The 118,504-nt window shown below is 52.7% G+C and overlaps 3 protein-coding genes across 5 annotated transcripts; 1 reads left to right on the forward strand and 2 right to left on the reverse strand.

The window, feature by feature from the left end:
• Positions 1 to 34,937: 34,937 nt before the first annotated feature.
• Positions 34,938 to 58,553, reverse strand: KCNJ4 (potassium inwardly rectifying channel subfamily J member 4). Of its 3 annotated transcripts, none has more exons than XM_030320621.1 (2): positions 58,484 to 58,553; positions 34,938 to 36,715 (listed from the first exon to the last, which is right to left on the reverse strand). In XM_030320621.1, exon 2 carries the CDS (start codon positions 36,674 to 36,676, stop codon positions 35,312 to 35,314), a length of 1,365 nt encoding a protein of 454 aa, XP_030176481.1. In that variant the 5' UTR covers positions 36,677 to 36,715; positions 58,484 to 58,553; the 3' UTR covers positions 34,938 to 35,311. The 3 variants fall into 3 exon arrangements, with proteins under 3 accessions (XP_030176481.1, XP_030176482.1, XP_030176480.1); XM_030320622.1 differs by lacking the exon at positions 58,484 to 58,553 and adding an exon at positions 55,543 to 55,724; XM_030320620.1 differs by lacking the exon at positions 58,484 to 58,553 and adding an exon at positions 55,528 to 55,724.
• Positions 58,554 to 69,558: 11,005 nt separating this feature from the next.
• On the forward strand, positions 69,559 to 81,747 carry KDELR3 (KDEL endoplasmic reticulum protein retention receptor 3). Its single transcript, XM_030320630.2, has 5 exons — positions 69,559 to 69,753; positions 74,377 to 74,477; positions 78,966 to 79,124; positions 79,762 to 80,014; positions 80,795 to 81,747. The coding sequence occupies exons 1-5, from the start codon at positions 69,663 to 69,665 to the stop codon at positions 80,833 to 80,835; spliced, it is 645 nt and encodes a 214-aa protein (XP_030176490.1). The 5' UTR covers positions 69,559 to 69,662; the 3' UTR covers positions 80,836 to 81,747.
• On the reverse strand, positions 81,748 to 103,388 carry DDX17 (DEAD-box helicase 17). The gene is made up of 15 exons (XM_030322315.1): positions 103,366 to 103,388; positions 102,900 to 103,032; positions 101,780 to 102,072; positions 97,243 to 97,393; positions 96,266 to 96,365; positions 95,311 to 95,444; positions 94,948 to 95,013; positions 93,331 to 93,472; positions 92,814 to 92,974; positions 92,552 to 92,724; positions 92,122 to 92,232; positions 91,937 to 91,998; positions 90,519 to 90,578; positions 86,170 to 86,412; positions 81,748 to 84,794 (listed from the first exon to the last, which is right to left on the reverse strand). Exons 1-15 carry the CDS (start codon positions 103,386 to 103,388, stop codon positions 84,289 to 84,291), a joined length of 2,358 nt encoding a protein of 785 aa, XP_030178175.1. The 3' UTR covers positions 81,748 to 84,288.
• Positions 103,389 to 118,504: the final 15,116 nt, after the last annotated feature.

The following is a 118,504-nucleotide window of genomic DNA, read 5'->3' on the forward strand; positions in this document are numbered from 1 at the left end:
AGGAAGCCCACATTTGAGTCCCAGCTCAGCCACCGGATTTCAGCAGGAATTTGGAGAATTCGCAGCCCCTCTCTGAGGGGCTGGACAAGGAGAGCTCTAAGGCCCTTTCTTCAGTCTCCCCATCTATAAACTAAGGGCTGGACTGGATGGGGAAGGTCTACACATTCCACATCTGGGGCACTCTGTTGAGAAAGATCCCGAGGTCACACACATGTGGGCTCAGAGGGAAAGGGTTTTCTCCCCCCACCACTCCCATATTTAAAACATTGTACACATCCCATCAGCAACACCTCCCAACTGTACTCTGAACCCAGTCACCTCTCACTGTCTACATCCTTCACTCGGATACTGCAGTGGTCTGTTACCTGGGAGATCACACCCCTCGGCTACCGAAAATACACTAGTATTTTCTGTCCTTAGCGTGCGATCCAACGTTCTTTCCCAGGCCTGCTATGATCTGGCCCCGGCCTGCCTCTCGGACCTCATCTCAAACTATCTTTTTTCATTTCTTCTTGCATTTCAAAGGCCTCAAGGCCTTTGCATTTGCCATTCCTCCTGCCTAGAATTATCTCCCCCCAGATCTTCAATGGCTTGAACACAATGACTGGCGTTCAAGTCACAACTCAAAAGTTACCTCCTCGGAGAGGCCTTCTTTGACTACACCGTCTTTTAGTAGGTTCCACACCCAACAAGGGGCTCGAACTCACAACCCGAGATCAAGACTCACGTGCTCTACCGGGTGGGCCAGCCAGGTGCCCTGACCACACAATCTTAAGCAGGCCTCCTTCCCCTCTGCCTCTTCCTACTGGATCATCCTGCTTTCTTTTCTTTTCTTTTCTTTTCTTTTCTTTTCTTTTCTTTTCTTTTTGTTTATTAATTTTTTATGTTTATTTATTTATTTATTTTGAGAGACAGACACAGAGTGTGAGCGGGGGAGGGCAGGGACAGAGGGAGACACAGAATCCAAAGCGGGCTCCAGGGCTCCGAGCTGACGCTCGGAGCCCCGACGCGGGCCTCGAACTCATTAACTGCGAGATCATGACCTGAGCCCAAGTCGTCCTCTCAACCGCCTGAGCCACCCAGGCGTCCCCATCTTATTTTCTTTATGGCACTTACCACAGGCTGAAAACATTAACTTGTTTATTTTGAATGCCTTTACACATAAGCTCCAGGAGAGAGAAATCCTCTTATGTGCTCCTGTGGGTGTCCAATTGGTAATGGGTGCCCCATAAATACTTGTACAATGAGCAAATTCTGCTGTGGGTGTGTGGTTGTAGGAGTGGAGGCGAGGGCCTGGCACTTTCCATCCCTGGGCCAGCCGATGCCTGACAGCCTTCCCTTAGGGACAGGCCTTACTTATCCTGTGGTTCCTCCCCACCCCGTCCACCCCTTCTTGGGGTGGGCTCTTGTTCCCGCCCCCCTCCGCCGGGGCAAAGCCTCTCTCAGTGTTCCCTGTGCTGCTGGTCTTTGTTGGGGGAATCAACTCCCAGAGGAGCTGGGAACGCCGGTCGCTATAGGCACAGGCACCCCAGCATCACCAAAGGGCCACCGGCTTCACCTCTCCCCACCCCTGCTCTCCCGCCTCTGTCTATATCCTTCCTTCAACTCGGCCTGTCACCTCGCTGCCCCTCGGCTCAACACGACCTCCCCGTTCGCACTGTGGCCAGTTCTCTCCAAAACGTGCTCCTTCCATCCTCTGGGAATCCAAGGAATCCCATCTCTGGGACGCACAACCACTCATTAACTGGGCCGCGGGAATTACGATGATTGCCACGGCTAATGATCCCAATTCCCACAGCAACACTTCTCGACTCAGCATAGCTGGGGCGACTCATCATCTCACCATGTCACACGTCTGTCCACAAACACTTCCTGATGCCTACTCCTCACGGGGCCTGAGAGATCCACACCGAGTCCTGCTCGCCTTCAATTGACAATCCTGGGGCAGCTGGGTATACGCAGGAAAAAAGATGGATGAAGGATCCCGGAGAGGACCTGCTAGATAGTGAGCACCACAGGTCACGTCCACGTGGCCTGGGGTCAGTGGGGGGGGGGGGTGGCACCACGGGGTGGCCGGCCGCCCCTCTCACCCTGCACCCGGGGAGGGCATCCTGTGAAATGCACAACGGGGGAGTTTCTAACTTTATGCGAAGTGCTACATGGATGAACATACAGAAAAGTCCCTGAGGCCTCTTCTAACCAGATTGCCCACCAAGCCCCTTCCCTGGAGAAATTGGGGAGTTGCCCCTGGGGAAGGGAGAAGGAGGAGGGGCTCGAAGGTGGGGAGATTTGGAGGGTGGAGAGGAACAGCCCGAGCCAACCCAACGCTACGGTAGGAATCTCAGACATTTGAAGCTGGGGGGGGCCCACCGTAGGGAGACCAGTCAAATGGCACCCAGGATCCCCCTCCCTGGGGGGAGAAGGTTGATGAGGGAGACGGAGGCACGAAGGGTCTTTAATCGCAAGCAGCTAAATATGGGATTTATCCACTGGTTTTGCTCAGAACAGCTTGGAGTTCTGCACACAGAAAGGAAGAAGAGGGAGAGAGTGAGGGAACTCGAATTTGCTGGACCGTGAGGCACCACAATAGGCACTTTTCATTGGCTCGTGCTTAATTCTACAGCCAGCCTATGAGCGGGAGATCACCCCACCTGTTTTACAGGTAGAAACCTGAGACTGAGAGAGTGTACCAGAACATGATTTAAAAAAATTTTTTTAATTAACATTTATTTATTTTGAGACAGAGAGAGACAGAGCATGAACGAGGGAGGGTCAGAGAGAGAGAGGGAGACACAGAATCCAAAACAGGCTCCAGGCTCTGGGCTGTCAGCACGGAGCCCGATGCAGGGCTCGAACCCACAGACTGTGAGATCATGACCTGAGCCGAAGTCAGACACTCAACCGACTGAGCCACCCAGGCGCCCCCAGAACGTGATTTAATATTCACAAAGGTTAGGAAGGACTCCAATTTACCCTTCAGACCCACCCCGGGGCCTCACCCTGCCTTAGGGACTGTACCCCACTCAGCCTTCGTTTCCCACGGGGCACGCCAACAGGAACCTGCATGGATCTGAGGCCCCGATGAACGGGTCCCCTTCCTCTTCAGGACACCGTGAGTCTGCTCACCTACGCTGAAAAGCTTCCAGGGGATTCTGGTGACCACTGACGGAGCTGTCTCCAAAGTAGATGCCAGCGCCCAGGAAGTTCCCTAGGCAATCTACTGGGGTGTGGGAAGAAAGATCAGAATTTGTATTCTTATTTAAGTTTCCAATCTTAGCTTTCCAAATATTCTATTTTCATGTATGTTTTACAATGCGCGCATGAGGGGCACCTGAGTGGCTCAGTCGGTTAAGCGGCTGACTTCGGCTCAGGTCATGATCTCACAGTTGTTCTTGAGCTCGGCCCGCCTTGGGCTCCGTGCTGACGGCTCGGAGCCTGGATTCTGCTTCGGATTCTGTGTCTCCCTCCCTCTCTCTGCCCCTCCCCCACTTGCTCCGTCGGTCTCTCAAAAATAAATAAGCTTACAAAAAAAAGAAAAGAAAGACATGGAAGGTCCATTGGATTACGAGAGTTGATGCACATAAAGCCTGCAGCCCGGAGTCTGGCACCTGAATGACAGATACAGTTATTACTGATGCAGTCGCAGGGAACAGAGCTGGGACTGGCCTGGGCCTTGGGGTGGGCTGTGCCCTAGGGAAGTGCATCAGTTGTAGGAGACCCAGAACCCAAAAGAAGTCATTAGAAATCAGTGTGACCAGGGTTAAGACGGAGACTGCTAAAATTGCTAGGGGAGGCTGACAGCCTTATTACTGTCCTAGAGTGACAGGCTGGGCAGAAAGAGGTGGCTTCAGAGGGTCGGGGACCCTCACTACAAGATTTTTTTAGCACTTGGGAAACTCCCACCATGCAGTCGCATGCTGTAGGGGGACATTCCAGGAAGGCCAAATTAGAAACACAGAGCAAAATCTCTCGGGCCTAGAAACAGATGAGGTACGGAATTTCTCATCCTAACCAAGATGTGGCCACAGGTACTCACCAGATTCAGCTGACAGGTACCCAGATCCCCCTCTGAAGATGGCCAGGGGGCCATGAAGATGAGGGGGTCGGGGGGGGTGTGTGACCAGAGATTGAACAGGCCCTAAAAATGGAAGGAGGCCTGGCTACCCGTCAATGGACAAGCTTGGCAGTGGGTACTAGGAAGGGGGGGTGGGGGTGGGGGGGGGAGTTATTATCCCATTTCACAGATGAGGAAACGGAGGCCAAAGAACAGACTTCTGTTTTCTCTAGGCATACCTTAGCCTAGTCCAAGGGCAGTGATGACTCAACCCTGACCTCCTCCTTCCCCCAGCATCCCGTAGTCTCTGCTGCAGAGATCCCTGGGGCGGGGGGGTGGGGTGAGGGTGGGGGTTAGGAGCCCTGGGTCTACACCTACTCTGTTACTGCTTCCTGTGTGCATCCTGAACAGATCCCCTGTTCTCTGAACCTCAGTTTCTTTATCTGTACCAGGGGTTGGTTCCTAAGCTCCACCTTCACCCTCCCCTCCTACTTTTCTTCCAGTCCTCTCACTTCAAAGCCCTTCCGGAAGCTTATCCCAAGGGGTTGAACCCTTCTAGGAGCCTGGAGGTCACAGCCCTGCCTTAGGGTCCTGTCTGTGCCTGGCCCCCACACAGCGGATATGAGCCCATCGGCCCCAGACCCAGAGACATCTCCATTCTGGGGAGCCTGTCCTCAGCTCTTCGTCTACTCCCTCAGCAGCTCTGGCTGGCCCAAATCCCTCCTCCAAACTCACAAACATGTGGACCCTTTTTCTTCCAGAACCATGGGGATGATGTGGGAGGCTTTCTACATAAATTAGCTCACTTAATCCAGTTCCCTGATGTGGAAACTGATGCAAAGATCATTCTCGAGATCCCAGCATTGGAGGTGGAGGTTGGCCTGAGCCAGAGCCCGTGTTTTCCTCTGACACTTCCCCGTCTCCCCCTCAAATCCTTCCTGCAAGGGTTCAGAGGAGCACCCAGCCACGGCCCCTCCCTCAAATGTAACATTATGCAGCCATTAAAAATAATGATTACACACACACAGATGACTAATAACAACACGAGAAAATGCTCATGACACAATGTAAAGAGGAGAAAAGCAAGACACAAAAATTGTAAATACAGTGTGATAAAATTATAGTCACACGATCGTGCACACAAACAAGACGCTGGAGGAAAATACACCGCAATATCCACAGTCGTTTCGTGCGTGTGTTAGGACCACGGCTGATTTCTTTCCTACTTTGCTCCATTTGCCCAACAGTCAATCCATGCGCCTTACTTTTCAAACGAAGAAAAGATACCAGGTCCAAAAAAATGATAGCTTTGTGGCTGAAATACTTGGAAACCTGCTGTTTTCCACTTCAACTTCCTCTCCTTCCAATCCCTCCAAAGCCTACATGTTCAGTACAACGTGACTCTAGCCAAGAGGCATCGCAGGAGTTTGTGGGCAACCGGCGCCTCCCCAGACCCACGCACAGCTCCGACTCTCTGACCAGCCTGCTTTGACCAGGCTCTCCTCTGCGTCCGGTGAGGACCCCCCGCCCCGGACCCTCCTCCCAGCCCCCAGCCGGGGCTCCTGCTAACGCTCACCTGACACTCGCTGGCCGGCCTCCCGAGACGCGAGATGAGCACACCTGTCCCTCCAGGTGAGGACTCGGCGGCGGCGCCTCGCAGGAAGGAGGGAGCCGGCCGGGGGCGGGGCCGTGACGCCACCCTCCCAGCCCCGCCCCCGGCTTCCCGGCCCCGCCCCGGCTTCCCGGCCCCAGGCGGTGGTGGTTGTCGTGCTTGCGGGGTGAGCTGCCGGGGACACTCCTCCCGCCCCGCACGCCCCACGTGGGCGGAGCCCCCAGCCACCGGCCGCACCGACCAAAGGGAGCCTCCGAGTGCTCCCCCGGGGGTGGGCGGGCTGAAAGGGGAGGTACTACTTTTCCAAAGCGAGGGTCCCTTTGAGAAGCCTGGAAAGAGCGGGGATCCCTACTGCCCCCCCCAACCCCCACCCCTCCACCACCACCCCGGGTTTACAGGGACTGTTAGGTCCGCAGGTTCCAGGTTCAAATCACTGGAAGTAAGGAGTGACGTCCGAGGGACAGAGGGAGTCTCTGCTCCCCCGAGTGTTTTCTTCTCTTTGTACCCCTCTCTGGGTGCTTCCCCAGGACCCTTCCTCCGACCCCTTCCGCCAAGGAAACCAGAATGGGGGGTGTATGGTGAGTAACCAAGAAATGTGGTTCCAGCCCTTGGGGGGTAGGAAAAGGTAATCGGGCATCTGACACCTGTGGTCAGAAAAGTGTTTTCATCTACTTTATATCATGCGAGATTGCTTATATTTGGCAAAGTTCTGTATTGGAAACGCCAACCTGCCGGCTGTGGCGAAAAGAAAGGGCACCACTTCTTTGAAAAGGCGATCCAGCCTCGCCTATCCAGAGCTTTAAAAATGTGCTCACCTTTGGACCCAGCAATCCCATTTCTTTTCTTTTCTTTTTTCTTTTAATGTGTATTATCTTTTGGGAGAGAGAAAGAGAGAGAGAGTGGGGGAGGGGCAGAGAGGGGGAGACACAGAATCTAAAGCAAGCTCCAGGCTGTGAGCTGCCCGTCACGGGGGATTTGAACCCACCAACCGTGAGATCACGACCTGAGCCACCCAGGCACCCTGAGCAATTCTGTTTCTGAAAATCTACCTAAGGAAGTCATTCAGAATACATGTTCATCGAGGTGTTCCTATAGCTTGCTTGCTTTATTTATTTATTTATTGTGGTGTTATTTATAATGGTGAAAATTGGAAATAAGTGTAGGTGTCCAAAACCCCAGGGCAGGGTGACCAGCACAAACACACAGTGGAATATTACACAGCCATTAAAAGGGATGTTTACAAACACCTTATAATAATATGAGGAAATGTGTTATACTATTACAAGAAGAAAAGCAGGATGTAAATGTGTTGACAGCAGGATTACAGTTGCGCTTAAACGCAGAACACAATCTCACGCACAGGAAAGAGCCTGGAAAGAAATTCTCGCTGTGGTTCTCTCTGGGTGGGGGCACTATGAGGCTTCTTTTTCATCCTTCTATTTTCCTGCATTTTCTTCTAATGGGCTTATATCACTTTTATAAAGCTCCTTTATTTTCGCGTTTATTATTTATTTTTGAGACAGAGACAGAGTATGAGCAGGAGAGGGGCAGAGAGAGGGAGACACAGAATCCGAAGCAGGCTCCAGGCTGTAAGCTGTCAGCGCAGAGCCCGATGCGGGGCTCGAGCCCACAAACCGTGAGCTAATGACCTGAGCCAAAGTCGGACGCTTAACCAACGGAGCCACCCGGGTTCCCCAAAGCTCCTTTATTTCATAAAACGTTCTCATTAATTGAGCACTTACTAGAATCTAGGATAAGCCCCTTTCACGTAATCCTTGCAATAGCGCTGAATAATAGGAATTACTATTTTCCTCATGATACAAGATGAGGAAACCAAGGTCTGAGAGGTTGTTTCTCAAGGTCAGAAATGCTTTCTCTCTTTCTTTCTTTCTTTTTTTTTTTTAATGTTTATTTATTTTTGAGACAGAGAGAGACAGAGCATGAACAGGGGAGGGCCAGAGAGAGAGGGAGACACAGAATCGGAAACAGGCTCCAGGCTCTGAGCTGTCAGCAGAGAGCCCGACGCGGGGCTCGAACTCACGGACCGTGAGATCATGACCTGAGCCGAAGTCGGACACTTAACCGACTGAGCCACCCAGGCGCCCCAATGCTTTCTCTCTTTCAAGGCCAAGGGGCACTTTTAAGCACCCTCCTGATTAGCCACCAGGCTAAAAAGGCTACCAGCCTCAGTTGGGCTAAAGGGAGCCACGGAGAGGGTTTGTCCATCCTTGGGCTTTAAGAGGAGAAACACTGTGACAGGGAACCACAGAGTCTCAGCATGCCCTCCTTCCTCCCTGTGGGTGGGTCCTTCCCTCCTGCCTGGGAGACTTTGAGGCTGACTCACACTGGTGGGACCCAGGGAAGATAGAGCTTTCCAGAGACCAAGCTCCAAAGTTGAGAGGTCAGCTAACTCAGCCTCGTTGATTAGTTGTAGCCTTAATATATTTTTCTGATTATAAAGGCAATATATAGTTATTATAGAAAATTGGAGAGACCCATAAAACATAAAGAAGAAAGCAAAAGCCGACCCCTTTATTGCTTTGCCTTTTATTATAGGTATTTTATTTTATTTCTTTAAAGTGTATTTATTTATTTATTTATTTATTTATTTATTTATTTATTTTTAAGTAATCTCTGCACCCAATATGGGGCTCGAACTCATGACCCTGAGATCAAGCGTCTCATGCCTCACTGCCAGCCAGGCGCCCCTAGATATTTTAAATAATACTGAACGGTTGAGGGAATATAATGTAACAAACCCATGCACCCAGCACTCGTTTTCAACAAACATCAATATTTTCCACTCTTGTTTCATCCATCCCTCACCTACATTTTGTTAAAGGGAATTCCAGATGTATTATTTCACCTATAAATACTTCAGTAATTACCTCTAACAGATGAAGAGTTTGTAAAACAACAACCCACACACATAATACCCTCCCTACACCTAGCAATAGTAACACCGTTTTTTTCATCAAATTATTTAAGAGGCAGTCCCTGTTCAAATTCCCTAATGTGCCTCCAAAACGTCTTTTTCCTGGGGCGCCTGGGCGGCTCAGTTGGTGAAGTGCCCGATTCTTGATCTCGGCTCAGGTCATAACCTCATGGTCCATGAGTTTGAGCCCCGTGTCCTGTTGGGCTCCGTACTGACCACGTGGAGCCCGCTTGGGATTTCCTCTCTCTGCCCCTCCCTCTCTCTCTCCCCTCCCCTCCCCCACAATAAATACGAAACACTTTTTTTTTTTTCAACGTTTATTTATTTTTGGGACAGAGAGAGACAGAGCATGGACGGGGGAGGAGCAGAGAGAGAGGGAGACACAGAATCGGAAACAGGCTCCAGGCTCTGAGCCATCAGCCCAGAGCCCGACGCGGGGCTCGAACTCACGGACCGCGAGATCGCGACCTGGCTGAAGTCGGACGCTCAACCGACTGCGCCACCCAGGCGCCCCAATACGAAACACTTTAAGAAAAAAGTCTTTTTCTAGTTGGTTTGTTTGAATCACGAGCCACCGAAGGCCTACTACCTATTATATCTGGTTGATATATCTCTTACATTTCTCTTTCTCTCTCTCTCTTTCGTTGCACTATAATTTACATACCATAAAATGAACCATTTTAATTTTTTTTAAATTTTTTTTAATGTTTTTATTTATTTTTGAGACAGAGAGAGACAGAGCGTGAGTGGGGGAGGGGCAGAGAGAGAGGGAGACGCAGAATCCGAAGCAGGCTCCAGGCTCCGGCCTGTCGGCACAGAGCCCCACGCGGGGCTCGAACCCACGAACCGTGAGATCATGACCTGAGCTAAAGTTGGATGCTTAACCAACTGAGCCACCCAGGCGCCCCAAAATGAACCATTTTAAAGCGTGCAATTTGGTGGCTTTTTGTAGAGTCACATGGTTTGCAGCCATTACCACCACCTAATTCTCTAACATTTTTATCACCCCAAAGAGAAACCCCCTTACCCACTGGTAGTCACTCCCCATTTCTGCCCTCCCCTAGTCCCCGGGGACCACTGATCTACTTTTGTCTTTTGCCTATGGGAAATAGTTCCTATAAATGAGATCATACAGTATGAGACCTTTTGTGTCTGGCTTCCCTTAGCATCATGTTTTCAAGTTTCAACCACATAGCATGTTGTCCGTACTTCCTTCCTTTTCATGGCTGAATAACATTCCAGACTGAGTTTCCCAGTCTGGAGTTGCTTGATTGCGTCCCTGTGGTGTCTTTTAACATGTTCCACTATCCCCCATATTTCCTAGAAACTGGTCATTGAAATGTGGACTTTGAGGCTGGAGGCTTGATTGGATTTGGATACAATTATTTTATCAAGAATATTCCACAGATGACGTCATCTTCTTCCTGGTGCATAAGAGCTCTGCATAGGAGCTTCCTGGTGCATAAGAGCTGTGCTATCAGGCTCTTTCTTCTACTTTGTAGTGATGGTAACGTTGATCGGCGGCTTTAGGTGTTGTTAGCCTTGTTGTCTCTTATAAAGTTACCCATCAACATCTGACCCAGTGATTTTAACATCCATTGATAATCACAGCCTAAGTCTATTCTTTTTTTTTTTTTTAACATTTATTTATTTTTGAGAGAGAGAGAGACAGAAAGCGCACAAGCAAGGAGGGGGAGGGGGAGAGAGAGAGGAGAGAGAGAATCCCAAGCAGGCTTCAGGCTGCCATCAAAGTGCCTAATGCAGGCTCAACTCACGGACCATGAGATCATGACCTGAGCCCAAGTCACGTGCTTAACCAACTGAGCCAGGTGCCCCTGATCTCCCTTTTCAAATGAGGAAAACTAAGGCCCAAAATGGTGAAGAAACCTGCCTTTCTTTGATGAGTCATTTGGTAATCCATGTCCGGAGATTTGAGACGACAGATAAAGGGAGAAAACACAGTTCTTGCTCTGCTAAATATAGACACAAACAAGGTGTATAGAACCATAAGAGAAAAAGATATGGGAGTCATGGAAGTCTTCCCAGAGGAAACGTCACTGGATCTGGGCCTTCAAGTATGTGTAGGAGTTTGCCACGGGGACTAAAGGCAGTGGAATGAGCCCACCATACGAATAAGGCCTGAGGTGTGACTTGGGCTGTAGTCGAAGACTCCATTCCTCACCATGGACATATTCTCACAAATGTGTGTCTTTGGGAAGGAGGAAGAGAGGGTGTGGTTTGGCCCATCACATACTTAGAATATGCAGGCTTATTACAGAGTGAGGAGTACAGACAGCACTGGGATAGGAGTCTGGAGATTAGTGTTCAGCGCACTGTGAGGCCTGGATGTTGTACCCAGGTATGGTCCCTACCCTCAAATGCCTAAGAAAAACGGATGGAGATAGACCTGGGGGTCATTAGCTCTTGCCCTAGAAAGGAGAAAGGTCACCTAGTCCAGCCCTCCAGAAGGGGGAAAAAAATGTGCAAATCATGCTGTCCTTCATATACAAAGAACATCTAGAAATCAATAAGAAAATAAGAATACAAACAGACTATTTGCAGAAAAGGAAATACAAAGGTCTCCGAAACCCAGGTCAAGACTGCTGCCTCATTCAAAATAGGAGAAATGTTGGGGCGCCTGGGTGGCGCAGTCGGTTAAGCGTCCGACTTCAGCCAGGTCACGATCTCGCGGTCCGTGAGTTCGAGCCCCGCGTCGGGCTCTGGGCTGATGGCTCAGAGCCTGGAGCCTGTTTCCGATTCTGTGTCTCCCTCTCTCTCTGCCCCTCCCCCGTTCATGCTCTGTCTCTCTCTGTCCCAAAAATAAATAAACGTTGAAAAAAAAAAAGAAAAAGAAAAAAACAAAATAGGAGAAATGCAAATTAAAATTTACACAGAGATTCCACACTCAGCCGGCAGGTGAGGAAAGTTACAACATTTTGGGAACACACTGACGGCAAGTCTCGGGGGGAACTGGCACCTTCATTTGTGGGAGAGTAAATGAGAACAGCCTCTAAGGAGGGTAACATCTACCAAATTGACAACTGCACATTTCCTTTGCCCTCGGAATTCCAAATCTAGGTATTTATCTTACAAGTATAATCGCGCAGGAGGGAAATGGCCTATCGAAAGCGTTATTCATAGCAGAGTCTGTGTGTGTGTGGGGGGGGGGGGTTGGAAATACCTTTTGTCCATCAGTAAAAGGGCTGAGAAAGTAAATCATAGAACATTAATCCAAGGGACCATAAGGAAGTCACATAAACGAGGAAGCTCTTTGTTTACAAATGGGGAAAGGGCTACACAAAGTATTGTGCTGCGTCGGTGTCTCTTTATGGAAAAAGGCAGGGAGAAGAAAGAACGCACATCATCTTCTTCTGTTTCTATCAGACGCGTGTGTCTCTGGCCGGCTGTGTCAGAAGCTGTTGAGTGGCCGTCCCCTCCAGGAGAGGAAGTGGGGGGCTGGGGGCAAGGCACGGGACGGAAACTTTTACCGTACCCCTTTTGGTAACTTTCAGACTTTGATCCACGTGCAAAGATTTTTCCATTCCAAAAAATTACATGCAATTCAAAGTTTAAGGGTCCGTTTTACAGAGAGTGGCTCCGTGGGTGTCCAGTTTGTAAGTGCCTCTCATAGGCGGCCCAGGGTGGAGGAGGGCAGGAGAGAAGGGTTGTCCTCTGGTAGGGCATCCTTCTTGGTCTCCTGATTTAATCCTCATGGCAGCCTCCCCATTTTTCAGATATGGCCACTGAGACTCAGAGCCGGAGAATGACACCCTGAGCTTACAAGGCTGGGGTGCGGTGGGGAGCCAACGTCTAGCTCACATTCATGGCTCATGACCTTCCTATCGGCCCTGTCACCACACAGTGCCAGCCCCAGCTGGCCAGCAGGCGTGACGGATTTCTCATTCAACTGGTGCTGGCCATGCTTCATCCTGAACTTTCTGGTTATTTGACCGAAGTGTACTATTGTTTGCCTGAATTATACTTTATTAAAAAAAAAAAAAGGATAAGCCGATTGAATGAGCAGTCATAGGACTGGAATGATTCTGGGCTAGGTTTACCAGGGGCTTGACTCAACTGGCCCCTTCCTTGGATGATTTGGGAGTTTACTTTAAATGTAGCAGACGCTGGATTCACTAGCTTTTTGAGTAGGCATGGATTTGGAAAGAAATGCAATTAAGTGGTTCTTTAACTAAATTAACGAAATTATTTTCCGATTGGATCATGGCAGTTTCTTTCAAGACTTAATTTGCCTCCTTCTGAAGCTTTTCTAGAGTTTACCAAGGAGTGCCGGGGGCATTGGAGGCTCCTACCAGTCAGGTTCACTCCGTGTAGCAGGGGCTTCCTGCCAAGTCTGGTCCTGGGGCCACTTCCTCTGGGAAGTCCTCTAGGATCCCCCACACTCTGCCCTCCACAGCAGTCACTCCTCCCTGCCCCGGCTTCCCGGTTCACACTGGCCGGTAGGGAAGGGTTTCCAGAACTGTTGCCCTATAAGGCTCCCTGCTCTTGTGGGACGCAGACTGTGGCTTCACCTGGTCCCAATGCTTGGCACATGTCTTGGCCCAGAGCAAGGACTCAGGCCAGGGGCAGAATGAATTCACCCCAGGCCTTCTGGGTCCCAGGCCACGGGACACAAGCCTCCCTCCCACTCAGCTGGGACATTCAGCTTAGTTCTTCTGAGGGGGGGTGGGTTTCTAACTAACCCATGGTGGAATGATATCCCAGCACCCCCCTAATCTAGCATCTAGCACCCCCTAATACAGATCTCCAAAGTGCACCGGCCTCTACAGTTTACGAAGAGTTCCCCACCCTCTCTCTTTAATACCCAGAGCCATCCACTGAGGCGTGGGTTCTCTTCCCCCTCGTACAGCTGACATCCCCCCCGGGCTCAGAGAGGGGCAGAGTCTTGCCCAACATCACAGAGCCGGTGGGCGGGGCAGGTCAGGACTCCAGGCTCCTGGAGAGCAGGACTGAGGCCAGGAGGTGTGCAGTGTGGTCGAGAGATTATAGGAGGAGCCTCACCCTGTGCTTGAAGGGTAGAGGGATGCAGACTGGGGAGAATCTAGGTTCAGGGAGTTGTGAGATGGGGCAGCAGGAGGTCAGGGAAGATTCCACAAAGTCCTGGGAGGTGAGGAGATGGCCAGCAGTAGTGGGAGGAGGAAACTGACGTGGAGTCGCCTATTCAACCAGCAGCAGACCTGAGGGCGTGCAGGGGCTAGCCCTGGGCTGGGCCCCGGAGGGTGGTCAGGAAGATACTGAAGGACGAGGAGGTGTTTGCCCGGCTGGAAAAAGAGAATTCTGTCAGCTGATGCTTCTCAAGGGCCCGCTGTGTACCTGACTCTGTTCTAATCGTTCTCCACACACTGACCCGCTTAGCCCTGCGGCCAGCCTGGGGGCTGGGGCTCAAGTTCACGGGGCGGGTAAAAGACAGAGCTAGATGTGAACCCGGGCAGGGAGGCCCCAGAGCCTGGCTCTTTGCCGCACTGCCCCGGCCTCCAAGCACACCGGGTCACGGGCAGGGGGGATGGACGCTCGGGGATGTGGAAGGAGCAGCTCTCAGAGGCAGGTTTTCTTGCTTTTTCTACATTCCCAGCAGCATCGCGGTGAGCGAACAGAAGGCAAGAGGACTTGGGTTTAAGCCCCACCTCGTGCACTTACAACTGTGCAAGCTTGACCTCTCCGAGCCTCAGTTTTCCCGTCCGTAAGATGGGCAGAGAATCCTTCCTGGAAGCTTATGGAGAGAAAGCCCAGCACCTGGTCAGTAAAGCGGGGTCCCCTCCCTCGCTCGCATGCCTGAGGAGGACAGGGACACAGGCGCTTCCCTTCAGCCCCAATTCCAGCGGCCTGGGAAGGTCTTCTCGTCCAGCCCTCTATGTATACAGAGAGCTGGCTCGTCTTCTGGCCAGAGATGCCCTGAAGAGAAGGAAATTCTTTGAACTTCTTGATGATGATGGAGTTGGGCATGATGACGATGAAGGTGGTGTTGGTGGTAGGGACAAAGCTCTGGCCCCTCCCTGACATTCCGGCAGGGCAGGGCAGCCTCAGCTAAGCGCCGAGCATAGCTCTGGGTTGGGGGGTGGGGGTGAGCACCCAGAAAACTCCCCTGTGGCGGTGGTGACTTTGGCTGTCTCACCACCTGAGCCCCACCCTCAGATCATGGCTCTGATGACGCCCTCGGCCCCACCTCTACTACTCTGTGACCGAACGTGTTCCCTGGCACTGACTACTCAGGAGGCTACATTTCCTAGAAGGTTGTAACCAAAGCCCAGAGAAGGGAGACACTTGCCTGAGGTCACACAGCAAATCTGGACAGGGCAGGAACCCAGGGTTCCAGACTCTGAACTCTCTGCCAGCCCCACTTGCTCCCACTGAGTTAAGAGGGCGGACCGGGAGCCCGCTTTAAACAAACCTCTCGGCAGATTGTGCCGGAGCCCCTACTGGGCGCTGGCACCAGGAAGAGCCTGGAGTTTGTGGGGAGCCGGCTCTGCCCAGTGGAAGGTCACAGGGCCTTGGGGGAAGACGAAGGAGGCACCCAGAAGTGGGGGCAAGGTCGGCCTTGGAGGGTGGGAGGGGCCATTCCTAGAGGCAGGAAGGCCAGAGTCAAAGGAGGGAGGGAAGGAACGGCAGGACGTGGGCTCCCGTGAGTCTGCTGCTCCTCGAGGTGGTCGTGGGTGCCCACAGGGCGAGCATAGGGTCCTGCGCGTGGTGGGGCCCATTGGCCCTCGCGGGGTGGCGGGAGAGGTCAGCTGGGGCCAGGGGCCAGGAGCTTTAAATGCCAGAACAAAGCCTCTGGGTCATATCTTGCAGACTATGGGGGGGTCCCAGAAGGTTTTTAGCAGAGGACAGGACCGAGGGTTTTCCCAGAGGCCAAGGGTGTGCGTGACAGCTGGGGTAGGGGCAGGAGGACTCTAAGACTCCCTGAGTTACCATGACCGTGCTCTTGGGAGCATGGAGTGTCTTGCCCAGCGTGACTCTGTGTTGGGATGGTCGGGGTCTCGGATGGGTTGGGAGGTGCTGGGACATTGCATGACAGTGACAAGGGAGTCTGGAGTGTGCTAGCCGTGCCCTGCCTGCCTGTCCCCCGTCAGCGCCCCATTTCCTTCCCCTTTTGCACTCTGTGCTCCCAATTCAGTCCCCTTGCCTCTTGGGGACACACTCTCCCTCCTCTTCTACAACTTTGAGAAGTTGCTCAAAACTGCTCTGCTGGGGCGCCTGGGTGGCGCAGTCGGTTAAGCGTCCGACTTCAGCCAGGTCACGATCTCGCGGTCCGTGAGTTCGAGCCCCGCGTCAGGCTCTGGGCTGATGGCTCAGAGCCTGGGGCCTGTTTCCGATTCTGTGTCTCCCTCTCTCTCTGCCCCTCCCCCGTTCATGCTCTGTCTCTCTCTGTCTCAAAAATAAATAAACATTAAAAAAAAAAAATTAAAAAAAAAACTGCTCTGCCTGCCTGATTTCCTGCAATTTGTTTTGTTTTTTTTTAAATGAAAACAATTTGGGGTGCCTGGGTGGTTCAGTCGGTTGAGTGTCTGACCTCTGCTCAGGCCATGATCTCACGGGTCGGGAGTTCGAGCCTTGAGTCGGGCTCGGTGCTGACAGCTCAGAGCATGAAGCCTGTTTTAGATTCAGTGTCTCCCTCTCTCTCTGCCCCTCCCCCATTCACCTCTGTCTCTCTCAAAAATAAACATCAAAAAAATTTTTTTTAATGAAGTTGTCATTTTAGCCATTTAAAAAAATTTTTTTGAATGTTTATTCATTTTTGAGAAAGAGAGAGAGAGAGAGAGTGCAAGCAGGGTAGGGGCAGAGAGAGAGGGAGACCCAGAATCCGAAGCAGGCTCCAGGCTCCGAGCTGTCAGCACAGAGCCCGATGCGGGGCTCAAACCCACGGACCGTGAGATCATGACCTGAGCGGAAGTCGGATGCTTAACCGACTGAGACACCCAGGCGCCCCTATTTGAGCCATTTTTGAGTGGCACTAAATACATTCATTCACTCTGCCGTGTCCCTGTCACCATCACCATCTTCCCGTACTGAAACTCCGTGCCCACCGAACACTAACCCGTCCCCCCCAGCCAGGGGCCGCCACCCTTCTTTCTGTCTCTACAAATTTGCCTCCTCTGGGTACCACATGCGAGTGCAACCATACGACCCGTTTCTAAAAGCCCAGAGGGGCCGCCTGGGTGTGGCTCAGTCGGTTGCGCGTCTGACTGCAGCCCAGGTCATGATCCCGTGCTTCGTGGGTTCGAGCCCCACGTCGGGCTCTGGGCCGATGGCTCGGAGCCCGGAGCCTGCTTCCGATTCTATGTCTCCCTCTCTCTCTGCCTCTCCCCCACTCTGATTCTCTATCTCCACCCCCCCCCCAGTCCTGAAAATAAATAAACATTAAAAAAAGCTCCGGGCAGGGGGGGTGCCTGGGTGGCTCGCTCAGGTCATGATCTCACGGTCCGTGAGTTCGAGCCCCGCGTGGGCTCTGTGCTGACAGCTCAGAGCCTGGAACCTGTTTCAGATTCTGTGTCTCCCTCTCTCTCTGCTCCTCCCCTGTTCATGCTCTGTCTCTGTCTCAAAAATAAATAAACGTTAAAAAAAAAAAGAAAAAGCTCGGGGGAAAGGCCACTCCCTCTGAGAAGTCTCCCTGACTCCCAAGCAAAAAATCACGCGATGAGCTTCAGGATCCCCCCTGCTCCACCCACCGCAGCGGGGGGGGGGGGGGGGCCCTCCAGAGGGCTTCTCACCCAGCACTCCTGCTTCCATAGTGTGGCCTTGAACTGGGGCCAGGGGAGGAAATTCTTTGAAATTCTTGGAAGTCCATGATGATGATGATGATGATGGCGGTGATGATGAAGAGGGGGAGGAATCTCTGGCCTTCCCGCTGACACATTTCTCTGACCAGGGCGGTCCCTGCAGACCGGGATCACATTTTTTACCACCTCTGCCAAGGCTGGGCACTGCCTGGGTCTGAGGGCAGGGTGGCGGGGGGGGGAGGACCGCAGCTGTCGCCACCATGCCACCAGCCTCTCATCCTCTGCGCCCCTCCCCATGGTCCTTGATGCTGGTGGCCCTGGCTGTCCCCTCTGTGGCCTTCCCTCCCGCCCCCCATAACCTGGGGGGGGCGGGTACTGGAGGGTTGGCTCTTGATGCTCTCCCCCAACCCTGGCACTGTCTGGAACACGCTACCCGGGTCAGCTGGGAGGCTCTCTTTGGTACTTTTTGCATTGTGAGTGGGTAGGCCTGGGGAAACTGAGGCACGGGGAGGTGTTCTGACTCACCCAGGCCACTCTAGAAACCTGTTCCCCTACTGTGCCCCATCTGAGGCCACATGGGGAAGCAGCCCGCTGGGCCCCTGCCCAGGAGACAGGGCAGACCCTAGGCTCAGTGCCAGGTGTCAGCCAGGCTGACCCGGGTCATATGGTTCCAGCCTGCTCACTCGTAGTGGCCATGGCCCCATCCTCGTCTGTAAGTGGGACAGAGCACCGGACCGGAGCACCCAGTAAGGCAAGCACTCCAGGGCAGGGCCAGGCTTGTGGTTAGGGGCTCGGCAAATATCCCCTCTGCCTTTTCTCTCCTGCCCTGAGGTATGACAGCTGGATGGTGTAGACAGGCCTGCAGACAGGGAGGTTCAAGTCCTGGCCTGCCTCTGAGCTACTCTGAGCCTTAGTATCTTCGTTTGCCTCCTGTAGCTGCTGTGCTGTGCGCGTGAGAGGGGCCATGCCTCGGGGCCTTGAAAGGCGCCCCCAGCTTTGTCCTCCCTCTTGCGGGGGATGGGAGGGGCTTGTGTTAGGCTGGCCATGAGGAGGCAGCTGGAAGGGGACCAGGTGGGAGGCAGGTGCTGGGCGGCAGGGCCGACACCGCAGAGGTTGTGAAGGGGGGCTGTCCCCTGAGTCCAGGACCTCCCACGGGGCCTCTGGAGCCTCTCCCTCGTCCCTCTGTGTGCAGAATGGACTTAAACGTCCCTTAAAGGTCCAGGGAGCACTGGTCAGAGACAGAGGCACACCTCTGCCCTGTCCTCAGTGTGAGAGCACAGGCACATCGCTTCCCCTTTGGGGGCTCGGGTTCCTCATCTGTACCTGGGGATTCCCACAGGCCCCGGGCGGGGCTTCGGGTCAGGTGTGACCTCAAGGGACTTCCCTCCGTCTCCCAGCTTTTCTCCACCTGGGGATAAGAGCAGTTGGAGGCAGGACCCCACCGTCTGAGCCCGGACACCAAGGCACAGAGCCCCTCTCCGTTTGTTACTAACGTTCACTGAGGGATTGCCAGGGTCAAAAAAAGTCCCCTGGAGGCAGCCTAGTCCATTTGATAGATGGGGAAACTGAGGCTCCCCGGATGAGGTGACCTGCCCAGAGCAGGTAGTAACAGCCAGACCCAGGCCCAAGTCCTCTCCCTGAGGCTTTTGCTCTCTGAAGAGTCCAGGCACAGGCCCCGGGCTAGAACTCAGGCGGCGGGCGGCGTGGAGGGCGCTCGCCTGCTGCCCCCGTGTGGCCGCTGCGGGTGCTGCATCCGGGACGCCGCGGTGCCTCCCGCTCGGGGTCACGCGGAGGGGGGGAGGGGGGGGGCTGGGGCACTCCTCGGTGCCAAGCTTCCCGCGGACGCGGGGCAGCTCACTGAGAGAAGACGAGCCCTGACTGTCCGAAACCTTCGGGCCTGAGCCTGCGACCCCTAGAAGTGCCTTGAACGGCGTCACTTAGAATAGGGAAACCAGGAATGCTTCTGGGGCGTCGTGTCACTCGAACAGGTGGCCCTGAGGGTTGGTGAGCGCCCTGCCTGGGAGAGGTGCAGGCCCCGGCTGAATTACGTGCTGGACTAAAGTAGCGAGGCTTTGCTGAGCCACCCAGGCACCCCAAGAGAGTTTCCTTTTAAAATAAATTTGCTTAGGGGCACCCGGGTGGCTCAGTCGGTTAAGCGTCAGACTTCAGCTCAGGTCATGATCTCACAGTTCGTGGGTTCAAGCCCCGCGTTGGGCTCTGTGCTGACAGTTCAGAGCCTGGAGCCTGCTTCGAATTCTGTGTGTGTGTGTGTGTGTGTGTGTGTGTCTGCTCCTCTCCCGCTGGTGCTCTGTCTCTCACTCTCTCTCAAAAATAAACGTTAAGGGGCGCCTGGGTGGCGCAGTCGGTTAAGCGTCCGACTTCAGCCAGGTCACGATCTCGCGGTCCGGGAGTTCGAGCCCCGCGTCAGGCTCTGGGCTCATGGCTCGGAGCCTGGAGCCTGTTTCCGATTCTGTGTCTCCCTCTCTCTCTGCCCCTCCCCCGTTCATGCTCTGTCTCTCTCTGTCCCAAAAATAAATAAACGTTAAAAAAAAATAATAAACGTTAAAAAAAAAAAAAAAGGAAAGAAAAAGAAAGTGAAGGCTGATTCAGAGAGACCCAGAGTGAACGTGGAGATGTTACTGGGCTCCCCTCCCACCTTGGGGGGCCCTGAATGCCAAAGGGGAGTGGGTGCGTCTTTGCCGGGGGTCACAGCTGCCCTCCCAGGCCCCAGAGCACCCAAAACCCCAGCGGAGAGAGATCTCTGCCTGAGAGCAGGGAGAGTTAACAAGCCCCCCTTCCCACCCTGAACTCACACCCATCGGCCCCAAGCCTGGCCAGCTTATGTTGGAAAAAATCTCCCTGTTCTCATCACCTCTGCTCCAGATACAGCCTTTTCTTCGGGAAGGAAACCAGCGCGCATTGAAGAGTCTGATCTGCTCCATTGCGCGAGACTCCTGACCCACAGCATTGCTGCCCTGACATCCGGGAGCCACTGCCGCCCGATACAGATGAGGAAGTGGGGGCTCAGGGAGGGGATCAAATGGGAGTGTGAAAAGTAGCCTCCAGAAGGACACAGGGGAACAGTCCTGGTGCTTGCCTCTGGGCACGGGGCGGAGAATGAGGAGACTCACTTTTCTGTTTGAATGTTTACATCATGCATTACGAGGCGCATATATTCCGAGGGGCTATAATTATAATGCATGACCGTGTGCTTGCTCAATAAATGAATGCGAAAGTAAATAATCACCTGGGGAGCTCCTTAGACACGTGGGCTCCTGGGCTGCACCCCCCCCCCCCCCCGGGGATGGAAGCGGTAGGTCTGGGGGTGGCAGGGGACCAGGATGCGTTCCCCAGGTGATTCTGTCACAGGTGGCCCGGGACCACACTTGAACAAAATCGCCAGCTGGGGCCTCTTCCCACCAGCCACCAGCCGGGCTCACGTGCAGGGTCTTTTGCATATATTTGCATGATTTCTCTGGTTCCCCAGGAAGCCTCCGTTAGCCCTCACGCTCCTTTCTGCCTCGGCCTAAGGAAAGCTTCTCCCCTCCCACCTCATCCCCCAGCCCTGCCCCCATCCCCGGACCTGTATAAGCCCCTCCTCCTCACCCCCCCCCCCCCCCCCCCCCCGTCCTCCAGCCAGATACACCGTTCTCATGTCCCATCTGCACGTTCTCCCGGGTCCCCAGGGCCTGGCACACACACATCACCTCCCTCAGAAGCCTTCCGCACCTCCCAGCTGAAAGTGCGTTCCCAGTCCTGCCCTCCATCCCCTCTGCTAGACTCCCAAACACGCCTGCCCCCCACCCCCATCCCCCACCCCCCGCTTAGGAGCGTTTCCTGTGCCCAGGGCTGAGCCCAGCCCTACACCCATCCCATCGCATCCCAGTCCCTCAGAGACCCCATGACCCATGAGACGGGACCGCAGGAGGCCCATTTTACAGAGAAGGAAACGGAGCCTTCAGGAAATCACGTGACTCGCCAGACAGCGGCGAGCCCTTCCCAACCCACCAGTCAGCCTCCTAAAATGCCCCGGTGCCCGTTTTCTCCCACCTTGTGGTAACGTTATTTGGGTTTTCTTTTGCTTCGTTTGCTTTAATTGTGTCTTCACAATTGCTTTCTGGAAAAAACATGCAAACGATCCAGAAATATTTGAAGCAAGCATGAATTCTCTGCTTGCCCATCCTCCCCCCCCCCCAACACTCTATAGGCAAAGTTACTGTGAACAGTCTGGGGTCTCCTTCCAACCTCTTGTGCCCTTACATACAGATGTGGTATATGCAAATACACAGGCGTAGCGTTTTTATGGTAAGACACGCATGCAAAAGGTAAACAATTTAAAGAACAATCCAGGCGCGCCTGGGTGGCTCAGTCGGTTAAGTGTCTGACTCTTGATTTCGGCTCAGGGCGCCATCTCGTGGGTGCGTGAGCTCGAGCCCCCGTGTAGGGCTCTGCACTGACAGCTCAGAGCCTGCTTGAGATTCTCTCTCTCTCCCTCTCTCTCTCTCTCTGCCCCTCTGCAAGGCTAACCTATTTTCCAAGGAGATTGAACCAGTTTTGACTCCTACCCAAAGTGGGTGAGCGTCCTCACTGAGCCATGCCTTTGCCAAATGCGGAACTGGTTGACTTTATAATTTTTGCCAAGCTAGTGGGAGTAAAATTCCAACTCATTGTGGCTTTAATTTATGTTTCCCTGATTACTAATGATACTGGCTGTCTGTCTTGTTTATATCTTCTGTATCCTTAGTGATTCTTTTCTCTTTTTGACAGATCAGTCATCGAAAGTGTTGAGATAAAATCACTAATTGTGAATAGTGGGTTTGCCAATTTCTCCTTGTTTTGCTTTATGTGTTTGGAGGTTATGTTGCCAGGTGTATGAGTTTAGAACTGTTCAATCTTCTTGGAGTTATATATTCCTTCTTTGTTTCTAATAATGCCTTTGCCTTGGGGCGCCTGGGTGGCTCGGTCAGGTAAGTATCTGACTCTTGATTTCGGCTCAGGTCACGATCTCACAGGTCACGAGATCGAGCCCTGTGTGATAGGCTTGCTGTCAGCCTGGAGCCTGCTTGGGATTCTCTCTTCCTCTCTCTCTGCCCCTCCCTCCCTCCCTCATGCATGAGCCCTCTCTCTCTCTCTGCCTCGAAATAAATAAACATTAAAAAATAATTATGCTTTTGCCTTGAAGCCTCATTTGTCTGTTATTAATAGAGTGAAAAGTCTTTTGATTTTGATCTTTTTCCAAAGAAGGACAATTTATTTGCCTCCAAACAAACTACTACTAGTTGGCTTAGTGAGAGGTGACCCGATTTCTTAGTTTATAAGTATTTATATTATAGAAACTTTTCAACAACTACAGAAGTACACAGTCACATAAAGTGAACCTCCTTGTACCCACCGACCTGCTTAGACATATACCACATCAAACGATTTTAGCTCTCCCATCCCATATTATTTTGAGGCAAATCCCACATACATATAAATCAATCCCTAAACATTTGAAGATGTATCTCTCTTTTTAAAAAAATTTTTTAAGTTTATTTATTTATTTTGAGAGAGAGAGAGAGAATGTGAGCAGGAGAGGGCCAGAGAGAGAAGGAGAGAGGGAATCCCAAGCAGGCTCCGTGCTGTCAGAACGGAGCCCAATGTGGGGCTCGAACCCACCAACGGTGAGATCATGACCTGAGCCGGAAGTCGGACGCTTAACCGACTGAGCCACCCAGGAGCCCCTGAAGATGTATCTCTACAAGAACTTAAAAAAAAAAAATCCAAACCCCATTACCATCCTATAATGACAATTCCCTAACATTATCAAATGTCATTTTTTTTTTCCATTTGTTTAAGTCAGGAATCTTAACAAAACCTGTCAGGGTGTAATTGGTCAATTAAGTCTCCATCTGTAGGTTCCTACTGTATCTCATTTTCTTTGCACTCTGTGGAAGAGATCAGGTCATCTCTCCTTCATATAAAAATATTTTGGGGACGCCTGTGGGTGGCTCAGTGGGTTGAGTGGCTGACTCTTGATTTTGGCACAGGCCATGATCTCACGATGGTTCGTGGGATCGAGCCCCACGTCATTGGGCTGCGCACTGACAGAGGGGACCCTGGTTGGGATTCTCTCTCTCCCTCTTTCTCTGTCCCTCCCCTGCTCACGCTCTTTCTCTCTCAAAATAAATATATAAACTTAAAAAAATAGCTTGTTTGATGGGATTCCATAGATAATGTTCTTTAGCAATATATATGGGCCATCTTTCCTCTTAGTACATAGAAGTCAATGCTGGGTTTCTGGCTGGTGCACAGAACCCCATAATTACTATTTGGTAAAGTGTCTTATCTCCTTTACTTACTAGGAGGATTCGGTGAGAATTCGGCAAATATTTAGCGAGCCCTTACTTAGTGCCAGGCCCCATACAAGAGTCTGAGAAATATCACGGTGAACACGCCAGAGGCCTTCCTGGAGCTTAAACTCAGACTTTGGTGGTCTGCCGCATCCCTTGAAAGATTTGTTACAATTCAGGGCTGCCAGACGCCTGGGAGGGGGTTGGGGGGGCAGAAATGGGCACTTTTTGTCTACCTAATCCAGAGCTATCTTGTGGAAATACGTGACCTCAAACAGCACCTGCATTTGTCCTTTTAAATTTTCTACCTATTACATAAAAAAGTAGAAAGAAGGGCGCCTGGCTGGCTCAGTCTGTTGAGCACCCGACTCTTGGTTTCGGCTCAGGTCATGATCTCACGCTTTGTGAGATCAAGCCCCACGGTCATGACCTGAGCGGAAGTCGGAAGCTTAACCGAGACACCCAGGTGCCCCTAAGAGCAAAATACAGTCAATAAATATACTTAACACATACATTAAAATACTTTAGTTATGTATTGTATTTAACCCGAGGTATCCAAAATATCGTTTTCAACATGTAATCGGTAATAAAAAGTTACTGGAGATATTTCGCTTTTTTTTTTTTCGAGAAGAATGAGACCCTTTCCAAGACACATGTTTTGGAGTATTTATTTACTTATTTATTCTTTAAGAGAGAGAAAGAGCTTAAGCAGGAAGAGGGGCAGACGCGGGGGGCGGGGGGGCGCGTGGAGAGGGGGCCGGAGAGAGAGAATCTTGGCAGGTTCCGGGCTCAGCGAGGACCTGGGCGGAAATCAGGAGTTGGGCCCCTTGCATGCTTTTTTAAAATTTATTTATTTTATTTTATTTATTTTTTTTTTTTTTAACACACTAAGTCCTTGAAATCAGGCGTGTGTTTTACATTTACAGCCGTCTCAACTCCGATGAGCCACGCGTCGAGTGGTCTTTGCGGGGTCCGGGCTGCGGTTCTGGAAAGCACAGCCCGCGAGTCTGATCCGGACGGCTGGGCGGCGGGGGTGTGGGGCACAGTGGGGGCGACGCTGGGCTGGAGAGTGTCTCTGGAAAGCACTTTGCAAACTCTGGTACCCCACACAAAATACGGGGACAAAGTCACACCTGGGCTCAGATCCTGACTGCGTCCTCTCCGCGCCCCGTGCCGCTCCGAGACCTTGGAAGTTGCCTTCACCTCCGGAGCTTGGATGTGCGCGCCCGGGTGGAACCGGCGGACGAGCCCTGCCCCGCGGCGGCGGAGGAGCACCCGAGACCTCGTGCAGGCGCCCGCTGGGTGTTGGTGGCAGGGCGGCAGGACGGCTGCGGGGAGGTTTGGTGGCGCAGAGAAGGCGGAGAGCTGGACTCAAGCCTCGGAGACCCAGCGGACCGGCGGCCGGGGCGCCCGGCGGGGAGGGGGTGCCGGTGCTCCGCCCGGGACCACGTCGGCTGGGCGCCCGCCGCCTGCAGTCCCCGAGGCCGCCACGGGGCGGCGGTGTGGGACAGGGACCCCGCGAACCGCGCAGGGTCCCCGGGGGGGGGGGGGGGGGGGAATACAGGCCCCGCGGGGGGCGAGGTGAGAATTACTCTTAACAGCTTCTCTGGCGCGGACTTCCCTGGGGAGCGATCGTTCTGGTGTCTTCTGCGGCTGGAGGGGAAACAGGCAAGGAGCTGTTCCCTCCCCATCTTTATCCAATTCCACCAACAGCTGCTGTGATGGAAGGGACTCGGGTTGTGACCAGCTGGGGGCCTCGGGCAGGCGGTCCAGCAGCCCGGCCTTTTCTGTCGCCTTGGGAGACGGAGTTTGCGGTGCCTCCCAGGGCCTGGGGGCTCCCCCGCGGATGATGGCTAGAAAGGGGTTTTGCCACCTGTCTGGTGCTGAGCCAGGGTCACCCGGCGCGCAGGGATTGAAAGGTGAACTTGGAAGGACGAGGATAAAAATATCAACTGCCCTTAACTAAGGGCTTAAGCCCCTTAACTCTCCCGTAACAGCGCAAGGGTTCGGTGCCACTATTGCCCCCATCTTACAGATGAGAAAGCTGAGCCTCGGGGACATGGTGTGACTTACCTGAGGTCACACAGCCCAGCAGCGTCTGTCCCCTGACATCCGGCTTCCGTGCTCGTGCCTGAGTAGAAGTTGGCTGGGGTTGAAGGGGACGGATCTTTTCCTGCCCCGCCTCCCTCTCCCATCCCTGGTGCCTGGCTTCCTTCCTCCCTCCCGCTTTCTTCTCAGCCTCCCCAGCCTCCCCGCCCCGCTGAGGCTGTCTTTCCCCCCCCCCCCCGTTAAGACAAGCGCCTCTTCCTGTCCACAACTCAGGCCTGGCCAGTCAGGTGCCCATGCCCCTGACGGCCGTGGTGGGCTCAGGGTTGCAGGTGACTCAAGCCTGGCGGATGGGGCAGGATTCTGGGACTCTGATGGAACTGTTGGGACTCCTTTTTCTGCCGAGGAGCTGAGCAGCCGGGAGCCTGGAGCCCAGGTGGGGGTCGAGGTGGGGCCTGGGAATGTTGTTTGAGCCTCAGCCTTTACCTTCAATGGAGCGTGTTCTGCCCCATGAGAGCCGACCTCTCTTCCCTAAGGCTCTGCTCAGCCCATGCCGTCCCTCCGCATGCATGTTCTTCCAGAGGGACCCTGGAGTGGTTCAGGGCGCGGACCTAGGCCGCCCGCTTTCCAGTCCCAGCTGGAGCTAAAGGAGAAGGGCGTCCCAGGCAGGGGAACTACAGGTGCAGGGACGCTGAGGTTAGAAAATGGCGCCTCGCCCTGGGGAGAAGGTTCTGTGGGCTGAATGAATAAGGTGCATGGTGGCACTCCTAACCTCACAGTCCTGTCTCCTTCCTTCTGCCCCCAGGAGGACTTCTGATGGGGCTGTGGAAACATGCAGGGGGCCTCGTTTGAATAATGCAGTGGAGACTGCGGGGCCCCTGACCAGCGTGATGGTCCTGGGCTCTATGGGAGACACGGTGTCCAAGTGGAACTGAGACCCTCCATTGGAATTGGAACTGAGCCAGGAGGAACAGGCAGCCTCGGCTCGGTGAAGGGCCCTGGGCGCCCAGGCCGTCACCAGGAGGCAGGAGAGGCCAAGGCCACAGCTTGGCAGGAGGGGCAGGGTGTGGGCACGGATGGCAGGGTGTGGGGCGAGGGGCACAGGCTGGCAAGCGGTTGAGGACGACAGCTGCCGAGGGGGCCGGCAGCCTGATGGCACAGTCATTACCTCCCTCCACACTCCCAGCAGCCCTGGGCAGTAGGAGCTGGGGCTTTCCCTACTTCACAGAACAGACCCAGGTTCAGAGACACCAAGCCACTCACCCAAGGTCACACAGCAGCAGTGGCAGAGCCGGGAATTCGGCCTGGGTCTGGGTGGCGCCGGAGACTGCGCTCCTAACCACGGCTGTGTGCGTGAGCATGACCGCGATAAGCAGAAGGCTCAGCCCTTTCCTGAGCACCTGCTACGTGGGGGGGCCCTTTGCACACGTTAGTTCTGGGAGCCCAGGCCCCATTCCGGCGGGAAGCCACCATCATCCCCTTTCCACAGACGGGCCTGAGGCCAAGAAGGGTCAGGCCTGGGGTGTTCCTGCCTCTATCCAAGTTACCACACAACCACGGTCACGTCCTTTCCCTTTCTGGGCCCCTGTGTCCCCATCTGTAATTCAAGGAGATGAGGCCCGGTCCCAGGGGGCCTGGCAAGCTCTGGTACTCTGAGACGTGTCGCCGGGAGACTGACAGAGGGCTGGGGGCGGGGAGGGGGCCGGGACGACCGAGGGAGCGTTCGGAGCCTGCCTTCCCTGCCCTGCCTCCAGCAAACCCATTCTCCAGGTCTTCAACCGAGGCCTACCCATCCCCGAGGGCAGAGGGGGAATGCTCATTTGCTTAGCCCAGAACCTGCCTGACACTGTGCCACTCTAGTCTGTCTGTCTGTCCTCGTCCCCATGAAAGAGCCGCTGTTACTGTGTCGTTCTTACCGGTAAAGCCCCGAGAGGGAAGACAGATCCCACAGGACGACTCAGAAAGGGAAGGACGTGACTGCGACGCTCAGGGAGGCTGTGGGCTCGAGAACCCTGCCCTTTCTGGCTGCCTCCTTCCTGAAGCAACAAAGTCAGCCCCAGGCGTTCCTCAGTCGAAGACTGATTTCTAGCCACCACCCCCCCACCGCGCCCCCCTACCTCCCCAGCCTGGGTTCTTGGCTGTCCCTGGGGCGGGGGAGGTCATTTGCGGCCTCCTCCTCACCCACCCCTTCCCTGCAGGGTCTGGGCCCTAAATAGCCTTGTCCATCCTCGAGGTAGGTTTCCACCTTTGCTGCTCGCCGTGCTCAACTGCCCGTGTCCTCCCTGCCTTCGCCTGTCATGGCGAAGACGGGAGCCATCCCACCCCTTCCATTCCCCCCACCCCCACCCCGTCACCCCCGCCGCCCCCTGCCGAGGCTCCTCTGGCAACATCTCAGTCCGGACCCCCTCGGGGCTGCCACTCCACCTGCCCTGGACAGCCAGCTTCCGTCCCTGCCCACTCCCCGCTCCAGCCCACTCAGCCCGAGCGCGGCTTCCTGAGTGCCTCCCCCATCACTCGCTCCCCTGCTCCAAGACCGTCCAGGGCTCCCACGGCCTGCGGGGAAAGGCCCAGATCTTCACCTCCTCGCCTGGCAACTGTCTTCTCCCACACGCACCCCCTTCCAGCCCCGCTCTCCTGTCAGCCGGCCTCTGCTGTGGCTCAAGGGCTGAGAGCCCGTCACCAGCAGGCCCGGGGAAAGGGTCACATTGCTGTGAGACCTTGGGGAAGGGGGGCACGGCCTCTCAGAACCTCCGCCTGTGCAGTGAGGATCCGAACAGGGTCCCTCCTCAGAGGGCTGATGGGAATGTCAAATGAGAAATCAAAGGTTAAGGCTTTGTAGGGGCGCCTGGGTGGCTTAGTTGGGTAAGTGTCCGACTTCAGCTCGGGTCATGATCTCCCAGTTCGTGAGTTCAAGACCCGCAGCGGGCTCTGTGCCGGCAGCTCAGAGCCCAGAGCCTGTTTCTGAGTCTGTGTCTCCCTCTCTCTCAGTTCCTCCCCCCTGCTTGCACTGTCTCTCTCTTTCTCTCAAAAATAAAGATAAAAAAAAAATTTTTTTTTTAAAGCTTTGTAATCTATAAAGTGCAGACATTTCATTGTTGCAGTTGTCCCGTGAAGGACTGGGGAGATTTACCTCGCACTGTAACCAGAGGCCCCGCGGGATGCGTGGGACAGGGTGGGGCTGCCCCACAGGGCCTCGAACACAGGGCTGGGAGGCCACATCCACATCCCCAACCCAACCCACCTCTTCTCTCCGCCTCTGCACCTCCTCCTCGGACTCCACTCCGGGCAGCTCTTCTCTTCCATGAAGTTTCCCTCTGCCTCCCTCTGGCCGGCTCTCTCTCCCTGTCTGTCCTGCGGGCCTCTGTCTCTGCCACTGTCTCTCGTCTTCTGGCTCTCTCACTGTCTCTCGGTCTCTTTGTGTCTTTGTGTTCTCTCGCCCTCCCCCACCTCTGTCGCAGCCGGTCTGTCCGTGTCACCTTCTCTCATATCGGTGTGTAATATCCCCTTCATCCCTCACGGCATGGGCACCAGCCCTGGAACCCTCCGTCACCTCTGTGGACTCAGCCTGAGCCCCTGTTGACAGGGAGGCCCCGGAGGAGGGGAGGCCAGAGCGGGGGCTCAGACAGGCCTCAAAAAGTCCTGGAGCTGAAAAGGGAGGACGGTGAGCTGAGCCTCTGCTCTGCTTGGCAGGGAAGGTTCCAGAAGCATGAGGGACAGGTGCTGGCCTCTGGGCCCTCATTCCAAGTGGCCACTTCCAGTGCAGGTGATCCTAGGGGCAGGTCGGGGGTCAGGAGCCCGGTCCCGGATTGGGCTCTGCACCTGCCCCTCTGTGTGATGTCTCCCTGAGCCCGTCTATACCCCGTCCCTGAGGTACCCAGGGGTCCCCTCCTGGCCTCCCTCCCACTGTGGGCACGGTGAGTGCTGGCAATGGCTTCTGTCCGGTGGGGGCTCCGGCCCACCTGCCCCACTGCTCTAGCACCTGTCACCGCAGTGGACAGTTACGGAGGCGGAGACCAGGGAATCCTCTCACTGTCCTAAGCGTAAGCGAGGAGGGGCAGCGACTGCCCATGGTGCCACCTGGAGTCGGCAGCAGGACCCAGGCCAGAGGCCTCAGGGCTGCCAGCCCAGCCCCAAAGTCCGGGGTTGGGGGTCTGGGGGCCCAGGCCCCAGCTACATCTGTGCTTGTTTGGCTCAGTGCTGAACCCCTGCCCCTAGACCAGGGGCCTTACTTGCTCATAGTAGGTGCTCAACAAGTATTTGTTGAATGAATGAATGAATGAATGACACAGAAGCCCTTGGGAATCTGTAAGAGTGATGCTGATGTTTGAGCTGACAGTCAGGGTGCAGGCAAATGCCTCTGCTTGGGGAGTTCCCGCTGCGGCTGGTGTAGGGACTTTTATATCAGACGTGAGGCAGTCAGTGGATGGAGTCAGAAGTGGATCCTGGAGGTCATTAGGTCCAACCCCCTAACTTCAAAGACGGAGAAAATGAGGTCCAGCGAAGGGAAGGATCACACAGGAAGTCAGAACCCCAGTTCTTGCTCTAGCCTCCCACGCCTCATATACTGAGAGCTAAGTGATCTATCTGGTTTCCCTTTTTGCATGGCTGCCAGGAAGCTCAGGGGTCAGTTTTCAAACTGTCCGTGTCTCCTAAAGCAAGCCCATCAAAATGTTTTCTGGAAGGCAACTCACATTCACTCGGGCCCCCTAATGTGCCCAACATCATGCCGTGCCTGGTCCCACGTGAGATCTCATTTGGTCCACACGAGCATGTGAGAGAGGTATGAATGGTGCTTTTTCACAGATGAGGACACGGGTCCGGAGACATAACTGACCCAAAGTCCCATAGCTGGTAGGTGGTAGAGGGGAGAATTCAAGGCTGAGGCCCTCTGGCTCTCACACCCACAGCCTCTCTTCTGGGCAAATACACACAAGGGTGCCACTCTCTGCTCTCAGCTCCCGCCCCGGGGCCACTTCTGTGCCCTCCCCTGACCGCCCCGTCTCAACACACGGCCCCCAGAGAAGCTGTGGAAGGGGAGCTTGGCTTTAAACCTTCTCCCCTTCGCCATCCTTACTTAGAACTCAGGTTTGGGGCGCCTGGGTGGCGCAGTCGGTTAAGCGTCCGACTTCAGCCAGGTCACGATCTCGCGGTCCGTGAGTTCGAGCCCCGCGTCGGGCTCTGGGCTGATGGCTCGGAGCCTGGAGCCTGTTTCCGATTCTGTGTCTCCCTCTCTCTCTGCCCCTCCCCCCGTTCATGCTCTGTCTCTCTCTATCCCAAAAATAAATAAACGTTGAAAAAAAAATAAAAAAAAAAAAAGAACTCAGGTTTGTACTGTCCTTGTGGAAAGATTGAGACGCTGGGGTTGCACTTTGACACAATCTGTCCAATGTAGCCCAGAATTCTGTTCATAGCCTGAGCAAACAACCACATGAAGGCAAACAAGAAACAACAACATAACAAAAAGCTGTACAAAGGTGTTGGTCGGAGCTTTTCTCGTGGAGAAAAGCTGGCGTTCACGGTGATCCCGCAGGGGCGGGTTCGCTCAGCAGAGCTCATCTGAAGGCTGGCTTCACGGGAGGGACCTGAGCTTGGTTTAATCCCCGTAGTCTCTGTCTTAAAAGTCTTAATTTTCTCCTTGAACTTGTGCTTCGTAAGTGAAGTCCGAAGAGACACCGTGGCAGGCACGTGAGCAGAGAAGGCAAGTAATCTAAAGACAGGAAGAAGCTTTATGTTTTGGGTGTGCCCTTAGTGGCGGTTTCCCCAACTTTTGAACAAGGGACACGTATTTTCGCGGTGCAGGGGGACCCCGCAGTTGTGTAGCCGGTTCTGTGTGTCGTCGTGGCAAGGGCCCTGGGCCGGGGTCCAGGACAGCGGGGTTCAGGGCTACTCCCCTCTGGGCCTCAGTTTCCCCACCTATAGGCGAGGGGCTGTTCCGCTTAGCTCTAAGATTCTATGAACAGTGTGCAGTCGTTCAAAACTGGAAATACGTCGGGGCGCCCGGGTGGTTCAGTTGGTTGAGCGGCCGACTTCGGCTCAGGTCACGCAGTCCGTGAGTTCTAGCCCCGCGTCGGGCTCTGTGCTGACAGCTCGGAGCCTGGAGCCTGTTTCGGATTCTGTGTCTCCCTCTCTCTGACCCTCCCCCGTTCGTGCTCTGTCTCTCTCTGTCCCAAAAATAAATAAAAAAAAAACAAAAAACAAAAAAAAAAAACGTTGAAGGAGTAAGTTTTTCAGAAGCTGGCGGGAAGGAAGCAAAAATGGATTTGCAGGAATTATGCCTGAAAGGTGGGATTTGAGGCAAGATGAGGGGGTGTTTTTCAGCTCCATCAGACCACACCCTCTCTCGCGCCCTGCCCCCCCTTCTCTTCCTCTCCTTCTCCCACCTGCTATCCCTTTCTCCCTTCCTTCCCTCCCAGCCGCCCACCACTGCCCCTGCTGTGACTGAAGGGGGAGGGCAGGGCAGGGGAGGTGAAGGCCTGGAAGATGGGGGTGCAGCGAGGAGGGGCTTAGCGGCCCCCCCCTTCAGCCAGCCCGTTTCTGTGACTCCAGGCTTCATGATACCTGAGGTTCCTCCACCCCAGAGACAGCGACCCCCCCATTTCAGTGCTGCTCCCGGAGGAGCCCCGAGTGAAGTGAGACAGATCAGAGGAGTTGCCTGCCAGCAGCAGGAGGGAGGGCAGGTGGGAGGGCTGTGAGAGGGGAGCAGGTGGGAGAGGGAAGGTGAGTCAGCACCAAGCCGAGCAAGCAGGGGTTTGCAAGCAGCCCGAGTGGCCTGGGAGCCTCCCTGCAGCTCTGTGGCCCTGCCCCCTGCCCGCGGGCACGGCACTCCTCTTTGACACCCCAGACGGGCCTTGCTTTTCCAACCCTGTGTCCTCTAGATCGTGCCCTTATGTTAACCTCTAAGATATGTTCTGGGGGCTCAGAGTGCCTGAGTCTGAGGTCCTCCTTAGGGACTGCTGGTTACCCAGGCACCAAAGCATACTGGGAATGAGGTCGGCAGGAGAGGATGAGATTGGTGAGGCCCACCCAGGAGCCTGCAGGGGAGAATAGAGGGACATCTCTGATGAGCTGGGTGGGAGGTGAGGACCCCAGGGTGCTCCCGCCTGGCAGAAGGGCACCAAGGGGCCCTCTGAGAGCGTCGGGCAACTGGGAAGCTGCCCTTTTGTCTTGCTGAGTGGTCCCCCGTAGGCCCCCCCCGCCCCCCCCAGGCCCCCAAAGGCCACAAGTGCACTCTGGGAAATCTGGATGGGGCAGCCCCTCCCCCTCACTCAGTCCCTGCTGGGGAGAGGGGAAGCGAAAGGGACACAGGCCTCTTGGCCTCTGACGGTCCTCACCTGGGTTCAGGCCAGCGCCTTAGTTCCTCGGCCTCCATTTCCTCACGTGTAAAGTGAGCCCACAATCCTTACGTCCCCACCTCTTGGTATTTGGTAAGGATTCAGCGGACGAAGGAATGTGAAGGGTGTCATGTTAACGGGAGGCATTAGGACCAGTGATTTGTTGAGGGGCTTGGATCCCGGGTTGGCTTGTTAAGCTGTTCAAGCACGTGGGGTGCACAGCGTTTTACCCAAATGGCACCCATGTTGCCAGCACTGGTGGGAGGCGATCGTTCACGAAGGAGCTCATCGCACTTCGCAGTAGGTGACCTTGCCTGTTGGTTCCTTGTGTTTCCGGAGGTGGGGGCACCCTGACCCAGAAGATTCCTGGGAACAGGGAGGGTCCCTCTGCCTCCTTATACTCCGTGGGTATACAGTTGGCATGTGGCTTAGAGGCAGGGCTGGAAGGAGCGCTCAAACTGAAGGGTTCTGTGATAGACTACCAAGTACGGCCACAGTCCCACCCTTGGCCGTGCGACGTCACCGCGCTCCCGAAAGCTGGAGCCCGATTTCCCATCCTTCGGCTCTGGGTTGGCCTCGTGACCCGACTGGCCGATAGAATGTGGTAGAAATGTTATCCAAGTTCAAGGCTAGGCCCCAGAGACCTGGTAGCTCCTGCCTTCACCGTCTTAGGTTGCTGTCCTGAGAGGCCACGAAGGAATCTGGAGGAAGAGAGGCCCCAGCTAACAGCCAGACCAACCACCTGACGTGGGGGGACAGCCCGCTTGGGCCTGGCCGCCTAGGTGGCGCTCCAGCTGAGCCCTGCTGCTGGAGGGAGCCCAGAGAAACCAGACAAGGCAGCACCCAGCCCACCCGCAGAACCTCGAGAAAGAATAAAGCACCGTCGTCTAGGTTTGAGGGGTGGCTCGCTGTAGAGCTCAGGCTAACTGAAGCCCGGAGAAAGGAAGGAACTTACCCAAGGTCCCACCCACAGTGAGACAGAGACTGAGTCGGACTAAGACCGGGTTTCCCAGCTGCCCCCTAGAGCCCTTCCCACCAGGGTCCCGAGGCCAAATTCACCAGCCCAGCCTGGGGTGTGTGCGTGTGTGCGCTGTGTAGATGCAGGCTCTTCCCCGAGCTGCAAAGGGTTAGCTGACATCCACACAGGGCTTTCCTGCCCGTCATCTCCTGGGAGGGAGCGATGGTTCGTCCCATGCTGCAGATGATGAAACCGAGGCCAAGAGCATCCGGGTAACTGGCTAGCCGCCACACAGCTAGGAGGCAGCGAAGCTCCGACCCAAGCCCAGGTCCTCTGAAGCCCTCTCGGGATCTTTCCCATTGGCTCCCAGGAAGGAGAATGGCAGGTGATACGGTTCCCTCCAGGGGTCAGTGTCTCAGAAAGGGACACACGTACCACACACAGACACACTCACATCATTTCGGTCTCTCTTTCTTTAACCCTTCTTCCCAGCTTTCCATCTCCAGCCAGCCTACCCCTAGTGGACCATATACTTTATTAAAAATATATAGTTACAAACTCCATTGTCAATCTGGGCCGGACCCCGGGGACCTGGAGGGACCACGGGGGGTGGGGGTGGGGACGGTCCTCATCCTGCCCCTTGGGGTCCCACCTCTGCGCCCAAACCCAACACCATCCAGGGGCCAAGATGGCTGGCTTTGGGGACCAGCCAGCTAGCGGGGCAGGGGGAAGGGGCTAGGCTTGACGGGCAGGGAGGGGTGGGAGAGGGGTTCACCGAGAGGGACCGCACCTCCTTGTCCTGCAGGTACAAATGGCAGAAGGTGGATTCGGTGCCTCCAACTCTGCATTTATAGGTATTTACAAAAGAAAGGCAAGAACAACAGGTCACAGTCATGCAAAAGAAACGCACCCCCGCCCTCCCTCCCCCCTGCACTAACCCCTGCCCACCCCAGAACCCCGTGATGCCCACCCCCCAGCAGTCCAGCCGCCCTCCCCAAGGTTCTGAGAGCAAAGGGGGCACGTCCTTGAAGTGTCAGCGGGAAAAGGGTGGTGGGTCTGGGGTCCCCGAGACGCCAGCGGGTCGGCTGACAGGGCAGAGGGTGTCCTGGGCCCTTCCCAGGCCTGGGCTCTGGAGTCAATAGGGAGGGGTTCCCCAGTCTTTGAAGCCCCCACCTCCCTCCAGAAGGTCCACGGAGCCAGGGTCGGCTCTGTCCTGAGCGTGGAGGGGCGTGTCCTGGCGTCCCACCCCTCCCCCCCGGGGGGGGCGGGGCAGAGGCTCCTGTGGGAAGTGACGAGGGCGGGGCCTGGAGGTCAGATGGCGGACTCCCTGCGGTAGGAGATGTTGTCCAGCGGGAGGGTGGCTTGCATGCGTTCCAGATCCAGGTGGCTGCCAAACTCCAGCATTCGGATGATGCCCGCCTCCTCCTTGGAGCCCGCCTCCAGGCCCAGGCCTGCGGCCACGGCCGCGGCGGCCGCGGCCTCCTCCTCCATCACCTCCTCCTCCTGGCTCATGAGGGCCAGCTCGTTCTCGTAGCAGAAGGCACTGGGCGGGGGCGGCGGGGCAGGCAGCACGGTGATCTTGCTCTCCTGCAGCTCCCGGGCCGAGCAGCAGGGCGTGCCGGCCACCTCGTAGGTCTTGTGGAAGCGCGAGTAGTCCACCTTGTAGTGGCTCTTCTCCTCGAAGACCACGGGCTCGAAGCGGTGGCCCCACAGGATCTCGCTGGCCAGGTAGGAGCTGCGGGCCTGGGTGGTCATGGCGGTGGCCTCCACCATGCCCTCGAGGATGACCACGATCTCAAAGTCCTCCGACTCCAGCTCCTCCTTGCCCATGCCGTAGAGCGGGCTGTCCTCGTCGATCTCGTGGACGATGATGATGGGCGACACCAGGAAGATGCGGTCCAGGCCGATGTCGTAGCCCACGTTGAGGTCCCGCTGGTCCAGCGGCAGGTACTCGCCCTCCTGGGTCATGTAGGGCTTGATGAGCTGGGCCCGCACGTGGGCCTCCACGATGTGGCTCTTGCGCAGGTTGCCCACGCGCCACATCAGGCACAGCTTGCCGTCGCGCACCGAGATGACCGCGTGGTGGCTGAACAGCAGCGTCTGCGCCCGCTTCTTGGGCCGGGCCATCTTGGCCATGATGGTGCCGATCATGAAGGAGTCGATGACGCAGCCCACGATGGACTGGACCACCACGGCGATGACCGCCAGCGGGCACTCCTCCGTCACGCACCGGAACCCGTAGCCGATGGTCGTCTGCGTCTCCACCGAGAACAGGAAGGCGCCCAGGAAGCCGTTCACGTGCATGATGCAGGGCTTGGGGGCCGCCGGGGCCGCCGCGCCACCGCCCGGCGGGGCCCCCCCCGCCGCCGCCGCCGCCGCCGCCGCCCCCGCCGCCGCCGCCGCCGGGCCGGCCTCCAGGTCGCCGTGGAAGAAGGCGATACACCAGAAGAGGAGGCCGAAGAAGAGCCAGGAGACGAGGAAGGCCGCGGAGAAGATCATGAGCATGTAGCGCCAGCGCGTGTCCACGCACGTGGTGAAGATGTCCGCCATGTAGCGCTGCGACTTGTTGCTCAGGTTGGCGAAGTAGACGTTGCATTGGCCGTTCTTCTTGACGAAGCGGTTGCGGCGTTTCCGCCGGGGCACGTGGGCCTGCCCGTTGCGGCTGTGCCCGTGCATGTCCTGAAGCCGGCGTGGTCACCTGGGAAGACGCAGGGCCTGGGGAGGAGAAGCCCGACACGCGTGAGACGCGGGTGGCCCGGGACCTCCCCCTCCCCCTCCCCTGTCCCCGTCCCCCCCGCCCCCCCCCCCCCCCCAGAATGTGGCACATCAGGCTCTTCTGCAGACAGGCAGGGAGTATCGGGACCAGCGCCAGTGCCTCCGGGGACCAGAAGCTGAGGCCACCAGGACAGCCCCTCACGCTGCCCCCTGCAACCCTCCTTGGCCCCCACCCCGGCCGGGGAGCTTCCTCACGCCGTCTGTCCCAGGCGCGCTGAGCAGAGGGAGCTGTGAATGCGCTGGCCCGCCCCCCGCTCACCTCCCTGGGTCCAGCCTCTGCCCTCTTGGGTCTCTCTCTGGGGCTGGACATCCTCCCACGCGGTCCAGTACAGCAGCCAAAGGCCACCTGGGGCTTTTGACATTTACTTAAATACAGTTGTAAGTTCAGTTGCCCGCATTTCAAGTGCTCGGCGGCCGCTTGCGGCCACTGGCTGCCATTGGCAGACAGAGTGGACAGGGAACGTTTCTACAAGTCACAGGTGGGGGGAACAGGGCTCAGAGAGGGGACGTGACCTGCCCGAGGCCACACAGCTGATGCGTAAATCCAAACTCAGGTGTGTCTAACCTTCAGTTCCCCGGGTGCCATCAGCGTCTTCGAGCTCACGGTTGTGGAGACCCAGAGGCAGGGAGGCAGGCACACCCACTGCCTCGCCGTGACACCTCAGATAACTCGTGCCCCGTCTCTGAGCCTCGGTCTCCTCACCCGCGAAATGGGTATCCGAACCCTACCTCACAGGACCGAAGGAGATAGTAGGTGCTCAGTTAAAACGGGTCACCCTGCTGTCCTCCTTCCCGCTTCTCCAGAGCGGGAGGAAGCCGGCGAGAGGCAGGAGTCACCTGTCAGCGTCCTCAGCTGTTTTAGTGGAGGCGGACGGCCCTTGCCCCACCGGGTGGCAGGCGCACCAGCTGGGCGCACGGAGGGCAAACCCTCCCCTCACCCCTCCCTTCCACTGGGGCCCCGGCAGAGACAGGGTGCTGTGGGGGTGGGGAGGGCGGCCGCTGGCAGGGCTGGGCCTGGGCCCGGGCTCCCGGTAACGTTTTGGCCCAGAATTATATAAGGCTGGAAGTTTCTATTTTCTGTTCTATTCTTCTTCCTGATCTAATTGTGCATCTGTGGCAATGTTTATACACTTCCCCGTTCAGGACAACTCGGTTGCCGCAGCAACCAGTGCGCGCCAACGCTATAATTTAGAGATCAACAGCCTGGTGCCTGCCTGCGCCTCTCCCCGGGAGAAACTCCCTCCCTCGGCCAGGCCTGGGGAGAGTGAGCCCTGCCCCCCACCTCCCCCGCGATCACCCCCCACTCTGGGTTCTTCTTCTTTCCCCACCTCAAAGGCGCTCCCTGGGTCCCACAGTCATGCACTGAAGTCCTTCATCCACCGCATAACACGGGCAAGTTACTTGGCTGCTGTGAGCCTCAGTTTCTTCTTCTGGAAAATGGGACCGGTGAGACCCATCAGTCCAAAGACCTAACAGACAATGTGGGTGTGCAATGCCGGCCCTTAAGAGGTCATAACTTTAGCCGGGAGTCCCGGACCCTCTCTGTCGCCTCCCCCGGAGCCCTAACAGCCAGGGCTCCCGGTGGTCAGGGCCAGGAGCGCCTTCTAGTTTTTAGGGAGGTCTTCCTTCACTAAACATCTCCCTCTGCTCTGCCCCCCACTGTCTTGAATGCCTCCATTAGCACCACAGAAGGAACCAGAACGAGAAGGAACGGGCGATCACTGATTTCAAGACCCTCATTTTCTATCTGAGGCCCAGATTTGCTAAGGGTGCCAGAGTGAGGCGGGGTGGGCCAGCCCTGACCCAGGGCTCCTCACTCCCGCTCCAGAGCTCCTGGAAGGTTAAGGTGCCCCTGGAAAGAAGGGTGTCCTCCCTGGAGTACTTGGAGTGCGGTTTGGGGCTAGAGAAGAGGGGGAACCTGCTTGGCCCCAGCATGCCCTGGACCCACCGGCCGCATGCCTCAGGAAGAGGGGCAGAGGGGACAAAGTGTGGTGACCTGGCCTTTGACCGATGACACTAAGGCCCAGACAGGGTGAAGGGCCTACCCAAGGCCAAGCCCAAACCCAGGGTGCTGGGGACCCCTGGCTCTCTGCCCAAGGGGACTTGTGCTGTAGGAGAAGGCTCTTTATGGGGCTTTCACTCTCTAGGAGGGCCCTGGGGGTGAGGGTGAGGGAGAAGATCTCTGCATGCTCTCGGCTCTCGGTCCTCCCTCACCAGCACTGCCCACTATTCCCCCCCTTTCCTGAGCGGAAGTGGCAGGAATCAGCCCAGCCCCATGCTCCGGGGTCAGCCCCGAGGCTCCGCATGTCCCCACCTGACACTCCCCCACCCCCAACTTCAACCCTCAGCCCCAGCCCCTACCTTTCCATCACCCCATCCCCGCCAGCCTCACATCTCAGCCCGGTGGGGGCTCAGCCTGTCCCCCACCCCTGCGGTGATCCAGACCCTGCGCCCATCACTGCCTGCTCCCCGCTCAGCCACGCTCGGGAATGTCCACGCGGGGCTGTTGGGAAAGCTACCCCCAGACCCGTCCACCCTCCACCACGGAGGAGCCTGCCCCCCTGGAGACGCTCGGTTGGTGAGGGCCCTGTCTGCGGTGACCCGCTCAAAGATGCGAACACTCCCGTCACCGCTGACTCCTCGGCAGGAGTGACAGGCTCACCTGTCAACGTGTGGGCTGCCCCCGCACAACGCCCGACCAAAACGTGCAAAGTACCAGCCTGGCATGGTGCTTTCGGGTGACGACCACCGGGAGACGGCCAGGTTTTCTTTCCCTTGTTTGTCACACAGGGCTTCCTGGCGAAGGCCCAGGGGCCCACGGGGAAAGCGCGAAAGAGAAAGGGCACAGATCGTCGAGGAGGAGCGAGAGGCATCGACAGTTGGGCACCCTCCTCTGAATACACGTTTTATCAGAGCGCACGCCCTGGTTGTGCAGGTGCCTGGATCGTGTCTCCAGTTAAACCGTACTTTTCTGGAAGGCAGGGAGCTGGTCTAATTCTCTTGCAACAAGGGTGCCACGAAACGAACACACGTGGAAGAACACGGTCTCAACACATTTTCTACGGCTGAGGCTCTGGGAGGCCAGGCCCCTCTCCCTGCCGTGCAGGGTGACCTTGGACAAGTCCTTCCCCTTCCTGGCCAGCTTCGCCTGCTGGTCACTGTCCTTTATTCTGAGTGCATCCTGGGACCCCTTTCATGGTAAACTTTCTTTCTTTGGAAGATGCTGGCTGCCTTTAAAAACTTAACGTCCCAGGGCGCCTGGGGGGCTCAGTCGGTTAAGCATCCGATTTCAGCTCAGGTCATGATCTCACAGTTTGTGAGTTCGAGCCCCGCGTGAGGCTCTGTGCTGACAGCTCGGAGCCTGGAGCCTGCTTCCGATTCTGTGTCTCCTTCTCTCTCTGCCCCTGCTCCGCTCTCTCTCTCTCTCTCTCTCTCTCAAAAGTAAATATTTTTTTTAATGTTTATTTATTTTTGAAGGTGAGAGAGACAGAGTGTGAGTGGCGGAGGGGCAGAGAGAGAGAGAGAGAGAGAGAGAGAGAATCCGAAGTAGGCTCCAGGCTCCGAGCTGTCCGCACAGAGCCCGACATGGGGCTTGAACCCACAAACTGTGAGATCACGACCCGAGCCGAAGTCGGACACTCAACCGACTGAGCCACCCAGGCGCCCCTCAAAAGTAAATATTTTTTAAAATAAATTAAATAAAAAAACAACTTAGCGTCCCTTCTTGGCAAAATGAAGGATTGGCAATGTTGTATCCGTTACCAAAAAAACGTTTTTCCATTCAATTTGTGCTGCAAACATCCAAAATCTGGAGCCCCTAGACCAGAACTCACTGGACAATTAGAGAAACTGAGGCCAAGAGCAGGGCTGTGGCACAGTGAGGCCCAGAGCCGTTGGCTCACTGGCGCTATTGCTAGCCTGCTTCTTCGGGAAGAGGGCTGGGCACCCTGCCTGCCAGGGGTCCAGAGGACCCCACGCCCGTCGCTCTGTTTTCCCTCTGATTTTATGACACCATATGCCCCCCCTCCTGGCCCACAACTCCCTTTGCAAAAGAAAAGCTGCTAGGGGGCCCTGGGTGGTTCACAGCTGGTTAAGCGTCCGGCTCTGGGTGTCGGCTCAGGTCGGGACGGCACGGCTCGTGGGTTCGAGCCCCGTGTTGGGCTCTGTGTTGACAGAGTGGAGCCTGCTCCGGATTCTCTCTCTCTCCCTCTCTCTCTGCCCCTTCCTCATCCGCTCCCTCTCTAAAATAGATAGACTTTTTAAAAGTCTATCTATAAAATAGATAGACCTTTAAAAAGAAAGAAAGAAAAGCTGCTAAAGTGACAGCGGGCCAGGTGGATTCCCACAACCCCGGCAGGCTACGAGGGCAAATCTCCCTGCGTGCACCCACCCCACTCACGGGAGAGTTACTGAGGGCTGCGGGTACATCTCACCGCACCCTCGAGCCCTCAGCAGCGGCCCCTCCAGAGACCTGAGGCAGGCAGGCGCTCGTAGGGGGCAGACAGCTTAGGGACAGGCTGGCCTGCAGGGCCTTTATGCATCTAATTGTTATTGGATGGGACAGGAGGGGAGATGAAGCGACTTGCCCGAGGTCCTACTGCTCAGCCCTGGGGCCCAGCTGACACTGTCTCCTTCTCTGCGGCTGCTTCCAGGCAAGGAACCCTCTGGAAGTGTCAGCTCCCTGCCAGGCACTGCCTGGTCTATCTCCCCGAAGCGTCACTGCAACCCTGTGTTTATTTAGCAAGTATTTATTAAGCGCCTATCACAGCAACAAGCAGGGTTATTATTTCTCTTCCGAGCTGAAGAATCACAGGCTGGGGGTGGGGGGAGTGGGGACGAGGACCGGGGTCACAGCAGAAGTGGCAAAGCTGGGATTCTGACTCAGGTCCGGCTGGTTCCAGGTCCCCGGCTCACCCCGGTCCCCAGTCTGGCTTCCGGCTCCCCTCACTTTCCACAACACCCTGCGCGACCAACGCGGATCCCTTGTGTCTCTTCCCAGCACCCCTCCCCCCAGCCCCCCCGGCCCAGCCCCCCCCCCCACCCCGGCCCCAGTCTCTGAATCTTCCCTGGCTGTCCCACCAGCCTTAGCCCTGCTTTCTCAGAGCCCCTTGGCCCTCACCGCCTGTCTGCACCACCCGGCTCCTTTTCGACTTCAGAAAAACAACGTGTTGGCTAAGCCCTCGCGTTTGGGTGGTAAAACCTGGCTGTCAGTCTCAGCTCTGTCACCTCCCAGCATGTCCCCTTCGGACCTCAGTGTCCTCATCTGCAAAGCGGAGAGGATGCCGATAGTACCTACCTCACCCGGCCCTTTGTTGAGACCAATGTGATATAACTACTGGGAACAGAAACGCCGGCCGGCCTGGAACAGAAACGCCGGGCCGGCAAAATGCGAAGAATAGGCAGGTGACAATGGTGGCAGTGCTGCTGACCAAGATGACGGTGATGACGAGACAGGGAGTCGGGAAACCCAGGTTCAAGCCCTGGCTTCACCACTAAGCTGCTCCGGCCAGGCGCTCCTTCCCTCCACCTGCAGAATGGGGGACCATGTTTGCTCCCTGGCAGGAGAGTGGGAGAGAAACAAGGCGCCCAGCACAGAGTCCGAAATAAGGCGGGGGATCTGGTGGGTGCTCCCGAGTCTCTTCAGCCCCGTTCATCCCTGAACTCCTCTGGGGTTTGGACAGGGAGGCTGACTCTTTTCTTCTACCAGAGGGAGCAGACACAGGGCATTAGAGACGAGGCGGGGCCGAGGGGTTCCTGACTCAAGTGCACCCAGGACGGGTTCTAGAGGGTGGGAGGATTTCCCTGGGGGCCGTGGAAGGAATGAACGCCCTCGTCCCCCTTTCCCAGCCCCGCGAGGAGCACGGGGCCTGCCCCTTCTCCCGCTCTGACTGAGGCTTCTCTGGCCTGGCCGGCCTGGTTGGGGGGGGAGGGTTCATTCATCTCTGACCTGCTGCTCAGGCCCCAGGAGGTCCGACCACGTCCTCGTCAGGAGTCTCAAGAGCCCTCATCGTCCCCCTGCCATGGCTTCAGCTCTGGACTCTCTGCACCAGTTTCCGCCTGCGTGACCTTGGGCAAATTACTTAGCCTCTCTGGTCCCTGCCCTCCGCATCCCTGGGTAGGGCTAACAATAGTCCTTACCTCATAAAACTGTAATGAGGAACAAATGGGATCGTGCCCTTCACGTGGCCCGCGCGGAGTAAATGATTGCTAAGTGGGTACAAATCACTCCCCGGGGCTGCCCAGTCCTTCCCTTGACCTCCTCCCCTGCATTTCAGCCGCAGCTCCCCAGAGCCGGCCCTGCACCCATCACACGGCCCCGCCCGGTTCGTTTTCCGACACCAGCACAGGGAGGAGGTGAGTGAGGGCCGTGGCCTCGGACTCTCCCCAGGCTGACCCGGAAGTGGGACGGGTCCCGCCTCGCTCCAGCAGACTCCTTGACCTCTCTCTGGGCCTTGGTGTCCTCATTGGCAAAGGAGCCTGGTGATGCCTACCTTGCAGGGGGGTCGTGAGGGCCGGACGCAGGCTGCCAACGGTCACAGACGTGCAGGCCCCACAGGGGGTGCCCAGCGAACGCCGCTCCTCCCTCGCACCTTCTATACCCCGAAATCCCACTGCACGCGCACCCCCTCCCCCACTGGCCGACGGTGTGACATTGCAAAATCCACGCGGAGCATTTAGCACGCGCTTCCTCTGGGCCGGCGCTGTTCTGAGTGCTTTATGCTGATCAATTCCTGCCATCCTCACCATGACCTCAGAGGAAGTTACCATTATTACCCCTACTTGAGAAGAAAACTAAGGCAGAGAGAGGTCCGGCAACTCGTCCAAGGTCACACAGCTCATTAGCGGCAGAGCCAGGTTTTGGATCCAGGCAGTGGGCGCCAGAGCACGTTCATTAAGCACCCTAGGCTCCCGCCCCAAAGGAACACTGTCACGTTGTTTCCTCCAGCTGGTAAACATTTATCAAGTCTGACTCTGTGAAGTCAGCCCTTTGGGGAAAGGAGAAGCTGGGTCATAGGGCGAGTTGGAGCCAGGACCTGGTCCCTGATTTTAGAGCCAGACACGCGGGAGACGCTGGGCTCCCCGAGGGGCTCTGAGCGGCGTGACGTGAACTGGTTCATTCCTCCAGTTCTGCACCTCAACTCCCAGCTCCCCCTCCCGGCCACTCAGCCAACAGGTGAGCAGGCTTAGAAAGCAAGTTCCCCGGCGGGGCGCCCGAGTGACTCAGTCAGTCGAGCGTGCGACTCTTCGTTTCGGCTCAGGTCATGATCTCGTGGTTCGCAGGTTCCAGCCCTGCATCAGGCTCTGCGCTGGCAGCACAGAGCCTGCTTGGGTTCTCTCTTTTTCCCGCTCTCTCTGCCTCTCTCTCTCTCTCTCTCTCTCTCAAAATAAATAAACACTTAAAAAGAAGAAGAGGAAGAAGAAGAAGGAAAGAGAAAGAAAGAGAGAGAGAAAGAAAGAAAGAAAGAAAGAAAGAAAGAAAATAAGCCCATCAAGAGAGACAATGAACGACCATAAAGAAAAGAAAGAGAAGCGGAAAAGAAGCAAGAAGAACACGCAAGAGTACCTGCAAGAAAAAAGAAAGAAAGAGAAAGAAAGAAAAGAAAGGAAAGAAAGAGAAGAAGGAAAGGAAAGAAAGAAAGAAAAGAAAGAGAGGAAGAAGAAAGAGAAAGAAAGAAAAGCAAGAGAGAAAGAAAGAAAAGAAAGAAAGAAAGAAAAGAAAGAGGGGTGCCTGGGTGGCGCAGTCGGTTAAGCGTCCGACTTCAGCCAGGTCACGATCTCGCGGTCCGTGAGTCGAGCCCCGCGTCAGGCTCTGGGCTGATGGCTCGGAGCCTGGAGCCTGTTTCCGATTCTGTGTCTCCCTCTCTCTCTGCCCCTCCCCCGTTCATGCTCTGTCTCTCTCTGTCCCAAAAATAAATAAACGTTGAAAAAAAAATTAAAAAAAAAAAAAAAGAAAAGAAAGAGAAAGAAAGAAGAAAAGAAAGAAAGAAGAAAGAAAGAAAGAAAGAAAAAAGAAAGAGAGAGAAAGAAAGAAAGAAAAGAAAGGAAAGAAAGAGAAGAAGGAAAGGAAAGAAAGAAAGAAACGAAAGAGAGGAAGAAGAAAGAGAGAAAGAAAGAAAAGAAAGAAAGAAGGAAGAAAAGAAAGCAAGAAAGAAGAAAGCAAGCAAGAAAGAAAATTAGTTTCCTAGAATGTCCAGAGAGGCCTCCTACCTTCTGGTCATGGTCACATAGCAGGAGCTGGTGGCTGGAGGACCCAAGGGTCACTGCTCCCACCTGCAGACGTGCCCTTTACTGCACCACCAGCGCCCGGCCCCTGCCCTGCCGGAATGCTCCCCACCCCTGCAGGAGCCCCCTCTATTGGCCAGACAGTCCCACCAAAGGGACTGTCCCCAAACACCTGTGCCCTCCTTCTATACAGGGATTAGAAGGCGAGAGCAGATCCCTGAAGGCTTCTTGTTTCTAGAACATCCTCAGCTCTCTCATTGGTGGGGGGATTCGATCCCCCACGGCCTTACTGGGGCCTCTAGGGGCCTGGTCTGCTGCTTATGCCTCCTCCAAAGTTGCTGAGTTACTATTTATTGCACCCTTGCCGCGGGTCAGACCCAGGCCGTGGACCCACCCAGCCTTCTGGATCAGCTGTGGAGAGACGCCATACACATAACAGCATCTGCATAGACGGGGGGTCAGAAATTGTGGCAAGCTGCCTGAAGGAGAAGTTCGGCAGGACGTGAGAGAGGACAGGGGCCTCTGGTTGGCTGGGGGTCCCCTGGGGCCTCTTTGAGAAAGTGACATTGAAACTGAAACCTGAGGAGTGACTGGGGAGTCCAGCCGGTGAGGAGAATCGTGTGTCTGTGTGAAAGGTGGCGTGTAGAACATTCCAGAAAAGGGTTTGGTGAGTCGAGAATCTGCAGCAGGCCGGGTAATGGGAGTGAAGTGAGCAAGACGAGGGGGAGAGAACTTGCCCAGGATGAGGCCCCAGAGGTGGGGGGAAGAATCATGGGGTTCATCCTCATGGCCACGGGATACAGGTGGGCAGGTGGTTGGGGTTTGCCTGGTTTGACCGTTTAAATTTCCATGCAGGGCCTGGTGGCAGGTTGCACGGGGCGATTGGGAAGAGGGGTGCTGGGAGCAGGTAACGAGACGCTGAAAGAGGGCCAGATTTAAGGAGTGACTGTTTCCAGCGTGCGGTGGCTGTGGGGGTCCAGGTAGAGAAATCCACAGCATGTCAGACCCCGAGGTCCGGGCTCAGACGTTAGGTGCTGACCGCCCAGGGCGGTGTTTTAAGTTGTGCAAACCGGATGCAGCCGCCTGGGGCAAGAATGCCGGGAAGAAGAGGGAAGGGCCCCGGGGCCGCTGGGCATCTCCTGCCCACGAAAGAGGACCCGGACCCAGCACGGCAGAAGACCAGAGGAGCAGAAGGACAGCGGGGTCCCCAAAGCCAGAAGAGGGGTTTTAGCAGGGCCGCCCAGTTGGCCCTGACCAGCCCAGACCACACAAGGCCAGCGGCCCCATGTCCCTTCTCCACTTGGATGCTGTCCCTCCCTTGGCCACAAGGGGTGAAGTGAGGACATGGGCAACAGGAGAAGGCAAGGTGTGGGGACAGCGGCTGTGGTGGGCCAGGGGGCAGGAGCAGAGGTGGCCTCGGCTGGGGTTTGTGCCCCAGCAGGGGAAGGGGGCAGGCTTGGAGAACACCACCCCAACCTTGGTTTCTCAGCAAACCAGACTCCAGGAGCTGGGGCTGACGGCGGGGGGAGGAGGTCCCCTGAAGCTGTGGGGCATGGGGGCTGTTGTCCCTCGCTCACACCGGCACAGGATTCTCTGGATTCTCCGATGGGCCCACAGGCCACACCTAAGAAGAGGTGGGGGAAGAAGGGAGGGTCAGGGAAGGGGAGTCTGAGCCAAGTCCCAGGCTTGCTTCCTGTCTTGCTCTGCGTGGCCCTGGGTGGCTTGGAAGAGGCACGGGACGGACTGGCTGGGGCGCTTGGGGGCACCCCTGGGACCTCAGCCCGCAGACAGTCACGCGCATGGGGAGCCAGGTGCCCTGATGCCCAGCCTGGCCTGGAAGAAGCCAATGCCCACCCATGAACGGCACATCGCACAGCCGGGAGGGGGGGCGGCGGGGAAAGGAGGAGGGAGCCTGGGAAGGAGCGATGTGGGTCTTCAAGATGTGTTTTTAAGAAAAAAAAAAAAAAAAAAGGCAGCAGCGACGAACGTTGAGCGTAGTATCTACCATTTGTGTAAAAAAGGAGAGAAAGAAATTTATAGACACACATATTTGCTTGTCTCGGCTTGTCTGTGGATGGAGACCCAGGAAACTGGTGACACTGGCTGTCTCCGGGGAGGGGAAGCAGGTGGCTGGGGATGGGGTGGGAGGAAGAATTCTCACTGTATTCCTGTTTATGTCTTGTTAATTTTAGAACCATATGAATGTATTACCTACAGAAAAAAAGACACATAGAAAGTTTTAAAATTAGTGCACACATATGTGTATTTTTCTGAGAAGGCTTATAGCGTTCATAAGGTCCTCAAAAGGGCCCGGGATCCCAGAAAGCCTGAGACTCCTTAACTTCTGTGCTGTGTGGCCTTGGGGAAATGCCTTAACTTCTCTGAGTCACGTCTGTAAAATGGGGAGGAATGACGCCCACCTCCTAGGCACGCTGCGAAGATGAACAGTAGTGGTGGACAGGAAGAGTTTATAAACCGTAAGGCGCAGAAGCCCTTCTCGAACGGGGTGACTCTACCAGCATCCACGTTCCCCTCCAGGGTTCCCCTCCAGGGCTCGGCAGCTCTGAGGGAGGCCCCGGCTCACCCCTGCCTTCCTCCTTGAGTCCTCCGGGCCTGAAGGCCCCTCTCCGGATGGCCCCCTCACTCTCCCTCCTGCCGCCTCTAATATGCACACCTCTTGCGGCTCCCAGGCTCCGCCTTGGCCTAAAATACCACCGGCCCCACCCCCCTGACCGCCCCACCCGTCCTTGGGAGCAGCGACCGGCAGAGTGACCTCCTGCTCCCCAGCGGCGGCGTCTGCTAAAAAGGGGCACTGCCGACCCAGCGCTGCCGAGATGACCAACGACCCCTCCCCAGCCTTCCCCAGCGCAGTCTGTGACCCCCACCCCCGGCCCAGAGGGTTGCTCAGCTAACACTGGGGCATCACCCTTCAACCCCCCCGACGCCATCATCGCCATGATGCTTGTGATGGTGTAGCGACTAACACCGTTAGCTGTGGGCCAGACCCTGGCCACAACTTTGACCCCCACCCCGGAGGTGGGTGCCGTTACGCTCAACCTCACCTGGGTTTCGGAAGCTCCCCCAAGAAGGTGGACGGCCCCACGCTCTGTCCGTCCAGGCTGCAGCGTCCTCCCTGCTCCACGCCACGTCGTGGCCAGACGACTCCAGGGCCTCCCCCGCTGCGGTCCCACGTTGCCCCTCGGCTTGGAGCCCTCCGGACTTCCCACAATGCGACCCTGGGCCTCTCCTCTCCACCCCACCCCTGCCCAGCCTTCCTTCCCGTTCCTCGATCGCGGCGAACGTATTCCCCTCCGGTCTTTACTCTGGCCGTTCCTTCGGGCTGAAATGCGCCAAGACGCCACTGCTCACACCTTGAGACGCTCAGGCATGGGTCAGAGCCTGCCTCCTCCAAGAGCCCCCCCCCCCCCGCCCCCCCATGCTCGGTGTCCCGATCCTCACGGCATTCATCCGATCCGGGCCCATCTCATGTACAACCTCCTTGAGTGCAGGGACCTCGAACCTCTGCTCTCTGCCTCACCCCGACCCCCGGTGCCCGGCACAGAGTGGACCCTTAACAAACCTCTGACGACCGACCGAGAAACAAGCTAATTCCAGCTCGTCCATAATTCCCGCGAAGGATCCAAGCAGGGGATATGACAGAATGTGACCAAGGAGGAGTTATTCCTGTCCCCGTAGTCAGGGAGAACCTCTCAGGCGGAGGTGGTCTCTGAGTGGAGCCAGATGGAGACCTTCTGTGGCACCAGAGGGAGTGCAGGACGTCTGAGGCCTCAGGCCTTCGCCTCACCCTCCCACAGAGCATAGGCTTCTCTGACGTGTCCCCTGGGGGGGCCCCTGGGTGTCCCCGATTCACAACAAGGGCTCCAGGCCCAGAAGAGAAGCTCCAAGGACCGGAGGAGGAGGGCGGGGAGGCTGGGGCAGGCGGACAGGTCTCAGAAGGGCCAAGAGACGGCGGCAGGAACACCCAGCCCCTGCTTCTACCCCAACACTCCTGCTCATCCACAGACACGAGTGACTGTCCCTAGCAGGATGCCTAAGACACAGGCAGAGCGCTACGTGCTCCCCATTCTGACCGTCCGCCCAGCCGGCTCCTGAGGCCAGAGACTCGCAGACTCCATTCATTCGTTTATTCATTCATTCATTCATTCATTCCTCATCCTAAACGTCCGCTGAGCTGCAGGGACCTCCGCCCTCCTGCCCCGTGTGTCTCCGACTCAGCACAGAGCCTGGCCTCGGACGGTGCTCTCTATAAACCGCTGTGGAAGGAGCGAGCATTTACTGAGCACCTGCCACGTGCTCGGGGAAGAGAAGCGGGTCAGACACACCTCGTGCTTTGCCCAGGTCCCCGGGTAAACAGGTGAGGCCCCGGGGACAAAGGGTCTGCAAGGCCAGAGGGCTTAGAGAGAGGTCCCCAGGAAGATGTGGGGCAAGCAGGAAGTGAGAAGAAAAAGCAGGGCTGGGCCAGGGCTGGGCTGGGCAGAGAGCGGGATGTAGGCCCTGGACAGGGGGGTGGCTGTGGGGGGTTGGGGATGGGGGGGACTGGACGGCCTGGAGCCAAGCGGGCTGCTGGGCCAGGGAAGGGAGGTCTGAGGACAGAATAGTGACATCCTGGAATTCCTGGCACTTACATTCCTAGGAACTGAGCATCCTGGAGAAAGAGGGATCTGCACACGGAGCGTCTCCCAGCGCTGCCTCCAGGATTTCTATACAGGGCAGTAGCTTTTAAACTTTCGGACCAAGACCCAGAGTAAAAACAAACATACCGTATACTGACCGTGGGCTTTTGGAGGGCACAACCGTGGGGAGAGTTGGTGAAGGTCACGAGGGAATACTTGGGACGGTCTGTTAGGCCCTTAGGGTCACGGGGCCTCCGCACTGAGGCCCAGACAACAAGGACTCTGGGCTCTGGGCCTAATCCCTTCCCCTGGCCCTGTATGAGAACCTGCTGCTGTCCTCCTAACAGATGTCATTTAGCAGCTGCTTGCACACCTCCCGTGACAGGGAGCTCACCCCCTCCTTAGGCAACCACTAGAGCGTGGGGAGGCTCTGCCGTGCTATTAATGCAGCTGATAATTGTAACCCCCCTCCCATAGCTGGCCGTCCATTCTCCTGTCTCCTGGCCTGTCACCTCAGGGACCCAGGCCAGCTCCAGCACGAGGCCAAGCCTGCTCTCCGCCCCACCTGGTTCCTTCCCCTCCTTGTTGCCCAGCTCTTGCCCAGTGTCGGGGCGGGGGTGGGGGGGGGATGGCTCTGAAACCCAGCCAGACAGGCTCTTTCCAAGGTCAGGCGGCCTGAGGGTCTGCAGCTGTTCGGCCCGGCGCTGGTACTCAGCCAGCCCTACCACCACCCGGGCAGGTCTGGAGGGTTCGGCAGAGAGTTCAGGCGCTGACACCCGAGATAACTAGACAGGCAGTATGGGAAGGTGACGGCCAGTGAAGGCGTGGGGCCTGGGGCCTGGAAACCTGCGAGGAGTCGCCACCGACCGGTTCGGGCCACACAGCAGCTCAGGCAACCAGAGGCCGTGTTACAGTCAAAGCTCATGGATCTTCCCATCAACAAGCCCACCCTACCCCATAGGTCAGAGGTAGAGGCTCAGAGAAGTGAATAGGCTGCCCGAGGCCACACAGCCACTCAGGGGTGGAGGTGAACTTCAACCCAGATCTGTCTCCCATCCACAGGCCTCCGCTGGGACCAGGGAGGCCAGAGGAGAGAAGCCTCGGGGGCACGGGATAGCGGGCCACCTCTCCTGTAGGGAAGAGGCTGGGGCCCTCCGAGCGAAGGCCAAAGAGGGAGGCAGGTACCAATTAGCAGAACCTTCCAGACCCAGTGGGCTGCCCCAAGAGATGGTGAGCTCCCTAGCAAGAGGCGTTGGGGCGCCTGGGTGGTTCGGTCGGTGAAGCGTCCGACTTCGGCTCAGGTCATGATCTCACGGTTCGTAGGTTTGAGCCCCGTGTGGGGCTCTGTGCTGACAGCTCGGGGCCTGGAACCTGCTTCAGACTCTCTGTCTCCCTCGCTCTCTGCCCCTCCCCCACTCACACTTTGCGTGTGTGTGTGTGTGTGTCTCTCTCTCTCAAAAATAAATAAACATTAAAGAAATTTTTTTAACAAGAGGGGTCACGTGCCAGAGTGACTGAGCCCCTCCTGCCCTCCCCCACCTCACCACCCACAGCCAGGTCACCTCCAGTTCTGTGCCTGCCACCTCCCCTATATGGCCCCATGGAGTTTCCAAATTGCTGGCCCCCATTCCAGGGCAGGGGGCTTGGACTTCTTTTCAGGCCTACAGTGGGAGTTTGGAGTAGAGGTAGAGGTTGGGAGGGGAGCGGCAGGGCGGGGTGGGGGAGAGACTTTGCCGAGGGCGGGGCGGGGTATCCCAGAGGCCAGATGGTAAAACCTGGTACCAATTCTGCTACCAAATCAGGGTTCGCCAAACTCCCTCCCCAAGGCCTCAGTCTCCCCATCAGTAAAATGGGATGAGTCCCGCACAGTCATGCACCCTCTCCTCCCTGGCCTAGCGGGTCCCCTCCCATCTCGCTGCCCAGGTGGAGCCGGGCTGTGCTCTGCGAGCAGACGGGGAACAGAAGGGAAAAGCCCAGCACAGCCCCCCATCGCCGCAGGTTGCCTCTGCTTCACGGAGGAGCAAAGGTCCTCGTCCCAGTCAAGGTCACAAGGGGTAAGTGAGTGGCTAAACTGGGATTAAATCAGAGAGCAGGTGTCGTCAGGGGAGTCAGGAGGCAGGGGAGTCACGAGGGGCCCTGGGCAGTTCACTGTGGTCTCTGGGCTCAGCGGCTCCGTGTCCTAGCAGAGTGCTGGAGAATGAGCAGATACAGGAGACGACGGGGCCACCAGAAAACGTTGCGGAGAATTTTCTCCATCGTCCCAGGCCCAGGGGTAACTCTGCTCGACCGCACTCCCCGTGCCCAGGCCCATCTCCCCTCGGCCCTTCCGGAGGCCCCTGCTGGGCACACCCAGCAGGCCTAGACCGAATCTCCCAGCTGACAGGGTACCGCAAGGCCCTCTCCCTGCACAGCTCCAGCTGGGGTCTGGAACACCAAGGACCGCCCGTCTTGGTAGCTTCTCTCTTTGGCCTGGCAATGCCCCGCATGGACGCGTCCCCTCCCCCTGCCCACCGAGACCGGATTTCCTGCTGCTGGCAGGAGAGCTGGTCAACAACTGGCCAGGTAGCCACAGGGAGGAATGCAGGGGGAGAAGAGGGGAGCCCCAGGCTGGAAGAGACGCACACTTCCTCCTGCAGCAGGCCAAATGGAGGGTCCCGGAATGGCTAGAACTGGGAACATTCCGGCAGGATGACGGTATACGGCTGAGCCCACCCCGCCGGACCTTGGGCAAACTCTTGCTTCTAGCTGAGCCTCAGTTTCCTCAACGGAGGGTGACAAGGAGGATTAAGTAAAATCATGAACACAAAAGCCTCGCCTAGAGCCTGGCACTTGGGGGTCTGTCCCCGTTCCTACAGCAGGACCCCCCCAAGAAAACCTCCCTGCAGCCCAGCCAGGAAGCAACAGCACCGCGTCTCGGAGCAGCTGAGCGTCTGGGTGTGCGCCCGAGGGAAGGTGTGAGAGGGGGGTGCGAGCGTGCGCTGGGAAGACTGAGGCAGGGGGGACACCAAAGGGAGACAGCGCCACACCCCTGTACTCCTCTCCCCCATTTGCCTGTGTGCCCTAAGGCAGAACAGTGGTCTAAGAATCGGGCAAAACCCACCAGCTCAAAACTAGTCCGGGCCCCTTTCTATTTGCGTCCCGCCAGCCACTCCCCCTTGCTGGGACCTCAGTTTCCCCTCCGGTAATCAAGACCACCGATGTCCCAAGTCTTGCCGGTGTGCCACAGGGAGCAGGGAGTGGGTGGCAGGGGGCAGAAGGGTCCCAGGCCTTTGAGAGTGGGGGGCTGAGACCCAGAGCCAGCTGGAGCATGAGCCCACCCTGCCCCCCCACGCTGCACCCCACCCACCACCCCGTGAGCCCCGTGTGCGCGCCGGCAGGAGCGGGCGCGCGCGCGCGTGTGTGACTCAGGGTCTATTCATAGCTGAGCTCCACCAGCTGCAGCGTCACAAGCAGAGGGGCCTCAGCCCATATTATTATTTCAATTACCATCTGAATTAAAAGTTTGAGCAGCGATCAGCCCACGTAGCAAGGGGAAGAGGGAGCAGGAGAAAAATAAAGATGAAAAGGAGAAGAAGGGCTGCGCCCGGAGATTCCCCCCACACCGCAAGGAGGGCTGAGTCGCCGAGGAGGCTTAAAGGTTATGCCAACCTCCAGGATTCCTGCCTGCCCCTTCCCGGGGCCCAGGGTCCTCGTGGGGATGGGAGGAGCACTTTGGGATGACAGCCCAGCGGCTGCTACGTTCGTTGGGAAACGGATCATTCGGTCCAGATTCTTGGTCACACGGGTGAGCATACCAAGCTCAGAGAGGGTGAGGGACTAACCTAAGGTCACACAGGGAGCCACACCCAAGGCTAGCTCCAAGAGCCTCCGCTCTTGCCAGGCAGGTCCCACCCACAGTTTCCCCTGACTTCACCGGGGGTCTGACATGGACATCTGCGGGCAGGACCAGGACCGGGGAGGACAGAAGTGGACCCGCTGTCCCTGCTGATTTCTCTTCCTGCTCCCTTCTCCGCGTTCCCGCGTTCTGGAGGCCGACTTCGCTCCCCACGGCCCTAGCCTAGAGCCAGCACTCTCTCTCAGCCCTCTGCCAAACCACCGAGCAGCCCGCACCTCCAATCCCAGACCTAACACCGTCATCGGCCCAAAGGAGCCTCCTGCCTCACCAGCGCAGGGAAAGACCCCTGGCCCAAGTCTGACTCTCTGGGCACCTTTGGGCGGGTCACTCTTCGTCTCTATGCCTCAGTCTTCCCATTTGTAAAGTGAGTTCTCCCTTGGGTGCACGTCTATAACTACGTCTCCAGAATGGAGCCCCCAGAGGATCCTTGAGGGGGTGTCATGCTGTGGGGGCGACACATCATCTCTTGCCAAGCCCCGGCCCAGGGGAGGGACTTTTTTCCGCTCTTTTCTCAACGAAGTCCCAGGGACAGCCCCCGAGAATCAGACTGGCCAGGACTCAAACCCAGACTCATTCACTTCCCTGCTGGGTGACCTTGGGCAGATCACACAGACTCTCTGAGCCATGGCTCCCCCATCTGTGACACAGGGACATCAAATCGACGTTGCGGGGTTGATGGGAGGATCGCAAGAGAAAGTCTTTGCAAAGAGCTCCCAGCCCAATGCCCGGCGTAACAGTGAGTTTCCTTGCTGGAAAGCGGGCAAGCAACGGCTGCTGCGTCCCAGCCCCTCCTGGGATAGGAAAGGCTCCTGGGATTTGGGAGGCGGGACTGTCATTCAAACTCACCCATAAAGTAGGACTCAGTGGGTCTTGGCAGGTACTCATCTGGTTCTGCTTAAATAGCTCTGGGAGTGAGGAGCTCACTACTTCACAAACCATCCAGAGGCTCCCCATCTTTCTCTACCTCCAGCTCTGAGAATCTTCTAGAAGGGGCCATAATCTTCTAGCTTAACTCCAAATCGAGCCTGTCGCTGCCTGAGACGGCTTGAAACTCACTTGAAAATGAACCCAAGGTGGGGTGTCTGGGTGGCTCAGTCGGTTAAGCGCCCGACTTCAGCCCAGGTCATGATCTCGCATTTCGTGGGTTCGAGCCCCGTGTCAGGCTCTGTGCTAATAGCTTGGAGCCCGGAGCCCGCTTTGGATTCTGGGTCTCCCTCTCTCCCTGCCCTCCCCCTGCTTGCGTGCTCTCTCTCTCCCAAAAATAAATAAACGTTAAAAAAGTCTTTTTAATGAGCCCAAGGGGCACCTGGGTGGCTCAGTCCATTAAGCGGCCGACTCTTGATTTCAGCTCAGATCACGATCTCACAGTTCGTGGGATTGAGTCCCGTGTCAGGCTCAGCGCTGACAGCTTGGAGCCTGCTTGGGATTTTCTCTCTCTCATTCTCTCTGCCCCTCCCCCCCCCAAAAAAAATAAATAAACTTTAAAAAAATACATATTAAAAAAAAAAAAAAGCCCAAAAGGGAGCTCTTGAAACAGACCAAATGAAGGAGGGATTAATGCCCAGCGATGGTGGAAATGATGGGAGCCAAGGAGCAGGAAGGGAGAACAGAGGAGGCCACAGTGAGAACGGGACCCTCAAACTCCTGGGTCCTGTCCAGTCTTGCCACAGTGTTCCACGGGGTAGGTATCTTCCTGCCTGCCTATCTGCTTCTAGGCAGGGCTGGGAACTAGGAGCCCCGGGTTCAGGCCCCACCTCTACTTCCTCTACCCGCCAAACCACCACTGTGGCCTCGGGGTGGGGGTCCACTTCCCTCTTTGGGCTTCGGTTTCCGTTTTTTAAAACAAGGACGTCAGCCCAGTGATTTAAGGGCCAAGCCTTCTGTCTGTATTGAGATACTGCCCCCGTCGCCTCCAGCCCAGCCTGCCGAGAGCCACAGGGTCCCCGAGGGTCTGTGGTTTCAGGGCCAGAGACCCCCCTGTCTCTTCCCCTGTCTCTCACCTGTGTGTCTCGTACCTCTTTCACATTTAGCGCCTTTGAGGGCTCTGTCGACCCCGTTTGACAGGTGAAGAGACGCAGGTCTAAGGTCTTGCTAAAAGTCACAGTGAGCCACTGAAAATGCAGAACTCCTCCTCTGTGCCCAGGAGCGCAGCAGGACCCAAGGGCATCTTTTTTCAGGAGAGTCCCCAAGCTCTCGAGTGGCCAACTGTTCTCCACACAGATGTAGACACTGCACAGGGCGGGGGTGGGGGGCGGGGGGACCTGCCCAAGGTCACACACAGCAAGGCGATGACAGAATGTGCTGCACTTAGGCTCCCTGCCTCCCAGGCGCCACCTAGCCAGGGGGACAGCGATGCGGTCTGACCTCCGGCCCTGGCCCTGGGATCTCTCCAAGATGGGAGCCCTCGTCCTGCCTCCAGGCCCTGCTTGCCTGCTCCCCGGAAGCCCCCAACGCCTGGGAGCGAGGCAGCAAGAGTGAGCAGGAAGACAGGAATGAAAGTTGAGGCTTGGCCACTTGCCCCCCGGCCCTCTGTCCCTCCCTCTCCTCGTGCAGGGGGAGCGGCGGTGATGTAATGCACTCGGCTTTGGTCCCGGTGCCAATCTCAGAAGAGAGACGACAGATTGCGTGAGCCAAATTTGGCATCCTAGGGGGAGAGGCATGAAAAGTGGAGATGTGGAGGAGAGGAGCGAGGAGCCTGGGGAGGTGCGGGAGAAGCCCCCTGCCCGGCGGCCCCTAGAGTCGCCTCTCCTTCTGCCCTCGCCTTCTCTCCACCCTAGCCCACCTGACCTCAGGGTCTCCCCCCTGCTCACTCTGGGAGACCAGCCCGGTTCTTCTTCCCCGGACCCTCCAGCCCCGGTACTGCCACCCCCCACCCCTCCCCGACACAGGGCTCCAGCTCCGTTTCCCACCGCCACGAGTCTCCTGGTTACCATGTTGCTGGTTGTCATGTCGCTTCCATGTCCTCGTGACTCAGTGGTCCCCGCAGAGGGGGCCCCTCCTCCTCACACCCCCCTCGGCACTCGCCCCCGCCTCCCCCAGATCCACATTAAGAACCAACCCGCCCTGTAAGCCTACACTGTTCCTCCTCCCCTTCCTTCTTATCCGAAGCAAAGAAATCTTTCCACAGCCTCTAGAGCTACTTCATCCTGGTTTCTGCAAATGTCTGAGAACCTACTATGCTCCAGGCTTTTGCAAGCTGCTTTCAGAGGCCTGAAATAGTCGGCAAATCGCTCGGCAACCCAGTGGAGTCAGTACCAACGTCCCCATTCTCCGGTTGAAGACACTGAGGCCCAGAGAAGTCGAGCCAGCGGCCCAAGGTCACCCAGCAGATACTCAAGGCCAGCTCTGCCTGTTCCCAGTCACCCCAAAGGCTTTCATGGGGAGAGGAGCTTCCTTTTCCAGGATCCCCAAAGGTTCCTGAGGAATAGCGCCCAAGCCCCAGATGCCCCTCTAACTCCTGGACATTCCCCTCCTTGGTCAATCCTCTCTTGGAGGCCATATACTCCCTCCCCGTTAGCTGTTCACCTTCCTGAAGGTAAAAGGAATCCTTACTGCCGTCTGCCCAGCACTTTCTTGAGTCTGTGAACAGCCCTCCGCTCATCTGAGCCCTTGGAGGTCAGTGGGGCAGGGAGCTGTGTCCTCATTCCACAGCTATGGAAGTTGAGGGTCGGGGAGGAGAGTGACTGCCTCAGGGTGCTGGTCCCTCAGCTAGTGAGCTGATTTCCAGGAGCCTGAATGTAGGGTATGTGAAGCCCCCTGCCCAGTGTGGAAAGCTCCCCAAAGAGCCCGCCTTCCTGTGGAAAACGGTCGAATGTTCTAGGCTCACCCCTCCAGGCTCCAACTTGGATATGGGTCGGCTCGACGGCCAGCAGCCCGTGCTCCTGCCATGTTGCAACCCAGACCTTATCCCACCACCTCTTCCAGCTTTGGCTCCTCCCATCCCAGGCCAAGGCAGGGCTTGCGTGGCTCGCAGGGCCCCCAGAGTCCTGCCAACAGCTCCCCAAACTGCCGAAGCCCTGGAGGTCACGGGACTGTATGTGGGGAGAAGCGGAACAGACATTTTACACACACGCACACACACACACGGGTCTGGCTCCTCTCTGGGTCTCGTGCGCGTGGCCCTGGGACCTCCGTCCCCTCAGTTCCCGGTTCCCCCAAGCCGCTGCTAAGCATCCTACTGGCCTTGAGGGCCTCACCTGCCAGCTTAGCCAGGCCGCCCTGCCTCCGGTGCCTCCATCACACTCCCACCTACCATCTCCCTGTATTCTCTCCCCATCTCACAGCCTAGGCACCCACGGCAGAAGTGTGGTGTTGATGCCGGTGGGGAGGCAGGGAAGTTTCCCTGCTCAGGGGTTCATTCAGACCTCTTTCCTTGGGGCTCTCCTCCAGAGAGGGAAAAGCAGCCCTCGCCTCTCTCCACAGTCTCTACCTCGTTTACCGGACCGCACCCTGGGCTCACCTGGCCCAAAGTAGGTGCTCAGAGCATGAGAAGTGGGACGTTGTCGTCTTCTGTCAGATCAGAGGGCCAGGGCCCTTTGCAAACAGGTTGCAGCTGGGGAAGCGGAAAGGGGACCCCCCCCCCTCCTTTGCCACAAGTCACCTGCCTTGAAGCTCCTCAGAACTGGCTGACAACCGGGGGTGGGTGGAGGCAGGGAAAGGTCGTGGCCGGGGCAGGAGGTCAAGGCCTCTTCCACCCACCTCTCTCGGCCTTTCCGGCCACAACCCAGACCTTCACGCTCCCCGCCGACCGACCGAGCGACCGAGCGACCGAGCAACAGAGCTTGCCAGCTCCCGGGGAGTCGCCGGACCGCGCTGAACGCGCGCCTGGAACCCGAGACCCGCGGGGATAAGGGGCTCAGCGGGCGGGGCCCACGGAGCCCAGCCGGGACACACAGACACGCACGCGGCCGGACGGACAGACGGACGACGCCAGCGGTGGGCGTGGGCCCGGCTTACCGCGGGGCGGAGGTTCCGACGAAGGTCCAGGAGGCGGCGAGCGGGCTCTACATCCCCCGGCGCGGTCGTGCGGGCGGCGTCCCGGGCGGGGAGAGGGGAGTCCCGGCGCCCCCTCCCCGCGAACTCGGCGGGCCGGCCCCGCCCCCCTCCCCGGCTGCAGGTGGACGTGTCCGTCGGTCTCCGGGTCTCCGCGCCTCCGGGCCGTCCCGCGCCGCTCCCCGCGGGCCGCCCAACTTTCAGCGCTGCCCCGCGCCGCGCCCCCGGCGCCGCCTGGGCGTCAGCATCGTCGGGCCGGGCCCCGGCTCAGAGCGCGGGGGTCCGGGGGCCCATGGCGCTCGGCCGCCCGCGCTCGCGCCCCCCGCCCCCGCCGCAGCCGCCTGCCCTCCGCCGCCCCCCCCTGCTGTTCTCGCGCCGTCACTCCGCGCCGTCCCCCGCCCTGCGCTCCGCTCCCTGCCCCGCTGCACTGTCCCCCCCCACCCCCTTCCTCCTCGGCCGGCCGGCCCGGGATCCGCCGCCACCTCCCCCGGCTGCCCCCCCCCCGCCCGCCTCCCCGGATCTCTGTCGCTCGGTGGGTCTCCTCCTTCCCGCTGCCGCTCTCTCCGTGTCTCCCTGCGGGGTCCCTTCGTCTCCGTCGCCCTCCCGGTGTCTCCCCTGCCTGCCTCCGCCTCTGCCCTGTCTCTCTCCCCTGCGCGTCTCTATCTGTCCTCCTCCCGGTCCCCGTCTGTCCGTCTCCGTCTCTCTCCCCCTCCCACTCTCGGTGCGGCCCCCGCTGTCTCGGACCCGGGCCCGCGCCTCCGCCGCGTCCCCGGCTCGCCCGGGAGCCCGAGCTCCCGCCGCCCGCGGCGTGCCGAGAACTCCCAACTCGCGGCACGCCGCCCCGCTTTGCGAGACTTTCGCCCCTCCTCACACGTGACCCGCGCCCCAGTGCGGAGGCCGCGCGCCCCCCCCCCCCCCGGGCCCGGGCCCCCGGCGGCCCGCGGGCCCCCGGCCCGGGCCCCTCCCCGCAGCCCGGCGGGTCTTCCAGCCCCCTTCCGTCGGCCGGCCGCGCGGGGCAGAGCCGGGGGCGGGGGGCTGCGTGGCCCCGCTCCTGCCCCCGATCCTGCCCGGGTTTTCCTCCTCCCTCCCGGAGCGCTCCTCCCAGAACCCATTCCGAGAATCCGCTCCCGGGTTTCCGGGCCCCCAGGGACAGGTCGGTAGGGTTCCTCCGAGCCGGGAAGGGGGTGGGTGGGAGAGGGTCTGTCCTGGGTTCCGTGGCTCCCGGCCTCGCGGCTCAGCGCTCCCCTTCCCCTTCCAGGAGTACCCGCACTTAAAGACCCGACGCACCGTGCTCGGGGAGACGGAGGTGGCCTGGCTGGAGGGACCCTCACGGCCGCCTAGACAGCGGCGCCTCATTTTACAGACTGGGAGACTGAGTGCCAGAGAGGGTCATGAGCTTGCCCAAGGTCACGGAGAGGTGGCAGAGCCGGACCCAAACCCAGTCTCCGGTTCTCTGCGCCCGCATTACTCCGAACTGTCTTTGCAAGGGAGGATCCCCGCCCCGGCGTCCCCCCAGGTCTGGGCCCCACACTCTGGGCTGCGGGGAGTACACTCCCCGGCCCCTCACCGCCCCTGGCCACCCCGACCCTCTGAGGAGGGGAAGTGCTCCTCCACCGGTGGTGGGAGGAGAGAATACCTATAGTTAGACAGCCAGAAGAACTTCCCCGAGAGCCTGGCCATCTGTGGCTAGTCTCAGTTAAGAGGCGGACAGACTGAGGCACCCCAAAGCCGGATTGAGAATTTATTGAAGGTGAAATTTCCTCCAGCTTCTCCTCCAAGCTGATCCCGGAGCATGTGTCCCGCACACTAACCACCATGACAGCCTCCCTTCCCCGTGCCTCGTCCCCACCTCCAGTCGGGATCCAGTCCCAACTCCTCAGTATGATGTACAGTCAGGCCCCACCTTACCCAGCACCCTATATACCCACACATACGCCCTGATTCCCACAGATTCCAGAACATACCAGATGCTTCCGCACCTCTCTGCCTTTGCCCGTGCTGTTTTTCCTGCCTGAAGTGCCCTGCCTCCTCCCCTGCCCAGAGAATTCCTGGGGCCCTCCGAGCCCAGTCTCCCCGCCACTTGCCCTGGGAGGGCCTCCTGACGCCCGAAGCTGAAGTCGTTCATTACCCACTCATTCATTCATCCAGCCCTGGTGCCCCGATTTTTTATTTAACCTGTTTGTAACACGGGGTCCCTAACAGTCCCGCCCCCTCACAGGGGCAGATTAAGGGAGGTAGATGCACAAGGAATGCACAGCTCATAGCAGGTGTTCAATAAACGTGACCATCTCGCACGGCTCATAGTAGGTGTTCAATAAACGCGACTGGCCCTTTCTCAATCCTCCCTTCCACACTGTGCAGAGCCCCAGGGAGCACTCCATGCCCCCTCCCTCATGACTCTGCGGTGGCCTCACCGGCAGGCAACCAGGACTGGGGTTCGCGTGAGTCTTTCGTGTGAACCGCTGGGGGGAACTTAGGCAATCGGAATCCTGGGTCGGTGGCAGAGAAGTGCCTGGTCACTGTCACACCTTTCCAGGGAAACTGGAAGGATTTCAGGGGAGGCAGATGACCTGTGTGGACCCTTCACCCAGCCAGAGGCCTGGCCTGGTGGCTGCCCTGGGAATGCGGGGTGCCAGGGAAGAAGGGAGGGGCAAGAAGGGGGGGGGGACAGAGGTGTCTGTAGACCCAGAGCCTCTGTTCCTGTGGGATCAGTCCTGATGCTAGGTCACTGGGCACAAGATTAAGGAAAAGGTAGAGGCTCGGGGACAGTGACGTTTGGGAGACAGGAGAGGGAGGCCTGGTGGCTGTGACACCATAGGGTTGAGAGGAAACGTTTGGTCATGGCCACCTTGCTCGTTCTGGGACCCCTCTGGCTCATCTCCTGTAAGGAGGGTCTGGTGGAGGCCGACGGTGGACTGAGAGGAGGTGCGGTGAGGCAGACAGGGCAACTCCAGTCAGAGAGAGGTTCAGGGACCCCAGGAAGAAGAGTCCCCTCCCCACACCCAAGCCTTGAGCGCCTCCGGGCGGCTCTCCTCTCCTCTCTGTGCCTCGGTTTCCTCATATGTATGATACCCTATCATATCATAGGACAATACCCCCACTGTTGAGACTAGAGGGAGAATTCGCTATATTTGGGAAGGGCAGGGGTGGGGAGGGGGCGGGGGGAGGGATGTGAGACAGGAGCGCGGAGGCCTGAAGGGGCAGGGGAGAGAGGCTTAGATGTCAGAACCTGGGTGACCCCCGGCACGTGGCTTGTCATCTCTGGACCTCAGGAGCCTCACCTGTGGTGGGACAGTCTGGACTGGGTCCCCGGAGGGTGAGTAGGCTTTGACTTCATCTAGCACAGAAGCACGCCCCGGAAGGAGTGAGTAGAACGGGCCCCCTCGAGTGGTTCCATTAGCCCAGCACTATATTACAGGCCTTCGGGGGCCCTGTCCCATTTAGTCCTTGCAAGAACTCTATGGTGCAGGCGCTTGTTACCAACGGGGAAACTGAGGCACAGGTCATCTTGTTGTGAGCGGCGGGGCCCCGGGCGGCCAGGGACAGCTCTCTGGAAGGGCGAGACTTGCTCTGAAGTTGGACGGGTAATGACGGCGAAACCTTCGTCCGCCTGGACGTTTTGCCAAAGCCCCCCTGCCCGTTTCCCACTCTCAGATTTGATCCTCGCAATGTCTTTTTTTTTTTTTTAATTTTTTTTTTCAACGTTTATTTATTTTTGGGACAGAGAGAGACAGAGCATGAACGGGGGAGGGGCAGAGAGAGAGGGAGACACAGAATCGGAAACAGGCTCCAGGCTCCGAGCCATCAGCCCAGAGCCTGACGCGGGGCTCGAACTCACGGACCGCGAGATCGTGACCTGGCTGAAGTCGGATGCTTAACCGACTGCGCCACCCAGGCGCCCCATATCCTCGCAATGTCTTTATGAGGGAGAGTCTACGAGCGTCCCTAGTGCACAGGTGAGAAAACTGAACTAAGACACGGAGAGAGGGAAGTGCCCAGGCTCACTCAGAGAGTAAGCAAGTGTCTGAGCCAGAAGTGGAACCGATTCCCAGTTTCTGGAAAGGTCGTTCCAGGCCAGCAGGGCGCTCACTGGTTGTTTCGCTCTGGGAGCCCAGTCAGGCCTCCCTGGTCCCACGGGGGCCTTGAGAGCCTGTGCAGAGGGCAGGGAGGACTGGAGGTGAGGGGGCTTGGGCCAAGCAGGTTGGACACCTAGAATGGGGGAGGTGGACGGGAAGGGCCGTTTCAAAATGCCGGAGTCACAGAGCCCAGGGGTTTGGGGCTTAGAGAGTTCCTTAACATCTGGCCAGCCCATTCTACAGATGGGACAAACTGAGGCAGCCCAGCCGCTTAGCTTGGTAATCAGACCAGGACACAGCTGGCCTGCCTCAGAACTCTAAAGTCCCAGCAGCCCCGAGGGGGTGAGGACCCACGGTGGGGAAAGGGGCCACGGGGGTCCAGCGGGCCAAGACCCAGCCCAGCAGGCCGTGCCCTGGGTATGGAGGACCGAAGGGGTCTCTCCCGCCCTCCACTCCCACCCTCGCCCACCCCCCAGCACTCAGTAGTCACCAGGGTGGAATATTTTAGCACCTATAGAAAAACCGCCACAGACGGCCTGTGGCAGCTGTTGCTAAGGAAACGCTCCCAAAATAGCCCCCCTCCGCCAACCTTTCCCGCTGCTGCTCATGCTGTGGGGAGGGGAGGAGGCCAGGAGGGGAGGGGGTGGCACACGAACCCCAGACCCAGCTTCACCCACCCACCCTTGCCCCTGCTGCCACGCTGCCCCAACACTGGGGCAAGCCAATGACCTGGGCAGCCACAGGTCTGCAGAGGGGGCAAGGGCTGGCCCGTGGCCTCGACCACAGTCCTCGGCTGGAGGAAGGTCACCCAGATGAGGGGAGGTGGGGGAGAAAAGAGCCGCTGCACCCCAACCCCCCCCCCCCCGGCACACTCCTCTACGTGCACCATCACAGACCTCACCGTTTTACACATCCACTTGTGCACACCACAAGTACAAACGCACAAATGCCACCCCCCCTCCCCAGATATGCCTATTCACCACCCAAGACACAAATAGACGCACGGGTAAACACATATGCCTCAAATACACAACACACACCTGCAAAAACATACCCACAGCCATAAATACGCACATTGACATACACATACTCAAATATGAATCCCAAGTACACACAAACACCAGTGCATGCACGCATGCCTGGCACACGCGCGCGCGCACACACACACACACACACACACACACATCCCGAAGTATATACAGTCTCACAGCCCGTGAATATACAAGTGGACAAACACGTGCCCAGCACGTGGCGTCCAGAGCCCCGAGTGGTGTTACCGTCGGGTTCTGTGCAGAAGCCACGCGCGCCCCAGGGCTCTCCAGACATCCTCACTTAGTGGAGAACTCCTGTGATGCGGCCACGGAGTAGAAGATTAGGAGGAGGTGTACAGGAGCGTGAGTAGAGGTCGATGTCTCTGCGAATCCCTCGAGTAGGCGGTGGCGGGACCAGAGGATCCCTGGTGCCTGGGAGAACTAACCTGGGTCCACTTCTTGGGAAGGGGGCAATTCCGGGAGGGAACTGCAGACCGGAAACCTCCGGGCCTGGAGAGCTGGGAGCCCCAGGTTCACCGGGCATCTGGATGTCACCAGGCCTGAAGCCAGGGCGGGTGGGGGTGGGGGCGGGGTGAGGATGAAGACAAGAGGACCCTGGAGTGGCAGCAGTGATGGTCCTTAACATGCGCACAGCGCTTTGCAGTTTACAAGCCACCTGACACTTGTCATTTCACATAGTTGGTAGCGGCTACTCTGAGTTATCCGTGGTGCTGTCCCATCTCTGCCGCACGGGAGGGAGAGGGGACTGGAAGACCACGCGGCGAGGCACTAGCAGAGCTGGACCCGGAGCCCAAGCAGGTGCCAGCACCCAGCTCCACGCGCCTGCCACTCGGCTGCACTGCACGAGCTGGAAAGCAGGCCAGCGGGGTGCAGGGCTTGCCTTGGCCCCTGATTCGCCCTGTGATATTGGGGAGCAGCCAAGCCTTCCATCTCCCCGCCAGGAAAGCTGAGAGCGGACCCCGGGGGTGTATACGCTCAGTAGTTTGTAGCCACAGGGCTAGAGAGAGGTGCCTGCCGGATGCCCTCAGAACGGCACCGCAAGGAGGAAGGGCACCGGTCGCTCGCCTCCGCACTTGGCCAGCCACCCCTTTCCCACACCCCCCGGCCCCCCCCCCCGCCCCCGCGCACCACGCGCACCACGCGCTCCGTGGCTCCGGTTCATCGATCCGGGTTCCGGGTCTTCGCTGACGCCTCGTCACTCGGGAGACGCGGCGAGCGGCTCTCGGTTGCCTTGGGAACCTCGCGGCGGCCCAGGCGCGCGGCGCACGACTCTCGGAGCGCGGGGCGCGGGGCCTGCACCGCGCGCGCGGAGTGTGGCCTTTGATGTCTCAGAAGGACACCTGTCGCCGGGAGCGAAGGGAGGGGGTGTCGCAAGGTTTGGTATGTTTCCTTTTTCTATTAATTGAGGTGTAACTTACAAGCCGTAATACCTACATCTTAAAGGGTCCAACTCAGTGGATTTTTACGTGTGCATAAAACCTGTGATCACCGCCCGGATCAAAACAGCGCCCCAGAAGGCTTCCTCGGGCCCAGAGGTTATTTTTAATTGTCTTTTTTGCACTTCTCCTGGAATAAACCGGCGAGGGGATGATCGCCTTCTGAGAACACGGAATTTTCGGAATTTTCTTCTTTTCTCCTGGCTCTGCTTCGCCAGGCCCTCTTTGGGCCTTGGTGTCCCCTCATGGAAGCCAGGGACTGGTTCCCCTTGTTGAGCGGTTTCCTGCTTGCAAAGCGCTTTAGAGACTTAGCTAACTTTGACTCCGATAACTAACCTATGAAGTCAGTACTGGGTTCACACCCAGGTTACCCATGAGAACCGTGTGACTTGGAAAGAGAAAGCGAATTGCCCAGATTCGGACAGCTCCTCAGTAAGTGGTGAAACTTGAGACTTGAACAAAGATCTGTCTAACCTTGATGGTCATTCTTCACCCCCCTCCCCTTTCCCCCATTTATTGGCCTCTTTTAAAGATCTATACAAATAAAATAAGCTGGGAGAGCGGGTCGTATCCCATTTCTGTGCCTTGGGGCACATCGTTCTTTCTATTTGGGACTCCTACTCATTTCTCCCAGGTTTTGTCCTTCAGGCAAGCTCCTACTCATGCTGCAAAACCCACTGGGGCATCGTCTGAAGCCTTCCTAACTGCAGTCCTCCCTCACGACTCCCCCCACAACCAAGGGTAATTAGTCTCTCCCCTGTGTCATATTTAACTCTTGCACGGACCCCGCCTCCCACGGTGCCCCAGGGGCTCCTTGAGGCTTCCTCTTTGTTCACCCTGCAAGGCACCAGCACACAGCTGGTCTTCAACAAACGTGCTCGGAGCTAAAAGCAGAGGTTTTGGAGCCTTGGTTTCCCACTGTGTTAAAAATAGGGCCGCACTCGCTCTGCTGAACGTCGCTCAAGAGATACTGGGGGGGTGGGAAGCTTCCAGAACACCTGGGCAGAACTGCAGGAGGAGAAAGGCTGCCCGCAGCCCACCCAGACTAGGTGAGGGAATGGACTTGTCCGCCCCTCCCGAATGACGCCTGGGGGGGGGGGCTGCCCGGGAAGAGTTCATTCCTCCTACTGGGGGGCGCCCACTCGTGTAGGCCAGAGGATGCCATAGCGGCCCCCGGTGACCCTAAGGGAGTCCTAGGAGCTGGGGCCCATAGCTCCCCAGTGTTTCCAGGGCCCTGCCCAGCGAGAGGCAGCCAATTCACTGGTGGGTCTCCTCGGGACAGTGCTTTTCACTCGATAGCCGCACTTTCCTTCCACACGGAATTTGAGGCAGGTGGCAGGCTATTCAACTGGGCGTGTAACAAAGTGTAACAAAGGGCGAGGACCAGGGAGGAAAAGAGATTGTTACACCCATTTTCTTTTCCCCCTATAACTCAGTAACCCCCCCATCCTCTCTCCTTTGACTCTGAATGTACAATTTGCATTGTTAATGAGGAAAACAGAACCCTTGCCCTTTGAGTTGAAGGACATTTCCCTCCTGGCGCCCCCCCCCCCAACCGCATCCCCGACACACCCACCCACCGACCGCAGACACATGTTGGGTGTCGGGAAAGTGAGGCTTGCCGGGATGAGGGATGTGCCCAGAACCACCCAGCATCAGGGAAGGACAGTGTCAGCTGGTGCAGGTGGCCTAAGTGCGGGCATGAGCCAGAGCCAAGGGCTTTCCCTCTTCTCCACGAGGAGCTTTGAAAAGTGTTCCAGCTTAAAGATGGGGTGAGGATGAGAAAGGCAGGGCGGGTCACTAAGAACAGAGTGGTAGGACTTTGGAGGGAGCCGTCTACGTGACCTGGGGGAGCAAGAGACAAGTTTGAGCCTCAGTTTCCTCATCTGTAAAATGGGCGTGATGAGCTCCCTGTCTTGAGACCTAGGGAGTACCAGTTTCCTGGGGACGCTGGACACTAGAGGCCAGGAGGACCACGTCCCCCGTCAGCAATACTTTTCCCTTCATTGTCCCCATTAACAGGTGGGAAAGCGAGGCCCAAGGAGGGGCCCTGGGAGGCTCAAGGCCACGGGGGCCACCCAGCCTGGGATCTCTCTCCTCCTCCACCACCACGGTGGCCATTCCTCAAACCTACCCTGGTCTCAGCCAGTTCCCCTGGGACGGGGAGGGGGCTTGGAGAAAGAGAGGGAAGAGGAGAATTCTAGCCTTGTTCCAGCCCCCGCTGGTAGTTGGGGCTGCTTCTCGGGAGGACAGATGTTTCACCAAATGGCAAATGCACGTGCTTTTCCCTGGCTTGGGGAGGAGGTGGGCGCTGAGAAGGAGATGCCAGCTGGTAGGGCAGAGAACCGTAGCCACACCTGAGGGGTTTAAATAGCCACCGCCTTCTCTGGGCGACGCTGGAAGAGAGGCATCTGGGCAGGACTGGCGGCGGGGGGGGGGGGGGGCGGCGGGGTTGGGGGGGAGGAGAGAGCAGAGCAGCCCATTCAGAACCTGTCACAGCCCCGAGACGAGTGCCTGGCTCCTCCTTCCAGAAACACTTGGCTTCCGCACCTCACCTCCCTGGACCTCCACAGCTGTCACCTGCAAAACGAGGATTGCAAGCCTGCTTCGGAGGGTGTCTGTGGAGGCTGAACGGATAGAAGCAACTAACGTGCCGACGCATGCAAGGCACCCGGTCACTGCTCAATACTTGGCGGCTGTTGTTACTCCAACCTCCCTGCCAGGGCAGAAGTCCCCCCGGCGGCATCCTTGACAAATGGACACCCACTCTCTGTTCACCCACCTCTGGTGACAGGGATCTATCTCATCATCCCCTATTGACAACCCACAGTGTCGTACATTCATTGAATTGCATAAACCCTGGGGGTGCCTGGCTGGCTCGGTAAGAGAAGCACGCGACTCTTGATCTCAGGGTCGTGAGTTTGAGCCCCACGTTGGGTGCAGAGATTACTTAAACGCAAAATCTTTTTTTTTTTTTTTTTTTTAAAGCCACGAATCACATAAACCCTGGAGCCAGACTGTGCTGGAATCCAGGCTCCAGACTTAGGGTCTGCGTGACTGGAAGCACATCACCTAACCTCTCTGTGCCTCGGTTTCCCCGGGTGTAAAATGGGAGTAATAGCAGTACCTCCCTCGTAGTATTGCTTATATCAGTGCTTCTCAAACTCCCGTGGGCCCCTGAATCAGCCAGGGATCTTGTTTAACCACAGATGCAGATCCATTGGGCCTGAGGTAGGACTGAAGATCCCTTTTTTTTTTTTTTTAAGTTTATTTATTTGTTTTGGAGAGAGAGAAAGTGGGGGAGGGGCAGAGAGAGGGCTCGAGAGAGAGAATCCCGAGCAGGCTTCGCGCTGTCAGGACGGAGCCCCGTGCGGGGCTCGAACCCACGAACCGTGAGATCGTGAGCTCAGCTGAAGTCAGATGCTTAACCGACTGAGCCCCCGAGGAGCCCCGGGGGCTTGAGATTCTGCATTCCCAGCAGGTGATACAAATGTTGCTGGCCCTCGGACCGCATTTTGAGTCTCGAAGGGCTGCCTTGCCCTAGGAGTCATGGTGAGGGAGCCACGGAAGGGTGATGAGTAGGGGCGAGACAGATTCCATGGTAGCAGAGCCTCTCTGGCCGGGGCAGGGATGAGGCTGGGAGGAGGCCGGTGTTTTGGAGAGAAGATCCTGGGGTCAAAAGGAGGGTGGTAACGAGGGGCCTTAGCTCATGCCCTCCACTCTTACAGATGCAGAGACCAAGGCACAGCACTTCACCCTTCCCGCCTCCCAGCCTGCCGGCCAACAGGCCGCAGCCCCCTGGAGTCTCCCGGCCTGTGTTCCCGGTTTACATCCTGTCACACCAAGAAGAGGGAGACACTAGTCGCGGCCCCCGGGTCTCCCTGACGGACATCTTTCATACTCACAGCAACCTCCTTTCACAGATGAAACCACTGAGGCCAAGAGCGGGGGAGGGAGGCCCACAGCACTCAGGCCGGAACAGAGGTCAGCCTGACCCCAAACCCGAGGGCCATCTTTCACCAGCTTCACCGCCCCTACTGGGCGGGTCAGGACAAGGGGGCTCTGGCAGTGGACAGGTAAGAGCGCGGGAAAGGAGGGAGGCCTTGAACCCCAGGCGGATGCTGACAGCGGCAGTGGGTCACATTCGCGGGGCGCTGCCAACCCTCTAGGCTTAGGCCAAACGCTGGCGCGCCCCGCCCCCCCATCCACCCTGGCCCCCGAGTTATAAACCCTGGAGGTGGATGAGGGGGCCCCCGGCGGCGGGAGGGGCGCGGTGGCCCGCCCAAGGTCACGTGCGGGAGGCCCCGGGGCCGCGGCGCTGGGACGGGAGGGAGGCGGGATCTCGGGCGGCGGCGCTTCCTGGCTCGCCCGGCACGGCTGCCGGCCTGGCCACGTCACCGCCCGGCCGAGGGTGCGCTGGCGGAGCGGCGGCGGCGCCGGCGGGGAGCGCGGGGCTCGGAGCGCGGGACCCAGAGCCCGGCCCGGGGACGTGGCAGCCGCCTCTCCCGCCAGAAAGTTTCCCAGGAGTTGGCCGCGCGCGGTGCGGGGGCGGGGGTGGGGGCCGCCCGCCCGGGGAACCATGAACGTGTTCCGGATCCTCGGCGACCTGAGCCACCTCCTGGCCATGATCTTGCTCCTGGGGAAGATCTGGAGGTCCAAGTGCTGCTCCGGTGAGGGTCGCCCGGGCGGAGGTGTGCGACGGGGTGGGGGGTGGGGTGGGGGAGGGAGGGCCTGGGCCGCCTGGGCCCCAGCCGGTGCCGCCTGCCTGCAAGCCCTGGGTGGGGAGCTGCTGAATTTCCGTTCAGGGTGGGGACTTCGGCCTGGGGGTGCTTGAGAACATGGAAAGGTGCACCCCATCAAAGAAGGAGGACCCTCGGAGATTCTGGAGGGGGGGTGATTTACCCCTGCCCCACCCCTGCCAGTGGGAAGAGGAGGGGGTGCGCAGGAGGTGATACCCTCTTGCTTCCGCTAGTCTGGCTTTTTGGACAGTTTGCTCTTTCTGCTTCTCAGGAGCTGGCGGCCTGTGACTGTGTACCCTCACTCAGGCCCAGAATGGGATCCGAAGGTGGAGGGGGGCGGTCTGCACCCAGGACTGGCCTCCAGTTCTCAGGGGCTTCTCTTTCCTCCCCCCACCACTCTCCACGGCCCCTTCCAGACATCCCCTCAGGTTGGGCCCTCTTCCCTCCTCTGCCTGCGCGTGGCACACGAGGCTGTGATGTGGCAGGAAGGACACCAGGCTGGGCCCTGGCGAGCCCGGACCTGCCCCCGTAGCAGAAGCCCCGGGAGGGCAGGAAAAGTCCCCCTTTTGCCCAGCAGTCTGGCTGCCCTCCCTGGGGGGTTTGGAGACGTTTCAGGGTGGGACTGCTGGTGGCCAAAAGGACCCGGTGCGTCAAAAAGGCCGCTCAGGCCTCCTGCAGCCATCTTTGCCGCGCTGGTGTCCTGGAGGGGCCCACCCTGTGCTTGGCACTGGGGTCAGGGCATACAGAGATGAATGCAGGCGGAGTGGGGGCCCGAGGAGGCAGAGAGCAGACCCCTGAAGTATTGGTGGAGGGAGCAGCTCTGTGCTGGGTCCTGGAGGATGGGCGGGCTGTCACCAGGAAGGGTGTGCTGTGTGGAGGGTGCTGGGGGTGCCAAAGCCCACAGGGATTGTCCCAGGGAGAGCTAGCAGCCCGATGTGGGGGAGGTCCACAAGGGAGATGAGTGGCAGAGGGGTGGGGGTCCAAATGTGAAAGCGCCTTGTCGGTCAGGCTAGGGAGTCGGGACTGGGGAGTGGCGGAAGTGTGGGGAGCAGGGGAGGGGGGCTCGGAAGGGACGTGAAGCAGGTCACTCCCTCGTGTACTGGCCACGGAGGAGGGGCTGGGTTCTGGCTCGAGAGGCATTACAAGAGGGTGTGGTCCTGGACCTGCAGGCCATTCCGGTTTCCAGTCTCTGGAGAGATGGGCACTCTGGGCCCCTCAAGTTCCCACTTGGGGAAGTGAGGCAGGAGCCCTGCGAGGGGCTCCGGTGTGGGGTGGGGGGGGGTGGGGGAGTCTAGCTCGGACCTGTCCCTGCACTTCCACGGAGGGCCCTAGGCGGGAGTGAGCAACCATGACCGGGAGGGGGCGCTGTTCCCCAACCCACGCTGCCCCGCCCGGCCCTTGGCCCCCCAGACGGGGCCAGACGGAACACCGACAACTTGGGCCCCGCGCCTGGTGGAGGGGACTTTCTAGCAGTGGAGACGTGCCAGCCAGCAACAGTCGTAGCAGCCAAGTAAATGATACGGTTTCTTAGAGGTGCTAAGTGCTACGGGGAAAGAAAAAGGGCAGCTGGGCGGTGAAGCGTGTGTGTCTGTGTGTGTCTGTGTGTGTGTGTGTGTGCGCGCGCGTGCAGGGGGATTGGCACACGCCTGGCTGGGATCTGAGGAGGTGAGGTGCCTGGACGCCAGCCCCGTCTGCCCCGAGACGCGGAGCCTGGTGTGACCCTCGCTGACCCACCCCAAAAGGTAGGAGACTGGGGCTTAGGTCTCGCCCAGCCACTGACTCCCTGTGTCACCTCGGGCCTCAGTTTTGCCACCCGTCAAATGGAAGGAGGGCTGCTGTGTGCTCAGTGGATCCCCGGGGCGGGGCGGTGGGGGGACTCTGGCCAGGTACCGGCTCGCATTCCCTTCCTTGTCCCGGGTCTCTGTGCCTGGCTCCCTTCGGTGGAAATGTTTCACTGCTTTCAAAGGAGCGTGAAAACCTTTGTGCTCCTGACTGTCGGGCTCTGGAGCACTGAGGTGTGAGTGAAGCCCAGGAACCCAGCAGGCTGAGGATGCAGAGGGGAGCGGGGGAGGAAGGCCATGTGCCGAGAGGGTAGCTGTCCCCCGCCGGGGTTGCCTCCTCCTGGACCCTCCTGAGTGGCGCCGAGGACCTCCCTGGAGAGGCCTCTGGGAGGGCTCAGTGAGATGGGGTGGCCATAGGCATGGCCCGGAGCTGGCCTCGGGTCGGCATTGCCGCCTGGACCCCAGGCGCCACTCCCAGCAGTGGGCTCCGTCACCACAGCCAGCCCCACTGCCTCAAGTCCAAGTCCCAGACCCCCCCAGGGAGGGGGCACTCACACCCTCACTGAATCCTGCGTAGGCCTCAAGTCAGTGCTGTCCCACCCGTGGGGGGGGGGGGCGTTCATCTTACAGATGAGGAGTGTGGGGCTCAGGCTCGCCACACTGGCAGGAAAGCCAGCACGGGGGCCCGGTGCCCCCCAGAACGTTGGGGGGCGTCAGCAGTTGTCTCCCTCCCCAAAATGTGCAGCACCAGAGAAATAGATAAGGCACAGTTCAGGCGTATAAAGGAAGTGGGCCCTTAATCAGGTAATGTCACTTCTGGGTGCCAAAGTCCCCAGTCACTCGGTTACACGTAGAGTAAAACCCAGATGTTATCATCGTGACCGGAGGGAGGGACTGAGGGGGACAGTGGTGAGATATGGGGCCAGGCAGGCCGCCAGGAAAGGTTGGGCGGGACCTCAGGAGCCACGAGGAGGATATGAGTCTCTATTTTAAAGGGCATTTGGGAGCCACTTAAGGGCTCTAAGTGGAATTTTATTTTAAAAATAGCCCGTTGGTTGGCAAGTGGAATGGGGGTGGGGGGGGCAGCAAGGAAGGACTTGGGGAGACGGGTGGGAGCCCTGAGGTAGGGTGCTGGGCCGGCGAGGGGCACGGGAGTGGGGGCGGTGGAGGTGGATGGCTCTTGCTTTCCTGGCGTGAGCTTGGAGGGGGCCGTGGCGGCATTCTCGAAGGAGGGGAGACAGGAGCGGGGCTCGCGGGGAGATGGTGAGTCTGGTCAGGCTGGAATGTAGGGGTCAGAACTCGGAGGAGAGTCCGGAGCTGGGGCGTCCCTGAGACGGCACGGGGCCAGGGAGAAGCCCGGGGAGCCCTCGACGATTAGGTGGTGAGGACGGGAGCGGCCAGGGGCGGTGAGCTAGCCATGAGGACAGTCGCAGAAGCCCGGGGAAGGATGTGGTTCTGAACGCAGTCCTCAGCCGCCTCTGGGGAGGTTGGGTGAGTTGACCTTTGGATCAGACACGCGGGCATCGTCGATGGGGATGGTTTGGCGAGGTGTCCAGACTGTCCTTGCCTCCCCCACCTCCGTGACGTAGCAGAAGTGGCCGAAGGGCGACTAAGGAACGTGGCCGCTAAATGCAGCATCGATCCCTGGATTGGCTCGCGGAACAGGAGGAGGGTGTCAGTGGGAAAATGGGTGAAACCTGACTGAAGCCTGGAGTTCGGTCAATAGTGCCATACGAGGGTGAATGTCCTAGTTTTGGTAAATGTTCTGCGGGAGGAAGCTGGGGGACGGGTATATGGGAACCCTCTGCACTGTCTTTATGATCAGCTGCTTTTTGTTTTACAAAGAGCAAAAATAGTTACTCCTTTTATCGCTGAAAAAAAAAAGCGTTTTGAATCTTTGATTTCTTAATTGATTTTCTTTTTAAAAATTTCTTATGTTTAGGGGCGCCTGGGTGGCGCAGTCGGTTAAGCGTCCGACTTCAGCCAGGTCACGATCTCGCGGTCTGTGAGTTCGAGCCCCGCGTCAGGCTCTGGGCTGATGGCTCGGAGCCTGGAGCCTGTTTCCGATTCTGTGTCTCCCTCTCTCTCTGCCCCTCCCCCGTTCATGCTCTGTCTCTCTCTGTCCCAAAAATAAATAAACGTTGAAAAAAAAAATTTAAAAATTTCTTATGTTTATTTTTGAGACAGAGAGAAACAGAGCATGAGTGGGGGAGGGGCAGAGAGAGAGCGGGAGAGACAGAATCCAAAGCAGGTTCCGGGCTCCAAGCTGTCAGCCCAGAGCCCGACGCGGGGCCCGAACCCACGCACCATGAGATCATGACCCGAGCCGAAGTCGGACGCTTAACCGACTGAGCCACCCAGGCGCCCCGCGTTTTGAATGTTTAAAATTTGGAAAATAAAATAGGATGGTCCTCTGGCCCTGCTTCTTCCTCTGCCCGCTCTGGTCTCCCTGATGAATCAACTCTCAGTGAGTTGCCGTCTAAAAGGCAGAACTTTGGGGACTCAGTGGAAGTGTGAGGGTGAGGCGAAGCGAAGCCCGGACCCTCCTACCCCCACCACTACACACACCCTCTCCAGAGCTGAAATCCGGGCAGGCACACGCAGGGACACCGGGATCCCTGAGATCGAGACCTGGGCTGAGGTCAAGAGTTGGACGCTTATAGGACGGAGCCCCCCCCGCCCCCCCCGGGGCGACCCCGGGCACTGGGCTTCTTGAGTGTCGTGGGGCCTAGGAGTCCGGGTCTCATTTTCCCCTCTTCTCGTTTGGCCACAGGCATCTCTGGGAAGAGCCAGATCCTTTTTGCTCTCGTCTTCACCACCAGGTACCTGGACCTGTTCACCAACTTCATCTCCGTCTACAACACAGTGATGAAGGTGAGGGCGGTGGGGGGGGGGGGGTGGGGGTGGCCGTGGTGGCAGGGTCCCCTGAGCCCCGCAGACCGAGACCGTGCGCTCGGGAACACGGGCTGTGGGGCCGGGCAGACCTGGATGGGAATCCTGACTGTGTTGACAGCCGCTGGGGGCCCTGGGCTTGGGCGAGGCCCTGGGCCCTGGGCACTTCATCTTCAGACTGAAGACAGTGCCAGTACTCGCCTCGGCGGGTTCTGTTGCGAACACGAAATGAGGTGATAAATGCAAATACACCACAGCCATCGTATATCAAGTATTCGATAAAGGGTCGCTTTATTATGCCGGTTCCAAGAAATGAGCCAAAAATCAAACCTGGTACCCTGAGCCTGCAGAGAGGTTATTCATCCGACATGCATTTGACAAATACCCATGTTTCTTGAGCACCTCCTGTGAGCCAGGTACTTGAAGAAGACCCGTGAGGCTCCTGTTCTCACGGAACCTACATTCTCACTGGGGAGACAGATAATAAAACGGCCAGCAAAACTTTGGTTAGGGGTGAGGTTATGCAGACATTATTAAAATAGGGTGACGTTGGCTTTCATTCTGTTTTTTAAAATTTTTTTTTTTCAACGTTTATTTATTTTGGGGACAGAGAGAGACAGAGCATGAACGGGGGAGGGGCAGAGAGAGAGGGAGACACAGAGTCGGAAACAGGCTCCAGGCTCTGAGCCATCAGCCCAGAGCCCGACGCGGGGCTCGAACTCACGGACCGTGAGATCGTGACCTGGCTGAAGCCGGACGCTTAACCGACTGCGCCACCCAGGAGCCCCTCATTCTGTTTTTTAACGTTTATTTTGAGAGACAGAGTGCAAGCGGGGGAGGGGGCACAGAGAGCAGGAGACACAGAACCCGAAGCAGGCGCCAGGCTCCGAGCCGTCAGCACAGAGCCCGACGCGGGGCTGGAACCCACGGACCGCGAGATCGTGACCGGAGCTGAAGTCAGACGCTTCACCGACTGAGCCCCCCCCCCCCCAGGCGCCCCTCCTTTGGTTATAATAAAAGAAGTTTTAATACCTGGGTTACGTGATAGAGAAGGAACAGGAAAATGTTCAGGGGGTGTGACCAGGAGGGGCCTCTCTGAGGAGGTGACACACGTAAGCCAAGGTCTGGGTGACACAAGGAACCAGCCACGAGGCGATCAGAGGAAGAGCGTTCCAAGCAGAGAGAAGAGCTGGTTCAGAAACCACCCAGGTGGGCTCAAGCCTGCTGTATTCAGGGGACAGGCAGGGGCTCTGCCGCCGACGGCTGGGGGAGGGCACAGGTTAACTTGGACTCAACTTTGTGATGGGAAACTGTTGCTTTGAAGCATGGTCCTGTTTCACAGGGGAAACTGAGAATGTCTTGGTCCCATTCTGACGTCTTGGGCCCCGGGCCACAACCGTTGGAGGTTACGTTGGGGTGAGCTTTTTCCAAATTAGCCATCCCACGTCTTTTTAAACTCCGCACCCAACGTGGGGCGTGCACTCGCGACCCCCAGATCGAGAGTCACGCGCTCCACCGACTGAGCGAGCGGCCAGGAACATCTCCCTCAGCCATCTTAACTCTTTAAGGCAACACAGGTTAGTGGAAGGAGCCCGGGTTTCAGAGTCAGGGAAGTGGAATGTTCCTGCTTGGATGCTGGTAACAGAGACTTAACAGAAGAGTGGTCTCAGTAGGGGCACCTGGGTGGCTCCGTTGGTTAAGCGTCCGACTTCGGCTCAGGTCATGATCTCGCGGTCCGTGAGTTCGAGCCCCGCGTCGGGCTCTGTGCTGACAGCTCAGAGCCTGGAGCCTGTTTCAGATTCTGTGTGTCCCTCTCTCTCTGAATGTCTCTGAGAGACATTCATGCTCTGTCTCTGTCTCAAGAATAAATAAAGACGTTAAAAATAAATTAAAAATAAGAAAAGAGTGATTTTAGTAAGATGAAGGTTTATTTTTTCTTTACTCATAATGTGGAATCTGGACGTGGGCCATCCAGGGCTGGGATGGCAGCTCCTTTTGTTTGTTTGTTTAAGTTTATTTATTTTGAGAGAGAGCGTGCGAGCAGCGGAGGGGCAGAGAGAGAGGGAGACACAGAATCCAAAGCAGGCTCCAGGCCCTGAGCTGTCAGCACAGACCCCGACGCGGGGCTCAAACCCACGAACTGTGAGATCATGACCTGAGCCGAAGACAGATGCTCAACCAACCGGGCCACCCAGGCACCCCTTGAAATTTTTAATTTTTAAAGAGGCCCTGCAAGTTAGATAGCAAGTCCTAATGTGGCATTTAGCCTCAAAATGGATGCCAGGGCTCCTACCATCACGTCACATTCTGGGCAGGAAGGAAGAGGAAAGGAAAAAAGAGCAACAGTGTACCTGCCATCTGGGTAAGCCCTTTGTAAAGAGCTTTCCCTAACCCTAGCCAGTGACTGCGCGTCACTGACCATCCTTATCTGCAAAGGAGGCTGAGAAATGTAGTTTTCAGTTGGGCACATCATCTAATAGTTCCATTTTTTTTTTTTTTTTTCCTAAAGTTTATTTCTGAGCGAGCGCAAGCAATCATGAGCAGGGGAGGGACAGAGAGAGAACATCCCAGGCAGGCTCCACACTCCCGGCGCAGAGCCCGATGCAGGCCTCGATCTCATGAACTGTGAGCTCACGACCCGAGCTGCGATCAAGAGTTGGATGCTTAACTGAGCCACCCAGGCGCCCCACTAACAGTTCCCTTTTTCAGGAAGGAAGGCTACATAATGGGGAACTCTACCGATCTCGCGGGGCTATTGTGAAGACTGTATGAGATGATTTAGGTAAAGCGCCTAGCACCCAGAAGGTACTTTCTCCTCCACATCAGGGATGTGACTTTGGGATTCCAGGCATCTCGCTGGAATGGAAGGTGTTGTTGCCTGTGGGGCGTCGAACTGTGTGAACTTGTCTGAGGTCCTGAAATCACAGTCTGCTTAAATTCAACACGGAACTAGCAACCACCACCTGCTCGGTTCATTTTTCTGCCTGAGGGTCGGACTTGAACGGTCCTGGGAGGGGCTGAGGACCCAGCGCTTGGCATGGCAGAATGAGTTAGTTGTAGAAACCTCAGAGAGGCCAGTTTCTGCATTGGTGAAGTGAGGAAGTGATCACCACTTCACTGATTCATTCATTCATTCTGGGATGTTTTGTGCCGGGCCCTGAGTTAGGGGCCGGGTGTTCAGAGGTGGACAGGACAGTCAGGACCCGCTTACAGAAAATGGGGGAAAGAGACCGGGTACACAGACATTTCCAGAGCATGTGATTATGGGGGACATCGTATATGTTCCCGTGGAGCTATGGCGACACCAAGTGTATTTGCCTCATTCTGGTGAGAAACTGAGTTTGGAAGTTCACATAGGAGTTCTCTAGGCCAGTGAGTTCCTGGACCAGCAGCATCAGCATCACATAGGAACCTGCTAGAACACAACAGGCCTACTCAGACCTACTAAATCAGTAACTCTGGGGGCAGGCGGGGAAAAAGGTGGCTACTTATGTGATTCTGATGCACAAAGTTGAGAACCTCTGGCCTAGAAAGTTAGAGGCCAAACCATAACGTCACATGCTGGAGGACGGCTACTGCAATTAGAGCTTTCTGGGGCGCTTGGGTGGCTCGGTCAGTTAAGCGTCTGACTCTTGACTTCGGCTCAGGTCATGATCTCACGGTTCGTGAGTTTGAGCCCTGCATCGGGTTCTGCACTGACAGTGTAGCACCTGCTTGGGATTCTGTCTCCCTCTCTTCTCTGCCCATCCTCCGCTTGCTCTCTCTCTCTTTCAAAATAAATTAAAAAAAAAAAAAAAAAGAGCAGTGCCCGGGTGGCTCAATTGGTAAGTGTCTGACTTCGGCTCAGGTCATGATCTCGCGGTCTGTGAGTTTGAGCCTCACGTCGGGCTCTGTGCTGACAGCTCGGAGCCTGGAGCCTGCTTCAGATTCTGTGTCTCCGTCTCTCTCTGCCCGTCTCCTGCTTGCGCTCTCTCTCTCTGAAAAGTAAATATTAAAAAAAAATTTTTTTTCTAAAGAGAGTGCTTTTCCGCAGGAGCAATGACCAAATGATTCAAAGGACGTTAGTCCTAGTGGAAGAATGCTCACAGGTCACTGATGCAGATCTAGGAATTTGACATTTAAGAGCCCTGGAATGCCACTGCTAAATCCCCCGACAGAGACCAACCCTCCCCCCCATCTCCTGCCTGAGGCTCTCCAGTAAGGAGATGCCCAGGCACCTTTGGGTCCTCACACGGTTAGTGCCAGTGGTCCTAATTAGAAGCAAGGAGTTACTTAGCAAAAGGGTCATTAGTTTCGGAATCAAGGGCAATGACTCCGGAGAAATTGTACGCATTTCACTTCTTCCCCCTTGGGGCAAGAGCACTGGCCCTTTAGTTAGGCTGGTCCCAACTCAAGGTAGCTTGGAAGCCCAGCCAATAGAGTGGGAAATGACTTCATTATGGATTCCCCTGTGGCCCTTTCCCTTGTTAGGTGGTTTTTCTCCTCTGTGCCTACGTCACAGTGTACATGATCTATGGGAAATTTCGGAAAACATTTGACAGTGAGAATGACACGTTCCGCCTGGAATTTCTTCTGGTCCCTGTCATTGGTCTCTCCTTCCTTGAGAACTACAGTTTCACTCCCTTGGAGGTAAGTGAAGGGACGCGGAATACTAATTGCTAAGGGTAAACACATTGCCGAACATCCTTCCCGCTGATCTTTTGTAACGTCTGGGCTTGTGTTTTGGTACAACCGTGACCATCACTCGTATATTGTTGTTGAGAAATTGGTAATAAGCTATTCACACGACTCCATTTGGAAATGGGCGCATCCAAATAGTCCTGTGGATAAACAGAGCAGGCATCACAGCACCACTTACGGTTATTGAGAACTTCTGTCCCAAAGGCGGACACCTGAGCACGGTCCAGGCCGAGAACGTAACTCAGGAAGTCTGGGCTGTGGACCAACAAACATGAACTTGTGATGCTCGTGCACTGTGAGAAACTATGGCCTCCATTAAGGCGAGTTTATACACTAAAGTTCTGCTCCGATTAAAAAATTATGTTCGAAAAGGTCCACGTGATGTGAAAAAAAAGCAGTTTACTTGGAACTTTTCAAATATTTCCCATTTACAGGGCAAAGGGGGTGGAATGGATTACATTTCGGGAACTTTTTGGTTTCGTTGTATCCTGTCCCGTGAACATTTTAGTAATTACCTTCTTTTGAAGAGATGGCCCCCTTCTTGGTCTTGATCAGCCTCCTCCGGCCTCTTCCCTCTTTGGCTCAGATCCTCTGGACTTTCTCGATCTACCTGGAATCCGTGGCCATCCTGCCCCAGCTTTTCATGATCAGTAAAACCGGAGAGGCTGAGACCATCACTACTCACTACCTGTTCTTTCTCGGGCTGTACCGGGCACTCTACCTGGCTAACTGGATCAGGCGGTACCAGACTGAGAACTTCTACGACCAAATTGCAGTGGTGTCTGGAGTAGTACAAACCATCTTCTATTGTGACTTCTTCTACTTGTATGTGACCAAAGGTAGGTGCGCGGCCACAGCAGTGTTGCTGGCACTGGCAGGTGTCACCCGTTCACTAGTGGAGGGGATTTGGGAAGTGGACATAGCTCCAAGTCTCTGCCCCTCGTGGTGCTTTTGTTTCAGTGGGATGAGACGAACAAGTGTTGTTAAGAATCAAGCACCATGAAGAACTACAGACCAGGACACGGACACACATGATATACATAGAGAGGTCGACTGTGAGAGGACATCGGACAGAATGCTTGTTAGAAAGATATACAAGGAACATTCCAGAAGAATAGCTTGTGCAGGAGCCCTAAGGCAGGAACCAGCTTGGTGTGCTAAAGGACAGAAAGGCTAGCGTGTTCAGAATCTATGAACCTGGAGAGATCAGAGGGTAATAATGGGTTTGCGTCGCACAGGGCAGCCACCGGAGGGCTCATTTACAGAGCCAGCAGCTGCTGGGCAGAGTGAAGGGCGGCCGAAGCAGGGAGACTTGTTATGGGGCAGGTGTGGTTGTTGGAAGAGGTCACCAGTGGGTGGGCAATCTTGAGCGGAGAGGGAACTGGACAGATGTGAAACCGAAGTGGAGGCCAACTGCATTTGTGGCCTAAGGGAGAGTGGGATCAGGAACATAGGTGGGGCGTAGGGGTGAGGGGGTCTGTAGGTAGTCCGTGATGAAGCTTCCCCCTTGGCTGTAACATGTAGCTACTGTGGACTGGGCATTAGAGATCCTAGGGTTATGTAGTTAAAAGGGAGTTATCAGTGTGGTGAATTCTCATTTCGTCTCTATTTTCTCCTAGTCCTTAAAGGAAAGAAGTTAAGTCTTCCAATGCCAATTTGAGGGCCCCACGGATGGTTCTACGCCTTCACGAGGACACAGAATAAACTCTTTGAAATAGTCTCCTGGACTTCTACAGGACTCAGGCCTAATGTCAGTCAGAAAAATGCTTAGTGGGGATATCTCAGCAGAGCACTGATCTACGTAGAAGACGTTCTCACCAATCTCTCCCTTAAATTATAGCTGCAGTGAGAAACCCAGGCCAATTATACGAGCATGGTGCCTGTCAGCTGGACCTCAAGAAATCTTAGGTGCTTAACCCATATACGGGTGAAATAACCTTGCTCTCTATGGCCCTAGTGTGAGCCTCCCACTAAGTAACAGTCAGTCCCACCTGGAAAGATGTCTCTCTGTGTAGAAGACAAATGCCCCCCAAGACCAGACTTCCAGAAACACAGGCTGCTGTGGCGATTTTCACTTCCCAGACACGAGACCAAGTTTAGGCAGGGATACAAAGCTGATGGTCTCACAGGGATGAAGTGTCGTTACTTCACTTCTAACCCGCCTCCAAAAGCCAGACAAAAGCCACATAGATCAGCCTCGGCCAGACTTCAGTAGTTGTGTGCCTCAGCTCTAAGATGGCCTTGCGTCTCGCCACGGCTACGGCAGCTCCACATGGAGTACTTGAATCCAAGCAATAACCTAGGTGGGTACTGCTACCACGAGGACCATTCTATCAGTGAGGAAACCAATGCTGAAGCCTTAACCTACTAGGTGTCCTGCCTCGTTGCTTTGGGATTCAAATCTTCCCGGTAAGACCCATCAACCCCACCTCCCTTCCACGTTTTTAGGTGCTAAGGTTACTACTCAACCCAACACGCCCCAAACTTGGTCTTGAAGCGAATAAAAACTGTAAGGCAACTACCGCTGTCCTGTGGTCAGAGAAGTTTTAAGCAATAAAAAGCTCACACCTTATTGTCAACAGTGTTTTATTTATACCTACAAAAGAAAACAAGATGGTATCAAAAGGACAATTGACAAACTAAGAATAGTAACATAGCTCTTAGAATCCTGTGCCTGAACATCACACATCTACAAATCTTTCAAGTCTTAATGCGACAGGAATGTGTTCAGAGACCAGCAAGAACATGAATAGAGCACTGATCCCAAGCAAAAGCCACCAACCTTTTAGATGAGAGAAGTCCACACAACGAATGGTTAGGGAGGAACTGGGGAGAAGCAGCCCCAGAGCTTAATATTGAAATCCTTTCCCTAAATGAGTTTCGACCGTGACTGCAGTAACTAGCCTCACACGAGGACTCTTCTGCTCATGTTCTGAAGCAAAGGCAGAGCCTGAATTATGAGGGACAGACGCAGAGGCAGAAGAGTTACTCTAAAGCCGTTTAGGAAAGACTCTGCTCGATCTCAGCTGCGCTCAGGCCACGATAGCTTTTGAGATTCGGGATATGCTGTTATTTTGACTTTAGGACCACAATATCCCTGGTGGAAAAAGGGAAGCGAGTGGCGGACCAAATGCCGTCTGCGGGCCCAGAGGCCTTCGCCACCAAGGGAGGCTTTAAGACCTGCGAGAGAGTAAATGGCACCCCTTACAGTGGCACCTCTGTTTAAAAATAGTCACAAGTCTGATGTAGAAAGAAATGTCTACAACGGACTGGTCAGTGCTCAGACAAAATTTTTCTGTGGCGGGGGGCACTTTGGTTTGAAAGCACAGAGCAGTTCTGCCCAAGTTTTCCTGTGCCTACCATCCTCCCTCGGCCTCAACTTCTATAAGGGGGGAAAAATGAGAAGTAAAGGAAGAAGAAAGTGTGGGGGGACTGGGGGGAGACGACATGTCAAAGTTCTCACATGCACAGATTTCAGCTTATGCTGACAACCTACCTGTATGTTGCACATTCAACCATACTTTTCAGAACCCCTCAGAAACCATCCCTTCTCTCTCCCTGAAGAATTTTAAAAAGAAAAGAAAAAAACAAAAGAACCTCAAGTATTTAGATATTACAAACCAGCAAGCACCCTCAGGCCTTAGCCAAAGGACACAGTGGAGCCTTCCCCCTTTAACTACATTGTTAATGAACGATACCAATAGCATAAAAAAATTAATAGTCCAACACTGGATATGGAAGAGGTTTCTGGGGCTGTCTGGTTTCCCTGTCCTGTTACGGTGACCACAAGAGCAGAGAATTCTTTCTAGGCCCGTGTGCTACAGGAAGTCTCAGTTAAACAGTATCATTCTAAAGGGGACAAACTCACCTACCTTCGGAAGGAGGAAAAGTGAAAGGACTTAGGCTTTAGTCCTCTGTAACTTCTCTTAAGCACTACCTACCTGTAAAAAGCTGAGTGCAAAAGGATGCGGAAGAAAATGTGCATCCCAAAGCTGTTACAACAAAGCACTGCAGAGAAGAGTATGAAGAGAATTAAGAGTTCTTTCTTAACAGACCCCGAAGGTTCTTTATTCAAGAGAATTTGGCCGAAAGGGCAGAGTAGCTGGCAAGAGTTGCTTTTATTCTAGCTTTATAGATACGGAGTTTAAAAAGAAACTTTGCCACTGAGTATATTGTTTATAATTAAAAGTGGTTTTTACACTGCAGGTGAACGCATATGTAACTGGTTAAATTATTTAACTGGTTAATAAATTTTCAGTGAGCATTTACGTTCATTCTGCCCCGAGCAACTATCTAGTTGGAAAATGAATTTCACAGATGGTCCCTGGTTATGTGGGGAAGAAAACTAGGCAGCTTCCACCCAGACGCCGAGATGCTACGTTTAACCATTTCAATAAACACTTGGGGTTTTTAAAAGACACACTTAAGAAACTCAGACTCAGCAATTCAATGTCTAACCTGACTAAAATGGTTATTTTTCAGTAATTGGGAAGGGGCAAGGCAGAATATAAGGGAGACAAAACCAATTAGGAATTTTTTTAACTGTCAAATGCACTTAACGAGCAATCAGCCAAAATGACAATGGCCAGTGCATTGTCTTAAATACTCATCAGGCCCAAGGAACATTAAAAAGTATTACAGAATGTGCAGGGAATTCCCTCCTGGTTTTCTAACCCAAGTAATGAGAGCAATCTAAAGCACAGATGCCACCTTCTTCTGCAGAATTCAACCCTCTACCCTCCCCCCCTACCCCCAACTCAGGACAACAAAAATGGGCTCCCACAAAAGGGCCTAATACCTTACTTTTTCTTTTAAGATGAAAAATAGCTCAAGTATCCTCAACATGCAAGAAGTTGGGGAAAAAAAAAAAAAAAAGAATCTCTTCCAGTCGGCTATATATATGTTTTTACAAAATCTGTTATTTCAGACTGGATCATTTTGGTGGACAGAAGAAACCTGGCAGTGAATTCTAACTAATCTGCATGAAAGACAAATCACAATGGTTGGGGGAAAAATAAAAAAAAGAAAGAAAAGGGGAAGAGAAATAAAAGGGAAAGACAGCGTTCCTTTAAATGTAGTTAAGTCTGCGCAAGTCACTACCACTCGAGTGGTTTCATTTACGTGAAGGGGGAGGAGGAGGAGGGGGAGGGGGGTATTGATAGGCCGTCTGCCCCATGTAACCTATCATATTGGTAGCTCCCGGAGGCTGTGCGAACTGTTGTGACATCAGTGGCTGTGGCTGCTGCCCAGACCGGCCTATCCCACTAAACTGCTGGCTAGAGCTCTGTGAACTTCTCCCAGTTGAGGTGGTGCTACCAGCCCCGTAAGTGCCAGCGCCATATTCCTGGGCTGTATAGCCACTGGTGCCATAAGCAGCTGCCCCATAGGTGCCTTGACCATAGGTGTATTGGCCTGCTTGCGCTCCAAAGGCAGAATTTGGACTTCCATAGCCACTGCCGTTAGCATAACCGGCTCTATCGGTTTCACTACGATCCCGATAGCTCGCAGAGTCTCTCCGGCCACCATCCTTGACTCCTCGAAGCCTCCGGTCACACTCATCCTGATACATCAGATTGGGATTGTTGGCAGAAGAAGTGGTCCGGTATCGAGAACGACCTCCTGATGGGAGGACACGAGGAGTTTTTAATGCCAGAAATACAGTCCACACACGACCACGTGTAAAAACTTCTACCAGGTACAAAAGCAGTCAACGTTCTTTCTTGATCTGATTTTTACCCAGGCCAGCCTCCAAATCCGTTACTTTAAAATATACCCATCATTTGATTCTTTAATAGGACATATTCAAAAGAATGGTAAACGCGAAAAGACATTCAACTTCTCACCATTGTAAATCCTTTTCTTTGAGGATTATTAAGAGACACAATCTTACAAATGTAGCAACAATGGTAAAGAAGTTGAGGTGACTTACCATAGATTAAAAATAAAAAGACAGTGGGGCGCCTGGGTGGCTCAGTCAGTTAAGCGTCTGACTTGGGCTCAGGTCATGATCTCACAGCTCGTGAGTTTAAGTCCTGCACTGGGCTCTGTGCTGACAGCTCAGCGCCTGGAGCGTGCTTCAGATTCTGTTTCTCCCTCTCTCTGCCCCACCCCTGCTCACGCTCTGTCTCTCCTTCAAAAATAAATAAACATTAATAACAAAAAGATAAGCAGCCAAGTTGGTATGACCCTACGAGGACCGTCTACTAGCGCACACCAGCTCGTACGTTGCCCCGTGGGCCTAGCCGCGTCAAAGTTATCTCACAAACTTGAAGTTCCTAGGCTCAATTCCAAACCTACTTACAAATAAACCAAAAACCTTGTATTTTAAAAACCGTTCAGGTAATTCAGACACAGAGCTTTAGCATGCAGTAAGTTTGGGACAAAAGAATACCAAAATAGTAGTTCAGAAGCTATGACCCTAGCCTATTTTGCAACTATCCAATTTTTTTTTAAGTAGGCTTCATGCCTAGTGAGGAGCCCAAGGCGGAGCTCGACCTCATGCCCCTGAGATCAAGACCCGAGCTGAGATCAAGAGTTGGGATGCTTAACCAACTGAGTCACGCAGGTGTCCCAGAACTATCCAATTTTTATATTCGTTAACTATACCTGTTTCTACTGCCACAAAACGATATAAAATTACTGATCTCTTCACATGAGAAACTGAAAGCCTAATACACTAAAGTTTTTGAAGGTATTAAAAATAACCGTAATTCACCTGAATTTTGAACATGCACCATATACTTCACAACACAAAAGTCAGTTTTATATTACTGTCTATGGAAATACCATGCTGCTAGGAGGCCAAACATGACAGCCCCCCCCCCCCGCCCCAATCACATGGTCTTACTTAGAAACAATTATGAAAACCTATTAATCACTATCCTCTGTTATTCAGTAACACTTAAAAGTCTTCACAGGACTTAAACAAACCAAAAAAAGGCCCAATGAGCCCAAAAAGATACCTTGGCAGTACCTGGAAAACTCCAGGACTTACCCTTACCCCCTCCTCCGCCGCCTCCTCTGTGGTCCACCAGCTGCATCAGTTTTGGATTGATAGCCTGATTAGCCTCTTCCAGCACTTTGATCAGCTCTCTGGCCTGCTTTAGGTTCCCTGGGGTGAAGAAGGTGTAGGCAGTGCCCTTGTTGGTGCTACGGGCTGTTCGGCCAATACGGTGCACATAATCCTCAGAGCTGTTTGGATAGTCATAGTTGATCACAAACTTGACATCTTCCACATCTTCGAGGCCAACGACGAATCGGTGTGTAGGTTGATGTGGCAGGGAAAGAGAAGGTAAAGGACATGCCAACAACAGGTGGGAAGCACGAATGCAGATGACAGCAAGAGGAAAGAAGATCAAGTTAGTAACCATTCTGAACAGGAACAAAAAAAGACTCATCCCAACAGAGTAAAAGAGGATTACTGATTCTTGGGACATGCACAGGAAGCGGCATCTTTATCAGCTATGAAATCCTAATGGAATCCCATTCAACCACCCGAACTCTTGCCTCTTTATTTTAACCAACGTACTGGCAGGAGTTGTATCGAATTCCAGCTCCTTTTCAAAACCGGAAATGTAGAAAAAAAGCGGTACCACCGATAAGCTACAAGATCAAATTACTTCTACTCTGTTGGGAGAAGCCTGGCAAAATCTACCAGTAATATAACAAACTTACCTTTAAACCAGTCACAGAGCAAAATGAAAAAAGAAACTTCATATATACTTTACTACATTTTCAAGGAGACTCAATCAGAATAGATTAAAAGAATTTTTGCTCTCGTTATTTAAAAAACTGATCAGAGCCAAAGTACAGTACACACCTATTTTCCTTTGCAGAAATATCCGAATTATCTTTCCCCATTCAATTACCACAAGAGCACATTACACTAAAATTTCACTGTACTACCAAGCCCAGCTCTGCCAAATGAGGTTTTTTTGCTCAACTCAAGGTTATTTCAACTCAGTACTTGCTTCAATTGTCAAAGATTGTCTACATAACCTGGGAAATTAAAATAGCCAAAGAGGGTGGGAAAAACCATGAAACCTTGAGACACAAGTTTAATGTTCTATCCACTGCTGGGAATTGGGTTGAATAACCTCCTAATGCTTCAAGTATGTAAATGTTAGTGTAATGCTTTCAGCTAAATGTAGATTTTTACCTACTTAAACAAACAAGTCTAATATAACAAAGAATCCTAATGTTTTGTGGAAAAAAAATCTGCATTTTACAAAGAATATTCAGAAAATATCCTAGATAAAACACAGATTTTTGTGATATAAATAATTAAAAAACATTCTCTGTTTGTTACCAGACCGATGCACACTCCCTCCTCCTTTGGGAAACCGCTGCAGCCGATCCCGTCTCTTTGCCTTTTATTTTTGGCGGCCTCCTTTCGAAAACTCCGCCTTCTGACACGGGACCACTGGAGCGCGGGGAGCATGCATCAAGGGTCCGTGGCAGTGAGAAGTCCCCACACACGCTCGCTCTGTGAACTGGCTTAGATGCTTCTCTGTAGCCCCATTTGGTTGCCAAGCGCCGGAGAACCTGGGTTCGGGTAAAAATTTCAGGTCCTCCAACGCCTCCCCCAAGGATAATTGGGGTGATTGTAGAAAAAAATAATTAATTAAAAAATGTAAGTTACATCCAAAGGGTCAGACTGCATCTATTGCCCAGACTGGATCAATTTCAGGGGAAAGGGGAGATGATTAAAAAAAAAAAAAAAAAAAAAAATTCAGCTGTTGTTAAAGGGCCTGTGAAGAAAGGGGCATTATGTCTGTTTCTTATTACGATAAAGGCTCCTCAGTCTTTACTGACCCCTAAAGTCCTGAAATCACACCAGAAAGACGAGAAGGCAGTTATCACAGGGGGCAGCGTGAGTCTCCGGCTAGGGTCGTTGATGCAACAAAGGAAAAATAAAAATTGCCAGGGCTAGGATAGATGTGGGCTGAAGGGCTGGGAAATTACGCTCCAGGACCACATCTTCAGACCTATGGTAATGCTCCTCAGAGTCAATCCCACGGTGTAGGACCGTGGGCAGCAGAGCAAGTTGAATTACTGCACTGGAGGCACAGACAGACGTGTGCTTTCCTAGCAGAAAGCACTGGGGACTGGAGTCAACCGTTCAGAAACTTTTAGTCGGGAGTATTTCTGGAGGGGTTCGATAGGGGACGGACATGTTGCAAGTTCTTCACCCTAGAAAGGGGTCCTGTGTGTGTGCACACAGAGCTGGCTGAGGGCACCAAAGAGCAAGCGCAGAATTTGGTTTTCTCCAGTCAGGCCTGCCCTGATCTGATCTGCGCACTGCCACAATATGATCTTGCTGCCTTTAGAGGAGATGCTGTAGCAGGGTAAGACACTGAAAAGTTAATGTTTTGGCCAGCTGCCCGGGATAACAACTTTTTGTCTGACAAACCCCTCCCAATCACTAATTGGGAGGGACTGAGACTAGCCAACAGGCTCATCTAGAGCTGCTTCGGGCCAATGTAGATTTGCCTCGGCCATGTACTGAGTGATCTGCAGCTGATATCAAAGCTTCTGTTAAAAAACAAAACAAAATCAATTCAATACTTTTAGTTTAACAGTGTGTAGTTTAAACGAAAAAAAAAAAGAAAAAGAAAAATTAAAAATATCCCAGTGCAAAGGGAATAGTGGTTTCCTGAGGACGACTATCATAAAACTATGGGAATTGAAGAACTTACCTGAAGGGAACATTTAAGAGGCCATCGCTGGACAGGAAGTGAAAAAAGGCCTGGTGACTCAGCTGAAAATTGCACCCCTGTCTATGAGGTAGAAGCCTTCACTTTCCAGGATCTTGTAGGACCTTGGTCAGCATTCTGCCATTTTGGTGGGTTTTCCCCCTCTTGATTTTTACAAGGCAGCAAACAAAGGGGCCCAAAACAAGCACTGATGCTGAGTAACAAGAAACAGACTCAGGTACCTTCCCTCTCCCCTCACTTGGATGAGTGGGGGTGGGATGAAGAGTCTAAGTTATTCTAATGGTAGCCAATTGATTTGGTTTAGAAATGCAAGGGGAAAGGGAGGAAGTATTTTTAATTGTCTAGGCAAGATGCACAAAGAAGCTACCAGCACATAGCAAGCCTGTTTAAAAACCACCATCACTGAAAGCTTTTGTGTAAACTGCTTTCAGGCCTCAGCCTCTTCTCCCAACAGGCCCAAGTTCTAACCGCACAGATCCAGACATGACCTCTGAGGGCAGAGACAATTTTCAGTCATGGCTGCAGGCCACCACCTCTGAAGGAGGGAATGATGAATGCAATGTATAAAAAGCCTTCATTCTCTTGTATTCCGGTTGAACACTTTCTCTTTACGCTACGCATTACAAGGGAATATGGTACTTCTCACCTTACTGGGCAAGAAATTAAACACCTGTCAGTAATTTAAAAATATCTTTGTGACAGACATAATGTCATCTTTTTTAATATAAAAATTTCGAGATGTACCTGTGTACCTCAGAAAATAATGGGATCAAGTACCACAAAATAGTTCTATAAATTTAACATAATGGGTGGAAACCCCCAAAAGAACATGAGCTTCAAGTTAAGTTCTTAAATTGGAAGACAGCACATTGATGATAGGAGCATAGGTGGGAGGAGGGGACAACTGAGCGTACACAATTATCTTACTTCAGTAAATAAAATTGGGCAATGCAGATTTAATTACTGAATGATAACATATTTATGGACTCATTAAATACCAAGATTATGTTAGCATTCATGGAATCGGAACTCCACATACATATACATGTATATATAAACACGTATATATATATGTATACGCATATACAGAGAGGGGGGAGGAGGTAGAGAGAGGGAGGGAGAGAGGGAGAGGGGCGGGGGAGGGGGGGAGGGAGAGGGAAGGGGGGAGGGGGGAGAGGGAGGGAGGGGGAGAGAGAGAGGGAGGGAGGGAGGGAGGGAGGGAGGGGAGGGGAGTATCTGCCGAAACTGGCTTCTAATAAGTTAGGTTCAATCAGACTCATCCTATCCAGCCAGAAAACAGAATAAAACCAGGAAAAAGCTGAGCTGTTCAACTGAATGTCTCCTGTCCCCTCTAACCATTTGAATAGCCATGCCTAGGCCTTGCTGCAGACCAAAGCCTGTTTGTCAGGAGCAGGAAGAGACTTTGAAAATAAAAGAAAACAAAAAACAAAAAACACCAAGGTTAAAAAAAAGTTGTGGGGGGGAAGGGAAATTATCACACTTTGTGTTCTTCTCTTTTAGATATTTATCTAAACACATGTATACACGACTCTAATTTGAAATGACAAAGAAATCTTTAAACCAAAAGATACATATACCATTGACAGAGACGCCTATCTATACAAACCTAGCCCACGGGAGGCTACATCTGTGGCAATGAGGATGGGAGCCTTTCCTGAACGGAACTCTGCAAAACAAGAATAGTACCACGAAAGCCAAGTTATACAATCAAGGCCAAATGATTATCTTTAAAAATGACCACACAGACATTCCTAGCTATCTGGCCTTTTCACTCTACCATGTTAAATTTCAAGTGATGGTGTCAAGATAAATTCAAAGGAAAACAGTGATTCTTTGAAAATCTTCACTCTCCTCACTTTTAGCAGAGAGGCAACAGACCAAAAGCTACCTCTACTGAAAAGGACTGTTAAAACTATGGAGCAATTTGTAACAAAATTTAAATGAGCTAGAACTTTTTGCCCTTAAATTATGACACTGAAGTTACCTTTCACATGAAATAAAACCAAAAGTAAGGGGCAGGAGAAGGAAACAACTTTAAAAGATGTGAAATGAAAGGAGGAACCCTACTTTCCTCTGTGAAATAACAGAAAATATGTGTATTCGTCTCTGCCCCCAACTCCTGGCACTCAGCTCCTAAAACGCTTGTAAACAGAAACGCTAGGCGAGTCTTTTATTCTTAGTCTTTGACCTTAGGTCCTGACACACAGACCCCAAGTCTCTCGGAAGATCCTGGGTGATGGAAGTATCTTTTGTGCTGAGGCAATGCTTGGTGGAATCCTGGAAAGCTTCAGGATGGGGGCTGGTCACCAGGAAGACCAAGCCATGATTATAAGAGCTTGGAACTTTCAGCCCTACCCCTCATCCTCAGAGGAGAGGATGGAGATCGAGTTAATAATCTATTAGGCCTATGTTATAAAGCCTCCATAAAAATTCCAGAAGTACAGGGTTTGGGGAGCTTTACAGGCTGGTGAACGTATGTATTTTAAAGATAAGACCTTAGGGGCGCCTGGGTGGCTCAGTCAGTTAAGTGTCCAACTCTTGGTTTTGCCTCAGGTCATGTCTCACAGTGAGTTCGAGCCCCACACTCTCTCCCCCTCTCTTTCCCTCTTCCCTGCTGGCGTTCTCACTCTCTCAAAATAAGCTTAAAAAAAAAAAAAAAAGACCTTATGAAAGAAAATGTGGTGTAAGTTACGAAAAAGTGTAAACAGCCCGCATTATTGACTTTAAAGGACAGTAGAGATATGCCAAAAATGCCCCTAATATTCAATAAACAAGAGCAGAGTTTGGCAAACGCTGGCCTATGGATCAAATCTGGCAATATCTATTTTTACTTTTACTGCAACACAGCCAGACCATTTTTTTCATATGGTTCTTGACCATCTTTTTGCTGTAACGTAAGACCTGAACGACTATGACACAAACCCCCATAGAGTCTGCAAAGCAGAAAATCTTTACTACCTGGTCCTTTACAGAAAGCGTGCCCATCTCGGAAACAGTACGGACAATATTTAGTTTTGAACTCACCATTAAGCACCCAATCTCTTTCCGGTTGACTCTTGTCTCCATGGATACACATAGCTGGCCAACTGTCAGAGGAAAAGTAACCAATATTTCAAAAATCTTTAAAAAAGAGGAAATCTAAACTTTAAAAATTCCTACTGAACTATAAATATAAAACCTGAGGCTAATTACCTCAGCGCTGCACTCACCCATCTCTGCGCATCCTTCGAGTGAGGTCATCACAGCGTCTCTTTGTCTCTACAAATATTATTGTCTTATTTTCCTTTTCAGCCATTATTTCCTCCATGAGTTGGATCAACCTGAAAACAAGACGAGCAAAAATGCAGTCATTCAGAGAAGGCCTCCCCATACACTATGTAGAAGGGAGGTCTACAACGTAACTCCCCAAAACTATGGTACTTTTTTTTCACATTATGTTCTATATAGCTGGTAACTATCACAACTAAGGATCCGGAATCCTTGCTTCTAACGACAGTGCTCTGATGAATGATATAAAGAAAGCTAGTAATGCTTTTGATGTTTTGGGGCCTCAAAAAATGTCAGGCTTCTCAAATGCTTTAATTTTGGAGGATAATTAGGAAAGGTTTAATAGCACCCAAACAGTCAAATCTCTCTTACTTGTGGTCTTTTTCACTTTCCATGCAGACATCCACAATCTGGAGGATGTTGTGGTTGGCACTCAACTCCAGATTGCCCACGTTGATCTGGGTGTAATCACGAAGGAAATCCTCTGCAAGCTGTCTTACTTCTTTTGGCCAGGTTGCGCTCCACATCAGTGTCTGCCTATCAGGCTACCAGGAAAAGAAAGAGCTTTCTTTTAGGCTAAGGATTGCAACAGGCACTAGGCATAAGAAGACAGCAGATCATCAGCTTCACACACCCTGATTTGGTCAACAATTTTACGGATCTGAGGTTCAAAGCCCATATCAAGCATCCGGTCGGCCTCATCCAGTACAAGGTAAGTACATCGGCGAAGATTTGTCTTTCCTGACTCGAGGAAATCTATCAGGCGTCCAGGAGTAGCTATACAGATCTCGACACCTATAAAACAAAACCACAGATCTAGTCAACTAAGAATTCTTCATACGCTCTCCAAGCCTCAACAAACAGAAGCACCAGCTCTGGTGGCTGCGCTCAATACCACAGAGCACTAGCTACATTTAACACCATACCTGGAAAAGCATGATGTAAAGACACTTAACGTGTAATTATCAAATCTCCACCAAGTTTGTCTCTAATGATGTTAAACTTTCCCCTAATAGCATTTCAACCATACCTGAGAATTTCTAACCTGCTGGAATACTGAATTTTTTCCCACAAGGACCCACTATTTTCCTCTTCGATTTCATTCATAAAAACCGATAAAATTCTTACGTGCTAATTTTAAAAGAGATTACCTCTCTCCAAGTCTCGAATCTGGGGACCTTTAGGAGCACCTCCGTAAATGCAAGTACTCTTCAATCTAGAACATTTGCCATAGTCATCAGCCACCTGCTGTACTTGCTGGGCAAGCTCTCTCGTAGGAGCCAGAACTAGACACTGAAACAAACATGCACATTAATACACCTCTCCCAAATTAAAAAAGAAAAAGAACAAAAAGGTTATCTAATTCTTTCTACTGCCTAATCTGATACTTTAAAAATTGCACGATGGGGGGAGAAGGCAGAGAGTTTAAGACTGTGCACCGGAGCGTGGCAAAAAATTGTGACAATATTTAGCATATGGAATGATGGTTTACTTTTGATACAGGATTCATTACAGTTTATTGCTATTTAAGTGGATTTACAGGATTTTATCACCTAGTTTTAACAACTCACAAAATGAACAAGTGGCTTTAACCAAGGATTAAATATTAGTAAAAAGAGATAAATAAGAAAGAAGCAGACACTTTTCTGAATTCCAGTTTAAACTTTTAGCCAGACACATAAGGCAAAAACAATGATGACTTCTAGAACACTCAAAACAATACAAAATTAGGACTCTTTTAAATAGGTATCGTATACATGGTTATCAATGACTCCTGTTTTGTGTACAGACCCGTTAAGTATTAGCTAACAATAATAAAGCTAATTCTATTAGCCATATGGAATACATGATGTATCATATAATGCAAAGTAATGTGTTACTTCTTTTTGCGAATATTTTGAGACGTACCTGTTTGTAAACACATTATCAAATGCAAGCCCAATTTTTTAAAGATTTAAGTAACCTCTACACCCAACGTGGGGCTCAAACTCACAACTCTGACATCAAGAGTTGCATGCTCTACTGATTGTGCCGAGCCAGTAAGGCACCCCTCAATTTTTTAAAAAAAAGTAAGAATGTACACTCAAAATGTTTGAAAACCACTACACAAAACTTACAGGAAATAGCACTAAGTGAAAACAATCAAACCAGAAAATCATCCTGCCCCAGAAACACTTACAGAAATACTACTTAACCACAAAGAATACACACCCCAAATCTGACATGCAGAGAAGTGACATCATTTCATACTTCCTTTAATCCCTCACAGCACCATTGAGCAATTAAGAACTGTATTTGAATTTACTACACAGTAAATGCCTATATATGAAAGCAGTATATATAATGGTTAAAAGTAACACTGGTTCAAACTCAAGTTCAGCCATTTAATAGCTGTTTTGGCTAGGGGCGCCTGGGTGGCTCAGCTGGTTGAATGTCAGACTTCAGTTCAGGTCAGGATCTCGCAGTCTGCGAGTTTGAGCCCGACATCGGGCTCCCCACTGATAGTGAGGAGTCGGCTTGGGATTCTCTCCCCCCCCCCTTTCTCTGCCCCTCCCCAACTGGCGCATGCTCTCTCTCAAAATAAATAAAAAATAGCTATTTGGACTAGTCATTTAATTGCACTGTTAAAATTTATCAGTAAGAAAGTATCACTTTCAGATATGGAGGATGGACTTGAGAATGAAATCTGAAAACACATGCAAAGCACAGTGCCTGAAACACAGTGATCAATAAATTATAGTTAATTTTATAATTATAAACACACTTACAATTGGGCCGTCTCCCCTTTCCAAGTATGGCTGGTGGTTAATATGAACAATTGCAGGCAGCAAATACTGGGGGGGGGGGAAAGAATGACAGTCTTATTCCAAAACTAAGCCATTATCTTAAATTATCACAGTAACTGATAATGCCTAATCACAAAAATGAAAACAGAACTCACAACTGTTAAACACACATGCAATGTAAATTTGAACACAAAATACTTGCACATATCTCACATAACTAAGAAAGCTGAAATATTACCTATACCATCTGAATCAGAACTTTTTAAGAATTAAGAATTAATGGGATAATCAGAATAGCAAAATAAGTCACCACAATATTAACCTTCCCCTCCTGGTGGTACGTACCGCCAACGTCTTCCCAGACCCAGTCTGCGCAATGCCCACCATATCTCGGCCACTGAGAGCCAACGGAAATCCCTGGCACTGAATCGGAGTTGGTTCTGTGAAGTGTTGATCCATCAACACATCCATTACATATTCTGTAAGAGAACAACCGTTACCACTTTTAGTTAAAAAACTAAAAACACGGCCAAGAGAATTCTAAAAAACTGTTCAACTCATCAAAGAAAAGATTTACCCAGCTTTACATCCCTCCAAGGAAAGTGCTGTTTCTTTCTTTAGTTACTGAATCTCTGACCCGATGACGACTACCTCTCTGAATGCTGCTGCTAGATATATCTACCCTTCCCCTCAATACTTAAAAAAAATTTTTTAATGTTTATTTTTGAGAGAGAGAGAGCGAGAGTGAGCATGAGTGGGGGAAGGTCAGAGAGAGAGGGACACAGAATCTGAAGCAGGCTCCAGGCTCTGAGCTGTCAGCACAGAGCCCAACGAGGGCTCGAACCCATGAACTGCATGATCATGGCCAGAGCCAAAGTCAGCCGGTCAACCGACTGAGCCACCCAGACGCCCCCCCTTTAATACTTTAAAAACCACCGCCCTAAGGTAATGAGTGGGCACATGGCTGTCAGTCATGTATTGTCTGCCAAGTCATATCCAGCTAGAAAGCAATTTCATTCTACTTTCTGAAAGAAGGAGACAAAAGTTCTAGGGGAAGATGAAATAAATAAATAAATGAACGGATAAGCATAAAAAAAAATCTCTTATTCAATTAACACAGCATTTACTTCCAAGCCTTGAAATTATAAAACAAAACATTTATCATCACCTTTGTGAAGGGTTTCTATTTGCCTCTTCAACAAAATCCTGAGCCCGAATGAAAACCTTTGAATAACCCATTACCCATGTTTACGGTTCAATAAAAACCAACAAGTAAAATCCTGGATTAAAGAACACTTACGTGGGAAGTTAGCGTGATGGAAGGCAAACACAGGTTTAGGACAAACATCCCCCCCTCTCACTGTAATTTCTTTCTTTCGGCGTAGTTCATCAACCTCATACTATGGAAGAAAACAAAGTAAAACAAGTGAACAAGGTTATTCTAAACATGCAAAACTTTACTTGCCAATCAAGCTCAACAATTATCATCCATTCCATGATTACACTGGAAAATATATCTAACACTTCTAACAGCTCTTTCACATACATTCAACGTCACCCAATTTGTAAGGATCCTCCCAACTTTGAGTCCATGAAGTGATAATGGTAAGAGTCCCATTTTCCCCATGAGAAAACGAGACACTTCAAAATATTAAGTAGCGTGCCCACGGTCAGAAGTAGGAAGGAGAAACAGTGGAACTTGGAACCAAATGCTCTTTCCATTACACCTTCTTCTGAACAAGTAACCATTTCATGAGTAGAGTCCAAAACAATCACAATGAGGTTTAAAAAAGACAAACAGAAGTATATTTATACCAATGTTTTATTTTTTTAATTTATGTTTTCAAGTTTATTGAGACAGCACACACAAGAGTCTAAGTGGGGGGAGGGGCAGAGAGCGAGAATCCCAAGCAGGCTCCATGCTGTCAGCACAGAGCCTGACACGGGGCTTGAACTCACCAATGGTTAAGATCATGACCTGAGGTGAAATCAACAGTCAGACAACTTAACTGACTGAGACAGCCAAGTGCCCCTATATTTATGCCAATGTTTTAATTTTAACTTCAGAGATGAAAAAACATGAACCTCCTATACAGTTAAAATCTCCTACATGACCAATTGGGAAGTATACCAATAAACGAAAACCAAACAAGTAAGAATCTAGGTACCACACTAGAATAAAACAAGTAATAGCAGTGTGAGTAAAGACTGCCTAATATGTCAATTTAGTTCATTACTGTGTATACAAAAAAGGTGAAATAAACCCCCAAAACTTACCGGAGTCAGCCTTGCCACTTCCGGATGCTCTACATAAAAATTCTTCTCAAACTTGGGGAGCTCACTCAAATCCCACTTCTTTTTACGTAAACGCTCCCCAGGATTACCAAATTTCTTCGGGGGAAGGCCACCGCCACCTCTTGCTCCAAATCTAGAAGCACCAAAATTTTTACTTTACTGAGTATTTACTTATGAGGGTGGCACCTTAGGTGCCATAAAAAAACAAGCAAAAAACTCTTCTCTTAGGATACTACCAGGCCCCTCCAGGAATGTTTTTCTTACTCAAAGGTATGGAGGAAAAGGGTTCATAAAAATTCCTTTACTAATATTGTTACAGGTATGGTTATGAGGGGTGAAAAATTAAAAACTCTTTTATGTTTACAGATATGTATCATAGGGATTACAACCAGATTCTGGAATCACTGAAAAGGCTTGAATTTTGATTCTACTACTTAAGATGTTGTTTTGAACAATTTAGCTTCTCTGTACCCGTTTCTTATGTAAGTGGAAATACTACTACCACCACCTATTTCAGAGACCGCTATGAAGATGAAACGAATGTGTGAGAAGTATTAAAAAAAAGTATCTGGCATAGTATTCAATCAAACATAGTATTCAAGTTAGCGTAACTGTATTCATTCAACAAAGTTACTGTACCAGGTACTGTTTTAAGCGGTTCCTGGAGATATTAAACTGAGTAAAACAGAAATCTCTACTCTCGTATAACAATCAGACACATAGGCAAAGGAAGACATCAGTTTATGTTTAAATTAAAGGCAAGCAGGTGGACAGGTAGAAAGATCCACTTGAAGCAAGTCACCCCATACCTGCAACAGTTTCGTGGACTCCTTATCCGTAACTGTGCTAAGTACTCCTGTTGTCTGCTAAGCTAAGGAAAACTACCAGGGCCCCTGTAAGACCAGGAGGCTACTCTTCACCTTTAGTTAATGCTAGTGAATAGCCAGAAATGATTTATGACCTCTCCTTCCTCTTAACTGCCACCTTTACCTTCTCCTCTTTGTTCCCAGGGAAATAGTACTGTTAACTATAAATGTGCCGAAGAAAACACTACTGAGTCTTATTTAAGTTTTTCTTTTTTTGTCTTTTTTTATTTAGTAACCTCTATGCCCAACATGGGGCTCGAACTCACAATCCCAAGATCAAGAATCACATGCTCCACTGACTGAGCCAGACAGGAACCCCTTACTTAGGGTTTTAAAAACTCAAACAGATTTAAGGCCAACCTTTGTTTTATCCAATATTCATAACAGACATGTTCAACTGGAATACAAATATGACCACTAGGCCAACTTGCAATGTCCTACTCTTCTTAGACCACAAAGATGATCTTCATTTCTGTATTTCAACCTATTGAAGTGTGGGCCATTGTTTTGAATACAAGTAGTATACACTTACATGATGTTTCCATGCCATTTCTTTACCTCCCAAAATACTATACTGAATTTAACTTCCCCTTTCCACTCTAACCCACTCACAACATCATCTTGCAGATGGTTCCACATCACAACTGACAGGCAGTAGCTGTATTATTTTAAAGGGCTTCAATTTCCTAGAATTCAAAGTGTTCCTAAAACTTACCCAACTAGATAGTTCTCTAAATACAAAGACTGACCCGCAGGATATTTTCTTGGGACCACTGAGTACCTACACTCAACAGGCAGAACTTGACAGATTCCATGTATACTACTGAACTGTTAACAGAAATCAGGAATCAAAACTGAAGCATGTTACAAAGATACATATATCGAAGACATAGGATCAATGACTTCTTCAACTTGCCCTCAGGCCCAAAGGTCAAGAGATCAAAGACCACCTGGGTCAACTTGCCTCCCTATAAAGGAAGCAACAGTTCTAAATAAGTAGGTAAGTCAAGTATTTTGATTGTCGGGTTTGCAAAGAATTATAGTACCAATTTTGAGAGACTATCAGCCTAGTTTATACTATTTTTTGAGACTGTCAGCCTAGTTTATACTATTACTAACTTATGTAGTTCCTAGGTGCTCTTTCAATGCTGCTGCATTCCAATGCTGTCCAGACCTTAAACTAATGATCTACAAGAGAACTTTGGAAAGTCAGGTTCCTTTAAAGGATTATTCAAAAGAAGAGGTTCTTTCCCCCCGTATCATCCTGACTATTTCGTTCTCCAAGACATACTACTCTATACTACAAATATATTTTGAAACACGGGATTCTTCAAAAATATGCTGCACCTTTATAAAGCTAACCCAAATAAGATAGCCTTTTACTTTCACAGAATTTTTGAGCACATATCCTAATCCCTGACATACCATACTGTTCATTAATGTCTTGATTGCATATTAAGTTTGACTTTGCAATAAATGCAGCTCTTAAGATTCAGCAACATCATGCAAGTTTAAATTTACAATGTATAAAATGTTCAAATAATCCATTGTTCAAACTAATAATCCATTTCAGCTCTGTTAACACTCAGTTAAGAAAAATAGCAATTTAAATTGTAAATGAAATTTCATGGTAAAGGTAGAATTAAGACACAGACATTATGAAAAAGTGTCATTTTGTTGATATGAACCATTTTTAAAGCCTAAAATGTCATCTGATAGTCAATACGGGATAAAGTAGGGATCAGTAATTCACTTTTTCCTCTTTTAAAATAATTTATTTTTATTGTTACAGCATATATACGGTGAAATTAAGTACTAAACCAAACACCCACAGTAAAGAGGACATTATCAGTACCTTGGTAGCTCCCTGTGCCCACTTCAAGTTCACAAACCCCCTAACAACCATCTCAAATTTTGCTTAATAGTTTTGTCATATACGTCTTTATAGCTATTATCCTTTTACCACGATTTTTTTACTTAATGTTTGTGAGTCATCCATGTTGATGTTAAGTTTTCTCTTTTCACTGTTGTGTTGTATTCTACTTGTATAAATACCCACACTTTATCCAGACATACACAGGAGCTGTGTCCACTACTAACAAGAACAACGCTGGTATAAACGTTTTTGTATACAAATGCTGGGGAAGGTGTACAAGGTTTCTCTGCATTTGAATGTCTACAGTATAAAGCTTAAGAGGGGAATTACTTGGTCATTTTCAAATTTCCTAGCTAACCTCAAATTCCCTTTCCTAAATGGTTGCACAGAAACTCACTCACTTCTAAATTTAGCTATACTGTGAAACACTAAGCAAACATTCCACTTCTAGCCCTCCAAATTTAACACTAAGATCAAATATTTTCCTTCCTAACAAAGCATAAATAATCTTTTATTTTGCAACTCAAATGATAACTGAAGTGCTTGTGACTAGTACGTCTGGGACGTGTGTATCTGAACCACAAAAAACAAAAATGTTTGAAGAAAACATCAAGTAACAGAACACCCTACTACAAAGAGACAATTTCACATGGCATCTTAATTCCAGAGAACAATGCAAAGTAAAGGCAAGCGTTATGCCCATCTTCAGTTGAGAAAACAGGCTCACAAAGGTCCAGGATCTTGCCCAAGGTCACATATATGTTAATAAGTGGCGTTCCATTACTTTTTATCCAGAGGTTAAGACTTTTATTACATAAAAGTAACAGCAGAAACCAACACGGAGCTCTTAAGCAACTTCTTCTTTTTACGGATTTTAAGTTGAATCTCAGTATCTGCGAAGACGTCGGGCCTAATCTTATTAACTTTCAACCCAGGAACCGTGGCATTACCCCACCAAAAACTTTCTGGCTAGGCCGCGAAGCTAATACCCGACACCAAGCGGAGAGAAAGAGACCGAAACACGGGGCGGGGGAGAGGAGGAGGGACCCTAAACTCACGATTAAAAAAAAAAAAAACCCCTCCCTCCTCAAACAAGATCATTTAGATCGCTAGCAATTCCACTGCTTTACTGTCCAATGTGCTTCCTTCGAATTACCTGAAATACGACTAAAGGTGATTTAAAAATACGTTTAAAACGAGAAGTCAGCCTTAGGGTCTCTAGTTAGTTTCCGACCAGGTTTCCAGCTCCATTAACAGTGATCTCTGGCGGCCGACAACATAAGGGAAGCCATTTGGCGTCAAGATTTTCCCAGGCCGAACTCGGAGACCTCCTCCTCCTCTTCTCAGCAAGAACATCCGTGGTTTCACAGATGAGCGCTGAGGCCTGGAGATCAAATGACTTGACCAAATTGGCCGGGCTCGAAATGCCGGGCGGCGAGGCGAGGCCGGGCCGGGTCTGCGGCGCTGGGGCCGCCGCTGCCGCTCCCCGCCACGACGGCGGTCCGCAGAGGAGGGGCCGGGGCGTCGCCAGGCCGCCGCCCCCCGCCGGCTCACCCGCGATCCCGGGGCGCAGGCCCACCCGCAGACCCGCGCCCCACACCGCCATTAAGTCCCCGGTCGCCTCGCCTCCCGGAGTCGGGAGCGTCGCTCCCGGGCCCGCGGTCCGCTCCAGGTCTCCCGCTGGGCCGGAGGCTGCGGTCTCCTCAGGAAACAACCTTCCCCCTCCCCCCCCGGCCCACGCACACGCGAGGCCTTCCCTCTCCCCCTCCCCCCTTACCCTCCACGGTCACGGTCCCGGTCCCGGTCCCCAAAGCCGCCTCCGCGCATGGTCCCAAACGGATAGAGATCTGGGAGCGGGGCACGGATGGCCGGGCTCGGGAGGGCCTGCGGCTCCGGTCTGGTGACGACCGATGGCGGCGGCGCCTCCGCTGTTGGGGCGGCGGCAGGCGCGGCGCTCTCTCGCTCCGACGCGCTGTCTCCCGTCGCAGACGCCACCGTCGCCGCCTCTCTCGTCGGAGACGGGAGCAAAACACAGAGAATCGGGGTTATAAAAACAGCGGGTAGGTTTGGCTACGCTCAAACCCGGCAGTGCCGCGGTCTAGGCGTCTCCTTCCTTCCCAGCGACTGCACAAAATGGCGGCCGGCGCTGAGACTGCTCCAGCTTAACGCTACGTACGTCGGAGACGATACGTAAACAGCGTCTTGGAATGGCCCGAGGGCTTCGCGGAGTCCTAAGGGTATTCTTGGAAGCACTTTACGTCAGTTGCGCAGACAAGCCCGTTTTGCATTCAGTAGAAGAAAAAGAAAGTACGAAGCGGGCGTAGAGTTCTCGCGCCACCTGAACTAGAACGTGGGGTGGGGTGAGGGGAAGAGCCTCCGGTGCGACGTAACATTCTTTGCGTCGTTAGCCGGCCCACTATTGCGGAGATGCGCAGTGTCCGTAACGCATTCTGTTTGGAGAATAGAGGATTTTGCCGTGCTCCGAACGCGGGACGGTCTCCCGTCCTCCTTGTGCAAGTTGCTTTGCGGAGACAATAACTGTCCTCCATATTGCAGTCGCCAGGTGTCAGGGCCTTCAGGCGCCTTAAGCCCAGGAGGGTCTTCAGGGTCCCTGGCCGGCGCTCCTAAACAGCGCTGCCGGCTCCCTGGCCCCGCCGGCCTGGGCCTGCCGTCACGGGCCGCGCGCCTCGGCGCCATTTTCTTTCGGTTGCCTCTGGCTGCGCCGTCGCCGGCAGCCATGATGGATGCGCCTCGTCCGTTCTTCCGGGAGGTGATCAGTCGACGACGTCTCAGTTGGGTTCAAGTCCTCTCCACTACGCCCGGTCCGCACCGAAGTGCTGTTTCTGAGCCGAATGTTCCCGCTGTCCCCGGCTGAGCACAGTCGGCTAGCAACGAACCAAAACGTGGGTGGGGTCCCTGTTGAGATAGACGCCGGGGTCCCTTGGCCGCCGTTCATCTCGGCGCGGCCTCCGGAGGCCCTCGGGAGACCCTTGGCGCTCTCCGGAGACGAAAAGGCTCAAAAGCTGTGGCCTGTAGACACGGAAGAGGTGAAGGCATAAGCACGTGTTTCTAACCAGGCCGGACGGCGTTCCTCTCCCTCAATTCCTTCTAAGCTGGCGTCCAGCCTCCTGCTTGCTTCTCTCCCAGACTGAACTTCAGTCTCCCAAGCAAGGCCGGATGGTGTCGCAGAATCGTCAAGCAGCTAGGGCCCTCCGAACAGCTCATCTGTCGTCTCTTTTGTTTCTTTCTACGGATGGGAGATTTGAGGTCCCTCGCTGTGGGGCTGAGTGTTGTCTCCTACTCTGTTGAGAATGTTTCCCAAATTCCTATAAAACCATAGGGAGAGGAGCTTTGGTGACGAGCCGTTCAGGTGTCTCTGGGACCATGGACGCGAATGGGCAGTGGGAATCACTGGACAAGTGTCGAACGCCTAATGGGCCAAGCACTGTGCTAGGCCCTGGGGCAGAGCAATGAGCGTATGGGTTCCTGCACTCATGGAGTTCCCCACTCTGGTGGGGAAGAGGAGACAAATGGTAGGTTAAGTATCAACTACTAAAACAAAAAAGAGAGGAAGGGCATAGTACTTGTGTGCCTGTGGGAGAGGGGAATGTGTAGGTGTCATAACGTTACTTGCCTAGAATTCCCTGGGGAAGGCCTCCCTAAGTAAGTGACATTTAAGCAGAGAACTACAGGGAAGGAACATGTGCAAAGGCCCTGTGGCAGAATGTGGCCCGGCGTATTTTGAGGAGGAAGAAAGAGAGAGGGCCAGATCGTGAGCTTTATCTTTTCCTTTTGGTAAAATGGAAATCTCCGGAAAGTTTTCAGCCGAGTGACGTAATGAAAGGACCCCTATGATGACAGTGTAGAGAAAAAATTGAGAGTGGGCTAGTGCAGCAGCAAGCAGGTTAATTAGGAGGTTGGTGCAGTAGTCCAGGCAAGAGATGATGGGCTTGGTGCAGGTTAATAGCACTGGGTGAAAGAGGAATGGTCTGGAAATTTAGCCAGTGATTTGCTAATGGGTGGGATATGAAATAAAAAAGACTCAAGGATAAATCTTGTAGGAGTGGCACAACGGTCAAGCTCCCGTGATTTAGAACGTATGGGCACTGAGGGAATAATTTGGACTAGTTTGCCTATTTATCATGTATGCTAAGTAATTAAATCTGAGGCTCTCCATATAACAATCTATAAAGTAAGGTAGCTCCACTGAAACCCTCCCTACATTTTGCTGAGGAGAAATAATCTGTATTTTGCTACGAGATCAGGTCCTTGTCTGACAGCATCTCAAAGCTCCTCTGTCTTTATAAAACTTTTCACGGCATGCAATTATATATTTACGTCATTATTTGATGAATACCACGTCCAAAAAAAGTGAACTTTTAGTCTTCCTATGTCAGACAAGTTTTTGATTATAAAGTGAATCCACAGTATGCATTTCTCATTCTTGATACATGTCTGTTTTCTTACCAAAGATGGTTGAAGCTTATTAAATTTTTTCTAAACACAGAGAAAGATTTTTATTAAGTAGAGCGGTCAGAGAACCTAGGAATTTCATCACTAACAGCCACGACTGTTGAGAAACAGGAAATGTGCTTTGCTCAATTCATCTTTATTTGAAAACCTGAGCACTTAGTGTATGATCCAGCAAGTGCCCCTTGGTATCACCTGTAAGATTTGAAACTTCGGTCCGCACAAAAATTTGCACACGGGTGGCTATAGCGGCTTTATTCACAGTTGCCAAAACTTGGAAGCAACCCCGATGTCCTTCAGTAGGTGAACGGATAAACTGTGGTACATCAGGGGAATGGAATATTATTCAGCACCAGAAAGAAATGCACTATCCAGACACGAAAAGACCTTGAGAAATCGTAATTGTGTATTTCTAAGTGAAAGAAGCCAATCTAAAAAGGTTACATACTGTATGATTCTAACTGCATGACCTTTTGGAAAAGGCAAAACAATGGAGATAGTAAACAGATCAGTGATTGTATCAGGGGATACCGGTGGGGGGGGGGGGCGGAAGAATAAGTAGATGGGAGTACAGAGGAATTTTAGGACAGTGAAACTATTCTGTATGGTACCATGATGGTGTGAATACGTATTATTATACATTTATCGAAACCCAGAGAATGTACAACATTAAGAATGAACCATAATGTAAACTACAGACTTGGGGTGATGATGATATATCAACGTAAGTTCATCAACTGTAACGAATGTGGAGAGGGTTGATAATTGCGAGGGGCTCTATGTGTAGGACAGGAGGTAGATAGGAACTCTCTGTACCTTCCTCTCAATTTTGTTGTAATTCTAAAACTTCCCTAAAAATATAAACCCTTAAAAAAAAAAAAAAAAAAAAAAAACCCTGAGAACCGACAACCGTGGAATGCTTATGCTCACCATATCCTAGGCATGTGCTATGAGCTGTTACTTTATTTTATTTTATTCTCATCTGTAAACGAGGTAACAGTACCTCATAGGATTTTAGAGCCAATGAAAATCCCATTCAGAGTGGCGTTGCCTGTTATCATCTCTCAGAAGAGGTCACTTTCTCAGAATCAAGGGAAATACCACTTTCTCAGAAAAAAAGCTGAGGCTTAGGAAGATTCAGTCACTCAGCCAGGGTCACAGAGCCCTTGGCATAGCTGGGACTCAAACCTAGGTGCTCGGAGAAGGTTTTCACATAGGACTAGTGACAGTTTGGGCCAGAGAATTTGTTGGGGGGGGGGGGAGGGTGGTTGTCTCATGCAGTGTAAGCTGTTTAGCAGCATTCCTCAACTCCACCCACTACAGGCCCATGGAATCTCCCCCCTCCTCCAAGTTGTGACAACAAAATGTCTCCTCGGGAACATTGAGAATGACTCCAATTGGGAACCACTGTTTTAGGACCCCTATGCTACACTCCCTCCCTGCGGGATCCCGGGATGATCATTCTCTTTCAATTGTCAAGTTTTCCTGCAAATTTCGTTTGCCTTCTGCACTCCATGTGCCAATACCAATGCCATTTTCAATTTTATCTGTTTTATTGTTATTACAACAGTAAAATTTATATTCAAAACCCAATTTCCAACCACGAAGAGAGTTGTTCCTCTTGTTTAGATTGAAAGCCATAGGTTTTTGTTTTTAAGCTACTTTTACTATCAACCACCTATGCTAAGTTCTATACATACATTCTCTCTTCTCAGTGATACAACTCTGCAATTTGGGTCATTAAACTCACCCAGAGGTGAAATGCAGTTGCCCTGCTTTCTGTCTTGGTAGGACTGACGTTAGTTTTTTGCTAGCTTGGTTCATTGTACGTTAGATATAAGAAGTTGAGAATACGGACATACTTAAGTCAACAAAGGTAACTTAAAGAAGTTGCCTTTAAACTATGGTATGTGAGGGACACACTGAAACAGAGTTTTTAGGAAATTTGTTTCCAAAGCATGAACTTTCATATATACTTTTCTCTAAAATTGGTAAAACTGAGAAATATATTTAAAATGTCACCCTCCTGTTTTACAAACAAAAAGAGTATTTCTCTTCTATCCAAAATCTCACTATGAGGGCGCCTGGGTGGCTCAGTCAGTTAAGCATCTGACGTAGGCTCAAGTCATGGTTTTGCAGTTAGTAGGTTCAAGCCCTGTGTCGGATTCTGTGCGGACAGCTCAGAGCCTGGAGCCTGCTTCAAATTCTATGTCTCCTTCTCTCTCTGCCCCTCCTCTGCTCGTGCTCTGTCTCTCTCTGTCTTTCAAAAATAAACTTTGGGGCACCTGGGTGGCTCAGTCGGTTGAACGTCCGACTTCGGCTCAGGTCGTGATCTCACGGTTCACGAATTCTGAGCCCCCGCGTCGGGCTCTGTGCTGATAGCTCAGGGCCTGGAGCCTGTTTCGGATTCTGTACCTCCCTCTCTCTCTGCTCCTTCCCTGCTCACACTCTGTCTCTCTCTCTCAAATAAAGATTAAAAATAAATAAACATTAAAAAAAATTTTTTTAAATCTCACTATGGACTTTGCTATGCATGTAAAACCTCAGAGGTGCTGAGTACAGGGACAATTAGGAATGATGATATTGAAGTGAGAAAAGTAAATGATTCTAATGACTTGGTAACACATCCTTTTGCAAAGAGAATTCCAGTTCTTTGCTTTCAACAAATGGAAAGGGGACCACGTAGAATTTTCAGCCAATAGATTGTTAAAAATAATTTAAGATAGATTACTAGATTTTTGGCATATAACTTGAAAGATTAAAGAACTGAGTGACATTACTATAACAAAATTCTTTCCATTCCCACCTACTAAATTATGTGATCAAAGAATCTCAGCACTTACAGCTATAAAAAATTTAAAAAAAGCCAAAAGTAATACTATTCCATGGATACAGGATCTTTTTTTCTTAATCTGCCTCCATCTTGTTTTTAAAAGATACATTCCCAGGACACTCGGCTGGCTCAGTAGGAAGAGCATGCAACTCTTGATCTCAGGGTTGTGAGTTCAAGCCCCATGTTGGGTATAGAGATTACTTAAATAAATAAGTAAACTTTTTTAAAAAGTTAAAAAAAAAAAAAGATACATTCCCAATAAAAAATGTACTATGTTTAATAGTTATTAAGAGGTTTAATGTATTTATGATGCTTTGTTTAATTGTGTTCTAATAATTATAATGATAACTTAATCCAGAAGAAATTTTAATATGTAGAGCCTTAGAATCCTAGGGAATGAGAAAAAAAATTAATATTTGTGCCACAATTCTGGGTGACAGAGAAATAAAATTAAATGATGAATAAGGCATTGGATATAAAAACATGGGATAGAATTCTGGAAAGGAAATAAGAGTTCAAAGAAGAAAGAAAACCATATAAAATGTCCAACTCTTAAGAACTTAGTCATATATTTTTATTTTTTTTAAGATTTAAAAAATTTTTAATCTCTACACTCAGCGTGGGGCTTGAACCAACAACCCCGAGGTCAAGAGTCTAAATGCTCTACCAATTTAGCCATTCCCTCCTATTCATGTATTTTTAAAGGGAGATGCTGGGTATCAAACTGCTATGGTATTTAAATTACACCGGGATACATTTAAAAGAGTGATGTGACAGTTTCATTTTAAAATGTCAATATTTGGGGTGCCTTGTGGCTCAGTTGGTTAAGCATCCAACTCTTGATTTCGACTCAGATCGTGACTCATGGTTCATGAATTCAAGCCCCACGTGGGGCTCTATGCTGACAGCAAGGAGCATGCTTGGGATTCTCTCCGTGCCTCCCTCACTCATGTGCGCGCTCTCTCAAAAATAGATAAACTTAAAAAAAATAATTTTTTAATGTCAATGCTTTGGGGAAGGGATAAAATAAAATTTTAAAAAATTAAAAAATAAAATAAAATGTCAATACTTCACCATATCATAAATTTCATCCTTTAAAACAATTTAAACCTACAATGAAGAAGTTTAGGTGTCAGCATACATTCTGTTTTCAGAATTTTCTTAGGGTCCTATTTGAAGACTGCTATTCCAAAAAGGTGAACCCAGACCAGGTGGCCATGTTCCATCTAGAACGGGTGCTTCACCATCCAGCTAATTGTTGCTAGGCAGAAATTTAGGCCGAGAGGTGTTAATTACGGACTCGAGTTGAATGTGTGTGTTTGTGGCTTCTGTATTAGACATAGGAGAATGGAATCCCACTGTCACTGTTTTTCAACTTCGCTATTCTGTATAAGTCTCTTGCTTAAAAACTTTCCACGGCTCGCCATGGCCTGAAGACCCCGTTTTAGTTCCATAGTCTGACATGGAAGGCCTTCCAAATTCTGGCTCCAACCTCTCACCACCTCCCTGTTCCAGCAAATCTCTATTCTCTAGCCTTTACCCACATTTAAAATATTTATGCTAAAATAAATAAATAAATAAAATAAAATATTTATGCTAACGTTTGTGATTTTTGTTAATCCTTGTCTATACATGCGAGTAGAAAAACTCAAGGTCTACTTCTGTCCCCTCCCTGCTTGGAAACTCGGAGAAGTGATCTCCTGTGCTCTGGCATTTGGAGGCATTAATCACCACCTGGAAACATTTTTTCTGTTCTCTTGATAGACAATGGGGGCAGCTGTTGGGTTCCTCCCCTCAACACAGCATGCAAGCAGGCTGAGGAAGAAGAGAGTTGAGACTATACAGTCAGCGCACTAGGGGTGACATAGACAAGAATTAAAGAGAATGACTCACAAGCCTAGAGATTAACAGTGTTACTTCGTCTTAAAGAGTCTAAATGAGAAAGGGGGTATTATAATTAACAAGGTGTGACAAATACTACACTCGCATACACAAACGCTTGGCACTTATCTTTTGGAATACACAGGATGATACATCCACCCTGCCCTTTCCCTCGGCAAATGTACCTTTCTAATTAGGGTGGGACAAGAAACTTTTTTTTTTTTTTTTTGGTGACAGAAAAAGTTGTTACAGTTCCCCAGCAGCCTTCTAAGTCAAGGGATCCTAGTAGCGGAAGGCTCTTTGTTTTGTGAATATAAATGAATTTAAAGACAGTGTTAAATGATGTGTATGGGAGCGCAAAATCTGAGAAGCCAGAGAAGGTAAAAAAGTTTTGCATGGGGAAGTGGGAGAGGAGGCAGTAAGGCAATGGCTTCACCTTCAGTAAAATCGGTAATGTTCTCTAGTGCTCAGCAGAGGGTGTTTGTTTAACGGAGGTGCCATTAAAATGCCATGGAGTGCTGAGTTCCTCTTCAAGATGGATACTGGTTGAGAGCAGAGACGGTCAGTGTTTTCGAAGCCACAAAGGAGGTAACTAATTGGTTCTCAGTCCAGAGAAAGTTCCGAGATGTTCCAGTAGATTGTAAAGCACAGGGAGCTAATTTTCTTTAGATTCCGGTTCCCCGAATTCTCTGTTGCTCCTCACTCCTATAGCCCCTGTCTCCCCCGCCCCCTCGCCGCCCCATGTCCCCTGTTGCAAAGGTTGCGGCCAATCCCGGGGTTTTCAGCAGTTGGGAGTCCCGGTATGGCTGACGTTACTGGCTCTTCTGTGCATGCTAGCAATAGAAAACAACTGTCACAGGCTTGGACTGACCACAGACTGAGTGACCAAGGTGATTTCCATGGTACCTTCTTGGCTCTGGAGAAGCATAAAACTGACCCAAGCAAATTTCTGGGTCACTCTGGCCAAGAACCATCTGCCATGTCACAGCTGGGCCCCAATCTCCGAGCTCTCCTGGGTATGGCTCAAGGGTTCAAGATCAGACCTGCCAGAGCTGTGTGACTAGCACCACTGGTGCCTGGGAGGCCCTGACAGTCTCGGAACCCGCAGCAGGGCCTTATCTTTGCTGGGGAAGACAAACCTGAAGAACCAGTGATTGGCAATCTTGGTTTACTTTTGACAATCATAGAGAGGAAAAGTCAGCCTTCATACCCTGGAGGGGAGGGAGTAGGTATATGTTAAAGCAGCTGAGCAGGAGTTAGAGGAATGAGTTCATGTGTTTAAATAGATTCCTCTGTGTCCTCCAGACAGATGTAGGGATGTTGATCAGGTCCAGAGCTGAGGAGAGAATCTGAGAGGAAACTTGGCAATGTCCTGCTGAAGAACAGAATGAAAAGAATTGACGAGAAAGTATATAATTATGTACTTTAATTGTACATTTAGAATTGCGCTTTAGAAATACAATCGTACTTTGGAATTACATAGACAATAATGTGAAGAAAAACAGGCTGGCACCAAAAATCAGAACATAAGGACAAAGAGTGAAAACATCGATGGGTCAGTTAAACACCAACTGGTGTCTCTAAGGCATTATATAATGAGAAGGAAATCTCTGGTGTTTAAATAATTTTGATCACAGGGACAAAATGCAGTTTGCACACACTTGGAGGAAAACCAACTAGCATCAGGGTTATCTCTTAGGGAAGGACTGTGTCAAACAAGGACATCAAGCCTAAACACACACACACACACACACACACACACACACACACACACCTTCACACATATACCTACCTGATCTGGGGGTGGTTCAGATCGAATCAAAAGGGAAGACTTTTGCTTTTAAATACATATATAATCCTAGGCATATATGTTTGAGAATTTATGGGGGTACTGCAGCCCTGTTGTTTCCCTAACGGACTCCTGCTCAGAGTAGAGAAGTCAGTGCGAGTAGATTCACATGGCTTTACCTCCTCTACCTATTGGAATTGCTGCAAAGACCAGTTCTTAGATTGGGAAATGAGGGAGTTGACTCCCTGGGCAGTACTTGTGAATTGAATTGGGACTGTAGTGTTCAGGACAGGTTTTTTTGCTCTCTGCCAACAAGGAGTATTTGAGGAAGTGGGTGGAGGGAAGGTTGGCAAAGTAGCCATCCAAGAGCTACCCAAGGCAGAGGGTGCCTTGTCCAGACAATGTGAATGTCCAGGCTGCCTGGCAGGTCTTCGTATCTGCCCCAAACCTGGTCAGGTCAACCCCAGACAAGGCAGTTCCCTCAGTGTGTACTCTCATAGCTACCTGGCCTTTTGCTTTGTAGCTGTTTGCTGTTTGCTTTGTGGTTATTTGGGTGATTTGGGTGATTTTCCCTGCAAGTTCATGCCTCAGAGACTGTCTCGATTAATCATTACTGTATCTGTTGTACTTGGCAACTAACTGGTGTTTCAGTATTGGTGGAATACAAGACAGTATGCTTTGTAACTTAGGGATGCACATATATGTAATGTAAGAATAAAGAAATATATGGGAGTATTTGAAAACAAATTCATAAAAGTGAATAATTCTGTGGGGGAGGAAAGAGATTCAATCCTAGAGGATATTCAGGGGTCTTCCAGTTATATTGGTAATATTTCATTTCACAAATAATTCATTGCATTATTTTGTATACTTTTTTGTCTCAAGTACTCCATAACATATTTAAAATATACATGCGAATGAATGAATGAGGATAAATGCAGTGGGCCATCAGAGCCCATTAAGAATTTAAGATTTATACCCAAGAAACCTTATTTTGATTCCATGTTCATCAAGCAACCTTAACTTCACTTCAACTTGCTCACGGGAGGCAATGCGTAGTTCAGGTCAATCTTTACATCCGGTCTGCTTGCCATTAAAGTCCATTCTTCCGTATCACAGGCATTCTGGTATACTCTCCTTGGCAGCTTATGTTGCTTAGTCAGACTGAGCCATTTCTTTAGAAATTAATCAATACTGGGGCACTAAACACATTGAAGAGGAAGACTTTGAAGGCCTGCCCCTGAAGCATGAAACATTCACCGCTATATAAGACCTCTTGGGAAAATTCCAGCTAGCCTTCCCAGGTCAAAACCCCTTTCTCTGAGCCTACCATCAGACTTACATCGTCTTAAAATGTTATTTAAATATTTAAATCCCGTGTTGCTATTTAACTTTCTAAGAGCTTGTGTCTCATGTTTCTGACCCTATTGTAAGCTCTTGAATATGAAGTCTCCCTACCTGCAAAGGCCCAACAGAATACCCTGTAGAAGACTGTTATCCTGATGACTTCCAAGGAACTCCAGCTCCTGGCATTCAAGCCCCTGGGCAGTCCCATCCCACTATGACTCTGGGCTTGGTGCCTGGCTTGCTCTGGCCAATGGGACGTTAGCACGCATGAGACGAGCAGAGGTTGGATAAGCACTTGCTCTCTTGAAACCCAGCTCCCAGGTGGAAGCTCTGGCTAGACTACTGAATGATGACAGAGAGAAGTCCTACCCTTTCACCCCTCCATCCCTGCCGAGACCCCAGACATACGGGTGAGGCCATCTTAGACCCTCCAGCCAACCCACGAGCTGAATGCAGCTGTGCAAGTGGGCTGCTTTCTTGCCACTTTATCTAGGTGTTGTCATGCTAGGATGTGAAGGTACAATGGCTGTTGCCATCTTTTGACTATGAGAGGAACTTTTGGAGAACAAACCAGCACTGAGGATGGGAAAGTGAAGAAACAGGAAGAGTGTGAGCCCTTGATGACATGATATAGTTGCTATTAACTTAATATTAGTTACATTAATGAACTTACTAGTTAATTAGTAAGGTCAACTTCTGAAATTTTTATTATATGAAATGGCATATTTCGTCATTGCTTAAGTTCCTTTGAGCTGGGTTTTCTGTTATTTGCAGCTGAAGGCATTCTTTTGTTTTTTTTGTTTTTTTTTTAAGTAATCTCTACACACAATGTGGGGCTTCAACGCATGACCTTGAGCTCAAGAGTCACATGCTCCACTGAGCCAGCCAAGTGCCCCCGCAGCTGAAGGCATTCTAACTGATACCCTCTTCAACCAGCTCTACCTGTACAAGTAGAAAACAAGTAGACAGACTACTGATCAGTGTGTCTTTGCTGAGAAAGTGAAAGATTTGGTGGTAAAGACTGCTAGTTTGCTTACCCAACAGCCGTTCTCCCCTTCCCCCTTAATTACAGAACTCTAAATTCTAGCTGGGCATATTGCCGTCTAGAACAAAAGACTAGTTCCCTACTTCTTTGTAGGCCGTGTGACTGAGTTCAAGTCAATGACACACAAGCAGAAGTGTTGTGTGGGAGGGCTGCTTCACAGGGGCTGACTCAGCTGGAAGGAACCTTTTTTTTTTTTTCCCCTTCTGCCTTTCATGCTTCTTCCCCCAGCTTGGTTTCTCTGACTAGAGTTCCAAGCACTATCTTAGGCCATAAGGTGACCTTGAGGACGGAAGCCAAGAGCTAGGGTGGTCAAGCAGAAAGACAGAGCCTAATGACAAAGCAGGGGTCCTGAGGAGAAAGTAGAGGCACCATAGCATCTCTGGACTGCCTGGCTTCAGGTTACTTGCCGATGAGAGAAATACAAACCTTGATTTTAAGACACTGCTATCTTTCAGTTTTTCTTTTATATTCAGCCACGTAAAATCTCAACTTTCCTTTTAAACTATTGATGACTGGTTGGGGTGCCTGGGTGGCTCAGTCGGTTAAGCGTCCGACTTTGGCTCAGGTCATGATCTCGCGGTTTGTGAGTTCGAGCCCCGTGTCAGGGTCTGTGCTGACAGCTCGGGAGTCTGGAGCCTGCTTCGGATTCTGTGTCTCCTCCTCTCTCTGCCCCTCCCATGCTCATGTTCTCTCTCTCTCTGTCTCTCAATAAGAAATAAATGTTGGGGCGCCTGGGTGGCTCAGTGTGTTAAGCGTCTGACTTCAGCCCAAGAAATAAATGTTGGGGCGCCTGGGTGGCTCAGTCGGTTAAGCATCCGACTTCAGCCCAGGTCACAATCTCGTGGTCCGTGAGTTCGAGCCCCGTGTCGGGCTCTGGGCTGATGGCTCAGAGCCTGGAGCCTGCTTCCGATTCTGTGTCTCCCTCTCTCTCTGCCCCTCCCCCTGTTCATGCTGTGTCTCTCTCTGTCTCAAAAATAAATAAACCGTTAAAAAAAAATAAAAAAAAAAAAAGAAATGTTAAAAAAAATTAAACCATTAAAGACCGGTATAGAGGAGGAATCTCTCATCTGAGTGTTAAGCAAGCCTCTCCTGGCTTCTTTTTTCTCCATTCCCCAGAAGCAGCATTTGGGAGTCACTTTCTCTGTGCCTTGGTTGGAATTCTAGGTTGCAAGTAGTATAGTCCAACTCTGGCTAACTGAAACAAAGGAAAATTTGTCAGAAGGACATTAGGAGTCACTGAATTGGCAGGAGGCTGGAAAACCACCCTGGGAATGGACGGGAGTCTGAGCGACACTGCAGTTTAGGTTTCAGAAACCTGCAGTCTAGCAGCAGGAACAGACTGCCAGGTCACTGCCACTGCTGCTGGCTCTGCCGCCCTGCTGTCACTGCACGAATGAATAGCTTCTAACCCATGTTTTAATCCTTGCAACTGTCACTCAGTGTCCAATGTCTCAGGATAGACCATATGAATTGGGGAGAGGTAACTCTTTTTAACAATTTTTTTTAAGTTTATTTATTTTGAGAGAGAGAGAGACAGAGGGACAGAGAGACTGTGAGTGGGGGAGGGGCAGAGACAGGGAGACAGAGAATCCCAAGCAGGCTCTGCACTCATAGTGCAGAGCCTGACACAGGGCTCAAACTCATGAACCATGAGATCATGATGAGATCATGACCTGAGCCGAAACCAAGACTTGGATGCTTAACCGACTGAGTCACCCTGGTGCCCTCCCCTTTTGTTAAAAAAAAATCTTTTTAGGGGAGAGGTAACTCTTTTTTTTTTTTTTTAGAGGTAACTCTTTAAAAGAAAACCAGAGTGGGGTACCTGGGTGGCTCAGTCATTAAGCGTCCAACTCTTGGTTTAGGCTCATGTCATGATCTCGTGGTTCATGAGTTTGAGCCCCACGTTGGGCTCTGTGCTGACAGCGCAGAGCCTGATTGGGATTCTCTGTCTCCCTTTCTCTCTGCTCCTCCCTGTGTGCTCTCTCTCTCAAAAATAAAGAAGAACTTAAAAAAAAGAAAAGAAAAGAAAACCAGGGTGCTATTATGATGGAGAAATGGAAACTGCACAACCAAAAAAGTATGCATATTCACTATATCCAAGTCAGTGTCAGGTGAAGAACACTTGACTGGCTGCAGCTTGGTTTCCAAGGTCCCAACCCCTCTTTTCTCCATGAAAGATATCTCTTCTCAGGTGTCTTATCTACTGGATTCCCTATTTTTGACTTGGCCACCTTATTCTGATCTTCTGGCTTTCTGAACTTGGTTTTTCTTTGCTCTTTAAGGAACAATTGAACAGGAAAGTAAGAAAGGGGTGGTAGAGATACTCTATTTCAACGCCTTCATTTTCTAAGGCCATTTTTATTTTATTTTACTTTTTATTTTTATTTTTTGAGAGAGAGTGCACAGAGGAGGGATGGAGGGAGAAGGAGAAAGAGAATCTTAAGCAGGCTCCACACCCAACGAGGAACACAAGGCAGGGCTCAATCTCATGACTGTGAGGTCATGACCTGAGCCAAAATCAAGAGTCGGCCAGATGCTTTACCGACTGAGGCACCTAGGGGCCCCTCAACCTCTTCATTTTCTAAATAGATACTAGGTTTCCCCAGATCTTGACTTACATGTTTCTGACTGTAGCCAGTATTGAGTAGAGAATGTGTCTTGTGCATCCTGGGGGGATGGTCATGGAGGGTTTGCAGGGAGGTCATGGAGAAGACCTGAATGCCTATTGACCTGAGAGCTGGACTCAGGTGATCAGAGGCTCCTTGCCCTTCCTCTGTCCTTGGAGTATGGATTTCACTTGTATTTCCCATTTTGCCAAGGACATAGCCTTGAGATAGTGATGTGAAGTTGAGAACACCTGCATGGTATAATACGTAACTGAACCCAGTTAAGGCCTCTACATATACTTTTAAGATTTGGCTGGCAGGGGCAGGGATCCATTTGTCTTACTGCTGCCCAAGACAAGCTTCATATTTAAGCTCCCTTTGCTTACTAAAATGACCACCCACCAACAGAAAGCCCTGCCTCTTTCTTCAATCTCCCCCTGCCTTCCACCTTGGGAACCGATTTCAGATGACCCCCAGGAAGCTCCTGAGGAAGTTACAAGCCATCAGTGGTTGACCCTTGACTGCACCTGATTCTTACTCACTGCTATTATGGGTTTGTGTCCCCCCCTAAAATTCATATATTGAAGTCCTAACTTCAGAATGTGATCTTATTTGGGGATAAGGTCATTATGGATGTAATTAGTTAAACTGAGGTCATACTAGAGTAGGGTGGGCATCTAATCTAATGTGACTGATATCCTTAAAAAGGGCCAATTTGAACACAAAGACACACACACAGTAAGAATGTCATGTGAAGATGAAGGCAGAGATGGGGTGATTCTTCTACAAGCCAAGGAATGCTGAAGATCACCAGGAAACCACCAGAAGCTAGGGAAGAGGCATGGAACAGATTCTCCCTCATGGACCTCAGAAGGAACCAACCTTGACCTTGGACTTCTAGCCTCCAGAACGATGAGACAATAAAATTCTGTTGTTTAAGCTGTCTAGTTTGTAGTACTTTGTTTTGGCAGTCCTGGCAAACAAATACACTAACCTTCCGAGGTAAAAGCCCTAATCTCTATTTGACACTTCCTCGTTCCTGTTCATGATACAAACATAATCTCCTCTCATAGGTCAGAGAACTTTGTCACCTGTGACTCCTGTTTTTTACTGAATCTCACACCAATTCTTAACTACCTTTTGTTTTTTTTTCTAAAATGTATTTTTTTAACTTATTTATTTTAGAGAGAGAGAGAATGTGAGCAGGGGAGAGGCAGATGGGGGGGTGGAGAAAGAGAGAGAGAGAGAGAGAGAGGGAGAGGGAGAGGGAGAGAGGGAGAGAATCTTAAGCAGGCTCCATGCTCAGTGAGGAGCCCGACATGGGGCTTGATCTCACCATCCTGGAATCATGAGACCTGAGCCGAAATCAAAGAGTCCGACATTCAACCGACTGAGCCACACAGGTGCCCCATTAATTACTTTTGAAATGTCTATTTCACTGCTACCCCTCCAGTCCCATTCTTTATCTCACAATTTTGTTATTATAACTGTTTCCTAATTGTCTCCCTGATGCCAATGTTATTTCCTTTATCCATTTTCCACATCACCATCAGATTAATCCCCCAACTTGCCATGGCCACAACTTCCAACCAGAGCACACCTAAAGCCTTTCCTTTTTTCTACTATAAAGCTTTCCCGTTCCTCTGCCTGCCTTTGAGTCTCTACCAAAAGCAAATGGAGGTCACTAACTCTCTTGCCATAGCAAACTGCGAATACATAGCCTCTGTCCTCATTTGGTAGTCTTTGTTTTTTGTTTTTGTTTTTTGTTTTTCTACAGAATGAATAATGGAGGGAAAAAGGCATGCTTTTTCTAGTGGGTTTTTTTAATTTCGTGGGATGTAAGCCTAGAGCTGCAAGCAGCTTCTTGGCTACTGTGTGGGGAAAGCCTGTCTGAAAACAATAGCAGCATGGAAATCATCAGAACAGGAAAAGGAGGCAGGAAGAGCAAGTCCTGATGATGCTGTTTGAGATCTTGGCTCCATCTGTGGCCAATGTCAGCACTACTTCTGGACTTTTCAGTTTCATGAGCCAATGTATTCGTGTCTTCCATTTGCCGCCCTGAGTTTCTGTGGCTTGCAACCAAACGAATTCTGACCAATAAAATCTCTTTTTTGAGCTCTTCTGTCCCCCTTAGAATAAGGGGTGAGAGCTGTTTCTATAGTCAGGTGCAGAGGGAGGACTGAAAGCCCTGACAAATTGAACCCTGGCCTAGCAGAATTCCATGGGTGCCACACAATCTGCTGTGCTGTCCCAAAGTTGGGCCCCAAGGTCACAGCTTCTTAATTCACTGTCCTCAGTTCTCAGCTACTGTTCTCCAGAGCAGGACACAAAAGAGTAGCTGGACCCAGAGAGCTTTAGCTACATGCCATATTAAAACTAGCCTCTCCACAGAACTATATAGGCTTGGGGCGCCTGGGTGGCGCAGTCGGTTAAGCATCCGACTTCAGCCAGGTCACGATCTCGCGGTCCGTGAGTTCGAGCCCCGCGTCGGGCTCTGGGCTGATGGCTCGGAGCCTAGAGCCTGTTTCTGA

Source organism: Lynx canadensis, chromosome B4 (genome assembly GCF_007474595.2).
Source record: "Lynx canadensis isolate LIC74 chromosome B4, mLynCan4.pri.v2, whole genome shotgun sequence".
Classification (NCBI taxonomy): domain Eukaryota; kingdom Metazoa; phylum Chordata; class Mammalia; order Carnivora; family Felidae; genus Lynx; species Lynx canadensis.

Coding starts and splice junctions, on each gene's coding strand:
- KCNJ4 (XM_030320621.1), bottom strand. CDS start 36,676: ATGCACGGGCACAGCCGCAACGGGCAGGCCCACGTGCCCCGGCGGAAA.
- DDX17 (XM_030322315.1), bottom strand. CDS start 103,388: ATGGTCCCAGAGACACCTGAACG. Junction 90,579..91,936: donor AAGAGATTGGGTGCTTAATG/GTGAGTTCAAAA, acceptor CTTGTTTTGCAG/AGTTCCGTTCAGGAAAGGCT. Junction 86,413..90,518: donor TGTAGCCTCCCGTGGGCTAG/GTTTGTATAGAT, acceptor TTGGCCTCGAAG/ATGTGGAAGATGTCAAGTTT.
- KDELR3 (XM_030320630.2), top strand. CDS start 69,663: ATGAACGTGTTCCGGATCCTCGGCGACCTGAGCCACCTCCTGGCCATG. Junction 74,478..78,965: donor TCTACAACACAGTGATGAAG/GTGAGGGCGGTG, acceptor TTCCCTTGTTAG/GTGGTTTTTCTCCTCTGTGC. Junction 79,125..79,761: donor ACAGTTTCACTCCCTTGGAG/GTAAGTGAAGGG, acceptor TCTTTGGCTCAG/ATCCTCTGGACTTTCTCGAT.